Below are 139,784 nucleotides of genomic sequence, written 5' to 3' on the forward strand. Positions count from 1 at the left end.
AGGTTTTTATTAAGTTTTTTAAAATTTTTTTCTGATTATTTTGTTGACTTGGAATTAAATTTTTTTTTTAATATTTTTTAATTAAAAAAAAATTATAAAAGTCAGGTGTCACTGATGACTAGGACAAAATTGAGATTTGGCCTTAATTGAATTAAAAAAAATTTCTTAGGGACCTAATTTGATGCGAAAATTTTACAGACCCTGGAACTGATTCCCTTTACAATTTCAGGGGCCTTCTGATGTATTAAGCCATAAAAAAATGTTGAAAGCTACTCTTCATTGATACCTCACGTCAGACAAATAAACACTTGTACTATATTTGAAAGCATGTAAAATAAAGTTGTACAGTTTAATTAATTTGTCAAATTTAGTTGCTATATTATTATTATTATTATAAACTAAAAGGTCTAAAACAATAAATGAAATTAAGAAAACAACAAAAAGAGCATTAGGGACCACAAGGTAACAATCTCTGTGAAAAGTAAGAGCAGCACAAGACAAGAGAGAGATACCATGTTTCATTTCCACCTCTCCATGACAAAATCGCTCTTCCTCTCTCACAATCTTCACTCACTCCACGACTCAGGTTTTGAGATAATTGGGCGGAGCAATATACTTTAAGACGTAATAGTCAAGCAACGGTTCGGTTCGGACCGGAAAGAGAATGTTTGATCGGGTTAGCCAGATGGGTTCATTCGGGCTTCAAATTCATGCAACCTTTTCAAACCGTGTACAGATCCAGAAAAAAACCACCCAAAAAAAGAAAGAGGAGAAGAGTTAGATTGAAACTGTTGTTTCTTGGTCACTGCTTTGCCTGTTGCGCACCCTTAATTTCTTGTTTTTCCTTTTCTAGGCTACAAATGTATCATATGAGAATGACATAACTTAAAAATTGGTTGAAATTTTAAATTATAAAAAGTGAATTAAGTTATATAGACAAATATGGAATGGAAGGAATCACGATATAAATCAGAAAGAACATGATGTTTTGTACAGAAAGAAGTATTGAGAAACAAGCTCTTAACGCTAGCTTAGCTTGATTACATTAAAATATTCTTCTCGTTATTGATCTGGAAATGATACAATACACTTCACATGCAGAGCAGAACAAACGAGAAGGAATCACCTGACTTCAGTGGCGGAACTAGACCATAACATTTGGAGGGGCGGAACTAGACCATATGTTGAGGGTGTGGCCAGTATTGACTAGTATCCCAATCTTCATCTTATGCTTCTTCTAATTCCATCATATAAAATATACCAACACCATTGAAAGTTGAAACAAAAACTATACATATCTTAAAATTAAAGCCCCTTCTTTATGTATGGATGAATGTATGTTGCAACTATCAAACAGAATCACAGATTAATTGACATAGTTAATTGGGTGGAAATTTTGTGGAAAAAGAAAATAATGAAATCAAGGAAGAGATGAAAGAAAACTGAGTTGAAACAGGAACAAAGCAGCAGAGAGGGACAATTAACATTTTCAACTTATCCAATTATCCAAGCCAACCAGTGACCAAGAAATAAAGCTCCAAGTAAGATATTTGACAGTTGAGACCAATATAATGAACCATTCGGTAGCTCCCAGTGGATGCTTAGCTAGAGTTGGTTTAGAGACCCAACTTCTTATGTGCTTCCCCTTACTTCTCAAGCCCCGTACCGGTAATTCAATTTAAATTTTAAAATATTGGGGGGGGCAGTGGCCCTCCCCTGTCCCAATGATGTTCCGCCACTGCCTGACTTATTATTATACTAAATAACAGGACTTGCACTTGCAGACACATTTCTTTCTTCACCTGATCACCTCTTTTACTTATAGACAGATTATACACACACACACACAAATAACAAAAGGTAGCACCCAGAGCAAGCAGTCAAAGACTCTTCATTATTATTATGCTATTATGAAAAAGTATACAAAAGGTCTAGTGGCCCAAAGAATGAGGAAAAGGAATGGGATGAGTAAATTCAAGACATCAAGGTCATCTAATGCAATGACAAACACAAATGGTCAAGTGGCATTCGAGGTATCAACTCGTGGTCAGCCCAAGATGGATCTTTATAAACAGAAAATGATCTTATATGACAAAATATACCTACAATTGCCTACTGATTCCATAACATGATATCAACAATCCACTGTGATGGAGCTAGTCAAAATTGATCAAACATAGCAGTATGTATACTACAAGAACCTCAAGATTCCAAGCATCTGGTTCAAATTCATTTGCTGGAACTGCTTTCTGAAAGAATGGATGAATACTTGCTTAAACATTGGTCTTTTCAATTGACAACAGAACCTTGCATGAGTTTACTCTTTGAAGTTATTTGTATCTTCTTCCAATAAAACCTGTTTGTTTGCACTTGCCAAAAGGTCTATAAAGTCGGCTATCCCTCAACCTATTTGCTCCATCTTCTTAGAACTATTTACAAATGTTGCACTTTTATCAAACCCCTCCAGCAAAAGAATCCGCACAGCTTCTAATCCATGTTGTAATGTAAAATCCAACTGAAAATTTATTAATGTTTAGGACTGCCATGTGCCTAAGGCCAACTTATCAGTTCAAAATGAAAAGAAAAGAAATGCCTACCTCTTCTCTTTCCTGTTTAGTGAATGAGCGAAGAACAAATGCCACTGGATCCATTTTGCCAGGAGGCCGTCCAATGCCTAATAAAATTAACAGCAAAATGAGAATTAGATATTACAAATTTTATCATATAAATGAATGTTATAATCCTAGAAACGATATGAACATACCAATTCTTAAACGGGGAAAACCAAGATTCCCTTTAAAGTGATTAATAACACTCTTCATTCTGCCAAATAGCAAGGAGAACAAAAATAGTGAGGCTTCATTTCTCTTCCGTTTAACAACAAACACGATCAATATAAAATAGTACAGGCTTGTTGTATGTCTTCAACCGCCTTTCAAAATATAGAGAGATGACGACAATGACTTTCCTAAACATGCATGGCATATGCTGAACTACGCAAAGCAAATTAAAATACAAAAGGCTAGGTTAACAGAAGGAATCAATTTCAGAGGGTCCTGCACAAAATAGTGCTTGGAATGATGGGACAAGGAAGCTAATTTATCGACATCACATATAATTTAAGCAGAGAAAGGAAGGTGTTTACGTTTTCCTATTGTAATTCTCGTTCTCTGTATGCTTGCTATGCATATTGTCTTAGTCACACAACACAGCTACTCAAATACACTTAGCCCCAAGAGAAAGGGAGGAGATTATTGTGAACATTAGCCAAAGATCGAAAAACTTAGCCACATCCAATGACAACAAATAGTTACTATCCAAGATAAGGCAAATAAATGTGAAAGCCTAGCATCTCACAACCATCAATAATCTTTGGTTTGATCCAGTTGATAGCATATAAAATGATTTTGCAGCAATGCATTCTTCAAGTAGAGCATTGTCAGATCAGTGACCCAGATTGTGGGTGAGAATAAAGAAGGAATAAAAACATGGCATTTATACTTTAAGAAATGTTAAGATTTAAGAAACTTGGCCATGATATTCAGAACAACAGTGGACATGTTAATTTATGAACTTTTTTTGAAACAAATTTATGAACTTAATAGGATGTCAAACCAAAGTATATTTTAGTTACCCATTGTGACCTCCATGTCCACCCTTTGGTAGCAGCCGCAATTTAGCAAAAGGCAAATCCATGTCATCAAAGATCTGAAAAAGAAAATTATTAACTGAACACTCGGGAAGATCATCCTTCCACATTTTCTTCATCACTAGCAAATAAAAAGAACAAAGTAGTCATAGCGTATATACTATACCACGAGTACTTGCTTCACTGGAATCTTGTAATATGAAACTATGGCCCCAACCTTCAAAATAGATTTCAACGTCAGCCAATCAGCATCAAAACAGAAATCTTTATTTCAGTAAAATCTTAAGAAGCACAGGTAAGAAATAGAACAAGGACATGATAGGAACTGAAAATGGATAGGGGTACACAGGGCAAATGTTTGAAATTATAGGAATAGGGCGTTACAGTAATACACAACATATAAAATCAGCATAGCATGGACATAAAAGAAAAAAATCTTAAATCAAAAAGAGAATTGATGTTTTAATCTAGCATGATTTCTTGTAAAGATAATAAATGCATATGGTATTCCCATCTGTATTGGTATAAAAAAACCTAAAAAAATGTAGAATGTACGTTAGGAGCATCCAAAGTGTTGAAGTATATCGGTACTATTTTCAAGTGTCTGGCTACCAATGGTCAAATCCCTGACTATCAATAACTACAAAGCACTACTGCTTCATCAAGGCTACTCTAAGGGCTGTCAAATGTGAAATGTCAAATACCAAAGTGAAAAAAAGAATTACTAATGTTTGAACACTTGTGGATTCCCCCATTCTCTGACAAGTGAAAAAAAGAATTACTCACATATAGAAATTAGAAATAAGAGTGTCTATGCACATCTCTTGCCTAACTATTTAAATAAAAAATCATATGGATTCCTATGATTTTAGATTTCAGCAATGTTTTCTGGTCCATATGCACATTAATCAGACCATAATTAATTTAGCTAGCTTCAAAGAACTGTAATTTGGTTGATGATGTTTCCTCCCCAGTTATTCATCATTTTGTAACTACGAAATTTGAGTATTCGGCAAAAAAGATTCCATATACAGAATCAAGTCACATGAGAAAATGTTTTTTGAACACTTCTCTTAGCATTGCTATCCTACCCTATCATTACATCTAAAGATTCTACAGACAGCAGACTTACAGATTCACCGCTTAAATTCATATAAGTCTGTGGTTTTGCAAGTATAACCGGTACATCACCAATAACACCTGCAATAAGAAAACAACTGTCACAAACAGGAACACACTTACAAATACTTAAATTATCACAACATGGACACCAAAACTGAAAGAACTGAAGATAAATAAATACATTTTGATGCTAATCACAAATTAATCAGAGAGCGAAAATTCGGTTATTTTTTTACCTTTTCCAAACAGGGCCTTGAAAGAAACACTGTTGATAGATATCCCTTCAGCTTCAGCAATAGTATCAACCATCTCAAATCCCACCTGAAACAAAATTCCAAAATCCCATTCAGCTATGCAGCACAGTCAGCAGTTCAATAATCAAAATCATACATGAATTAACATGGAACTGAATGAGTTACTGTTACTGACATTGTGGCGAGTAGAAGCGTACTTCTTCCCGGGGTTTCCGAGGCCAACGATTAACCAAGGTTCCTTCTTCTTGGGCTGTATGGTGGGTGATGCAGCGGTGGTTATGGAAGCTGAGGAATTCTGAGGAGACATGAGAGACATGACGCAGGATGAGGAAGAAGAGAGATACATGAGGGGTTTTGAGAATCGGCGCCACCTTGGGAAGTTGAATGATGATACCGAACAAGTAGCGACGTTCATGGTTCCTTCGAGGAAGGTTGCAGGAAGAAGCAAAACGTGAACCCTAGAAAAGATGGATTGAGGGAACTGGATATGGAAAATAGATAAAAACAATATTCAAAACGCCGTTGCCGGGGATCGAACCCGGGTCACCCGCGTGACAGGCGGTAATACTTACCACTATACTACAACGACTCAGTAAACCTACTTTTATCTGTCTAACTACAACAATCATATTGTCATTCATATTTTTCAATAATATCATTATGGTATAATCATACTATGATGAGGCTTTATATTTATAATATGCTAGAAATACAGGGGTTTCTATCCACAATTTTCAATAATATGATTCTAATTATGATTCATCAGGCACATGTGAATTTATTATATGTTCAAAGTTTAAATAGTTATGATAACATTAATGGAGAAAGTTAGCAATGAAAGATGGTTGGATCCTTAAGTAAGTTGATACTTGATACAACTCTAGTTGAAATATAATAAAGTTGGGTAAATTTATCCGCCGTTACTCATTTTTGTTAATATATTTAGGGATGATTGAAACCTGCCTCATTCCACCTAATCTTGTCCAAATTACTTGAGTTTGGTATAACCTTATTCCACAAGAAATCATAATGTTAAGATGATCTTATATAGTTTATGTTTGTTTGTAGTCAAATTTGATAGAGCCAGACGTTTTCGTAATCCTTGCTTAGAGATGAATTGACATTGAAAGTACTTTCGACAAGCCAAAATGTTAATGCAAACACATTCTTAAAGACTCAACATCAAGTTCAGGACGTGTTTAAATCAACATTCTAGTTACTCAGGTTGGCCGTAACTCTTTCGAATATATCTACTAATATTTGTTTGTAATTTTTCCTTTTACATAAAACCATATTTTGCACTTTCAATTAAGGTTTTTTTCACTTCAACCTTTCCTCATAAGCTTCTACAAACACATTCGACGCATAAATTTGCAGTGATATATTTTCATTCTTCTTAGAAAAGTCATAAATTTAAAAGGGAATAAGAAAAACTACATTCATTAAGGAAATTCTAATGTATGCACTGTAGTTACTAATTGTGTGAACTTTTTTTCACTTACTCCAGCTCTACTTTAAGTCAATCAACTTATATCCCACTTAGATCATCAGGTTTCTACACCTCTAAAGAATTGTTCTGATAAAAAATTAGAACGGGATGAGGCATAAAATCCATCTCAACCCATCTAGTTGTGGGCACGCTCTCGAATTTAGACTGTGATTAGCCATGAAAGCAGTACTGTGGGAGGGAAAGTAAATGGTGCAACAGACCATATTGCAAAGTATAGGAAGGTAATCCTCTGTTTCTTTTGAATTCATGTTTCACATTTTTTCGATTAAAAATGAATACTTAAAAGACGAAAAACAATCAATAAGGAAGAGGTTTTCTCTCTGAAGTTCATGGTTAAACCCTGCATGGACACAGCAAATCCATCTGAGAGACACGGGAACGAAAGCACCAGAAAGAACCTCTATATTTCATTGCATCAATATATATTATATTCGAACAAAACACTGTTGTTATATGTACAAGACACTTGATATATTATTAGAATATTGACAATTTGTTTTCATTCCATTAGAAAACTGACTACAGAAAATAAGCTGTATATCAACTAAGGTCCACGCGGAAGATCAACCTTTCTCGCTCCAATCAGAGGTTCCTCTGGGCCATGGCTGAATGGAATGAAAAGGACGAGAGTAAGTGAAATTCATGTGTAGAAGTCATAACAACGGAGTTTATCATCAGATATATACCTAAGATAACTCAGAGCCGACATTCGATAGAGACAGGTAAAGACCAACATATGCAGCCCGATGGTATAGAAGAATGCAAAGGTACGGGCATACCTGCAAGAGCATTCTTAATCAAATAACTATTCACATAAACAAACAGCAATAGTTAAAATTACCATTTGGAAGGATGTATCATTATCATTGTATTACAAGGACTTGAAAAGTTTTCTCCCTCAATCACAATACCAAACAGATGAACAGATCATTCAAACAGGAGAAATTAGAAACATTGGAATTGGAGAGCATATGCAATGAGGCAGAAGCTTACTTGTTACCAAGAAGAAAACGTCCGCTGCTGAGTGTGATTCTGTCCCTGAATCCCAACTCCTTGTATCTTTGATCCCTTTCCTGATTACATGTAGCACAGATAGATCTGCTTAAAACCAGAATTGAATGGTATTTGATTGAAAATAAAGAATATATAGTGAGAGCTCAACTTTTCGTGTTTCTAAGATCAACCCAATTCCTTGCTCCACTCTCCATGCAAGGTAAAGTGGGGGATGATATAAGGAGATTTAAACAGAATAATTTCTCATAAACAAATCCCCTAGTACCAGTGTTCAATTGCTTCAACAAAAGCTATTTAACGAATGGAAGTTCGGTCTTTCTCATGTACTGAAACAAAAGTTCGGATTTTCTCTGTAGAAGTAGTTTCCTTACTGTATATATTAATCATTACTATTTATACTATTGCACTAATCTTTGTACTACTGTAACATGAACATAAATATGATACTAGGTGACACAGATGTTCACTCTCATACACATTACGTGAGGATTCCTTTTGATTCTTTCTCTCTCCACTCTTTCCAACCCATCAAGACATGAGTCATTGTTCCCTGAGCTGATTACTAGTGAAATTCCTATTTTCCAATCTCATTAATGTAACAGAAAACTTCATATTTTAGATAGAAATTATTTTGCAAACACAAACAGTTGTTAGAGTGAAGTTAAGCACTTAAGCTATTAATGAACCTTCTTTTGAAAATCTTACTATATGATTTTTTTTATATTAGGCAGAAAAATTTGCTGAGTCAACTTATACAGACTTCATGTGGCACTAAACAAAAACTTCAAAAAGACGTATACTGATAAAAAGGTAATGACACTTCACTTAGGGGATGTGATGGTATAGAAAATGCCCCACCTTTTTTGAGAATGCAGCAAAAGGATTTATATCATCCTCGTATATCTTCTTGTATTTAGATTCAACATCTGACGTGAAACCACTTTCAAGATCTTCTGCATACTGAACATAAAATCACAAATAAATCTCCTCTTCAGGATAAACTAGGTTAGGGAAAAAAATTAAGAAAGTAATAGCACGGTGTTTAAATAAAGAGAATTTACATCACCTTTTTAGAACCCCTAGAGACCACTTTCGCCGTATTGTAATCTTGGACATAACGAATCTTCCCATATAGCTTGACATTATCTGCTTTGGTCTTTTCAAGTTCCCCTGTTAGTACCCGAATCTTCTCCTTCAACTGCCTTATTTCCTATTAAACGTGAAGAATTCACCCAAGTCCACCATCACAATAAAATCTAAAATTTGATGGAAGTAATGTCAAATAGAAAGAACAGATGAGTGTTCTAAATCGATATTGACTATAAAGATACCTCTTCTGTCTCTCGCAAGCGTATTCTGAATCGATCTCTCTGATTACAGATTACCTTAAGCATTGAGCTCTGATCTTGATCTAAGGCATGCCTTTGATCCATATTCTGATGCAGCAGAAGCAATATAAGAAAACTTGAAGTTTAAGCGAGCAGAAATGAAACTTTATGCAGAAGAAAATCTTCAAAGTGTAGCCAAACAGACACAAGAAAATTATCTAATTCAAGAAGAAAATTTTCAATTCTGTCCAAGATCAATAATGATAATTAATTAGGTTTGCTCATAAGAAAACAACAGTGATAAACCACGATCAAGATTATAAATCTTTTCAGTTGCTCATATTCCGCTTCTGTCGAAGAATATGATTCAGAACTAGTGAAGGTTGGTCAAAATAGCATATTGGAAAGAGAAATTCACCTCAGACACCTCACTCCTACCAGCCTCGGATAGATCCCAGTCATCAGGGAATCCTTTATGATCTTTGGAATTAGAACTATAGCCCTGAACCAAAGAGCAGTTAGGTGATTTAATAAATAAAAAGCAGAAGAAAGGAGAAAAATAAAGGGGATTGTCTTCTATTAGTGGTAGATACAGTAATTCAGTAGTAGTTGTTCCAAACCTTTAATATATCATCTTCCAACTTTTGTATCAGTTTTTGTTGTTCATTAACCTTAGTAGTAAGTTCCACTGCCTTCTGTTCTGCTATTTCGAGTGAAGAAGTTTTTTCAGAAAGTTTCACCTGGAAAAATGGTAGAACTACATTTAAATAACAATAGAGATAACACTGGCAGATCATCTCTTGAAAAATAAGTTTTTTCAAATGTTCAATGATCCCACAACATGAGTAAGGGTCAAATGCACAAAGTACAGGAAGCACTATTAGTCCACAGCTTCGTGGGAAACTATACCAAACATAGTTAGAATTATGTGAGTTGATTGATGCTTTACCTATTATTAGTTTCTTAAGAAGATTGGGGATGGGATCAGAAGTCTTAATTGCTTAAGAAATAAGAACCATGTCGTACCTTCAATTGTGTTAGCTCGTGTTCCATTTTTCGGTTCTTATCAAGAAGAAGAGATTCCATCTTGCTCATCTCCTCCCCACTTGTTGCCACTTCCCAGTCTTCAGCCTCAATTGAATTATAACCCACTGCCTGAATGAATAGCCATGAGTAAGATGGACAGTGCAGAGCTGAGTGCCCAAAATGAGAGGTTACGTAAAAGGCCAATATAAAAGAACAATAAATCACCTGCAAAATCTTCACTTTCTTACGCAAATCATCAACCATCTTTTCTGTTGGCCTTGCGTGAAGCTCTTTCCTCATTGCCTCAATAGAAGCCTCCTATATTAAGATAAGGATACCGGAAAAATGTAACCGAACAACTAAAACATAGAACATGCACAATTTAGCAAAATACACTGAAAAAACAATTATAAAAAGCCTTGAAGTCACAAGCAGACACATAATATAATTGTTTATACTATGAGAATTTTATTCTTTTATCGTTAGAGAAGGCTTTACTAACTCATAAAGTGAGGAAATCATACACCAGAGCCCACAAAGGAAGTGCATTATGAAGCATTTTCATATCTCAAGTAAGGACAACAAATTCTCATCATCCTAGAAGCAACACTTCATTAAGATCCTCCATGCCCCAATGAGATGAGATAATGTGAACAAGATGGTCAAAAACCACTCGTCAAGAAAAAAAGGTTCAATAATTTGATAAACAGGAAAAGGACAAAAAAAAATTGCATGCGTAAATAGATTTATATACTTTAGTTTTAATTACAAAACAGGACACAGCTACCAGTAGTGCATCTGATTTGGGATTGGGACTGTGGCTCATTCAAAATATAAAAAACCCAAAACATATGAGATTGAAATCTTCGGGCATTGACAATCTTTGGTGCAGTCGTCATGAAAAAGCTGTTAAGTTAAATATTTTTTGAACAAGAAAATTAGAACTATGGTCCTTTTTAAAGAATGGTCAGATTGAAATAGATCAAAGAAAATAGAGAGGCAGGATGTAAGGGACTGATATTACACTTGTGATATCACCTTTTCATTGAGCAGTGCAGTAAATTTTTTGACATCTTTCATATGTTCTTCACGTTCATTTGATAAGGTTGTTTCAATATTGTGTAGCTCCATGTTCAATTCAGAGATTTGCCTATCTTTGGCAATTAAAGAATTCTCAAGTGCAACAGTTGAGTCTGAATTATCACTGCAAAAACAAAAATAGTAATATAGTAATAGAAAAAGAAAAAAAACAAGGAAAAGGAAAAGGATTTGGGCAGTCTTTATTAGTAAGTGTGCAAATATAGATAGCCAGGCAGATGGATACACGTTGACTAGCCGTTCACCGAAGAATAAGTTTACTATGACGTGTTCATTATAAAGAATAGAGAGATTAAAAGAGATATTGAATTTGAGCTAGGCGAAATGGATAGCTTTAAGTATAATATAATATGTGAATGGAAAGTGTCTATCAAACTGGAAGTAAAATTTTACCAAATAGCCGTAAGGCCACTGAAGCTTTATGGTGCTAAATTTTGGGTAGAAAATTGCCGACAAAAGCATAAGCTAAAAGTATGATGGCATAAAGTAAACTGATTATATTACTCAAAGATGAAAGTATTTCAGCCAGCCACTCTTATCAAATTGAACTGGGGTTATTTTCAACAATAATCTTTGGAAGGAAAATACCAAAGAATCTTTGGAGGACATGCAAAACTGAATGTGTATTAAAACTGATGCTAGGGATGGGCGTGGTCATAATTAATTCTTTAACTAAAAAAGTGATATGTTTCTTTCCATGATTTTGAAATTGAAAATGAATCCTTTTTTAATTTTAGAAAGGAAAATGTGAATGGGTACAGCTATCGCTGCAAGTTGTTTGTGTTGTTCACATTTGGTGACAGGATATCATTTACCCAAAAAGTAGAAAAAAAGAAGAAGACAGGACCGTCTTACTCTTACCTCTTCTTAATTTCACCATCTTGATTTGTGGTTTGTAACTGAGATCGGAGAACCCCCTGCATGTAAAAAAGGATAACAAGAACAAACAGCAAGACTAGCTCAATATGAAAGTCATCAGCAGCTTGAGACAAAATTCATTCAATCAGAGGGGAAAAAACACAAACATTCCATTTACAGCCATTGATAATAGCCTTTCTGGATAATATAGTCACAGAATCCTATTACTTATACCTATGGGTGGAACTGGAAAGAACATTAAGCATTTAAGATAAAGGGATAATGAGTAAAAGTTTAAAGTAGAATTGTCAGCTGAAATCATGTGCATACAAGATAGCTTACAAAAATCTAGAAGGAATTTAACTGGAAAGGAAAAATATATTGAGAAACCTGTTATGGAAAAAAATCCAAACTCCAGAATAATAATTGACTACAAAAACAAAGTCATTCCAAAAGGAACAATTCTTTCAGGTTTCATATATTGTTTTTGTCACAAAATTGCTCCTGTATTACTTATTTTTCTTTGCGTGGGAAAGGAGTATTCACCAGGGCTTTAGATTGACAACAGCAGAGAAAATTAATTTTTTTCACTATCAGAATAAAAGCAGCAAAGTGTTATAACTTCGGAAGTAGCTAATATGGAGCAAAAACAGAGATAATATTTGTAAATGCTGAGGAAAAAAAGGAGAAAGCCAAAAACATGAAAAAATAAACAATCGAGCATCCTACACATGAACACAAACAATACATTTTGATATCAAATAAAAATTTGTGAAACATACCTTCTCTCTCTCCAAGCCAAGGAGCATTGTTTGTGCTCGTTCAACTTCATCCATCAGCAGATTGACCTCAGCTTGCTTAGCTGCCCTCTCTTCGTCTGAAATCTCAATAAAAAATATCATTTTCTTCAATATAGAATAATCTTTGAGCAATTATAATTTCAATATGCAGAAAGAAAAGGCACAGTGCTGCAGTCAGACTATATTGTGATATTTGCATTTCAGGTAAAAAAAGCATGGTCAGTGTTTGAAAACTATTAGATTACCAGATTGAGCACGAAGTTCAAACAACTTGTTTTGTGCAAGTTCATGTAATTTCTGCATAGTAGAAACACTTTCTTTTGCACTCTGCAGTTGGTCCTGCAGTAACTGTTCCCTACATATAAAGGAATAATTTCCCTAGGTAAGCAATGACAAGGTAGCGAAAGGATGGTTCCAATATCATAGTCAATGTATAAAGCTGGACAGACAAACAAATTATGTCCACTGTTCTCGTGTATTTAATTGAATATACAAACAACCGATGATAAGAACCAAAAAGATACCTTTCTTTTAAAATTTCTAATGTTTTCTGATTCTCTTCTGCCAGATTGCGCTGCTTAATCTCCACAATTTCTTTTACTTTCTCTTCCATCTAACACATAAGTTTAAATGTCAAATAGAAATCTGATGCTTAATCTCCAGGGATGAAACAAACAGCCTATTACTATATGTAATTGTGTACAGTGAGTCAGTGAACACTATCATAAATATTAATAACCTGCAGCTCTAACTGCCTACTTCGTTCTTCAAGTCTTCGTATCGTAGCCTGCTGATTCTTCAAGTGAGTTGCCTCTGTTCTAAACTCCTCAAGCTCAACTTTCATTTTTCGGTTTTCAGATTCGAGCTCAGACAACTTGAGATCTTGCTCCTATCCAAATAAATATATCAAAAAATGAACAAGCAAAATAGGTGGCAATAGCCCAAAAGCAAGCAAGTAGATGCACACAAGTTTCATATATATAACTGTGCAAGCAGGCTAAGTAGAAAATTCTTAAGGGAATCTGAACCAGTATCTATAATCATGTAAACCAACTTCATCTAGCCATTAACTGAAACCCGAAAATATATAGATAATCATAAAGAAAGAGAGGTCAGTTGATATTTAGGAGCAAGACATCATAAGATTTGAGAAATAAATTTTTCTATAGTTTAGATATGAGAAAAAGATATACAGAACCATCTCCTCTCATGCTGTAATACACTAACATAAACATAAAAATCATAGAAGTACTATCATGAAGGTATGAAAAAGAAAAATATGCATTAAAATTGACAGTCATGTTTTTACTGCAAGTTATTCTCATGGAGCATTTAAGTAATGCGGGAACTCACAGCAATTGAGGCAAGAGCTGGATAAGGATCTGGGGCTTCATAGAGCTTTTGATAGATGTTGAGGAAAGCGTTTTCTCCAAACTTTGCTCTCTTCGTAAGATTATCAACCTCTTCCTGATACCCCCTAAGCAAGGTATTAAACAAATTCAACTTATCCTCCGGTGAAGCTTTCTTGAAATCTGTATACAGCATAATGGGAAATCTTTCAGAATTCAGACAAATACTAATGATGAATATCACTGAAGTGAAGATTACGGAAAAGAACAATAATGCAGCTGTGATCACAATGTAAGCCCAAATTATTATACTTAAAATGCTTGTAAGGTGGATTCACAATGTAGCCCTTATGTTATGTGTATCTTTTTGCTATAATCTGGAAATAGTATCGAGTGAAGGTATGCATACTTCTGGTGCTCTCTGCAAGCTTCCGCCTATTTTTCTGACTGTTTTCCTGGTTCTCTGCAATTCGAAGTCCTTGTTCATCCAATATGGATTTCTCCTTCTCCAAGTCAAAATCTGAAAAGAAAAAAAAAATATTATTGCACCACAAGTTTTTCCATTCTGCTTTTGACAATAGTTTTGTGGAGCAGCACAAATTCAAAAAATTGAACCACTGACCAAATCAATTTCAAAAAAATCACTTAAAACTTATACTCTCTGGATAAACAAATAAACATCATGGGGAAATGACTGAAGCCTTCTACAAACGAAGCTACTCGTGAGCGAAATTTGTTTTGAACATTACTAATTTGAGAATCCAATTAGTTCGAAACCAAACCGCGCATACTATATTTCGTAACAAGTAAAGTAGTAAACCCTAGCACTCTAATTTTTTTACAGGATTTATAATTCCATTCATTTCAATCAAATTCTTCTTAAATCTAAAGCTGAGGCGCTCCGAACACTGCATAAAAGCAACTCAAGCCATTCTCCATAAATTTCTTCGCAAAATTACCAAAATCAGTACAATGCAGATCTGATTACTGGAATTAGTATGCAATTGAGTATATGGAAAACTTGAAATGCTGTTGATCCATCCAATCAATCTACATTAGCTATTAAATTCTACCAAAAAATAATACTAGTAAGTAAAACAACAACAGTATTGAAATTGTTAAGGAAGGATCAGTTGCAGAGAGCGGTTGAGTTGAATGGAAAGTGTGATTGAAGTTGGAAGGTGGCGGAATCGGACCTTTCCAGAATGCGGAGACGACGGTGATCGGAGAGGTAGGTTTGTCCCTCTCTGATCCTCCTTGTGGAGCCTCCATTTCTGCCACCAATGTTGAGAGGAATTGAATGGAAGATGAATCTTCTTCTACAAGCTTTCACCAAATTGAATGAAATGCGAGAATTTGTATCTCTACTCAACAACGTCAACGTGCTCGGATTCGAAGAAATGAATGGAATACGTAGCTGGGTTCAGTCACAGTTCACCACATGAAGGAAGGACGAAGAAGCTGAGCGTTTTTCCCCATTGCAGTTTTGTTATATTTGTGATTTTGGTATCAACATTATTATTTTTGCAATGAGAAGTGCTTCCAAAATCACTTTTAACACTCTTTTTTCAATACACTTTTTTTTATTTGTCAAAATTTATGTACCTCCCACTAAATTGAAAATATCACTCATAATTTAGTGAACCATGTAAGATTAAGATTTTAACAAATAATTTAGATAACCATATGATTCTCGTACCAACACTAATTCATATTTTTTTTAGTATAATATAGAAATACAAATCCTTCACCGAAAGTTTCTAAATAGTTTTTTCATTCACAAGACTTGAACTTGAACTATTACTTAAGGGAAATTAAACATGTATTAGTATCACTTGAACGATGATAAAACATACATTTTTATAATAATAATTATATGTAATATATTAACAGTTAATACTCAACTGAAAAAAATATTTCAATTTCTAGTTATAAATCAAAATATGTGTGTGTATGCATACATGAGTAGGATTAAGTACTGCAATAATTATATCACTAGAAAAGTTTGTTGGGTGGGCCTTTGGCCCTCCATATTATCAAGAAAAAAAATGTTTGTTGGGTAGATGTGATACCCAAATGATATCTAAGAAACTGTTTTGTTTTGTAGTTTGGAAGAACCTGTTAATATAATGTATTAATTTATTTACCTGTGTATTTTTTCAACTAACAAAAAGAACCCGTTTCAGAATCCCCCATATCCTAATTCTAATTCCTATCCTAAGGGGTTGTTTCTTCTCATGTCTAATAACAGCTTCATGGAACAATCTGTGTATAACATGATTAGCCACAAATGGTGAGGATGGGTAACAGAATAATGAAATTCAGTAGGATTTGATGCCTATTAAGAATGACGAGATGCCTTCTATATCAAGAAGAAATCATATAAACTATCCATTGTTTGTGAATATGAAATTAAATCTATAGCTCATCAGGTCGTAACTCAACTAGAACTAGCAATATAAAGGAAAACTATCAGCTTGTCACTTTGTTGCGAATCAATCATCTACAACTCCTTTTCGCTACACTAAGATACTGGTACAATGAGAAGAATACAGTCCAAGAAACTTATTAGCAAGCAATTGAAGCGCGTTGAAATTCCATCGTCATCTCTCTGGTTTCCCATACAAATGGAAACTCGGCGACCACAGCAAAACTCAATACAAAAATAATGCCGAAGATCACTAAATGCTCATTTATCTAACTCAGCATGAAGCTGCAAAACTGAAATAGCTGCATTCTTTGCACTGTACCCAAATTTTTTTTCCAGTAATGACTAGTGTGGTTTCGGCACAAAACCATCAACAGCAAAGTTTCGAGTGGCAGCAGGAATAGCTAAACGAATTCCATCAAGCTCAGGCTTAGCGATCACTTGGCAACCCAGACGTGATCTGTATAACAGCCAAAATTAGTCTAAGAACTTTGTGGAAGAAAATGGAAAATAAAAATTTCAGTTCCTAAGTTACTTGGATAAGAAACCCACGTTTCAGTAAGCCCAAAAGCTAGGTCCAACATGTCATTTTCCTCATCAGTTGGATCTTCCAATTTATTGTATTGTTCTACGTCCTGCACAAAGTTCAGTAATTTAACTCTCTTGTAAGTGGAAGACCGTATTTCAGGAAAAATAAATTAATTAATCTCAAGCAGCAATTTACTGCATATATCACCCATGATGTACCATGATTATAACATGGCAAGTTGAACATGCAAGCGAGCCTTCACATGCTCCTGCAAGCATCCAGTATGAAATTAACTTTCAGTAAAAGAAAATGGACTGACAAGAAACTTGAGAATGTAAATTGAACTGTAAAGACAAAAGCGCTTAATGTCAATAAAAAAAAAAGCAGCATCTGAGAAGAGTCAGCATATCATCATGAGACTCATGACCAAGGTAACATCTATAACAGGCTACCAGAATAAACAAGATTTTTGGGAAACCAACCAAAAGATCATCCCATTATGGATTCATGGATCAAATGATGTCATTGTGCTCTATCAAACATAAAAACCAAACATCAAGAAACAGATAATTCATGCCTTCAAGTTCAATGTCGTTTTCATGAGCAGCTTCTAGCATAGACATTCCGACAGGGACTTTGATAAGCTTTTCCTCGCCATCCTTGTCAACAAAAGTCACAGATATCCTGCATAGAATTATCTCCAAGCGTAAAGGGGCAGATCATAAAAATGACAAATGTGTATTGTTATTTAAAATTCGATAAAGATATGGGGCCTTGATGCTGCTGCATTTAACCAAGGATGCTCCTACATTCTAACATTCAATAAGTCAACTGTCACACTCCCATGATGCACTATTCTCATCAAATAAAATACATGGCAAGGTACATCACTAACTGTGTAATATGTCCTAAGCCAAGTTAACATTGACTAACCACCCTCAATTAAAAAGCCAGTTGGGCATTTAATAAGTACGTGGATTCTTGACGTGAGACATTTTACGGAAAATATTTCAAGGAAATATGACCAGCTGAAACAACTGAGGTCCAAATATTACTACTGTTGGCACTTGGCAATTGCATATTGGTTAAAAGTATCAAACTCTAGCATCAACCTAAATCCTGGTCAAATATCATGCCCCCATGATTGAGAGCATGAATAGGGGAGGGAGGGGGGGTGTTCAAAGTCTTGCTTATGCTCTATGAAAAATCTGATCATTCATTGTTATTTGTTTGTTACTCTCAACACCACTTTTCTAAGTTAAGGCTCAACAATAAGTGCATGCATGCGTGTGACAATATGCAAAATTAAAAAGTTACCATGTTGTACATCAATTCAAGCAATTCTCTTTTAAGCATCAGTAAGTAATCTTAACAAAATAATGGTGAAATACTGAAATGATATAGATAATCAGCATTGCTTCTGAATCCAAAGTTATAATACACACACAACCATTACCATGTTTTTATGCTATGATATATTTACAAGAGGATAGCATACTCCCCCACAGAATCTGTAATCTCAAACAAAAAGAGCTTACGTTTCTTTCTGTTCACTCTTGTCCTCGGTGTCATTAGTAGCTACTGTTGATAGAAAATTATGCTTTTCAAAGATGGATCCTTCGTACAACTTAGTAAATGAATGTTGTTGAAACTGTTTTCAAAAGAAAAAAAAAATTACACATGAGATACAGAGATAAGCATAAATCAATGCCATAATAAAGTGAAAATTTAACAAAACTAGATCTCCAGTAATCCAAAAGCAAATGTAATCATGCATATCTACATTTTCTAAAATTATGGATTGCACAACCATTTTTCCAGACAACTGCCAGCTTGACAAATATTTACAATGTCAACAATTTCAATCTTTAGTCTTCTAAGCTCTCCCCTATTCCTAATTCCTACAAAATACATTCTTGATTCTTCCATCATAAAATTCCATATTTGACAGAAGACTTCTAGATTTCCGGATAAGTTCATTCCTCAAGTATTATTTTAATCACGATCGATACAATCTCTAGTAACAATAAATCGAAGGCAACCAAATACCTTTTATCCAAAGCCAAAACATGTTACATTTATAAACATTTCCAAAATAGTGAGAGAAAAATAGAAAAACATTGCATAAATTGGGACCATTTTTCCCATTCCTGTAACAACAAAGACATTAGCAATTTTGGTCCAGAGGGGACTATTGTCGACTTCCAACCCTGAAAGGCCCTTACACTCATGAAAAAGGTTAACCTCATCATCAAACTTTCTCAATACATAAAAATACATCGATGCTTATATTTGACACAAAGACTTCCGTACTCATTACCTAAAAAGGTTTACCTCCCCTTCTCTTTTTCTTTAACTTATGTTTCAAGGATGGAGAGAAATATACTCTGCATATGAACAGACCTTTTCCCTCATTGACAAAAAAAAAAAACCCAAAAGATTACGAAACTAATGAAAAATGGACTTTATCTCTCCAAAAGATCCAATCTTTTGCACTGTTTCCTGATTCTAATAATGTTGTAAACACAATACCATGCCTAAATAGCAATTACTAGTACTACAAGGATTCATAACACATATATATGAACAAGATTACGAAACTTGATGGAAATTAAACTTGCAGAAAAGAAAAACACAAGAATAGAAAATAAAATTCAAAATTTTCAATTCTGGGTATTCAGCGATTGTTACTAAGAAGATTAAAGAAGAGTACTAACCGAAGGTTGCAGGCAATGGTTTCTTGAGCATTGAAGCAATCCTACTCTACACAAGGATGATGAATAGTTCCCTGTGAATTAGAAATTTCCATGAACGATCTTTAATATGATGATGCAGGTTTTCAGAGAAAGAATGAAATGAACAGAATATGGAAACGCAGTAGTAGAGTGCATACTTAGGTGATTGGCGATGGAAACTCCGACTCTAGCTAGTTTTGAATGCAGGTTCAGCATTGTGGGCATAGACAAAACCCTAAAATGGCAGCGAAGAAGATGATAAACCCTGGTGGTTGCTCGAACAAGTGTCTGTGTCTGTGTGGATTGGATTAGGGTTTGGTCATTTCAGATGATCCTCTTCTCTAACATTGCGTATCTAATATGCTATATAGATCATTAAATTCTTTTCATTTTACTTTATAGCCAAATTTTGCTAAATAAATAACTTTTTAAGTTAAAAAAATATTCACCAAAATAAAAACATGATAATGGTAAAATCAAAAATATGATCAAAATTCTAGGTATCAATTTTTAACTTCTAGTGTGCTCTGTTGTGAGCTCTGAGCTATCCTAACTATGTTTTAGGTGGCTTGGGAGAAATGGTGCAGGCAAGTCGTGGTGCAGAGTGACTCTACGGATGTTGTCTCTTTGGTGAATTATGGTTGTGAATCCATTTTCACCATGGGTTGGTGCCATTTATGGGTGGCTTAAGAAAAGCTAGAGGACTAGTGTGGTGCATGTTTGAAGGCAAGCAAATCGTGTTGTTGATCGTTTAGCTAGTAGTGCTCATGATTTTTCTTTGGGTTTTCATTTGTTGGCTTCTCCTCCTTTGGGTTGTAGTTGTAGGGATTGTTTGATTGCAGATTTGTAGGGTGCTTCTTTTCTTAGAAGCGTTCTAGGAATTTTGGCTTTGGCCAACCTTCTTACCATAAAATAATTAACTTTTAAGGTTCAATATTTGATTTTAACCTCTTATTATTGAATGATTTATTTTAGTCATATTTTAGAAATAGTCCCATTTAAATTTTTAATTCATCATGTAAAGATGCATAACATAATCATGATAAGGATTTTCCAAAACTTATACTTAACTAAGGCTTGTGATTTTGGAGTTTTTTTTAATAATATAAAAAATAAAATTTTACCATAAAAAGTATTTTAAAAATAATTTACCGATTTGGGGTAGTTTTCAATGGGGAGAAATTGAATATTTGCGACCGAAAATAAATCCGCCACAAAATCCTTCTCAGTGCAACCCAGGCATATCAGTCACGATGTTTTGCGACGAAATGTATATCCGTCACTATAGTTTGCGACGGGACGGAAACCTATCACAAATTTCTTGTCGCCATGCTTACGACGGATAATGTATCCGTCACAAATCAATGTTAGTGAGGGGAATTTTGCGGCGGATTAATTTTCCGTCGCAAAGAGCCCATGTTGTCAATTGTTTTTGCACTATAATTTTAGTAAAAATGTTTTATCTTTTACATTTTTTAAAAAAATAACCTTTGTATTTATGCTTTTTAAAATAATTAAGAGACTCCTGGATAAGCTTTTTTAGTGAAATAGTATTTTAAAATTGTAAAAATTTTAAGAAATGTAATTTAACATCTGTCTTATGTTTTTTCTCTATGGTTTAACATTTGTTTCCATTGTAATCTAGAAGTAGAAGTTGTAATGTAAGATAAATCAGTGAAGTCCATTAACGTGTTCTTCCTTTACCAAGAATGCATATTCAACAAGTGTATTAGGGATACATTTTACACACCCTTCAAATGATATTTGCATATCCAAAAAAATCTTGGATGATTTAGAACATCCTTTACTTTTAAGGTTTAATACAACTTCAATCCATTAAATACAAAGACTTTCTTCCCCGCATATTGCTAATAACATCCTGTGTATGCAAAAACATATCACTACTAGCAGTTACCTTATATACTGTGTAGTGTAGAGCATCATATATATATATATAGATCCTATATACCTTTGGACTTAATTCATGCTATGCATCATTAGCTAAACGAGAAGTGGGTATTGCCTGCAACTGCTGAACTCTTGTTATGGTGAGCCCAAATTTCTCTTGCATATTCAAATTGGCAGGACTAATATTTGAAGGAAGATCCCAATTAAAGCAATGCACCAATTGAGCTAAAACCAGTTTAACAGTAACCAAACCCAGTTGAGCCCCAGGACAACCTCTACGTCCTGAACCAAATGGTACTGAATGAAACTCTTTCCCCTGATAATTCATTTTCTTGTTGACAAATCTCTCTGGATAAAATGTTTCAACATTTTCTGACCAAACATTAGGATCCCTCCCTATTGCCCAAACATTTACTATGACTCTTGAATTTTTCTCTATGTAATAGCCATTGATTGTGATGCTCTCTCTGCATTCACGAGGGATTAGTAAGGGTGCAACAGGGTGCAACCTTAATGTCTCATCCACAACATTGTCCAAGTAACTCAACTTCACCAAATCATTCTCCTCCACCATTCTTGAAATTCCCACTTCATTGTCTATCTCATCTTGTAGGATTTTCATCACCCTTGGATGGCTCAAGAGTTCTGATAAAGCCCATTCGATCACGGTTGCTGATGTTTCAATTGAGGCTATAATCATGTCTAGTAAAATAGCCTTGATGTGAGTTCGGTCCATGATGATGACATGGTTTTGGGAATTCAGAGGTTGGTTCATCATTGAGAGTAGTATGTCTACAAAGTCTTTGTGATGATGATGGGTTTTGCCTTCCTTATTAGCAGTTTGTTCATGCTCTGTTATTATCTTCTCCAGCACCACATCAAGTGCTTTACTGGTTTTCTTGCACCTCCGTGTTAATCCCTGGTGAAATTAGATAAATAAACTTAATTACTACCTATCCACACCTTCAATAATGTTTGGTTCAAAACTTAAATTCTCTTCCGAGTGAGGAAAAAATAAGAGAAATGAGTAATATGATAGAAATGTGAAGAAATTAAATGAGATTGAAGAGAAATAGAGATGTGAATAAATCAATACTCCCTTCAAAAGTCGCTATACACATTGCACTGAACTAATTATATATCGAAACACTTGTTAAGTTGTAATACAACAATTAGGAAATCATGTTGTTTAAATCATCCGAGCTAAATATTAGATTCAATCACTCTAATTTTACGTGATTCAATTATATTTTAACATCTGACATAAATTAGAATTTTTCAAGACAAGTCAAAATATTAGTGGTGTAACTAAAATTGCGAGTTTAATCGAATAAAAATCTTAGGGATTTATAAAACCGTAAATAAATATAATTGATGTTCTACTTTTCATAAAAAATATCATCTAAATTTTTAAGTTTTGCCGTTAAGTTTGCATACTAACTACTTTTTATTGGTTAACCGGAAAAATAAATTGCACTCTCCAAGGTTTGATCTTTGGACTTCCCTCACCCTACCCACATCACTCCTAACTCTTACGACTTGAGTTATCATTTGAGAATAACAACATATGTTTTTTCAGGAATTAAAAACTAACAAATATTTTTCAACAATTAAAAGCCTAAAATCAAACAATGTTTGATATATTTTCAGGGAGAAAAACATATTTTAGCCAATAAAGAATATGGAATATATATGTGGACACACACCTGAAGGTCAAATGGGCCTATCCAAGGCACAAAATCAGCAAGATCAAAAGTTCCAAGCAAAGTGAGAGCTTCATGAATTAGCCTCTTCAAATCATGTTCATCATTCTTACTACACCCCAATATCATCTTATACACTATATCCTCTGCAAGATTCTCCAAAACCTTGCTAAGATTCACAACCTCACCCACTGCTGCAGCTTCCTCCAGCGACTTCACCACCACACCAAGCTCCTCCTTCCTAATAGGAGCAAACAGCTCAATTTTCGACGTCGTAAGAAGCTGCAAAACACACACCTTCTTCACGCTACGCCAGTACGAACCATACTCACAAAACGCCAACCCTTTGTTTCCGTAGAACAAGATCTTAGATACTGGAACCTTTGGCCTGCTTGCAAAAACGAGGTCGTGCGTTTTGAGGAACAGCTCAGCGGTTTCAGAGGATGAAACCACAATAGTTGGAAGTTTTCCCAGTTTCAGGGACATGATGGGACCATGTTTTTGGGACAGGGATTGAAGTGTACGATGAGGCAAGGTACCTATCATGTGAAGGTTGCCAATGATTGGTAGTGATGATGGACCTGGTGGTTTTTTCCCATCTATGTTTCTTTGTTTTTTTGGTTGCAACAACAATCTGAAAATTATATGTATGAACATGAAAACAAGGCAAGCTTGTACTACTACTATTGCTGCAGAAAACATGTTTGCTTACTTGTTTGTTTGCAATGGATGATGAGGTTGGACCAAAACTATGCTTAAGGCATGATGAAATAGATCGGTGCTTGCTTCTCTACTCGGCAATCTATATCTGTAGAATAATGGAGACAAGTGGAGAAATGTGTGTGAAAATGAGATGCAAGAATGAGTGAAGTGTAAATGGATCACTCTGATTATGGTTGACTTTAACTATTTTATTTATAAATCACTTTTTATTACAAGTAGTTTTCTTAAGTACGAATTGTCAATGCAAGAAGCTTATAGAAGAAACTCTGTCCAATAATTTAATCTTGGTTCAAATCATGATTGGTAATTAATATATATAAAAAGCAAATCAATAGAGATGACACATGCATACAATTCATTGCATTTCCTGCGTTGAATCTTCTCCAATATTTAGGATTTCTCCTAACTACTATTTTCTAAGGACCAGAGTAAATTAATCACTCAAATAACGTCAGACAGATTAAAGCTATATTGATGCGAAGCTAGCTTATTATAAACGTCAGACAGATTAAATCTACAGACATAGCTGCAGGATGCAGCATCAGCATCCCCTAGAGTAAATATTGAAGAACAAGGTGTTCGTGTTCAAATATTATTTGCTTTTGATATTTACTCATATTTGTTGTTGATGACTTGATGTATATGAGCAGAAACAACCACAATATCCTAAAGGAAAACAAACTCCTTATAGAACTAAATATACACTCCACTGATTCCAGTATCCAGATAAGCAGGCACACTTTCAACAATATATGATTCACTCACCATAGCTCAAATTAGTTGAATTGGTGTTGTGATTTGCATAACGCCAAGTCATGGTAAATTTACTTGATGTAGCTGAAGAAATTATAAATTAGAAGAGTGCAATAAAATAAGTTGAATATAGCAGCACAAATTAGAGAAATTTAAATGAGTTCAAGATAGAAGCAAATCCTCAGAAGCATTTCTAAATAAATGAAAGTGTGTTTGGAAATCTGACAAATTTTCACATTGGATACAACTTAGAAGTGATTCTAAAAGGTTTAAAAGTGAAACCAAACATCCTATTAAAGAGGCCAACCTTGCATAATTTATGCGTGCATGCATTAAACAAGGTGAATCCCTCCCTTCAATGAAACTAGACTTGGCACATAATTTACAGCTTGAAATGGGCTTCTGTCTAAATACAGATATGGGTTTCTGTCTAAATACAGATCCTTAATTTCCTCTGTATCAACTCGGTATGACTTGATTTTTCCAAGAGTCATCTGCATAAGAAGCTCATTCCCCTTCCAGAAAACCAATGGTCTAAGCACTCCTCTTACATGTTTTATAGTCCTCATCTGGGTCCAGGAACCAAATCCACCCATCACCCATATGTCAATACTACTGAATGGGGTATTATGATAACAGCTACAGCAAACCAGTGAGATGGAGTCATACAACACAGTTAGAGATCTAGGATGAAGTTGGCCAATAAGAACACCAGGTGGCTTAGGCACAATTTGGAAAACCCCATCATCCATATTCAATGCCACGATTACATAGTCTCCTTGGTAGGTTGCCCACCAGTAGAAAGTTCTCTTAAAGCACATTGCAAAACTATCACTACGAAAACCAAAAAGCTCAGCATTGGAATTAGGCAGCACTGTCCAAGAATCAGTACTTAAAGTATATTGCTCCGCCCAAATGTCGCTAACCGCATACCGAATCCTTATAACCTTAAAATCATTACTGGAATAATCATACCCCATTCCAACTGCTTCAGAGAATCCCAATCGCTCAAGGGTGTGAGGAAGGTATCTAAATTCTGTGGTTGATGGGTTATACAAAAGAACCTGCGAATTATCTCCACTGGACAAGCATAATATACCATTAGAGTGACCACAAATTCTGACCCATTCTCCTGCGGGAGACAAGGTTAAGAGTTTACATGGCAGGGTTGCCAGGCCAGTCCTAGAGTTTGTTAAGGAGGGATGCCTGAGGAGCACGTCAGTGGCGGCAGAGTTTTGGTTTTTGAGGAAATGAGAAACTTGGCGAGACAAGAACTTGGTGTCATTGCAAAAAAGAGCATACCAGTGTTTGCACACACATTTGAAGCGCATCAAGGACTTGCATGGCAGTCTCGTGAGGATTTCCTCCACCAACTCTTGAGGTAGATTTGGAACATTCTTCATTACCTCCTAGCCCTAGTCCTACTCTTCACTTGGACTTGGTATATATATATATTAGGTTTTGAAGTAAAAACTGTTAGGCAGACAATCTGCTATTAATTGTGTTTCCTATTATAAATTGTATTATTTAGGAATAAAATCAATAGGTTTATTGTATATTATTTTTATTCCTATTTTAAGTTGCACATATTAGGAATTGCAATTATTTGTCATTAAGGGCGTTGGAAAATCACTGCAAAATCAATGGAGACTTACGTGCTAGTTAGTTTCAAAAAAAAAACTTTCGTTCTAGACAACATAACTACATTTATCCACACTGACAAATTTGTTCTTTTGCCGCAGTATGCACATATACACATACATTCAGGATACAGCAACTTCCAACCACAATACAATATGTTTCTAGCTTAGACTCATTACATATCTCGCACGTTATACACTTCTGGGAAATAAACAAAATATTGGTGAGAAACCCTCTTCATTAAGCGCCTGGCTTTTCATTTACAAAATTGTTACAAACGTGAACAATGCACATATCACTCGAGCTCAAATATTAATGGTTGCATCCCACAGCCTTAGAAGTCCATTACGACCACCGCTGCATATCCTTTTCCTCTCCAGGTCAGAAGCAATACATCTTACCTGCATCTCATAACACTGCCGAAGTCAACCCAGGAAAACAACCAATTACAATGGAGATAAAAGTGTGTTAAACAGGCATACAATTACATTCTCAAGCCATATATGCTGTTATCTGGGGAAAAAAGTGTTCTGAACTAATGCCAATTAAAATAATGACCACTACACAGCATAATTTCATAATGAAAAGAACAATGAATTGAGTAACAAGACGTTGAAAGATATTTAATTTTTCTATTGTCAATGCTTTAAAATATAAACTAGTAATGTACTTAAGGTTTTTGTTGAGTTCAAAAAAAAAGCAAGTTCTCCAAAACTAATTACTTGTCTCAAGGATTAATATCATCCTGAAAAATAACAGGAATGGTAGTAGTGACGCTGATAATTTACCCAAAAAAAAGAGAACTATTTCTTGAACTCTACTTCTTTCGGGGCATGAAACATAAATATAGATATATTATAGATTTGAAAGTATACAAAAAGAAAGCAAAAAAAAAACCTGCATACCATTGCAACTGTCTTTTGTGGTGTTCTGTAAAGTTGCCAACCAGCCATTTTGGACCCAGTTCCAGAAAAACCACCTAGTCTCTCTTGGGGCCGATGAAAGAGAGACGAAGAATTATCAGCTGCTCCAATACCTAGCCAATGCTCCCCAGCATTGATAGATAATATGGCAGCATTGTGAATTGTTACATTTTTTGCACATCTTATACCTCCTGCACAGCCAATAAGAGTATATAAAATTACCAGGTGAACTCACATTCCTTCTGACTTTGCACAGAAGAATAGCATTGGCATAAGACTAACTCTGGAACATTCTTACATATGACATACAGACTTCCTATGTATTTCTTGTAAGATTGCGTTGTTTGAATTTGCCATAAGAAACCATATAGGTGGAGTAGAAATACCACGATAATATTTTGAAATTATATGTTTGGTAAAGGGGAAAGCCACAATAAAGGATGGTCTTAAATATCGGTGCTTCTTGGTCAATTGTGACCTTAAAGAGTTTGTGGATTTAGCTATTTACCCAAATAAAACAGAAACTACATGTCAAGAGTGAAAATAAGCTGCATCGTTAAGTAGAGTACCGTACCATCATCATTTTCCCAGAAACGTACCAGGCCATCGCTTGAACCTGGAATGGAAAACATACACGTAAACACTGGAGATAAAGCACATAACCAAAAATATTCTTCAAACAACACTCTACAAAGTACAAACAACAAAATAAAGATAATCAAATAACAGCATAGCCATAAATTGGAGATGACGCACCTGTTATTATTCCTTTGTCTAAAGAGGAATATTCAACACATAATATTGGCCCTGCATGGCATGCTAGGACAGCATCACATGTCCCTCGGGAAACAGACCATATTCTTGCTGTCCAATCATCACTGCCAGTAATCACAGTGTCACCAACCACTCTGAGAGACCTGCATTTTGTATATACGATCAAGTATTTGTTCAAATGGTATACCCTGATACACACACAGTATCTGAGAAGTAGAAAGATGTGTTTCTTTGTTTACCTTATCCATTGTGTATGCCCTGATAGTTTATGCATCTGCCTACTAGCACGGATGTCCCAGATGTTAGCAACCCTGTGGTGCAAGCACTAGGTTAGACTTCAAAGGATTAATGTATGACATATATCTGAACTCTGAATCATATAAGGAATAATCAACATCCAATTTCTTTTTTTGGCAACATACACGTCTCTTCCAGCAGCAGCCAAGACTCCCACATTGTCATCATATTCCATGCATAAAACAGCACTAGAGCAACGACCAACAGTTGCAACACATCTATCAGTTCTTACATCCCACATCTTCACAGTGCCATCATGGGATGCAGTTAGCACACGTTCACCTGAGAGCATGCGCACACAGCTGACCTACATGATTGGCTTTCTGAATTAAGTTTGAATTATTCAATAATCTGTATATTTTTAAGAGGTCCATATTATGTGGAACTTTTATTGTAAAACCAAATGAAATAAGTGAAGAATACCGGTCCATCATGGCCTTTAAGCTCTTCTAAAAGTTGAGTTGTTTGCTTATCCCACACCAAAACAGACTGATCATCAGATCCTGACACCACCTTCCCTCTATCTGAGCTTATGGCGCGGATAGTTCTATATTTAAAGTCAGAAGCAAGGTTGAATGTAATCACTTATTTAAAGATGCTGTTGGAAACCATACAAGAAATTTTGTGTCTCTGTGAGAGAGAGAGAACCTAGTATGCCCTTTTAAAGTTGCCCTGAGTTCAGAACCACGAAGACTAGGATCCCATATCTTAACCTGCAAATTTGCATGAATTTTATGCACAAGAAATCACTTAATTCTGGTTATCAAAAGGCAATGAATGATTCTTTACTAAGTAAACTCCATATCATAGATATTGACACTTACGGAGCAGTCTGTGCTTCCACTAATAAAGAAACCAGCATCTTCACGGTCACCCACCAAATCCCAAACTTCTCTTTTTGTAACACAATGGAGAGCAGTAATGGCACCATTGTGACCCCTAAGTATGCGAATATTGGTTTGAAGCTTCTTCTGACCACCAGTTGATAAATCTAGTTTACGAGGAGTCCCATTCTCATTGGTTCCTAAAATTATAAGGCATTAGAACAAACTGATACTGGCAGCTCAAATATGTAATGTTACAAGAAGTATCTGAATTACCTCCGTCAGACGTCCATCTACGAACGCGACTAAATGAGCTGGATCTAGATGTTGTATTTCGGGTGAACATACTTTGCACCCAGTTTCTACCAACACCAGTTGCCTCGGTTGGTTGCTGGTCCTCATCTTTGGTATTTTTTGAATGTGGGGACGGCAATGCAAGTGATAACATAGACTGTGCCTTCATTGAGGTCACTCCCCAATATCCATTACGTAGTTGCTGGATATGAGACAAGAACCCTCTGATTTTTATCTGGATCAGTCACGGGGAACAATTCAGTAATAATTCATGAGGTGAGCCCAAACTTTCAGTAGCATAAAATCAAGACAAATAGATAAAAGAGCACCAACAAAGAAGAGAAGTTGTGAAACTGCTCAAGTGACCATTAATACCATCTACAAAATTAAATATGTAGAATTCTAGACAATGATTTATTGAAGAAAAATAGTACCACTTCCAGCCCTTATAAGAACTAAATTGGAGGTATAACTTGGTCACATTTATAAGAGCTAACTTGACATTTCTACTGCATTAATTATTTCTTGAAACCCTTATTAAATTGGATTATTTATCCATTGCCACTCTCCAAAGCATTAATGATAGAAAGATGGTAGTTTTAGAAAGTTAATATAAATTGAGTACAAATTTAATGCTACCAACTACATTAACTATATTTCTTAATGGACATGATGCGACGTAATTATTTGGTTCTTATAATAAGGATTTTCAAGGTAGTATAAGATAGATCATAGATAAATATGAAAAACGTTTTTCTATGTACTTCTACTAATAATTTGTATACTAGATACAAAGCTCATAGCCTCAATCCTGACAGTGTAGGGATTCAGATAAACTAACTAAGGAAACTGGTAGGTCAATGAAAGGAAACAACCAGAAATCTGATATTATTCACCCAAATACCTAATCCCCCAATTAGGGAATTAGAGAGAAATACAAGAGTCCAAACCCTCTTCCTAACCCAATTTCCCAATGAGACAAAAGATACCCAAACTCACTCTAACTCCCGCTTATTTATAGGCAACATGCCTCATAAACCTTCTAACTAACCAACAAACTACTAGCACTTAACTACTAACTAGCTAACCCCGAGTACCTATCAGAAAATACGATAAAACCGATATATACTGGATTAGAGGAAAGGTACAATACTAGCTCATTATCACACATTAAATTAATGTAGTGTGAGCCATAACATGTTACTCAGCTATGTACTTGACTTGGCATCAACACTCTGCCTCTTGACTCGGCAAAAACACAATATCCTGAACTCAAACATTGGTCACTCGCATCACCTGCCCAATTCATATCCAAGGATCCAACAATGTCTGTATGACCTCGGTTAGTGTAGTTAAGCCCCTTTCCAGCCAACCCCTTGATATACCTAAGGTTCCAAACAACCGCATGCCAATGACTAACACAAGGAGAGTTGAGGAGCTGACTTTCAAGTTTCAACACGGGAAAGATATATCATGTATGGTTATTTGAGATTATTTTATTTCCTCACCAAACTTCGTTATTTGCATGGACCAGGATAAGGCTCCGCCTGGTAGAGTAGAAGCTTCACATTATGATCTATGGAGAGGCCGAATGGCTTGCAAACTATAAGACTGACCTCCAAAGTGTCAAGGGCATACTTCCTCTGAAAGATAGCAATGTCTGTCTTTGATTGAGCCACCTCAATCCCAAGAAAGTAATGCAAAGGACCCAAGTCCTTAGTCTGAAATGAGTGTTGTTTTACGTGCCATGATGCTCTCTTGAACATCACTTGTAATCACAATATCATTCACATAAAACCCACAAGATAGATATATTTATTTGACGATGATGCTCTAAAGAAAATGAAATGGTCTACCTCGCTGCAGATCATTCCAATTTCCAAACTGTTGTTTAACTTTGCTATACCGACCAAACCAAGCTCAAGGTGGTTGTTTTAGGCCAGAAAGGAATTCTGTAATTTACATACAAGGTCCTACCCAACCAATCCAGTGGGTTTCTCCATATAAATCTCTTCCTTCAAGCCATCATGTAAGAAAACATTTTTAATATCCCGCTGAAATAAGGGTCAACGCTTTCTGGCAGTCATCATTAAAATGAAACAAGCGAGGCCACCTTCACCTTTGCTACTGTGGAGAATGTATCAATACCTTCTTAACAATGCTACCTCTAACCTAATGAGAGAGCTCTTATTTATAATAAACTAATCCTATTAAAGATAGACTTAACCCCTAAGAAATAAAGATAGACTATCAAAAATAAAAGATAAACTCATAAAATAAAACACTCTTAAACTAAAAGATAAAAATAGAGTAAACCTAATGAACTAAACTCAGACCCAATATTTTGAACCCTAACAGTTCCATACTTCAAGATAGATGATATATGCAGTGCAAAAGAGAATTAACTTACAAATTGTTTAGATCCAATGTTGTTCCTCTCTGCAATTGTTTCAATCATGTACCAAGCATCATTATCAGGAAGTCCTAGCCCAGCCTTCAATATGGCAAGAGATTCAACAGTAAGCACGAAAAGAACCAACTTGAATTCAATACAATTAAAAAAGGTAACATGGAAATTCAAACACATGAATAGCTAAAACAACACCATGTGTGATGCCAATATAACAAGCTGTGCTGTCACCAAAGATGCATAGTTGGCTGACCTGGCAACAAAATACAATTCATAAGTGATAATGCATTTAGATTATAGAATTATAGTATCGGTGTATACAGGTATTATATACCCATCTGTTTGTATCTTTCCCCTAGAGGCAGTTAGAGTCTGTTAGAAGTAGTTAGACTCTCAGTTAGGTAGTTGTCTCAGCACATGCACCTGGACCACTATATAATAATCTAGTCCAAATTAGTACACAAATTCAGTGTCTCCTTTCCATCACTCTCTCAATATTCTCACTCTGCTCTTGTAACATATAGATGCATCTAATTTCATTTAACTTAAGTAACAAACCTTGGATGCTTGTTCAGAAAGGATATACATACATGCATACTTCATTACCGTTGGAAACAACACATAACTGTGAGGGTGGAAAACCCTTTAATGGGGTTGGCATGATGAGGATGGAAAAAGGAGGGGGGAAAAGTGGTGGGAATAGGGGGAATATATCCAACAGACACTTAATTTGGGGATAGAAAAGATACCATAAAGTAAAGAATGGGGACACCCATTACAAAGAGAAATAGAAGACAATCAAAGAAAACATTAAATGTATGAAAATTTTATAATCCTTACTTGTTTGAAGATTGCTCCATTAAATAGTCAAAATATCCTTCCCAAAATCTGCAGGGAAAGCACATGAACTAAGTTAAACACTCAGTTCATGACCAAACAATACAAATTCCTGATGATAAATTCATGAAGAAAATTTACATGTAAGGCTTACCGTAACTCCTCCCAAATAGATAAAGAGATCAGATGACGTTGAACATAGTCTGGCACATTATTGTTGTCTTTCTTATACATATCAGAAGAAACTTCAAGTGCATCTCTAATGGTCAGCAAGTCATTCCGTGATGTTGCGCGATTGATAGCTGTTTTGAGCTGAAAATCAACAAGTTCGAAGGAATAAAGAAAATAAAGAAAAACCTTTTGAAGAAAAAGACTATAACTCTATTAGAAGTTAAGGAAAAAAGTTACCATAAGATATAATCCTTTTTGTCAGTATTTCTGGGCTTATGCCATTTTGAAACTAGTTTGTTGAAAATCTTCAACTGAATTTCATTGATTGAAAAGATAATGAATACAAGAGAGATTACAGTATTTATACTATGAGATTTGTTAGCTTGCAGAAGAAGCTAACTCTAACTAACCTTGACAGCTAAGCTTTGACAGCTAAGCATGTAACTAACTCTCTAACAAACCTGCCAGCTAGGCATAACTAACTGAACAGAACACAGTCAGCATTTACCTAATAACACTAAACAGTAACACTAACATAGCAGTAACTATATTACTCTAATATAGTTATTTAAGCTTAAATATACTTAGTCCCTCTTTTCATAAAAATTACAATTCGGTTCCCTTAACTCCAAGGGCAGAAATTTTCCTCTCCAAGATTTTAAATCAAAGTTAAATCCAGTTGTTAATGAGTCATCCTACTGCAAACAGAGAATTAATGCTCTGTTTGGTTGAGGAGAGAAAGAGAGAAGAGAGAAGATAAGTAGAAAGAGGTGTGAAATAGAGTAGATTTTGTAGGTTGTTTGGTATGATAGAGTTAGAAGAGAAAAGGAAGAGAAAGAATGAGGTGGAATCTCTATCCTTTCGTTTGGTTGAATAGAGAGTTGAAAGAGAGATTACTTTCATATAAGATGGCACTTTTATCCTTAAAAATATAAATATTTAAAAATAAGAATGATGGTGATAGAGGGATAAAATTACACTCTCTCATCCCATCTATCTTCATGAGAGAAGAAAGAAAAAAGCTGTAGGGTCCATCATAATTGACTCTCTCCCTCCCTTGTATTTCCAAATCGAACGCATGGAGAGAGTCAATCTCCACTCAAACTCTCTCTTTGCTATCTCTCTCTCTCTTCTAAGTTAGTCCTACCAAACACAGCATAAGAGTTTGAACTTGGCACTGTTTTTCTGACCCTGTCCCAACACAAGGTGACAAGTGGCCTATAAAGAGTTACTCCTCCAAGTACTGCCTTATTATGAAACCACATCAAAGATATGACATTGTCTCATCATTTCCTTAAAGGTGTGTTTGGTTTAAAGGAAGGGAGGGAGAGAAGGGGAAATGAGGGGGAGAGAAGGGGAAGGACTTAAACTCTTATCACGTTTGGTTAAGAGGAGGGAAGGGGAGGTGAAGTAACCCCTTTCAGGTTTGGTTCAGGGGGGAGGGGAGGGATTATAAAACAATTTTACTTTTATTACTCTTACATTTATTGAGAAAACATGAGGAATGACATTTTTGTCCAAGAAATATTTCCCTTCAAATTCCCCACTTTTGGAGATAAGTTAGGAGGGGTTTTGGCCCTCTCCATTCCCCTCCTAAAAGTTAAACCAAACAAAATAACTTTGAAAGAATCCTCCCCTCCTCTTCCCTCCCCTTCAACCAAACATTATGTAAGTATTTGAATATTACTGATTGGAGTTTATTACATCAATTTCAAAACATGAAAGGCAACAGTGTTGTAACCAAAATCAGGGGAATTATATTGAAACTTCTACTATAATAGTGGGATTAGATGTGTATTTAAGCCTAAGTTTATATACTCTAAAACATCTATTTGTAACTGAAAAAAGGATCCGTTATAGATATAGATGATGAATCACAATGAGACAATTGAGAAACAGTGGCTTTCCAGTTTTAAAATACTAAACATAAACTACAATCCCATGATTTGTGATGCACAACAATATGGCTTAACATTAATAATACTTGATAATAATTACAAATAGTGTGTTAAGCTATTTTATTATGAGGATGGGGGAAGTGAGGCAACATGCTGGATATGCAAATCAAGGAACATGTGTGACCCAAGTTGATAAATTCATCACAAGTTACCTTGGCTTCATATCATGATTACTACACCAATAAATTCCATACACAGATTTAAGCATTCCTAATCATTTCTTCTCTGTAACACACATAAGGAGAATGAAAAAGTTCAATACGAAAAAAGGCATAGCTTCTGTTTACCAATTCCTTCACTGCAATGAACTGTTCCTCGGTAAGCTGACAATGCCAACCCTGGTTAAAAGATTCAGCATAAGTTTTCTTGCCCCAGAGAAAGAAATTATAAATAAATAATTATTAGATGAATAAAGCTACTAACAGAATGTATATGCTCGCTTATACATTCAACAAATCCGCTCCCGCCAATCCCCTCCGCATCAGATTCAATTAAAGCTGCAAAACCAACCACACAGTCACTTTTAGGCAAGCTCTCTAGACTGCTATATAGTATATAGATTTATTTTCCTGGCAACAAAGAAGAAACTCCACAAGTTGCTTAAGAAAATATAAAACCAGCTGACTTCACCCAAAAGCTTAAGCTTTTAAGACAGTTGGTTCATGGTAACATGGTATCAGAGTATGTATGACCAAGTGATTTGGAGTTCAATTGCTGTCCCCCATTATTCCAATAAAAAGTTGAATTTCAAGACAATGTAGGTGGGACCATGTACTGCTCACGCAGTCACGCTTCAAGCCAAACAGACTCTTGAGTGAGAGGAATGTAAGAAACATAAAATAAAATCATTCATGAATTTTCCATTAGTTGGTTCATGATACAAGTAATGGCAAGAAGTCTGAGATTTGCTAAAACAAAATACCAAGTATTGTTCCATATTCAAAGGATGAGAGAGGATCATCTGTTGCTCCCAATTTAAGAAGCCGCAGCCATAAGCCCTGTGCGACAAGAAAAACATGACATAAAAAGAGAAAAACAGATCAAATGAAAAGATAAGAGCATACACTTTTGCAAGCAAACACAGAGAGATGAATGTCTTTAAAAGATCAAGAAAGCTACCTGCAGCTTAACCTTAATATCCAGCACCATAAGATCCCTTTCAGCCTGAAACAACAACAATAATAATAATAATAATGTCAGGGACCATTTCCATCTGTATGTTATTGGCAGACAAGAAGCATTACGCTGTTGACGTTAACTTACAGCTCTCTCAAGTGGACTAAGGCTATCTGCTAAAGGATCCTTACTGTTCAACACATAAATTAATGGTAAGATAGAGAGAAACAAACATAGGAAGAAGAAAAACAAACATAGGAAGAAGAAAAACAGGGCTAAACAAACAATACAAGCAAGCATGACAATCAGTATATCCAATAGATAGAATAAAGCAAAAGGTACTGCTCACACCACCACAACAACGAACCAAGCCTTTTCTCTCTAGATGGGGTCGGCTATATGGATCATGTAATGCCATCGAGTTCTATCATGTATCATATTTAAATGTATTTCTCTCCAGAGAAACAAATTATTTCTGAACACCCAACAGAAACATTTAATTCGAAGAACCTGAAAGTTCTAAATAATCATCAAATTATTCTTGCTACTTTCTATGCTCTAGTGGTGCATAAAATTTTTAATTGGCTTCTGAACTTTACTCTTCTCTTGAGTATGATAGGGCTCGGCAGTGGTAGAACCTAGTGAACCGGGCATACTACTTCGCATCCTCACCTTTCTGGTCTAGCATCTTTTATTGACCATAAGCTTTTGAAACATTCATTATTATTTACTGCTAAATTGCTAACGGCTAGAGGCGGATGTCAGCTTGTTTGAGGATAACTCGCTGTTAACTAGTTAGTGAGATAAAATGGTCTTCTTAGCACTCCATATATTGCCTAGCTACACTAATAGTAAAAGCTAGTCCAAAAAGGTTTCACAGATGAACATGCAAAGAGAGAACCCAACTTTGCTTAGTTGATGAGTTTTCCTAGTTGATTATGACATTTTTACAATGTTTAGCTTATTCTAGAAAGATAATGGATCTTCCTCTCTTGTACTTCAATCTTGTTCTCTAATAAAAAAATTATCAAATAATAATAATAATGGAAAAAGAAGCAAAAGATTTGGCACAACAAACTTGTTCTAACCATTTATCTAAGTCAAAATTGCTTCTTTGTTCGGCTGACACCCATAAAAATTGACGCAAGCCATACAAATAAAATCCAAGGTCTTCTTACTTTCATGAAACACTAGGTAATGGATATCAAGGCTAACATTTTTTGGTATAAACCCCAGGTATCCTCCACTGAGGCAATCCTGTTCAAACCAGGTAGGACCACTAGCATGAAAATATGAACTTAACTTAAAACCTTTAAGACTTATCTCCTCCTATAACCAGAAATTGGTCACATACATCCCCATGCACGTGCAAATATTTGACACAATAGTAAATATTCCCTTTAAAAAGAATTACTTAAAAAAAACTGAAAGGACACGCTGGGCAGTTTTCCAGGCATCAATACCAACGAAACAAATACAACAAACTAAGCCCTTTCTGAGAGTGCTTGCATTACCTTGGAGTATGTCTTCCTGAGTACTCAAAGGCATTACTAATTGCTGCAAGAATCTGCTTCCTCTTTTCTTCTTGCTCTTCTGTTCTGATGTTTAATGGAAATCTATCATAGGTGTACTTGGCACCAGATCCTGATGAAATGAGATATTAGTTTATAGTCGCAAGAAATTAATTTAATCAGCAATTCCGTATATAAGTCATTTGTTTCACCTGATATTCCAACATCAGAATCTGATACTGTTAAAATCTCAGGCTCTACCAAAGATGAAGGAAGAATTGACATAGGGTTTTGATCCCTTCCAATTGCATCTTGTAGCTTATCAAGTAGATTATTGTTGTTTTCATCAGAACCTGCCGCTCTCTCCAAATAATCCAAGAAACCATGAGATTCAAGGAACTGAACTATCTGTAAAAATGAAGTTTGAAAATAGTAAGAAGGCTGAAAAATCTATAATGATATGAAGAATGCAATTAGCATTTCACTCAAATCAAGAAAAAATGGCCATTACGTTGAATCTTCATTATTATATCTATTAGACCATGACGATAAGCAAAGAAATGTAATAACGAACTCATGACTATGACTATACAAACCATTGGAATTTCATAACACTGTTAATAGGAGAATCCATGTTATGACCTAAAATTACCATGGGCTCTGGTGGTTGGTTACTAGATCGAGACCGCTTCTTCAAAAAAGCTTGAGTGTTGAAGACATGAGCAGCACTATTTTCCTGCCAAGAAAAAATAAATTCAAAGGTTGTAACAAAGTTGTCGTATGAAGATTGAAAACAAAACCTTTGACACGAAAATAAAATGTTCATACTAGGAAATTGCGATAGCCACTTAAAAATGTTGCAAAGAACTTCAGGAATATCATCCTGCACAAGACAATAGGACACATCAGACTAAACATTATTTATTGTGCTACCAATATGTCAGGTTAGGTACATATGAATACAATGCAAATGGAAAACATTTTGGTCCACCTCGTAACTGTTGAAGGCTACTTTGAGGATGGACCACACAGAATCTAATAGTAAGCACAAATCAATAATCAAATAAGTAAACCATGACTTGATGGTCATAAGTTTTGCCACTTAATTAAATGCCAGGAAAGTCTCATTTGTCATTAGTATAGTCTATAATTACAGTATAAGAGGGATGACTTTCACATTTGAAGACATAACTTCCTGGTTTTAATCTCACTCTCATATTACCTAAAAGATGAAATAAAAAAATTAAATCCATGCACCAACTTCTCCTTATTTGTTTTTGATAAACAGCAACTAAGTAAGAAAAGCAAAACAATGGTGCAAACCATGTCCACCTCAAATGTATTTACATTGAACCATCTCAATATTGAACACTTGAACTTTAGTTGATAACCATCTTTTGTCTGAAGATGACTGAGGTTAACCCCAGAACCATAAGACATTAATACAGCAATTCTACAATACAGACTTCAAATGCCTTTGCAAACAGCATAAATTTTAATAGGTTCTTAAATCTGTAATTCATTGAAAGCAGTAAATAATAAAGCCTCCACGCATCACCTTAACTGAAGGTCGTGATCCTCTCCCCATTGCTTAGCCCCAAATTTGGGATAATGCTCAGATACATTGTAAATTCCAGCCTTCATTTCATCAATTCCAATCACATTGGGATATAATAACTTCATTATATCACCACGCAAAAAGCTGAGTTCTGGCTCAGGAATAGGTGGAATTTCCTCTGATGTAGTGATACGATTATACTCAAGGTCCACAATAACCACCTATAAGAGGTTAAAAGACCATATTTTTTAATCAAAAACATCATTTGAAATAAATTTCCTCACATGCATGTCAACCCCTGAATTAACAAAACCAACATTATTAGAAAAATAAAATAAAATAAAAAGTTAACCTTCCAAGTAACACCTCACATTGATAACCAGTTAGAGACATAAAAACACAGTTCATCAATTGTATGAAGATAATGGAACCCAAATGATAGAAGTCACAGGTAAAGTAGCAAGGGACAGGAATACAAGAATGACCCAAGACTATGACATTCCCCTAACTTGTATTTCTATATTTGTGGATATGGCAAAAATAAATTGACATAATTACCAATTGTTTAGTTTAATTTATTAAGTTTTTGCCATAAATGGAGTAAAACAAAATGTCATTGTCACTGCTGTTTGAAATCACCTATAGATATTTATTTTTTGTCTAAAGCCAGGCCTCGTCCTGAAACTTAATGAACAAAATATGAAGTGTCATTAAGTAGTTACTATTAGAGAGTATAGGTATATTGTTGATATGAAAATATCGGTTTCAATGTGTAAGTGTGTGCCAGCTGGAATGCCAGCTGGACACAACTATAATTTCTGTTAGTAACAGCTGTATACAGCTGTCAAGTTTGTTAGAGTCAGTTATCTTTCTGTTAGAGGAAGTTACTGTTCAGTTAGCTTGTTCAACAAGCCACTGCATCCTATATAAGGATTCAATCTCTCATTGTACAGTTCAGTTTTATCATAGTGAAATATACAGATGCAAATTCTTTTTCGTTTCTCTGATTCTTCTATCATGGTATCAAGAGCCTAAGATCCATGGCTATGGATTCTTCATCACCTTCTATGCCTTCTTCTTCTTCCTCAAGCTCTCTCTCTCAAGCTTTCTCGCACAAGCTCAGCATCAAACTTGATGATTCCAATTTCTATTCATGGAAACAACAAGTGGAAGGAGTCATCAGATCACACAAGCTTCAGAAATTTGTGCAAGATCCACCGATGATTCCTGAGAAGTTCTTGACTGAAGAAGACAAAATCACAGAAAATGTGAATCCTCTGTTTGCAGATTGGGAGCAACAGGATTCTCTTCTCTTTACCTGGCTTCTTTCTACTCTTTCGCCTGCAATTCTTCCAAATGTGATTCAATGTGTGCATTCCTACCAAGTTTGGGAAGAAATTCACTCGTTTTTCAATGCCAAATCAAGAGCTCAGTCAACACAGTTGCGGAATGAACTGAAGAACATCACAAAAGGTACAAAAACTGCTTCTGAATTTCTGCAACGAATCAAGACGATTGTGAATACTCTTGCTTCGATTGGAGAACCTGTTACCTTTCGTGATCATCTAGAAGCAATTTTTGATGGACTCTCTGAAGAATACAGTGCTTTGATGACGGTTATCTACAACCAAACAACCTACTTCACGATCTCAGAAGTGGAAGCTATGGTGATTTCGCATGAAGCGCGATTCGACAGGATGAGGAAGAAACAACTCGCAGACACTACTCCTGCGGTGTTTCTTGCACAGGCGCAGAATTCGCCTTCTTCTTCCACTGCTCCGGCGCCGCCGCCGCCACAAGCTCTGTGGACTCAACCCGCTCCGGCACCATCGCCAACGATGGCGCAACCTCCTGCTACCAGTGTCGCTCCCTCTCAGCCAGTCGATACTGCGGTTGACTCAGGATATGGAAATCGCGATGAACAAAATCGCAATTCTGGTGGTTATGGCAGAGGGCGTGGTCGCGGGAGAGGACGCAATGTCCAATGCACCTACTGCAGTAAATGGGGCCATGACGCTGCATCTTGTTGGTCGCGTCCCTCAGGAGTTAGTTCCAATGCTAATTCCAGTGCTAATTCTGCACAATCTGGGAATTCTGGTTCCAATTTCTCTGTTCCTGGAGTCAATTTAGGGTTTTCCCCAATGCAATTTGGGGGTTTTCCCTCTAAGGCCAATTTTGGGTTTCCACCTTATGCTCCATACAATTCAATGCTTCCTCAGTATGGTTCTAGTGTTCTTTCACCATCTAGCATGCCTCCATGGTCACCTTGGTGTATTCCACCAACTCCTTATTCACATGCTACTGATATGCAAGGTATGCAAGCTGCTGGCATGTCCTTTGTTCGACCTTGGCTTCCTCAGGGGCAGTTTCCAGCACCTACTGCTCAAACTCCTCAGTTTCCTAGACCACCACAGCAGCAGGTCTCTACTGGAATGCATCCTCAAGCTATGTTAGCTACTGTTCCTGCACACCACTCTTCACCTGTGACTTGGTGCCCTGATTCGGGAGCTACACACCATGTGACTAATAATCCAGGCATTTTTGTGGATCATGTTCCATCTTCATCACAAGAACAGCTTTTGGTGGGCAATGGTCAAGGACTGCCAATTCAGTCTATAGGTTCAGCTCTTCTTCCTTCTTCTTTTAATCCTACAGCTAGTTTAATTCTTAAAAAGCTTCTTCTTGTGCCTTCTATAACTAAAAATCTTGTTAGTGTTAGTCGTTTCGCACGTGATAACAATGTTTTCTTCTCTTTTCATGCCAATCATTGTTCTGTTCATCATCAGGACACTTATGAACTTCTTCTTACTGGTACTGTTGGAGATGATGGTCTATATTACTTTGATGGACCACTCACCAAGGCCAGCTCACAACCACAGTCTTCTTCTCCTTTGTCTTCTATCCAGGCTTGCTTAGCTTCCAAGTCTGCAGCAAATAAAGCATCTCCTGCTATTGATTTGCAATCTGCAACTGTTTCTCCTATAGTTCCTAGTCTAGTTCAATGTAATAATGCTGATTCTGTTAATGTTTCATCTACTGTTTCTGATCTAGTCTCTTGTAATAGTGGTAGTGGTATTTCAGTTTATGATTTGTGGCATTCAAGATTAGGTCATCCTCATCATGATGTACTTAAACAAACCCTTTCCTTGTGTAATATTTCTGTTCCAAGCAATAAAAGTGTGTTTTCATTTTGCAAAGCTTGTTGTTTAAGTAAGCTTCATAGATTACCTTCTTCTTCTTCCAATACAGTTTACAATACTCCCTTTGAGCTTGTTTTTGCTGATTTGTGGGGACCAGCTTCTTTGGAATCCTCTTGTGGTTTTTTATACTTTTTAACATGTGTTGATGCATGTACTAAGTATACTTGGGTTTTTCCCTTGAAGAAAAAGTCAGACACTTGTGCAACTTTTATAAATTTTCAAGCCATGGTTGAGTTGCAGTTTGGACACAAACTTAAAAGTGTCCAAACAGATGGGGGAGGGGAGTTTAAACCCTTGACCTCACACTTTCAGAAGTTAGGCATCATTCATAGACTAACTTGTCCACACACTCACCATCAAAATGGTAGTGTTGAGAGAAAGCATAGGCACATTGTTGAAACTGGCTTAGCCTTGTTATCTCATGCCTCAATGCCTTTGCACTTCTGGGATCATGCTTTTCTTGCTGCCACTTATCTCATAAACAGAATGTCTACTACTACATTGCAAGGTGCTAGTCCTTACTTCAAACTGTATGGTCAATATCCAGATTTTAAGAGTCTCAAGGTCTTTGGTTCAGCTTGCTTTCCTTTTCTAAGACCTTATAATTCCAATAAGTTGTCCTTACATTCAAAAGAGTGTGTGTTTATAGGGTATTCCATTAATCACAAGGGCTATAAGTGCTTGGACCAATCTGGGAGAATTTATATCTCCAAAGATGTCCTTTTTCATGAACATCGTTTTCCATATCCTATTCTTTTTCCTACTGATCATTCTTCTTCTTCCTCAGCTGAATTTTATCCTTTATCTACCATTCCAATAATTTCACACACTGCACCACCTAGTTCTCCTGTTTTGGCAGCTTCTGGTCATTCCTCACCAGGTCCACAAGATTCCCCTCAACAACAGCAGCCTCCAAGTGCTACACTCTCAGCTGATGCCACTTCTACTTCAACTCCAGCAGTTGTTTCACCACCAGTTCCTTCATCCTCTGCATAGTCAGCTGATACCTCTGATTCAGTGGTTGCTGCAGCTCCTCCAGTGATTGTCAACACTCATCCTATGCAAACAAGGGCTAAAAATGGGATAGTTAAACCCAGACTTCAACCCACACTGTTGCTCACTCACCTGGAACCTACTTCTGTCAAGCAAGCAATGAAGGATGCTAAATGGTATAAGGCTATGCAAGAAGAGTACACAGCTCTTATGAACAATGGCACTTGGACACTTGTTCCTCTTCCAGCTAATAGAACAGCAGTTGGTTGCAAATGGATTTACAGAATCAAGGAAAATCCAGATGGTTCCATAAACAAGTATAAGGCTCGGTTGGTGGCCAAAGGATATAGTCAGGTTCAAGGGTTTGACTATTCTGAAACTTTCTCACCAGTGGTGAAGCCTATCACAGTAAGACTCATTCTTTCTCTTGCCATTTCAAGGGGCTGGCCATTACAACAACTAGATGTCAATAATGCTTTCTTAATGGAGTGTTAGAGGAGGAAGTGTACATGGTACAACCTCCTGGTTTTGAACACAAGGACAAGAATCTGGTTTGCAAGCTGCAAAAGGCCCTCTATGGTCTTAAGCAAGCTCCAAGGGCCTGGTTTCATAGACTAAAGGAGGTTCTCATCAGGTTTGGCTTCCAAGCTAGCAAGTGTGATCCTTCCTTGTTTACTTACTATTCTTCTCAAGGCTGTATCTATATGCTGGTGTATGTAGATGATATCATCATCACTGGGGCTTCTATGTCACTTATTCAACAATTAACAGCACAATTACATTCCATCTTTGCACTCAAACAATTAGGTCAGCTGGACTATTTTTTGGGTGTTCAAGTCACACATCTTTCCAATGGCAACTTGCTTCTCAATCAGACCAAGTATATTTCTGATCTCCTCACTAAAGTCAACATGCTTGATGCAGCTGCCATTTCCACTCCCAAGCAATGTGGAGTCAAACTGTCCAAAAATGAAGGTTCTGCTCTCAAGGATCCTACTGAATACAGAAGTGTGGTTGGTGCCCTTCAGTATGCAACTATTACTAGGCCTGAAATCTCTTTTGCAGTAAACAAAGTGTGCCAATTCATGGTACAACCTCATGAGGAACACTGGAAGGCTGTTAAAAGAATTCTGAGGTACCTCAAAGGTACTCTAACTCATGGTATTCTTCTTCAACCTTGTTCCATGACCAGGCCTCTTCCTCTCATTGCCTACTGTGATGCTGATTGGGGATCTGACCCTGATGATAGGAGGTCTACATCAGGGTCCTGTGTTTTTCTAGGCTCTAATCTCATTTCCTGGACAGCCAAGAAGCAATCCTTAGTTGCAAGATCAAGCACTGAAGCAGCGTATAGAAGCCTAGCCAATACTACTGCAGAACTGTTATGGGTTCAATCCTTACTGACAGAACTGAAAATTCCATTCACTATTCCTACAGTCTATTGTGATAACATGAGCACAGTGCTTTTGACACACAATCCGATATTGCATACTCGAACAAAGCATATGGAAATGGATATATTTTTTGTAAGGGAAAAGGTCCAAGATAAGAGTCTTCTAGTTCAACATGTACCCTCTGAACATCAAAAGGCAGACATATTCACTAAGGCCCTCTCCCCAACTAGGTTTCTACTGTTAAAGGACAAACTGAATGTAGTTGACAAGCAAGTGCTTTTGTCACCTCCTTCAGTTTGAGGGGGTGTATTAGAGAGTATAGGTATATTGTTGATATGAAAATATCGGTTTCAATGTGTAAGTGTGTGCCAGCTGGAATGCCAGCTGGACACAACTATAATTTCTGTTAGTAACAGCTGTATACAGCTGTCAAGTTTGTTAGAGTCAGTTATCTTTCTGTTAGAGGAAGTTACTGTTCAGTTAGCTTGTTCAACAAGCCACTGCATCCTATATAAGGATTCAATCTCTCATTGTACAGTTCAGTTTTATCATAGTGAAATATTCAGATGCAAATTCTTTTTCGTTTCTCTGATTCTTCTATCAGTTACAAACTGACAATAATCTAAAATAGTGTTACGTGTCATCTTCTGAACATAAGAACCCATATAACAATTCTTCTTTTACTATTCATATAATAAAAAGAATTTTCCATTATAACTCATAAATCATTGGCTAAATAAATGAAAAAATTACAGTCTACAATTAGCCAACTAAATGAAATGTATAACTCCAAGATGAATAACACGGCCAGAAACTAAATTTTTTTTAATATTAAAATAAGTAATGTGGTGGTGGTGGTGAGGAACAAGAGAAAGGGTTCACTTACACCATCCATTGCTAGAGTAGAGGTATCAACACCCGAATGGAGCCCCATCATATATGGTGTGGGAGCATCGATATAATCTACTCCACTGAAAAACAGCAACGGAATGTATACATGCTTCAGGGAAACAAAACCAAAAAACCCAAGGAAAAGGGATTAGAAACAAGTAAACAAAAGGTGTCAGTATTTTAGGATATACCGATATAGCATAACAAGATATTATCAAAGATAATATGCACACGTGAACAGAACATGAAAACTTTAAGTTGAGGTGCTAAATATGCACATATCCCCGTAAATACTGTAGACTCTTTATCAAGGAGGGGGCATATTTTATCCATTTGAGGAGGCCTGCTAACATATAGTGATTAAAGAAAAAAACGGTGATATCACCATATTGGCTATCACCTCAAATGGAGCCCCCCCCCCCCCCCCACTGTGTGCATGGAATTCTTAGAAAGAAGACCAGAGAGAATCAGCCATAATATTTGAAGTGGTGCTGCCATTGAAGATAAAAAAACAAGAAAAGAAGCACGGGAAAACAGAAGTAAAGCGAACTGTCTATAATCTCAAGTCTGAAAAAGATTTTTAAACCTCACCTGCCATCGGAATGGGTAGATTAAGTGACAAATGGCCTCTGATACAAGAGTTAGGAGTGAATACCTGCCAAAAGAAAGTATAGACTAAACAGTGATTTTACAACTTGAATATTGTCTAAATGATAAATTACCAAACAACTAAGCTAAAATTGAGGGAAAATTATGATCAGCCTGTAATATTTACTACACAACTCGACTAATCCTTACTTTCAAATTATCCATGCAAAAGATATTGATAAAATTAACCAATCAACCATGCAATCTTGATAAGCACTAATTCTCCCTAAAATTAACCATGCAAAAGATATTGATAAAAGTACTTCAAATCTCAATGTATCAGAGGAAGCCCTAGTCAAATTTCACTTTCAAATAAAGTACAACAACAATCCATACTTTCAAATGAAGCAACGACCAGAAAAAGTTGTTGAATAACAAAATGAATTGTATAATATATAAAAATCAAAATGTGTGTGTGATCTTAAGTTCTTAACCCTTCATGGTAGATCTAAAGGTTAAAATATAATGCTCTCATCTCTCATAATAAACACTTCTCTCACTTGATATGTTCTCTGTATATGTATATGTATAACTACATTAATATCTATGGCTCATGGGAGCACAAATTATCACACAGTATCCTCACATTTTGACACTATAATTGGGGTAATTCAGGAGAAGCAGCATGTGCATCAATCCAACCAGGCATGATACTTCAAGATTATTCTCGATGAACTCCCCGCCATCTAAAGTATCACTCCACCCTTATCATATATTATGATGGAGTTCCCTAATAGCTAAGAAATACAAAAATGATAGACTTTGTTGTTATACAATCGCTACCAATAACATCACTCAAAGAAGCTCAACTCTCTTTAGAAAAAATAGTGCATAGATAGTAGAATAAAAAAATGGGTAAGGTCATTTTGGAGGGGTCAGGCAGACCAAGGTTTGGGACAATGTTCCACTAAATGAAACTATCAGACCTATTCACTTTTTTAAAATTCAATATATCAATAACCAATATCCAGGGGAATCCAAATGAATCCAAAATGCAAACTATATAACTGGTATCAAGCATAGAGAAAAACAGGTACATTTTATAATATATACAACGTAAAGTTTACTATTAGTTTCAAAATATGAGCAACCAACATGAAATTTTAAGTAGAGCTCATTGCCACTGGGGAGGTTAGTGTTGACTCTAAAAATAACTGGGAACTACGTCAATAGTCATAAGTAAGAAACATACTTGTTAGCCCGAAGTAAAATCCTCCTCTCAATCAACACTGCTGTAAAAAGTATTATTAAGTTCTCAACATCCAAACACTGCACCAAAGGCTGGAATGATATCTGCTCCACAAAATTTAGGACAGTTGTTAATTACAAAACAGTTGCCAGCAGCTAATACAGAGCAGAAAAGGTTCTAGGAGGCTGTACATCAACATAGGGAAGTCCATGGTTTGGTGGAGCCTCGACAGGTAGCAGACAGTTCTCAATAGCAAACAGAACCCGCTCTTTTCCAGGAGTTGGCAAAGGCACACTGGACACCACATGTGCTATAACATCCCACAGCGGCTTGCTGAAATTTTTACAGAGCTGGGAACATTAAAAGCAATTGAAACACAATATATCGGATTTTCATGATTAAACTAAGGAAGAACTTTTAGTCACTTTCATGAAGCATAACTAAAACAAAACTCACAGTTATATGTTGATTTTAAAAGATAAAAATGATTACTTCTTTATTAGCATATGGTGGAAATGAAACTGAGTTATGCATATGTTGATTTGTAAAAAGGTGAAAATGATTACTACTTTATTCTACTGTATAAACATACATGCCGTCTCTACATAGCTGGATACTTAAAAACTAGATGAAGTTTTTGCCACCATAGTACACTTACCTGCTTCCATTTGGGGAAAAACACAGTGCAAATAGTTCCTCTAGGGCAGTCCTTATTACACGAAAACTTGGTGAACGTGAAACTAGACAGATGCACTTGTCAGCATATGAATTTGCCTGTATCCGGTAGGCCTCCGCAATATCCTCACACACCGGATCCCGGAAAGAAATGCAACTAACATAAATTTTTGAACCGTCACCCTCTGTGTCAAACTTTTAAGTCAATATGATATCGGCAAACAACACCAAACATAACAATGATACAAACATCCAAAACATATAAACTTGTTGAAATATTAACTCATTACTCAAAAAATGTGTTAAAATGTTAAAGGCAAAGGTAAGAGTAATGTGAAATGTTATAATATTTCACAGATTAGAAGTCCCGCATTGATCTTTATCAATCTCAAGATGCTGTTTTATGTATAGCAAGAGTTCAGAACTAGAGACCCTTTTACCACTACCTTCTAAGGTGGCTACTTCCCTTTAGAATAAGCCTTTGGCGCGGTGGACGAATCTTTGGTGTATGTACCCAGGGAAGGAACCAGATGTATTATAAATGGGGCAGTCGTCCCCTAAAGAGAAAAAATTCCTTAATAGAATATTAGAATAGTATTAAAATGTTGTATTCTTTCCCCTTAAAACGTTTACACTGCCTCCTTGTTAATTTTTCTTAGTATGTTAAATTTTCGCCTCCTTACTCATTTTTTCTGGTTCTGTCCCTATATGTACCCATTTAATTTGGAGCAGTTTCTCTCAGTTCGGTCTGTTAAAGCATAACTACTACATTTTAGTAGCCTCCATTGCCCCAGGAGTTGCTTCGCTCATGACCGATATCACAAATCCCCAGCTGCTCTGATCATGGCTTCTTTAAGGGAGTGTCCTAATATGCAAAGATTGGAAGAGCCCTGTTGTATTCTAGACTCAAATAGGAGGACACAAATCCATTGAGCAAAGCACACATCTCTCAATTTCAAACAAAGAAACCCCTCTAAAACAGTTACTGGCTCTACCCCAAACAGAGGATAAGATAAAAAGACTACTTTATCCCAAAAGCAACAAAACCAAGACACTATCACTGGAAATTTACTTGTCCTTTCCTTATATATATTAATCTCCAGTAAATTTCCATTATCAACAGGACACTTCTTGGCTGTTGAATGTAGTATGCAGTATGCACACATTGTGACATTACATCTCCCAAATTAACCACTTAATTTTTAGGTCATAAAGCATCCCAAAGGAAGGTAAAGTTTCAACTAACATTGCCTAAACTATACTATATCTACCAAAATCAATAGAGTAAGAAGCAACAGCAAATGTAAATGGAAGAGATAGCGATATACCGGTCAAAACAATCGGATAGCTCCGCGGAAACGTGGAAGGATCACTGGAATCAAATCCTGAGGAATAGAACTCAACACCAGCCGGTAGAACACACTGAAAGCAACAATCACATAAATTATCAGATCAGCATAAAATTCAAGAGTTCCAAAATCACGAATCTAGATGCAGCGAGAGCTTACTGTGGGAAGCTGAGGAGGTGGAGGAGGGTAGAGAGAATGATTAGAAGGAGGATACTGATCGAGAAGAGAAGGAAGATACATGCAAGCAGGGCCATGGTAGCCTTTGCTTCCATCGACGGTTCGAATCTCCGGTCCGATCCCGCACACGACGAAGTACTCGAAGATTCGAGACATTTTCGATGAAATTGCGATCTCTTCTTCTTCTTCTTCTCCCCTTTCCTCTCACTGAAAACGGGAGAGAAGAGGGTGCTCCGAGATCTGAATCTCTCTCGGTCTCTACTACTCTGCGATTGCTGAATTTGAATTTCGTCGCATTGTAACTTTGATTTGGGAAATGAGGGAGTTGGGTTAGTTATGCATTTTTTTTGCAGCGGAAAAATGCAACTCAGCGCTGAAAATGCACCAGTATTGTGTTGATCGATTGGGAAGCAGGTTGACGGAGGATTGAAGAGAAGGAAAACCGTGAAACAAAAATCAAAACCGTGGTTTGGGTGGTTTTTAATTCACTTTTTTATATTTATAAGATTTTTTTTGGTACATCGGAAAATAAAAAAGACAAGAAAAGCTACAAGGCTAACAGATCCTTAGCCAAGATGGGATTAAGCTCAGGAGGAGGATCCTCCAACCAAAGAATGTTACACTGGCGGACAGCTCCCAGCTCTGCTAGACAGTCAGCTGCATCATTCGCACTACGAGGAATATGAGTAATCTGGATGGTCCATTCTTGATTCATCAACGTCTTAATCTCCCCAAACTCAGTAGCTAGCTGATGAAAGTGGTAATGATCACCATGTAGCGTGTCAACAATCTCCTTGCAGTCCACTTCACACAATGCAGATCTAATACCATTATCCCACAAGAGAGTAAGGCCCATCTTCAAAGCTAGGATCTCTGCCATAAGAGGATCCCCTCCACCACTACCAGCCATAAAGCCTTTAACCCAAGCTCCGCCAGTGTCTCTAACAAGCCCTCCACACCCCATACGCTGCTGGCTATGACTATAGGCCCCATCAGTATTGAGCTTACAATAACCAGATGGGGGGAGCTTCCATCGAACAACTTCCGTACCTGCCTCGAGACCTGTCCCGTTCCCAAGCCACATCTCATACTCCTTACGCTCTTGGAGAATCCAACGAACCACTACATCAACAGTCCAATCATTATCTCCTAGCACTGAGATATTTCTCCAACGCCAAAGACCCCATATGGCCGCGACAAATAACGTCGCATGAGGCCCCTGTACCTGGTAACGAACCCAGTCCTTCACATTATCAGCTGCAAACCTCGACCAGTTGAGCGCGTTCAACCTAGACCAGACTTCCCGCGAATAGGGACAGTCACGAAGACAGTGAAGCCCATCCTCAAGATGGTGTGAACACCGGGGGCAAGCAGGAGAATTTGCGAGATGGCAACGGAATCTATGGCTATTAACCTGGATCACACCATGCAAAAGCAGGAGCAGAAACACACGAACCTTCTCATGAGCTCGTGTCTTCCAAAGCCACGACCAAGAATCTGCTGAAGGGAGCTGGGGTCCAGAATGGCACATCCAGGCATAAGCATCTGACGCTGTATACACTCCTTTCGAGCTATGCTTCCAAACCCAATGGTCATCAATATTAGCCCTTGTCTGAGGTTGGATTTCCACAAGACGTTGCTGGACATATTCCGGAACAATGGTAGCTAGCCGCGATATATTCCAGGAACCATTCACTAACACATCCGCCAGCGTCAAAGCAGAATCAGAGATATGAATGAAAGGGATGCACCGCCCCAAAGCTCCATGGCCGGACCAATCTTCAAACCAAAACGAGGTCCTTCCATTACCCAACTTGAATTCAAACCCCGTTTTCAAAACATCCCTAGCCTTTAATACTCCTTTCCAGAGAGAAGAAGAGCTCGGGCTCGTTGTTGCCTCTAGCACCGACCCATTACCAAGATACTTATGAGCCAACACCCGGACCCAAAGTTTCTCAGAATTCTGAAGGAGAGACCAAACAAGCTTCCCCGTTAGAGAGGTATTAGCATGAGCAGCATCCCTCATACCAACACCCCCAGCATGCTTGGGTAAGACCAAAGTCTCCCAATTTAACAAATGCCAACCCTTCCCCCCAGAATTTCTAGACCAGATAAAACTTCGAGTGATTCTATTAAGGCACGTCGTAGTTCTCCTGGGAAGCCACACAACCTGCATGGTATATGTGGGAATGGCTGCAAGAACGGATTTAGCTAGGCAAATGCGACCAGCAGTATTCAACAGACGACTCTTCCAGGAAGCCAACCGTCGAGACACTTGATCAATTAAGAACTTAAACTTGTCATGAGAAGCACGGCCGCTTGCCAAGGGAAATCCTAGGTACTTCCCAAGGTCACGAGTAAAAGGGATAGGGCAAGAATCCATTAAATTTCTCCGAAGAGTTGCGGGAACCCCACGAGAACAAAGAGCCTTAGACTTTGCAACATTAACATACAAACCAGACGCTTCACCAAACTCCCCAAGCATCCTAGCCACAAGCTCAACTTGATTATGCTTAGCTTTACAAAATAATAGAACATCATCCGCGAAGAACAAGTGGGAAAGAGATGGGCCTCCTCTTGAAACACTAACCGGGTGCCAAATCTGGTCATGAACCGCATTCTGAATACGAACAGATAATTTTTCCATGCACATGACAAAAAGATACGGGGACATGGGATCACCCTGACGCAATCCCCTCCCTGGAGAGAACCAAGGCAATTTAGAGCCATTCCACAAAAGAGCCAAACGAGACGAAGTCACACAACTCATGATCAATCTCACAATGCTATCCGGGAAGTGCAAGTCCCTAAGGGTACCTTCCAAAAAACTCCAAGAAAGCTTGTCATATGCTTTTTCTAGATCAATCTTTAGCGCCATGGACCCCTTTTTTGCATGGGAATTATTTAGGTGGTGGATCACCTCATGAGCAAGAATTGCATTATCGGTTGTTCCTCTCCCAGGAACAAAACTGGACTGGAGAGGCCCAATAAACTGATCCAAGAAGGGCCTGATACGAGCAACCAAGACCTTCGTAATGATCTTATAGGTCACATTACATAAACTTATCGGACGGAATTCCTTGATATTAGTAGGTACATCTACCTTTGGAATAAGCACCACCAGGGTTTCTGCAAGAGAAGGTTCAATAGAACCTGAAGAAAATGCAGAGCTCACCAACCTCCAAATATCCTGACCCACAATGTCCCAATACTTCTTGAAAAACACTGGTTGGAAACCATCCGGCCCAGGGGCCTTGAAAGACTTCATAGACCAAAGAGCTCGCCGAACCTCTTCAAGAGACACAGGTTCAAGCAAAGCTGCAGCACACACATTCGGGATATGAGGCATGTTGCTCACCTCGTACTCATGATGAATGCCATCCCTAGCAGCACCAAAAAGCTCCTGGAAAAAACCCTGGGCCTCCGCCCTTAGTGTTGCCTCATCTGTACTCCACGTGTTATTTCTAAGGAGCAGCCTGTGGATCTTATTCCTCTTACGCCGAATTACCGTTCGAGCGTGAAAGAAATTAGTGTTCCTATCCCCAAAGCGCACCCATTGCTCACAGAAATAACACGATGGGTCTTATTCCTTTTATAAGATTGATTGTTTACAACTATTTTCATGAATTAAAATGTCTTTACTATATGAATTGTTTAAATATACATAAGTTAACGAGATTAAAAAAATATTTAAAACTAAGGAGGATAAAAGTCCTCCACGGATTTTTCCGTACCTGACAGGAATCCGACTCGCTAGGAGAGCTGAACCCGATCCCGACCCACCTCGTTGTCATGCCTAATGATATATTATATGATCGCGATTAGGCTTCCACCACTTTCACCAGCACGGCACTGAACATACTTTTACTATTTTTGTCTTATGACTCCCTTAATATCTCCAAACATCTCATGTAATCACCGCTCGACACGACATCTTCCATCATCACACAACACCTTCCACTACTATTTGATGTGGAAGGTCCTAAATAACAACAATGGTAGTGGAGGGATTAGACAACAATGATAATAATTGAGAGGGACGAGTAGCGATGATGATTGGATTTCTTAGTTGAATGCAGCCCATGAATTCATATTAATTGTGGTTTGAAACAGTGTCTTTGGAGAAAGGGGAGAGAATGTGAGAATGACTTTTCAAGTGGGAAAAAATAAGAAAAGTCTCAACACAAAAGAAACATAAAAAAAAAACTAATGGCCAAGATTGAAAGGAACTGAGGGCCAAGATTAATCACTGGCTAATTATATTTGGATTTACTGAATTACACCCATATACAAAATCTATTTCGCACTTTTCTAATACAATGTCAGGAGGACCAAGTCGCCGCCGACAGAGAGGACAAAATTGTGCATGTGTCACTGTGATTACGGTGGCGATATACTACTAAAGAATGAAAATTTGCGCTAGCATGGCAACTTGCCGTTTGATATTAATTGAAAAAATCAACCATGAAGGAACCTACCTCGTTTTCCACGAATCACATAGTCGTCAACCATGTTGCTAATGCTTCCTTCGATTCCCCTGCTCCTCCTTTTCACATTCACTACCCTCATTCTCTCCGCCACCTTGTTCCGCCGCCGCAAACATGGTCGGAGACGTCCACCGGGTCCACGGGGTTTGCCGGTGATCGGCAACCTCCACAGGTTAGGGAAGCTCCCTCACCGCACCCTACAAGCCTTAGCCAAACTATATGGACCCATCATGTCCCTTCAGCTCGGACAGGTCCCAACCGTTATAGTCTCTTCCTCTGAAGCTGCAGAGCAATTCCTGAAAACCCACGACCTCGTTTTCTCTAGCCGGCACAGAATCCAAGCCACCCAGTACATCGCTTATGGCTCCAAAGGCTTGGTGTTTTCTGAATATGGTCCTTACTGGCGTAACATGAGGAAGCTCTGCACCCTGCAACTTCTCACATCTTCCAAAGTTGAGTCGTTTGCACCTTTGAGGATGAGGGAGGTGCAAGTAGCGGTGAAGTCGCTTGAGAAAGCTGCGACGGCGAGTGAGGTCGTTGACCTTAGCGAGGTGGTGAACAACCTTTTGGAGGACATTGTGTACAAAATGGTGTTGGGGTGTAGTAAGGATGATGAGTTTGACTTGAAGGGGCTTATTCAACGTGGTATGAACCTCAGTGGAACCTTTAATCTTGCAGATTATGTGCCTTGTCTTGGAGTTTTGGACCTTCAGGTGTGTGATTTTTGTTTATCCAGTAACATGATTTCCTTTTACTTCTGTAGTAGCATAATTGTGAATTGTGATGCAGTATTAATTAGTTGTGTTAAATCTTGTGTTCTGTTTTAGTTGCATAGGTCCTTCTATAACTTTTGAGTTGTTTAACTGTTACTATCAGGGATTGAAACGAAGCTTTAAGGAAACTAGTAAAGGAATTGATCAAGTGTTGGAGAAGATCATTCAGGAGCATGAAAGTGGTTCAAATGTGCAAAATGGTGGGCACCATAAGGACTTCACAGACATTTTACTCTCACATATGAACCAACCTATTGATTCCAATGATGAACATAGTCATGTCATTGATCGAACTCACATTAAGGCTATCATCTTAGATATGATTGCTGGGGCATTTGAAACTGCTGCAACTGTTGTGGAGTGGGCTTTATCTGAGCTCCTGAGACATCCAAGAGTGATGAAAAACCTTCAAGATGAGCTAGATAATGTGGTTGGACTGAACAAACTGGTGGAGGAGGATGATTTAGCAAAGCTGAATTACTTGGATGCTGTGATTAATGAGGCATTAAGATTATATCCTCCGGGACCACTAGTCCCTCGTGAGTCAATAGAGGATGCTATGGTTCATGGTTATTTCATAGAGAAAAAGTCAAGAATCATCTTAAATTTATGGGCTATAGGAAGAGATTCTAAGATATGGTCGGATAATGCTGAAGAATTTTATCCTGAGAGATTCACCAATAACAGTTCAGACTTTCGGGGACATGACTTCAAATTTATACCTTTTGGTTATGGTCGCAGAGGATGCCCTGGCATGAACTTAGGCATAGTTACGGTTAAACTTGTTGTTGCTCAATTAGTACATTGCTTTTCTTGGAAGCTTCCACCCCATACAAGTCCAATAGACTTGGACATGAGTGAGAAATTTGGCCTCACAATACCAAGAGTTAAACACTTGTTTGGTGTGCCAACATATCGTCTTATGAGGGAAACACTTGACAGATCAAGCTGATTCTGGTTTAAGGATTGAACCAAAGGAGAATTGTTCTGTTTAGATTCTTGTCTCATTGTTCCTTGTTTGTTAATTAATCAAGTTAATAGTATGGATTAATAAAGTGCTGTACATTATTCAGATTAAGGAAATGTACATTGAGTCACATTCAAAATCAAATGTGCATTTCCTCATGTTTCTGCACATACTTCGTATATGTACTTCACCAATGTAGTTTTAGAAATGTTGTTGACATTCAATCTTAAGGTTACATATTTTAATGGCATTATTATAGGATATTTGTGTCAATTTCTAAAATATGTAAAAAAAATGAGTTATTTGCTCTAGTTTGGGAGATGGTTCCCACAGATTTCATTGAATCTTTAACTCATCCAGCATCCAAAAATACTAAAGGAATCACATTACAACCTATTATTATAGGGGTAAAGTTAGCAGCCTTCTACTATGGTAATCTTGAATTAGTACTGCAGATTCTCATTTGGGAGCTCTGCCTCTGCAAAAGGTAAATCTTGACACGATCAAGTCCATATTTCAATGCTTGAATGTGAAGCAGCAGTTAAACAATCTGGTCCAAAATCCCGGTATTACTGGTTCTTGTTGCTCAAGCGGGTCTTTAAAGTTCGCTTTTTCGCCTAATTCTTCAAATGAGTCCACTACATTTTGAAGCCTTGCTACAAATTCAATCAGAAGTGATGTAAATGTTGCTAGAGATAGTGCACTAGCACTTTCGTAGGTTCTTAATTCTTCTTTTGTCATTGCATCTGGTTTATGATAAACATGAGCGGGCCAAGACATCTGTTTCCTGAACTTGTTTTCAGAAGCAACAGATGCAAGCAAAGCGGGGTTATTTTCTTGAGAGGCTGAAGTTAAGTGTCCTTCCCAACTTTTTGGAACTTCAACTGAACTAAGATCAAGCACAGCTTCACTCAGAGACTTACAATCCAGGAGATTTCTTTCTTCATGCATGGTAAAGAGACCTTGAGGATCAACCTCCTCTCTTGGCCTGTTTCCAATTTCCCATCTCTCTGAATTTACAAGAAGGTAAGATTTTTTATCAATCTTCTGTTGCAATTCTTCTGCTGCCTCATGCACTTCATACAACAAGTCTTCAGGGCCTAGTTTTTCCATCTTCTTAATTTTGTTTCCAAGTTCACGTAACACTTTGGCCCCTCCAGAACCTAGCCTCTTAAGCTCACTATGAAAAACAAGTCTCTTCTCAGCTGGAGCCTATGTATCAAAAAAGAAGTTCAATACAGTCACAAACAAGTATATGTAACTCAAGGCGAAATTAACAGTGTTATATGTTGCAAATGAAATTTGCAAGAAATGGAATAAATGTTGACATGGAAAAACTATCTTTGATATGGAAAATACTGAAAGCTGCATTAAGAAATGCAAGACGAGGTAGATATCACTCATTACCCTCGTGATTTCTGTCAAACAACACAGTTAATTTTGCCACATCAGAATTTCTTACAGTTTTTCTTCATAACATATAGCATTGCTGCTTTGTTATTTGACAGAAATCTTGGAAGGTGGTTAGCGATAACTACAACTTGTGTTCAGTATTGCAACATTTAATATCTTCCTGAGGAAATAGACTGCAAACAAATTTCAAAATGAGAAGTACCTGAATTTCAGAAAGTATGCATCCGTGCAAGGCCATGACCATAAATGCACAATGCCTTAAAGCTCCACTTACTTTCACATAATTCTTCCATGGATATCTAAGCATTTTGTAATGACCATGAGGTGGCTCCCAAACAGCAAATCCCATCTTCAATCACTCGTAGGTGACAATGAGTCATAAAGATTATAATACACCATACTCATGAAACAGACAGAAAAACAGTAGAAGACAGTACCAATGCATCCTCTTTGCTTGTAGATTCAACAGCGGATCTGTAGCCGTCGTAAACCGGATCATCAGAAGCTTGGTAAGTCAGAATTTTCGATGGCACTTTCTTGTATTCAACACAATTGAGGTAGTGATTGACAACTCCTGAAAAAGAGGTTCAACAGAGTTGTAACTTGTTCAACCCAGGAAACAGAATCTGAGAAGCAACAAACTAAGTGGGATAACAACTACAAGTTAAGTGTATGTTTAGATACAGATATAAAATCACAGTGAAGTTAAAATCACGATGGACATTGAACAGTCACAAAAGCTAAGGAAAGTTGCTTATGTACACTGTGATTTTGACTCGCTGTGGTTTTCTACCGTGTATCCAACCAAAATGAACAAAATGTGATGGTGAACAAAATGTTAGAGAGAACCTTCCAAAGATGTAGCAACACCCATGAAATTTTTTGCCACGAGATTATGCAGATCCTCACCAGCCCAGATTGGGAATATAAAGATGTTTACTCCCAAAGACACAGCAGCACCAAGTGCAATAAGCAAAAATCTATGTATAGCTGTATTCAAAAATTCCCCTGTTCGATACCCAGATACTGTGATGAAGCAATATGTGATCAAGAACACACGGAACCCATATTCATAAGGCTTCAAAGTCGGGTACTGTTTGGCATAGGAGGCACAAAATCCTGTCAATCACAGAGGTAATTAGAGAACTATGGATGAGCCAGAAAGACATGGACATGAATACAATGAAAGAAAAATCATTGTGAAATTGGAACCTGTAATGAAGATGCTGATAATAATTATAAGTTCTTCCCATTCTCCAGCCATTGCTGATAACTCTGCCACTCCAAGAGCAAGTCCTCCAGCTGATAAGGTTCCTAATCCTCTGTTAAACCCCTTGCTGAGAGTTGCCCCTATACATGTGCATTGTGTTTGATCATAATTTCTTAGGAATTCAAGTGCCAGATAAAATAGAAATGTTCACACAAAAATCTCAGAAAACTAAGCTAGTCTTGAATATTGCCAAAGTTCAGTCTCAGGATAGAGGATGGGAAGATGAGATCCTTCTTACCTCATTAGGTCCTTATAGTGCATGTTTGGATACACGATGGAAAATTAACCATGGTGAGGCAAAAATCATGGTGGGCAGACACAAAAGCTAAGGGAATTTAGTTCTGTGAACCTTGACTTTGGCTTCACCATTCCAATGTGTGTACAAACATCCACATAATCAACTCTTTGTCAAGTCTAAATCCCTCTAATTCCACATAAATGAATATGAAAATGTTTCTGATTGATTACACTTAGATTTATGATGAAAGGGATGGACATGCTGTGAAAGCAATAGAAGCTATTAATTTCAAGGACATAGAGAAAGAGAATCAAAACTTAATCCTGGTCAAATATTTAATTAATTTTCTAACCCCATCAAACTACCCTACTCATTGTTATTTATTCATCAAAATAAAGCTTCACAACAGTACTTTACTTCAAATCAAGTACGAGATCAACATCCTCCACAAATCCTATTCCATTAAGCACAAACAGGATCACAGATTACACTAATGACTAATCCATCACACTTTAATTCACTCCCACCAAGAATATAAAAATAAAAGAGAGATAAATGAGTAGTTGGTGTGAACGAAGCATTATTCAGAATAAATTAAGGTTGAATAGAACTAGAAAACAGGGAGATAAAATAAACCATTAACATTAGTGATAGTTGCAATTGTACCTACCTATACTGAATTCAAAGACAACAACAACAGTGAGAATAGCCCAAACAGAGTAGCGGCTCATATCCTTGAAGGGTTCTTTGAGGAAGATCAAAAGGGAGATGAGAGTGAGAGCAAGACCCATTTTAGCAGCGAAGATAACCTTCCTTGGATCAGAGCGACCCATCTCCCAAGCCTTCTCAGCGATTTGCTTCATCTTCTTACGCCACTTCACCACCATACTCTGCTTCTCATCATCTTCACCAATCCCTATCTGGGAGTAGCCGCCACCGCCGCCATTCATGGGAAGCAGCCTCTCCTTCTTCTCCGTTAAGCTGTGAAGGAAGGACTTGGATTTGGCCAACTTTGGAGGAGGAGGGGCAGCCATTATTGCTTTGTTGCTAAGCAAAGGAAGAGAATGATGATGGATGGTTGATTGGTTTTGGGAATTGAAACCTTGGAAAACTTGAATGGAAAGGTTGTCGTTGCTTTTGTTGAATGTGGACACTTTGATGAACAGAGGAAGAGTGTGTGAGTGTTTGTGCGGTAGAGAGTGAAGTGTTTGAAGTAAAGATATACACGACGTTGAAGTTAGTTCGTGATTGATTACGTAGTATCCACAAAAACCTAATTATTTATTATCTTATCGTTTTTCTTTTATTTTCTCGAAGGATCCAAAAGCCAAGAGAGGGTAAAAAAAGTGGCAACATGTGACATCATATGCTGATAAGAAACGACAACCATAATAACTAATAAGATGAGACATTATGTTTGGTACACAACTCAATTGGTCATCCACATCCTGACATCCATATGCAAATTATGCCCAATTAGTAGACATTGACACTCTTTTAAGTATGTTCAATTCTTAGGTCGTGTGTATGAAGATTGTTAAGAGAGATTTACATATTTAATATGATTTTTTTTTAAAGAAACCTGATAAATTCATTAAGTAAAAGGAATTGAAGCCAGTACATAAGAAGAAACTAATATGATCTTAGAGAATAGGGATATTAGTCTTATACTTGTCGGTTGAATGATACTTTTAGAAACAGAAAATTTGTGAAATGAGAAAAAAAAAATTAGGAAAGGGGATGATACATGGACACGTATTATTTTGCCGATATTCTTATGATATATCACTTTACGTCTACGGTGGCTTTTAACTCTCACAACATTTTGTGACGGTTAAAAATGCATTGTGAGAAGAATTCATGCGTATGTAGTTGTAACTCGTCTTTTATATTAGATATTGTTAGTTTTTTCTAATTTTAACGTGAAGAGGAAAATAACAAGAGAGAAAGAAGAAGATGAAGGAAAATAAAAAAAATGTTGCAAAGGAAATTTTTTATTGAATAGATATATTTCATATATACTTGAATTTAACATGACCTATGATAGAGAACTGTTCAAGAGTCTGGATAACACTGAAGTCAAATGGGCCAGAAATAGGAATGGTGAAATTTTTTTGTAAAAGATAAGGGATCAGTAGCTATAGCAAGCTATACATGTTCAAAAATCCTCTCTGGTATTTTATATGTACCTAAAATTACTCAAACCTTAGTGTTAGACAGTTGCTGGAGAAAATGTTTAAAGTTACTTTTGAAGATAAAAGCTGCAATTAAAGATTGTTTTGAAATGTTCAAGCTAAAAATAATGGAGCAAGAGTTTTTCATTTGATTCAATAGAGAGGAGGAAATTGCATTGTTTTGTGATTTGACCAACGAGCAAGTCGCCATTCTTAGTGTAGGCGATGACAGAGGAAAAAAAAAAGAATAAGAAAGGGAAATCCAACAGAAACAACAACAACAATAAGGGTGTTACTATTAATTACTGTTGAACATGGTGGTGAAGTTGTTGTGTAGCCACCGCTGTTTTGGGTGACCAGTCAAAATGTGAAGGGTCTCAAGGTCATGTCCATGTGTCAAGACCTCAAGGATGAGTTCCAATTTCAAGACCATCGAATAAGAGTCATCCACATCATCACTATGTACCCAACGTATTACAATGTCCATCCACCTCATGTGTCTCCTTTATATGGTGACCTATCACACAACGTATCCCAGATCAACAACGTTAACAAAGGGTTATGCACCTTCCCAATTGTATTTCTGCACACACGTGATGCGTCCATGGAACGGATGTGAGCCTCTCGAGGGCATATTCCACTTTCCAGCATAGTTGAACCTTGAAATTAATTTGGGATGAGTTTGTAGCTTTTCAATAAAATCTCAGAAGATATTTTATCTCTTTTCTTATATAGTATCAATACTTCATGTACAAAGGTACACTATAATTTTATTTTATCTTTATGTCTGACTTAGTCTCTATGGTTCGACTCATCATTAGCTGGCTCTTGATGGATATTTACATGCATATATATGGAATTTTCCAGAACCAATCACCAACCTCAATGATATGTTTATAGGAGAAGGGTACTCTAGAACATTGTATATGGAAGATGAACCAACAAGGGGGTTCATCTACGTCATCCAGCAAAGGAACAAGAGAAGACACCCTCTACTATGATCCAGTGACTCCCGGCGTCTAACACTAAGCTCGATCGTCAAGAAATTTGTCGCTACAAGACAATGGTAGATCGACAACGTCATACTATAAATTGGGCATAACACTATTCATTCGATATCTTCAACACACATCCAGCTTGACGATAGAGGATGACAAACATTTCATGACGATCGAGGAGCTCTACTGTAGCTATGTCAATACAACATCAACGTAGCATTTCCTAGTCTGCGTCTATATCTTCCAAATTGGTCTGAACATTTTAACTTTTTAATTTTTATTATGATTCTCAAATATATATTTCTTCTATTTTCTTATTTCCTTTAATTTGTATTATAAATATGAATGTCGGCATTCTAAAGTAGGTGTAAGTTTGTAACCATTTTGCATGGGACAAGCGTCTGTAGAGATCTTGTCGTGAGTGTTTAAAATTTAAATTATTTGAAGTTGTGAGATATTTTAATTTTTGCAGGGCTTAGCAATAGCATGCATACTATAAGAACAAAATATTATTAAAGAAATGCGAATAGATCAAGAAAACTGGAGAAAGAATCCTGGTCAAAGTTCAATTCCGTTTCTGCAAGTGTACGTAAGGAGGACATGGATAATTGATATACAATGTTTACCAGCCAGACATTAAATATCCTATTAAATATCCTAAAGGATAACTTATAAATAAATCTCGGTGCATGTTAGTCCTTGTCGTTATCTCCTATTTTAATAATGCTTGAATATGAGGAAACAGAAAAGATATTAGATTGATTTTAATGTTATTTTACTGCATTCAAACTTTAGAAGGAGAAAGAATGAAGAGGAGAAGACTTTTTTTCGAACGTGAAGAGAAGACTTAATATAACAGTTAATGTGATTTTTTCTACACATGTATAAAATTGATTTCCAGTACATCACAAATTTATTTTATTTTTATTAAAATTAAAAAAATAACGTACAATATATTCCTATGTCATATAATGTGATAGAGTCTCTGTTAAAAACAATTTTACATTTGCAGTACTGCATATCCATTAATCTTTTTAATTTCCAATATACATATTATATTTATGGGGTATATCACATGAACTCTTGGAATGATCATATTCAATTAATCATAAAAACAGTCAGAACATTTATATTATAGTGGTGTTAATCATTCTAGCTCAGGTTTTTTTCATTTGCAAACTATAATAAGTTGTTTATCACATTAAACAAGCATTCGTTGATAAAATCAAATAGATATTACAATATGTGGGGAGAATTTTAGTTTTTGGGTAAGAGTAGCTAGAAGACATATAGGTGGGAAAATCCAGGGATCAATTTATAGACGATAGATATGTTTCCAATGTAAAAAAAAAAAAACAACTTTAGTTTGACAATAATTTTCTTTTTGGTTGAATACATTTTTTTGGTCAATATTTTTTGGTTGAATACTTTGACAACATAACCCTTCACCAATCGCAAACCCACTGGCCTATTAATAGACTACGCTGGGCTGTTGGCCCATTCCTTGTGGCAGATTTTCTTTGAACAGTCTGTTTATTGACAAAAATATGGACAGTCTGTTAATGCAAAATGACAAAACAGAGAGAATTGTTTTTAGGTGGAAATTAAAAATACTATCCTCGCATCTTCTTTTACCGCCCCTTTTCTCTTTTTATTTCTTTTTTCTCTAAAAATACCTTTCACTGCACCCCATCTACGGGTTGAGATAAGTTAAGGGGAATTTGGTTTGGCACCCCACCTATTGGGTTTCACACCCCACTTTATTAAAAACGGGAATTTAAATTCCGATTTTAATACGAAAAAAACGGAAATTAAAAAACCGTTATGTATTTTAGCATATGTGGCACATTTTCAACCGTTCATTGCATATAAAAAACAAATCGGAATTTTAAATTCCGTTTTGAAAACGGAAATTAAATTTCCGTATTGAATACATGGGGTGCCAAACCCAATAGGTGGGGTGCCAAACCCAAATCTCTAAGTTAAGCTATGCTAAGCTTTGCTTAAATAGGTATGACATAGTTAAAAAATTCAAAGCTTACATCTGAGGCCTTGTTTCAAACGGTAGATTGATAGAGGAAAGAAAGGGAAAGGGAAAGGGAAAGGGAAAGGGAAAGGGAAGGAAAACGTCATTGAAAATTGTGCCCTCAATTTGGTTTCATTATTACTGTAGATGGAAAGATTGATTTTCGTGGGACCCACAGTAATAATGCTTTCCTTTCAAATTGGAGAGAAAGCTGGAGTTTTTTTGTGTTTCAGTTGAAAAGACTGAATACCCCATTTTCCTTATTTATTACTCCCTCCTTTCTAAATATAAGACCTATTCCAAAAAATTGCGCTTATTAAGAAAGCACTTAATGTGACTAATTAGTGTATTGGTTTTTTAAAAATGCATACATTCTTCTCTATTTACCCTTTGTCATTTTCTCTCACTAATAATCATTGCATTCATAGTTATTTGGAATAGTAGTAATTAATGGTAGGTGGTAACTTTGGAATTGAAAACATACAATTAATGTGAGGGGTGAATATGGAAGAGTACAAAACCTTTTGCTAGATTTTTGTAAGAGGTCTTATATTTAGGAACATGAAAATTTTGAAACTAGGACTTATAATTAGGAACGGAGAGAGTATTACAATTGTTTTTTATTCATTTAGTAGCCGTCACCTAACGTAAATTAAGATTTTTTTTTCTTATATTCATATAATAATAAAATAATAAATGTGTGTAACAATTTATTAAATCAATATTTTGAAAAGGTAAGTTTTACGTTAATTTTAAATAATGATTATAATATAAAAGAGTTGAGGATGTTTATGTCATTTTATATATACACACTTTTCTTTCCACTCACTTTTTCTTTTCCTTTCTTTTAAACCAAACAACCTAAAAAATCATCTCACTTTCCTTTCTCTTTCTTTTTTTTTTCCTTTCCTTTCTTTTCCTTTCTTTCCTTCTACTTTTCTTTCCGAACCAAACAAAGCCTGAGTTTTTTAATAGTGTGACCTGATTATCTACTTAAAAGTCTTCATTTAGTAATTTTACAATTAAATCTGATAACAGGTTCACAACCACAATTTCCATAACCATTTTCTTATTTGCATTAAAAAGACAAGCAGTAACACATACCATGATGTATCTTAAATGACCCTACAAGTTGACATAGGAAAGCAAATTTGAAGTCAAAAAGATAATTTATACATAAATTATTAGCTTAGTAGGTTGGGTGGGGTGATCCAGGGATCAATTTTTGGTGGGTGCAATTTATCTTTTTGATATAAAATAAAAAATTATTAGCTTAAAATTTTATAAACAAATATTAAAAAAAAATAATAATTCATAGACTACTAAAACTTACTTAGATTTGGGTCCATAGTTCAGTTTGGATTTCATTTTTAAGAACCCGAAATTCAAACTGAACTTAAGGAGTTTTCCCTTCCAAAATTCAATTCTATCCTTGAGTCCAATTCAAATCGGATCAATCTGGCCGTGCTCCCTTAATTTGTAGTTGTTCTTACACACTCTCTACCCTATTGATACATGTTACATTGGCTAAAAGTAATTGTTTAAACTTCCAAGGTAGTTCGATCCTTAAATAATTAGTAAGTTTTGCACGAAACTTTTACTTCTTCCTTTCCTTTTTAAGTGTCATTCTAGCAAAAAGCTCTCCAATTAAAATAGTGGGTTATTAGAGTTTTTTTCTCATTTTACTCTCTCACATCCTAATCATGAAGTTATTAAGTTTATCAACCAAAATAGTGGATAATTAATTTTTTGTTTTACTCTCTCATATCATTAAAACATTTACTCCCTCCCATTCTTTAAATCAAAACTTAAGACCTCCCTCCCATTAAAACATCTTTTCGTATGTAAACTTTGAAAGCTTTTTTGGGTACTTTCATTGGAATTTAATTTTCAATTACTAGACACAGACACGATTTTGAATTGATGTAATGAGAATTTAATTTTCACTCACTAATAAGGGTATACTTGACAAAATAAACATTAAAACATCAAAACGACAGTTAAATAGGAATAAAATTTTATTGCTAAAATGACACTAAAAAAGGAACGAGGGATTAAATGCAAATGAACAAAAAATTAGCCAAAATAAAATGAATCTGGGATGAGGGGATCCAATGTTTCTTGGTTTTGTCAGAACAATAATTTTCACCATGTCTAGATTCACATCTTATAAAACGAACAAGTCAGGTCCAATTTGTTTGTTTGAGTTGAATACAACAAACAAAAGAAACAAACACATAAAATTCTAGATCTGATTTTCACATCTACCACCTACGTCGCTGTTAGCCTGTTACCCCTAAAATCCTGACACATTTACATTTCCCAACCAAACGTTCCGGCAAGGCCACCACCACCTTGCCACAACGGAAAAAAAAACTCCTACATCGCTTGTAGCGACTCTGACCGCCACAAAATATCCGCAGGTTCAGCATAATCAAATAACCCGTCAATCGTGACATAACCGCCACTATTGTCTTCAGCAGCATCGTATCCCATCATCCCAAACGCTTCATAGCCACGCAAATCGTCTTCGAAACCCAGAAACCCGGTCCAGTCAAACCCATCCGGACCAACCCGACCCGAAAACTCGGTTTCTGGTTTCTCCGCCTCCTGGCTCGGCTCCACCGTCGGCGGCAACCCCAGCTCGTCGTCTGAAGCCTCCAAGAGGTATCCTAGGTTCGGGTTGAAATCACCAGACTCCGGCGCGTGGCTCTGATCCGGAGCAAGTATCTCCTCCTCGAAGCTCCTGATGACGGAATCGAGGCCCTGCACGGTGGTGTCTGGTTCACGCTCCGCCGCATTATCTGCGTCGTCAAGCATGTTCAAAAGGTCATCCTGGATCTCATTCACCCCGGCCGAGTCAAGGACCGCGTCACCCGAGTCAACTCGTTCCGTCTCAGAAAACTCTCCTGAGCTAACCCGTGCGAGTCCGGACTCGGGCGAGTTAACGTCAGGACCGGAGCTGAGTCGGGGAAGCTTTGACTCGGGCGAGTCAGCCTCCGAGTTGTCCTCCCGAACTCGCTTCCTCGTATCATTGTTGTTGTTGTTGTTGTTGCATGATTCACCCATTTGAAATGAGATGGAAAAACAGAAGAAGGAAAAAGCAAAGAGGGTGTTGATGAAACAAACAGAGTGGTGGGTGGAGTTGTTGATGATGTTGTTTGAGTGTAGAGAGAGAAAATGAGAAGGTAATGGTGGAGGGAGAAAGAAAGGGTTGAGGGTATATATAGGGTGGGAAAAGAAGGATAGATAGGGTTACATTAACGGCAGATAGAGACAGGCGCGTGAGTAGCAGAAAAAGCCGCATCCTTCTCCGTTTTTTTCTTTTTCTTTACTTTATTATCGAGTCAATCGTCAAATTGGTCCTTAAAAGTATTACGTGTAATAAGCTCATTTATAGAAGTAAGAAATATTTCTTCAATTTCTGATTATGTAAGAGATTAATTTGACCAACATTTTACATAATCAGAAGTTAAATAAGCACTTTCTAAATTTTGAGACGAACTTATTAGTGGCTAACACTTTTCAGAAACCAATTTGATGATTTAATTATTTACTAGGTATTATTTTTGTGTGTCTTTGGAGGCAGACATCATCATAATAAAATAATAATAATTGACGATGACGATGGCATTAAAATAAAGTTTCCTTAATATTGAGTGTGGGATCCGCTGGTCATTATTGCGGGATATTTTTTATGGAGGGTTTGATTTATGGGAGCTTAACTGAATTTGAATGTAGTTTGAAGTCCGTGGGTGGGGGCCTACCGACATTGGAAGAATCATGTGGTTGTTTTTTAAAATGTGTGATAGACAATGACACGTACTTTATATCTAACACAATAAAAAAATGAAGAAAGGTTGCAAGCATACACACAGGTTTGATTTTTTAAAAAAGTAATATATTACTTTCAAAAAAAGAAGTTAATATTTTTTTTCTCAATTTTTGAAAAATAGTTAAATTTTTGAAATTAAATCAATCATAAGAATATTAGAAAGTGTGTTCCCTGGATATTGAACCTGGATCTTTCACTCCCTAACTTATATGTCTCCGGCTTTTAAAATGAGTTATCACTCGGAAATATTAAGTCTCACATGTGTTACTAGCAAGTCTCACACTACTATTACCTCGACGGACTTAGGTATGGTGAAAAAATAATTTTCCAACAATAATTTATGATGTTGAGTTTAACCAATGACAATAATTTGCCACGTTAATTTATGTGGAATGACTTTGAATTAAAAAAACAGGATTTAAAAAATACTTTAATTTTGGGTGGTTTTTCTTAGTTTTGGGGGTTTGGAATTTTTGGAGTGGTCAGTGGTCTTTGTCTGTCCCACCGGTGGAGGATCGCTGTTGGTGGATTCTCGGTCTTTGCTTTGGTGTCCTTTTTTTATTCTTTCATTTTTTATTATTTTTAGAAAGATAAGACTGGATATTTTTTTATTTTGACAATTTCTTCTTGATTTCTCAATCCACAAGAAAAAGAAGTTTTCCAAACAGGCATTACCGTAGATTGTGGTAGCACCACTTGTCTTTCGCGTTTTGTCTTTTTTGACTGATATTTTTCCGGATAAATTATATATTTTTAGTTCATTTAAAATAGTTCATATTTGACTTTAGGATTTTTATCAAAAAAGCAACTCAATTTTATTTCTAATTGTGGTAATTGATATCAATACCACTGTTTTCTGTGCTTTGGTTTTCTGTCCTTTTAAAAGTGAAAACTGAATTGAGATTATTTTAGAAAACGACTTACTAAAATAAAAAGCTTTAAAGCCATAAATTAAAAGTAAACCTATTTTATTTTTATGCCAATTGATATTCGGCTAAACTATATTCCAGAAGCCTTTACTATTTCTCCTCAAAGAATAATGTTAAGAATTTGTAACTGAGTAGCTAGGAATGACGTGCTCAATTGTGGCAAGAATCAAAATAAATTGGGTCAATAGTGATTTTATTCCATGGGTAATATGGGACCTATTACTTTAATTTTCAAATATAAAAAATTGTCACTTTCATTTCTAGAAAATAATAGATGATCAATTGAATGTATAAAGATAGAAATATAATCATCAGTTCCCTGAAAAATGAAAATCAATTTTATTTTCTTAAATAATTAATAAAAAATGTCTTAAAATGATAAAAAGAACAAATAGTGTTGATGTGAGTGTTTTTCATTGTTATTGATATTTTATATTATTTAACCAATGAAATTGAAATTATTGGTGGTTTAGATGGTTTCGTGCATGTGGTTATGAAGAATTATTCTACATGAGAGACATTGAAAATTCTGTGATGGCCATGCAAGGGAAAACGATTGCCTTGATCTCCCATAATAGAATAAATATTTATCAGCTTAATATTTCATTATAGAAATAGCTAGGTAGTTGTGATTGCCGGCTGAAATCTATTGGCTTTAACTGTGAATATAGTAATAGTTTTAATATAATTTTTTCTTATCAAGGGATGAAACTAAAATAAAGCAAAAAATCAATGGTAGAGAAACATCACATTCGAGTAGTGTAAAAATAGGTTTGTTAGATTAGATTTTGTATAAATATGTCTAACCTACTTAGAATATACAAGGCTGGTGGTGTCTGACTTAATATATTTGTCATAAGTTTTTTTTAACATAGTTTGTTCTTTTTGAATGTTTGATTTGATTTGTTAGTTTATTTAAAAGCATATTCCATAAAAACAAAATTAATTAGATTGTTAAAACCTATGTGAAAATAAGTCAATGAGTTTTATTGGTTTAATGACCAAGAATACATTAAATCAAAACTATTTGTAAATATGCCAGTGTTGTCATATACTCCTTAAAACCTCAAAACTTTAAATAGACAACATGAAAATAAGCAAGATTAACACCTCAAAACTTATTTAGAATGATATTTTTTTTTAAGTCCTTTGGCCACCAGTCTCCACGGTTGAAAGGGACCTCACGTGATTAATCTGTCTCGAGATACGGTAGTGATGTCCCTGGCCACAGGAGTATTATTTTTCACCTCATATGAGATTGAACCCGGACCAGGAGCGTAGGCGAAATTTCTTAAGGAAATGCACATTCAGATCTAGTGAATTATTTAAATAGTTATAAGTCTAATTTCAAGTAGATTTATAAACTTAAATCGCATGTTTAAATATATAAGAAAGTCAACAAACATTTAATTTCAAAATATTTTGATAAATTTGTAATTTAGCAATAATAAATAACTTATGTAATTATATTTGTTTAAATATATCAATCTATTAATTTTTTTTTTGAATAACCTAGTTTTTTTTAACTACAAGCCTTTTGAACATATGATTAAGAAATATATCAATCTACAAGAGAGATACGAAATATCACATAAATTAAGAAATTAAATATGGAGAAAAAATAATATTGCAGGGAGTACATTGTTTTATGGTACCCAACTACACTACACATATCATTATTATATTAAAACTACGGTAGTACTAGATAACTAGTGCGATAACCCGTGCGTTGCACGAAATTTTATGTTGGAATTTTTTAATAAATAAATTAGTTTCCATATATATATGTGTAATTTTTAAATTATAAATAAGTCAATCGTGTATAAATCAATCGTGTAATAATATATGAAGAGAAAAATGAAATAAATAAATGAAATTATGTTGTCTATATCAAACATTTCAAAAACTTCCTTAAACACCACATTTACCGTACTGGTATGTTGTTTGCCCGACTCATCCAATATACAAAGTTTAAGACCATTTCTTGAGCGTACTCTAGAGAGAGCTACATATAACTGACCATGAGTGAAGACGGGCATCGGAAGGAAGAGCCCAACCTGAGATAGTATTTGTCTTTGACTTTTTTTAAGGTCATCGCAAAGCATACTGCAATTGGAAACTCTCTTCTTCTGAATTTAATTGGAAATTTGTAATCATAAGGAATCAAGTCCGTTCTTGAAATGTGCATTTTGACATTAACATTTGTTCTTGTGGTAACAGTTGCACCGATAACACGTTCACCAAGTTCCACAATTAACTTGGTTCCATTGCATAAATTTGTTGTTTGGTCTATATTTCTCAAAAGCATGATTGAAGTACCAACTTTCAATAATAGTTTGTGGTTAGGGATTCCTGAACTTTTAGTGTCGTTAAAAATTTCTATGGTAAACCACTCACCTCGGATTTCATAATCCTCATTTGATCGCAAGGCAGAGTCGGAGCTCAGATATTCATGTTTTGGTGCAGCTATCATGCCAAACATGTGTTTATCATTTCAACTGCCTCCAATGTAGGGGCCAATATTGCTCTATCTTGAAATAATTGCAGGTCTCTCATTTTGTGCGGAAGGTCAGAATATGTATATTTAATCAATTCCATTAATTGGCCATGACTAATTGAGATGAGCAGATCTTGCGGGATTTGAACATCATGCTCTCCTGCAAACTCTTTGATTTCTTTTGCTTCATCAGGCGTCTCAGCTGCGGTTAGCCGCATGTTCTTAGACAATTTCATAACTTTGCATTGCTTCCACAATGATAAAGAGGTTATAGTAGCTACCACAAAAGATTAGTTCTAAACTTATAAATATTTAAGGAGAAATTGCATTGTGATGTTTATCATTGTTACATTAATCTCACTTATATTTTGCAAAATTCATTGACATCTCCCCTTGATGTCTCATTTAGAGTAATATAGTAGTGTTAAGTGTTATAATGATAAATCTTAGTGGAGGTCAACACAATAATGCTAAACCTCAAGGAAGTTGGTGCAATGTATCCAATAAAATGAGGGAGATTAGTGTCTTGTTAAAAATAGAAGGGAGATAAATGCAACAACAATAAATGTCATTGAAGACTAAAGCAATTTACCCAATATTTAATGTATTCTTTAGAAAGGTGAAATGTCATCTTTTATATCAACTGCAAGTAAGTGAAGTTACTTTGTACAGATTTTGTTAATATTCATAAGGCATGAGCAAAAGACCATAATGTTAACTTACTACAGTGCAATTAAATTCCGCAAGTCAGCAAGATGAACATGAGATTTCTACTAAATCTCTATTAAAGTAGAGACAATTACAGAAAAGAATGTCATCTCAAATAGCATGCCCAAACTACGTACTAAACTTCCAGTTTATTTTTGTCTCTAAAATTGGGAAAAGCTTGTCCCTAGCCTTGCCCAAAGATGAAAATGAATAAGGATAGTGAGAGAAAAAATAAGTCACAAAATCTTTATTCCATAATAAATTTCATTAGGCTTTATTCATTATGCACATGGTATATCACTCTAGTTGCCTAAGCAAGTTCTTTCTCTATTTGCACATAAGCATAAGTATCTTTAATTAGTAAGAATGATTCTTTACGTCTTTGAATTCTCCCTCTGACAAAGAAGGTTTCTCTTCATCTCTGAATTTTTTGGCATACTCGAAAATGACCTTACTCAATGGATGCTCATTATTCACCTGAGGAAGCGAACAAAAATTGCAATTCTTTATGACATGAATTTGCATGTATAGTCCAAGAATTCTAAAAGAACTTGGAGCAATTAATAAATTAAATTCGAGTTATCATAGCACTAAAACAACTATCACAAAACTACAACTATTTTCCATAATTGTTAGTGAGGCTAAGCCTTACAGAAGGAGATGAGGGAGAGGCCTAGCTTAACTGCAACCACAAGTTCATAGAATCAAGTCTTCTATCATTAGAAAGATAAATACAATAATCAAAATAAATACAATAAATATAAAAGGCGCCAGCACTTTTGCTCACAATGTTCAAATCACTCAGTTTGAGTCAGCTCACCTCTGCAAGAAAATAAAAAAAATAAGAAAGAACATTTTTTATCGGTCCAAAATGCTAAAGGGGAAGGATGGCGACAATCTTCAATATGTTTGCCAATTCAACACATTAGCATTGGTGCAATAAGGAGAAAAAGGAAGAGCCATCAAAAGCATATTGGTGAATGTGTTGTTCATGGGTAAGTACATCCATGTGTGACACATAATCTTCATATTCATAGCATTAACTATAGTTGAGACCTATATGTACTCCTTATTTATTTTTCATTTTTTACTTTTAAGAAGTATACTCTAAAACATTAGAATAAAATGTACTGCAGTTTTGTCCATCTTAATATACATTCATCCTTCTCAACTATGAAGTTTTAGTAATATCGGAAATTCCTCTCAACGATCTAACTTCTTGACCAAGAAGTCTAGAACAAAAAGTAAAACTAAAAGAATGATTTTCCAAAATTTAACTGTGAGAAAAGCAAATTTATGTTGAAAGTTGCATGATAAAACTTCAATAACAACAAAATTTATCCATCATTAGTGTTTTAACATCCCACTTCAGGCCAACATAATTTGCAGAAAAAAAAACTACCAATTACCATTTTCAACTTCTTTCATCCAGCACAGGTCACCCTTTTGTAGCTAATGCAGAAGAGGCAACATCCCTCGCTTAAGAGTACCATGATTTAGGCATTGCAAGATTCAAATTATAAAATTAACAATGCTGTAAAATAAAACCTAGAATTCAATCCATCCATAAGGAAAATCTACTAAATCATAATGAAAATTAAGAGATAAGGCCAGCACAGGTCCAAGTTCGTTATTCCTTTTTTAGCACCACTCCCTTCTCAGTCCCCTCTCTCTTCTTTCTTTCTTTTTCAAAACACCAACTTTTCAACCAATAAATCATAATTAAGAGACCATATTTTCCACATCAACTCTGCTACTTGGCTTTTGCACAACCATCACAATACCATCCTTCACTGCCTACAACAGAATCATATATACAATTGCTAAATATTTTGTCTTAGTTTCAATGAGCATGCCAATATGATTTAATAGAGTTTTAAATTATTGTTAAATAAAGAAAACGAAGATATTATCCACCATTTGTAGTCTAATACTCTAATCTGATTAAATACAAACGCACTCACTTGTAAATAGCTTTTGCCTTTACCATTAGTCAAGTCTTCCACTTGCATCAATTCTATAATCTGTTTAGGAGATGCCACTGCAATGAAAAAAACAAACAAATTAGTTTCCCTAGTTTCACAACTTACCAAGTCCTAAAGACAAACAGATTGATGTAAGTCATAAAACTAAATTAGTAATAAGATATGAGATATGCAGATATATGAGGTTGAATAACGACAACATTGGTAGACTGGTAGCATGTTCTGAGAACTTCGATACATTCATCGAGGCTCCGGAATGTCTAGCTCTATTCAAAGTGAACATATAGTTAAGTCAGCAAAGATCCTGTTCAAAATAAAATTGAGGAGATTTCTTAAACTATCCCATAGCTCTATCTGAAACTGCAAACTAATCCTTTATTTCTTAAACTATCCCATGGGTTGAAGAGATATGCTTGCTCAATCCAAGTACTTAGCCATATGTGACAAAAAAAATTCTTACTGAGCAATAAATTTCTCAAATGAAAACATAACTATCAATTTTCCCTCTTTTGATTAAACCTGAAGATCTCCTATTTCATCTTGATAAAAGATAGTAATGAAACTCATTCGGTATACAACCCAAGTCCCTCAACTTGATATTCCATAATTACTGGACCAGGGTAATTATTTATCCTCAAGTATGCTTATGGAATTAATAATCATGAAACTTCTTCTCAATGTCATCCCCTAAACACATCAAGACTTCGATATTGTTGCATTGTTTCACTATTAACATAAATATATGAATAAACTTAAGACCAATAAAATAAAAGCACAAATATAAAGAGACATCAAATACTAAAAAGATAATAAACAATATGTTTATATTTTACCTGGATTTGTAATCTTGTTTACCAAAGAGAATATCTGCATAATTGTTAGGAGAAACAGAAAAGTTGGATCCATTGACTCTAAGGCTCCCAAAAATTGATAGGTTATATAAGGGTGAAAGTGGTGTTCTGGCTCCAGCTACACCTACACATATAGGAGAACATCAAGGATACAAATGGTAAGTAACCTAAGTAAGCATACAAAATACATTTTTAAGAATGAAACTTAAGTAATTTAAATATAAGAACTTACTTATAGAATTCTGTCTATTCAATTCTATTAATATGCTAAATATTACCTAGTTACTTTCATACTAACAATTGATATTTACACCAGCACATTCTCATTAAGAGCAATTGTGTCCCAAAACAAACTTGTCATTTCATTAGAAAAACTAAGACAAAGGAGCACCATGTAATGATTATTTAATATGAAATAAAATTATTGGACAAATAAGTACACAAAACCTGAGTGTCCATTCTTAGCGTAGGCACCAAAACAAATGAAAAAATAATGAAACAGCTCTAACACCTTGTTAGGAGAGAGTGTCCACATCATTCATTATTTCTCTTTTCTTTTTATCATATCAAACAATCTCTAAGATGTACTATTTTTTCTCATAATTTTCTCTACTCATCTTTTCTCCTCTCTTTACCTCTCCTAAACCAAACAAAGCATAAATGATACATCAATTTAAAAAATCACGGAACATACTCCCTACAAAACTTAATTGAAAAAGTTCAGTAAAAATAAGTAAATGACCAATTCAACTTGTGACTCCCTGAAAAAGACCATTAATTTGTAAGATCAAGATTTGGTCATGTGGTACAACTCTATGTTTTGATGATAACAAGTATTTATTTGTGGATGAACAACTATGATACTCTAATGTTTGTCTTGAGTGTTTTGACAAACAGGTTCTGATTCTGACACCAGAAGATATATTCGTCAGAAGTTCTGAAGATCAGAAGATCAGAAGATCAGAAGATCAGAGGATCTGAAGATCAGAGGATCTGAGGATCAGAGGATCTGAAGATCAGAGGATCTGAAGATCAGAGGATCTGAGGATCAGAGGATCAGAAGATCTGAGGATCAGAAGATCTGAAGACCAGAAGCTCTGAGGGACCAGAGGCTCTGAAGGTTCAGAAGCTCTGAAGGTCCAGAAGCAGAAGTTACGAAGGTCAGAGGATCCAAGCATCCCTCTGACTCTGATCACCAAGCTTCACAAGTTCCAACACGAAGCATAACTCTGATCAGAAGTCAATGGTTAAAGGCAAATGTCTCTATCGAGAAGTACAAGAGCAGTGTACTATTCTGAAAAGCCTACCTACCAAGGTTCAGCCACAGCAGGTTCTGGAAGTTCCAGAAATGCCCTCCAACGGTCATATTCTCTCAACAGAAATATCCTTTGCACCTTGGACTATAAAAGGCTGAAGAAAAGAAGAAAGACTAAGAGTGAGAGAAATCAAGAGCTGCAATACAAGAAAAGATTCAAGCCTCTACTTTCTTCATCTGTTCTTATTTAGTTTACACTCAGCTTATTTAGAAGCAAACCTTTGTAAACACCAACCTCAAACAGTTGTTTGATTTTCCTTAAGGGACCGGGTAGGTCAGTATCCTTAAGAAGACTAAGAGAGTGAATCTTAGTGGTGATTCCTTTAGGAGATCAAGGTTGATCGGATCCTAGAGAAGACTAAGAGAGTGAATCTTAGTGTGAGCTAAGTCAGTGTATTGTTAGTCACTTGTAGGTTTCAAGTGCAGTTGTAACAATTATCTGATTAGTGGATTGCCTTCATTCTAAGAAGGAAGAAATCACCTTAACGGGTGGACTGGATTAGCTTGAGGGATTTATCAAGTGAACCAGGATAAAATACTTGTGTGCTTTTCTCTTCTCTCTATCTTTATCCGCTGCACCATCTATCTTAGAGAAACCGAAAAGATTTACTTTAAATCTTAAGGGGAAAGTCTTTATATTGAAAACGCTATTCAACCCCCCCTTCTAGTCGTTTTTCACACCTTCATAATTAATGTATTAGAATAATCAAACAGCTTTAAAGGGGACATCAATATTAACCATATATACATAAAATTTAAAGACCAATAAAAATTATAGCAGAATAAGTACTCTATGACTAATTAATATGATAACAAAGGGAAAGGAAGAAATTGAAAAGAGGACGGTTGGGACAAAGCCATAGCTACTTTGCTTGTCTGAGTAATATATGATGTGCGGGGTGCTCAATCAATAACATGACCTAAGCACTAAGATGATGCACAAATAATGAGTTTAACATTCTACAACTCATACTAAACATTGTGTTACCAATAATCCTTCTTCCAATGCTAATGTTTGTTCCAATGCAAAAGTTCCAACATTGGCAAACTAAACTTTTATATACCAAGAGAAAACGATATGCTAATTGATAAAACTTGCACATCTCCACTCACTGACAAAGATATAACATTTCCATCATCCATTTCATAAAATCCTCAAGAGAAAAAATATAACAAATAAGCAATAGTTTATAACAACATATGCAAAAGGGAGGAAGAGATAGAACAGTCCCTTACAATGGCTCTATTATACTCAGTTTCTTAGAAGACTGAAGCATTGAGTATCATATGCACGGTGAAAATAACAGCTCAATAGCCAACAAAAGACTTCAACTTGTAACTCCCTGAAAAAGACCATTAATTAATTCAACTTACATCCAAAGGAAACTTTGAATTGAAATTTGTCCCATCATCCTCATACATGATTTGGAATAGATTCCAAAGAAAGATATATCTATCTTCTCTCGCACCGGTTTTTTATAACATAAGGCTTGAAAGCCATGGAGGAAGAGATAAACATTACCATTCTAATTTAATCTACCGATTTATAAATTTAAGCTTTAGGAAGGACACTCAATTTCTCAAAGAGGATAAATTTAAAATCACAGCAGACAACAAATTAAATCAAATATTTCATTCACAATCAAGTAATAAAAACTAATCAATAAGAAACCACAACAAATCATAACTTACCAAGTCAACTATATGTTGTAAACTAATTAAAACAAAAGCAACACTGACAATGCCAAACAGAGGAGGGCGGAAGATTGTGATGAATATGATAAAGAAAGGCCAGAACCCCATATCGGCAGTCATATTCTACAGCGACTCTTAGTCACACCCAAGCCTATATGTGATAGCTGCCTTGGACCCTTTTCAAAGGTCTTTCTCTCTGTGCAGGTCCCAACAAAACAACTATAAAAGAGGTTCTTGATCTCTTTCTTCACATTGAAGAAGGTTTACTTAGTAGATATGGTAAGGTGAAAGCCTAGCATATAAAGTCGTGGATTAATGTTCATCATCTTCTTCCAAATTACTTGAATTGTTAGTCAAAGAAAGTACTTCAATTCACATAACCAAAAAAATCGTGGATAGCATCCTTTTATGCCAGACTCTTAACACCATGAAATTGAATGAAGAAAATCATTAGACGGAAAATGTTGTTTGCTTTGGAAAAAGAACGATGCAAATAAATAAATAAAAAAGAACTACCAATAATCTCAAAATTATTTACCTCGGTATGCATTGGTTCATTTCGCTCTAGAGACATAGGCACTGGCTGGTCTTCTGGCTTTCATCAACAATTATACACTCCCCAAATCCACCTTGAATTTGGATTTGCAAAATTGGACTTCTTGGTTTCTTGCTCAAATTGGGACCATCACTCAAAATTTTTGTAGTGCAACAAAATTCAGCAAATGAAGAATCAAAGCCTGCCTACATGAGATTACTGAGTGCTAGAAATCTACACAGCGGGCCTACTAAAAGCAACACCCCAAAAGATACTTGGGCCAAACAGAAAATCTCCTGAAAACCAAATAGAAAGAGATCTTTAGTTAAGTAAGCTTAGAAGTTAGAACCACTAAAGCTTTGAATTTTACTTGCAATCTCCAATCATCAAGAACATAAGAGAATTTGTAAAGAAGAACGAAAATATTCGACTCAGAAAGAAAAATACTTATGATACGAAAAAAAAGCTCTAGTGCCAATTTGAAGCTCTAATAACATTGGGGAAGAGATGGAGGAATGAACATAAGATGTTGCTATTTAGAAAAATGCACAGCCAAATTTGTGAGGGAAAATAGGGTTGAAAATTTGAATTGCACTTTGACTGGCTGTTACACAAATAAGAGTTAATTGAGTGTGATTAAGAGATAAAATTCAAACTTAAAAATTTGTTTTGAATGACTGAAAGTAAGTATATTAGTCATTTCATATAAAAGAAACATAATTAACAACTTTGCTAATGGATGCTAAATTAGGGAATCGGCATAAAGAAATTAGGGATTGAGTATCTTTCCAATTCAAACGTAATAAATTTATCAATTCCAGGAGTATTACCCGTTTGAGCAGAGTATGAATAATTATCAATTTATCAAAATTGATCATATTTTGAATAAATGTTTTTTAATATGTATATCTTTTTTTCCTAATTTATTGAGTCATCAATATGAACCAATGAAAATCAAACATTTCAAAAATATCGTTAGAACCAATAGGTGAAAAACATGTGACATTTAGGTTAAAAAAAGATATGCTTCTTTTTTATTTTTATTTTTTTGAACGGTTAGTTGAAAAAAAAATTAAAATCATATATCTCTCATACTATCCAGTCACGTTCAAAACAAAAGCAGTATTCATCCATCAATGTAAAAAAAGAAATTAGTAAAATATGCTTCCTTTTTACTTTTATTTTTTTAAACAGTTAATTACAAAAAAAAATTAAAATCATATATCTTTGAATTATAGTATCCGTTTACGTTTAAAAAAATATAGCATACATTCATCAATTAAAAATTTTGCTTTAAAAAAAAAGCATTATTCAAATATGCATCTTTTTGACTTTTTTTTAAACGGTTAATTGCAAAAGAAAAATTAAATTGATTGTTATATCTCTGAGTGATATGGCATTCACGGCAAAATTAAAATATCATTCATCAATGATGGCATCTTTTGTTAGTATATTCCTAATTAAACATAATTTAATTTTTTAATTTATTGAGTTATCAATAGGGATTAATGAAAACTAATTAATGTGGACCAATTAGAATAAGACATTTGGAAATTTAATGGTATCAACCAATAAAATGAATACATGTGGAAATCAAGTAACAATGTGGCCCACCTTGGTGGATGAGCTTTATATATTATTAAGATTGAAGCATGTGTAGGTGCAGTGTGTAATGTGTACTGTATTGCTTTGCAGTGCACCAAACATAACAGCAGCTTTTATTGAGGAAAAATCAGGTAGGCAGCAGGCACACCCGATCCGAATCTGAAATTATAATATATAATATAGTACTACGGTAGCTGTTTACGAGGTGGCCAGGCCTGTTGTTTGTTACCGACGAAGCTGTATAATTGTCTTGTCCCTCTGTCCACGTTGGGTTGGGTCCCATCACTCCAACTTAGATATGTCATGTCTTCATACCCGGGCTCCACATACAACATCATTACGTTTGGATCTATCCTCTTAACATATACTAGTGTTCTTTCCCCGTACGTTGCACGACGATTAAATTTATTGTAAAAATGAATCAGTAGAAATATGTTTTAACTTAGTTTAGGCTCTTTTCAGTAAGTAGAACAGAGATGGAACCGAACATATGTTACAAACATGTAGATGAATGACCACAGTAAATATATTAATTTGATTAGGTTGTATAGACCTCACAATGGCAACACTTGAATAGTAATAAGAACTCAGTTTTTAAGGAATGCATTACATTGAAATTGAAATAAGTTAAACATAACAATAACAACAACATGAACCCTTATTAGAAGTTGTAGTCCATGATTAATGATAAAAACTTCATAACCAATCATGTTGTTAATCAAGCATATTTGAGCTATAGAACCTACAAAGGAAAAAATTTATATAAGAGTAATAATCAATAACCAATACTAATATAAATTGTTTATAATTTTAAAATGTTAAACAAACCTTATAGAAACGCCAACAAACCTTATATCTTGTAGTTAATGATCATACTTTAAAAAGAGATAAGAAAATATTTATTTATTTTTTCATTTGTGTAGCCCATTAAGTTATTGAGCGAAGACAAATCATTCATCTAAGTGTAAACCTGTATTTTTCCATATGAACCCACCCCATAAGTGGGTTGAGCTAAGCACACTCACAACCTGAGTCCATTTTGGTCGACCTAATTACTACTCCACCTCAATTATAATATTTTTAAATATTACTTAAGTTTCCATGCATTGAATTATTACTTAAATTTCTAAAAGTAACTTAACATTACATAATTGATTATTGGAATTGGGTCACAACCTACCCAAAGAATTAATAAACAAAACAACTTTTCATAATACAAATGAAAAATGAATTATGTCTTCCATATTTTAGACCATGCAACCTAAATATCTCCACAGATACTTCATGGAGATGATGTTGTCGTGCATTTGTCGAGATTTATTAACAAAATAAGTGCAGTTATTTTGTTCACGTTCAGATGATAGCTAGGAGCGCTACTTGATCATGAGAGGTTCTTCAAAGAGTTGGTCGATACAAAATTCTGGTTGGCTCCATTCCAGCACATATCTATTGGAATTTCCTACATCAGTAAAAAAAAACAACATTATAACATAGACTAAAAAAATTCTCATAAAAATATATATTTTTCCGTTGAACAATTTTAGTGGTCGAGGTACCTGGGTAATTTTACCCTGCTGCAGAAAGGTCGATCAATTCGGACGACCTTCTCAATCTTTCTAAGGATTGTGAACTCTTGTATTCGTCCAACCTTACTCAAAACACCGATTATATCTAAAATATCCAGATATCAGAAATTGTTAATACAGTGCGAATAATATAACTACAAAATAATTAACAAAGACTCACTGATAGTTGACGTATCCTCCCGAAAGTTGAGTTAAAAAAGATGAGTGTTTGATGGGTAATATTCAGAATTTTCAAAACTAATAGTTGGTGGGAATTGGAAGTACTGATAAAGTTGAAGAATAACATGAGGTGATTTATATAGAAATTTCAGAATTAGGGTTACTTCTCAATGCAAGTTAAAAAAATGTAGGAAAATTAGGGTATTATGAATGGTATTTGAAATTAGCCGGCACAATTTTTTTTTTCAACCAAAATTTCAATCGTACGCTTATAGTGACTTTTAATAGCATGAGGTGATTTACCACTCAAAATAGGAAATTCAATCAATTCCAGGGTAATTTTTTCTTCATAAGAATGGAATGTATCAAACATGATATTAAAATACTACCCCGTGCGTTACAAATCATGATATTAAATAGTGATTCCATTTATTAAAATATTACAAACGCACGGTTCACTTATAATTATTATGAATGATAGGTCAATATATCTCATTTATGAAAATGATTAATTATAGGAAAGGTGTTATTTAACTGAGAAACGCATTGACTTAAAAAAAAAATTGAGAAACAAGTTGTTGACGATCCTCGCACAGGTAATCAGTAATTATAGGAAATTCGAAACTATTTCGAATATTTTTGAAAAATAGTAATTCTATTTAAACACATGGATCTTGTGGTGCAAAACAAAAATTATTTGTAATTAAATAGTTGAAATAGTCAAAATGTTAATTAGCCATTAATGTGGATATTTTATGTTAGCAATTAATGAACGACTAAAAAAATAATAATAAAAAATCAGCATTCAATAAGCTTTCAATAATGAGCCTCCATATAAAACTGAAATAAAAATGAGCTTTGTAATGTTTTGGTCCAAATCAATAAGACGGTGACACTTGTCAGGCAAAAAGAGAGATTGGATGAAAGTAATTCTTGGAGTGCCAAATCAGCAAGGTGGGTCTCACAACCTTCCTCTTTTCTAAAGTATATAGATTGTTAATTCACTAGATTTTATTTTTTATTTTCGATTTTGTTATTTGGTGTTCTTTTCATCTCATCATACACCTACCGTTATTCATTCACTTTATCCATCATCTTCTCTCTCATTTTTCTTATTTCTTTGACACATTCACATTTTTCATTCTCGATCATCCGCCTCATCTTCACTTAGTTACTTTCCCCTATCTATTCTTCTCCCTCTTCCTCCTCCTATCTGTCATCCCTTCATCCACCATTTTTCCGACAAACCATCACACTCAAACATTCTCCCCTAAACGTACTATTTCGTCTCCTCCTCCACCTCACATTGTAACCATCCAAACCGGGAAGATGGAGGAGGAAAGGAGGGAGAATTTGGGGAGATGAGAGAGAAAATTTAAGTGCAATGGTTCGTCGGAAAAAAAAAATAGTGGGAGAAGGAATGATTGGTGGGACAAGGAAGATGAAAAATATGGAAAAATAAAGAAGAACTAAATTTGATGAAAGAGAATTTTTGAAGAACTAAAAACTGATGTGAAATTACATGTTTGACATAATTTTGAATAAAATTGTGACGTGAGCTAGCAACCAGGTAAAAAAAACTCAAACTGTTTTATGATGTCATAAGAACTATTTTCATTCAATTTTTTTCCCAAGACTAAAAAACTATAAAATTTTCATTGGGTCTAGCTATTCTAGATTTGAGTGTATAAGTCAAGGAAAAACATATTTAATCCAATTTTTTCATGTTTTCTTTTCTTTGTTTATACTTACTTTAATAAGTAAAGACCAAAAATAAAAATACTTACTTATAAAAGCAAAAACTTAAAACTTATCTTTATTGATTTGTCTCACTAAATTAGGCACTTGTTATTGTTGAGAAAAAAATTGAAATAATACGAAAAACACATGGGACGAACGAAAGTCAGATATGCATGCTTTGAGAGACGATTTATTCCTTGCAAACCATGTTTTCTTAGCATTAGTTTAAACCAACGAAGTGATTGCTCATGAAGAAAGTTGTTGCTTTCATTTTAGTAAAATAGACTTTCAAAAAAAAAGTAAAATAGAAGTAAGGTTCATTTTTTAATGAGTGTTTCTAACCCCTATCCCAACTCTCAAAAGTCATGAGTATTAAGTGACCAACTAGGTTGTATGTTCTTTTACTCCCATATAAGAGTCGTATTCATGAATGATTTGTAAATATTTTTATAAGTGATTTATAGTTTTAGAAACTTATTCTAACCCGTGGTCATCATGGAATAAAACTTACTTTTTTCTTTAAAATATAGAGTTTCAAGTAAAGGACATATTGGAATAGAAGTTACTTTTTTCCCACAACTTATATAGGAGAAGATAAATGTTTTTTTTTAGAAAAACCAAATATATTCATAAAATAGAGGAAGCGGTCCAAGACCAAATTACAAAGAAAAGGAGAAGATAAATGTTTAAATTGAGGAAGAAAAGAATAATAAAAACAAAAAAAAAATGAAAATCCACACTATTCCAAATTAGGTAAAATTGAGAAAATTAAAGATGATAACGGGTCACATGTCGGTGGCATATAATGTTTTTATAATATTTTTTTTATAAGCAATGAAATATATTGATATGAAGTATAAGAGGATACTTCAACCCAATATAAAACAGAAAGAAATAAATATCAGATGAAGTAAGAAAATTACAACATATAGATGAAAATAAGCCCTTGGAAGCAAGACTCTATAAAGAATGTTTCATTAAAACCTTATTTGGAAAAATCCCCTTGGACAAAAACTTAGTGAAAGAAAAATAATACACAAATTATAGAGTCAAAGACAAAGCCACCAATAGGATCAATACACAGATTTTGAGCCTAAATAAACCTTCATCAGTCATTCCCTATCCATCAGAGGTAAGCATGCAATTTCGTTTTCTCACCATTACCAACATGAATTATAATGTTTTTCTAGTAATTTAATTTAACTTATATTATTATTTTATTTTATCAATCTAAAATTATTATTCTTCGTTAACCTAAAAAATATAAAATTATTTTTATTTACTCTTCAGTATTAAAATAAATTTTATTGTTCATATAATTTTTAGAAATCATTTATTATAAAATATAAAATTTATATAATTACATGAAAATATTTAAATTTAAAGTTAGAATCAACAGATAATAAATTGCTATTGATAAAGAAGTTAAATTAATTAATATATACAAATTATAATTATTATACATTTAATAATAAGTAAAGTAATTTTGAATATAAAAAATATATGAATATATTATTTTATGCCTTTTAAAGTATTACCATAAGCTTTCCGCCTCTGCTTCCATCTAAGATTTTTTTATCTTATCAACTGGGCTTCCTTGCTTCAGCCCAACTATTCTATCATTTTCCAATATTTTCCCCAGCAATAAAAGCAATGGTTGCACTTGCTGTGTCGATGGTGCTAAATAATGTGGAGGTGGGCCTTAAATCAGCTTTCGCCTTTGCTTGAAATTTGAGAAAGAATTGACAATATTCATGAGCACATGCCCTTATCTACCATTCAAGCCAACACACATTTCTTAGCCCTCCATTTTCTTCGTTACTTGCTTGGCCAATTCAACTTTGCTTTCCTTCATGTGATTCATGCCAAAACCAACTTCTAGGTTCACGTATACATGTGATTCATGGCTGCGCCTACCGTGTGTCAGTTTCAAACTGACACACGGTGCTTCAGTTTTACTATTTGAGTGATAAGACAACAATAACCTTTCTTACTTAAATTTTTTCATCTTTCTCCTTCCACCGTCACCAACACACTGTTATTGCTGTTCTTCCCTTTCCACCCCAGATCCTCCTCCGCCGCCGCAACCTCCACCCGCCAGTGCTGCCACCCTCCTCCGCCTTCACCACTCAAGATCGCACACCCATGATACCCAGATCCAGAACCAGTAGCGGCGGAACCGGAGAGGATGGTGGCATCGAGACAGTTTCTTCATCTCCGATCTGCAAAACCTGAGCCACCGCCAACATCTCCGACCCAGATCCAGAACCAGTAGCGGCGGAACCGGAGGAGGAGGACTGGTCAGCAGTGGCACTGCTGCGCTTGGCGGTTCCAGATTTGGGGCTTTAGGGTTGCAGATCCCCAGTTCTAGCAGCAACCTCAAACAATGCCAGATTAGACAGATCCGCAGGAAAATGAGGGAGATCATGACTAACCAGGCTACATCCTGTGATCTGAAAGAGTTGGTCCGTAAGTTTATCCCTGAAATGATTGGGAAAGAGATTGAGAAGGCAACCTCTAGCATTTACCCTCTACAGAATGTATTCATTAGAAAAGTGAAGATCTTGAAAGCCCCTAAGTTTGATCTTGGGAAGCTGATGGAGGTTCATGGTGATTATTCAGAGGATGTCGGCACAAAGGTGGACAGGCCTGCTGAGGAAACAGTTGTTGAGGGAGCCACTGAAGTTGTTGGAGCTTGATCCGATTCATGATGTATTTTTGTTCGTTCTAGAGTTTCTTTTACTTTATTTTATTTGTTATAAGTTTTGTTATGACTTCAAGAAACAATTTTATTCTCGCAAATAAATAATAAGATCTGCAAAAGGCTTTGAACCGACAATGGAGGAGATCTGGTTTTGTTGTTCGAACGGTGGTGGTGGCCAGGGAGGGAGAGGGAGGTGGTGACGGCGCTGCCATGGGAGTGAGAGGGGTGGTGGCGGCTATGGGTTCTCAGTGGTACGAAAATTCACCATTGTAACACCCCGATTTTGGTGGCGTCACTTTAGTAACCAAAAAGAAAGTTTAAGCGGAAAAACGTGAATATATATATTTTTTTTACAATGGAACCAAAGGCTGAAAGAAATAAACTCCCAACAAAAGATAACAGAATTAATATCTATTATAAATACAGCCCCCGCTGTAAGTAACAACCCACGTCACGAGTATCCTCCAGTGACAGAAAGTAGCGCTCGTAGGCAAAAGGTACAGACCAAAAGAAATGTCAAGTGTCTGCAACATTATCCCTCAAAAATGAGAATAAGGCAGCCCAAACGGCCTAAAACGAGACCTCCTAGTCCAACCATTTCTCTGTGATTCCCGTAGAGAAACCACACAAAAAGCTATAGGCGGGAAACTACCCTGTCCCCAAATAGAAAACATGACGGTCATAGCTAAGACTCTACTCCTACACTAATCTTGTTTCGAGGAGCTCACACTAACACTCAATCCTACATGCTAACGTGATCGTCGTCCGAATCTGAAACCAGAACGACCAAGTCTATGTACACCATCCGTCCTCCTCTCGCTACCGCGATGCGCTCCTGTTCCAGCATCTCGAACCTAGTTCCCCCCGAAGGGTGAACCGTTGTGAATCAGTCCACCATGGACATCTGACAATGGGCGTTTGTCCGCCAAAGCACACACAGAAGACGCGAGGGTCAACTCCAAAGAATTACGTAAATAATAAATCCAATAGATACAGATAGATATAGCTACTTAGGCTTATAAGTTAGAGATAGCATCCTAGGGTTGTACAGTTCACAATGAATATAAAAGACGATAATAACAATTAACATGCATCAGATAAGATTAACAATTATCAATCACACACAGCAACTAAGTCAGTATGCATGTTGCATGAAATGCAAATGACGGTTAACCCAGTTAACCAAATGCATTCCGGAAACGGATGGACATCAACGGATCAGCCCTAACACCAGCCACGGTGGGACCATTTCGGCCCGCGTGCCTCTTACACCACACAAAGGTAGCCAGATCAGCAGTAAACCCGAAGGTCTGCCATTTCGGTCTGCTACAAGAGTCGTCTACAAACGCTCTTACACGGCATTCCGGGTCTTATGACCATTTTGGAAACCGACGAGGTCCAGAGTACGTCCTGTGTTAATACCTCATTAATGTTGCATGAATGCAGGATGATTAGTCAAACAACGTCTCCGAATCTCACTCGACAAGTCGCCACGTGTTCTAGCTAAATTAATGTCTCTAAAAGCTTACCCTAAGGTAAAGTCGATTCTGCGACAAAAGACACACTTCACAACAACACATTATCTCGTGATGATCTCCAAATCATCCGACTCATCTCCATCCGATGGTCAAAACTGCTCAACGAGCAAAGAGTATCAACATACTCGGAAACTACCGGTTTCCCGGACTTATCCCCAGGATAGCCCCACAACACAACTGCTCCCAGAGCACAAGAGTATCAACATACTCAAAAACTTACTAGTTTTCTCAGCTCTTGGACTCGACGACACTTCTCATTTTCAAAACTTAATGTTCAAGCCCTAAACTTTCGTCTGAGTCTTTTATCATTACATTAAGGGTTTTGAGGTTGTTTAATACATTATGGAGGTTCATTATGCAATTGTTTAAGTTTCGTCTCTAATCCTATTAGTTTCAAAGTTCTCATAATTCCAATGATTCCCTGGAGAAGGTCTCAAAACAAAAGGTCCATCATCACCCAAGTAATGGCCCGAGAAGTTCCCAGGTAAGCTGGCCGGGCACAATGCCTCATTAAAAGCCCTTCTTGCCTTAGACAGAACAACCCAAGTTCTTACGTGACTTCAAATGGGGTGTTTCCAATATCATTTTCAAACTCATTTTCCTTTGAGAAGGTCTTGATCCATAAAACAATAATAGGGTACGAACCTCGGTCCGTCCCATCAAACTTCCCAAAATCCCAAAATAAAATCGGCATGACATGCCCGTTATCCTCACTCTAAAGCATAACAGATATATGTGTAATAGCATAGTTAAGTTAGCACAATTCAACAATCATAGCTCATATATCAACACATCCTAAGTTAACCACATAACACTTAGCATATAGAGCAGATATCACACATCCTAAATTAACCATTTAGCACATAGCTGAAGGTATGAAAAACGGTAGAAAGGGGGGTTTGAATAACGTTTTCAGTACAAAACTACCACCTTAAAGATTTTGACAAATCTTTCGAGAACTTAAGTGCTAAAGATAAGAGATAGAAAAGCACACAGGGATTTTATCCTGGTTCACTTGATAAATCACTCAAGCTACTCCAGTCCACCCGTTAAGGTGATTTCTTCCTTCTTAGAATGAAGGCAATCCACTAATCAGGTAAGAGTTACAACTGCACTTGAAACCTACAAGTGACTAACAATTACACTGACTTAGCTCACACTAAGATTCACTCTCTTAGTCTTCTCTAGGATCCGATCAACCTTGATCTCCTAAAGGAACTAAACAAACTGTTTATCAAAGAAATGTTTACAAGAGATTTGCTTCTAAAAAGCTAATAGTAAACACAATGAATTTCAGATGAAAGAAAGCTTAGAATATTTTGAATATGTCTTGCGCGTATATTTTTTCTTCTTGCCGCTTCTTTCAATCTTCAGCCTCTATATATACTCCAAGGATTAGGGTTGAGCGTTGCATGGGAAATGCTACCGTTGGAGGGCAGTTCTGGAAAATCCAGCTTCTGCTGTGGCTGAGAACGTTAGGTAGGTCGTCAGGAAGGTACACTTGCTTTTGTACTTGGATAGCGACTTGACCTTTTAACCTAGGAGACTTCTGATCAGGGGAATACTTCATATTGGAACTTGTGAAGCCGGTTGATCAGAGTCAGAGGGAAAGCACAGATCCTCTGACCATTGTATCTTCTGATTCTGAACTCAGAGGGAAGAACATGGCCTTCAGAGTTTCTTGCTTCTGGACTTCAGAGTTACCACTATTCAGCTTCTGGATCTTCAGAGTCTTCTACACCATCAGAACATCTGAACCTTCAGTGTTTCTTGGTTATCAGAACTTCTGGATCTTCAGAGCTTCTAGCGACTGAGTCCACATCAGAGTTTGTATAGCTTCAGAACTTCTGAAGCTTTTCCACTGTTCATACTGAACATGGTGAATGCGAAAGCGTTGCTTGGGTTACCCTTTATACACAGTGCTTCTGATTTGTGTGAGATTGAGTTGAGGTCAGAGCCTGTAAATAGCACACTCAGAAAAACACGTTAGAGTACCACAATTGTTCATATCAAAAGGTTAACTTGTAATCATCAAAACATAGAGTTGTACTACTAGATCAAAACTTGATCTTACAATAGCATGTAAGTCAATCTCAAAAACAATCAATAGATGAATACTCATCATTGTCAGCCGAAGCCTCAGAAAACATTTTCCAGTCAAACACAAACAAGTGCATAAACAATAAATCAAGTCGAATTCGTCGACACCTAAAGCATTAGCTAATAGTTCAGTGAGTAGCCCTCACCTGTAGATTCTCCAGAGTTCTCTTCAAACGCTCCTTCACAATCCTCTTTTCCTGCTCCAAGTGTTCCTCCAAACGAATCTTTGAGCAAACGAAGCGAAGGTCAATCAAAACAAGTCAATTCGGTCAATACAATACTAACTAGCGTTTAGACAAAGCTTAAGAAGCTTCAGAGTACAATATTTAAGCATGAATAGACGACAGAACCTCGTTCGCTAAAACGAGCATAACTCGAGCTACAGAACTCGGAATGGCACGAAACCAGCGCCAAAATTTCGACAATCGAAAGAGCTACGCAATGGCTCAGGTCATAGAGACCCAAAAATTATTTTTGGACACGGTACCCTAAGCAATAGGTTTCGGCCACTATGAAAAATAGGGTTTCCGAACTTTTTCTTTGATCTAAATCGATTCCTAGGTATTCTTAGGCGATATCTAGGCCAAGGAAACTCTCAGAAAAATTATCGAATCGAAAACTGTCGCAGGGGTATTTTGGTCATTATTTTCAGCTCAGAATTTCAAAATCAGAGTTTCGAAAAACAAATTAGATGGGGTTGATACTAACGACGATTATGACGACTAATCTTACTAACGCTAAGCTCAGTCGAGAGTTTTAAGCCCAAAGGTTGGAACTTTAGCCAAAAATGGGTATTATGAGCAGAATTGAAACTCGGCAGCAATTCGGCGAGAATCAGCAAAATGAAATCCGCTAAACATGCTCAAGGGCACGCATGGAATAAGTTTAGAAAGAAAGATGAAGTCATTTGGATAGTTTTGCAAAAAGCTCAAAACTTAGAGCACAGAAAAACATAGAGAAAAGCTATGGAAACGACGATCAGAGGTAAGGATTAGCGACTATACCTCGATACCTTCAAGTAGCAACTGTTGAATCAACGATCAAGCAAGAAATGAAGAAAAGCTCTCCTCCTCCCTCTTCTCTCCAAGCCGCGGATTGTGTGTGTGTGTTTGTGAGGTTTTTGTTTCAAGCTTCACATATTTATAGGGAATGAAATGGAAGTATGAATAGATATTTATCAAGATTGGATAAGTATGAATAGATATTTATCAAATATTGGATAAGGTTGAATAGATATTTATCAGAGATTGGATAAGAATGAATAGATATTTTGTAAACCGGTACAGTTTTGTTTAGATATCGGAGGATTTAACTCATAGAGTTAAGATAAAAATATAAAAGCGATCCCGATTTCTTCCTACTGATTCCAACGTATTTTAGACACGATATTCACCCCGCTGAATCTTCTAATTCTTCAAAGAAATATCGGTATGATTTTTGGTTTTCGAGGCTTGTTTTTAATGCTATATATAGAGGTTGGAAAACGCGGGAAAATGAAAGTTTCGCGAACCTGATTTTTCCGGCTTCATTCTCCATGAATTCTAAGATAGGTTTTGGCGAAAGAATTCCAAAACTAAAAAGAGGTTCCCTTGTATTTTAGGCGACTAATGCAAAGTCGGTGTAAAACTATTTTACCCGATAAGTTACTTTTTGCATCGAATGTCGGAATAGAAAACTTCCTTCTGAAGAAAGATTGAAATCATCAAGAGAAATGGGTGTATGCGTGTAGAATCTTCATTTGAAGCTCTGAATAGAAAAAGTCTTCATTGTCGGGTGATTCTAGGGTTTTGAAATACCAGGGTTTTGGTTTCGGCAAACTTCCGATGATTGGAATCGGACGTTCGTAGATTCTAGAGTTTCGCCTCGAAACGATTGTGATATATGGAAAAAGAGAAGTTCTAACATTTCTCTGAAGATTTTTGGACTAAATTCCTACAGTGTTCCAAGGGTGGAACACAGTTTGATTTCCTAAGGTTCTTGTCCTAGGTTTTAAAACGAATATTAGTCGTGCTATAACTTAAATCGACTTCGATACAATCCTTTGACTTTTCCTGAACTTTCTCCTTCATAAATTTATTCCATTCGATAAACTCTTGTTCAGGTTTTCCGTTCACGATACGTCAAACCTAAATCGTAAATGGAAATTCTCTTCCACTTATTCTAACCATCATCACCAAAAATCCCAAATTCAAAATTTCCAGATCTTACATCAAAATATATTCAACATGAAGAGCAGTGGGAAGGAGAAGAAAGGGTAGCAGTGGAGGAAGAAGAAGTGGTGGGTCGCTGGAATGGTGGTGGCCGGAGTTAACATGGTGAATAGAAAGAAGTAGGGATGTTTTAGTAAATTAATATATATTTAACAAATAAATTCTTTTAATGTTAATTAATCTTGGCCATTGAATTAAAAAAATTTTATATCCATTGGTGAAAATGAAACTGCAGCACCGTGTGTCAGTTTGAAATTGACACACGGTAGACGAAACCGTGATTCATGCCCCAGGTCTCTCTCACAACAATACCTACTGTGCTACAGTGCAATGCACACATCCTTCACACTTATATCATCAAGCTTGAGAATTTTTACTGATTGAGCATCGTAACATGTGCAATGCATTGTAGCACAATAGGTATTGTTGTGAGAGAGACTGTGGCAATGCGTGACGCGCAATGGTACATCTTAAAGTATTAAAAAAATCATTTTGAAAGTTGGATTTAGGGATGAAGATCAATGGTCTTTTTCATTTGGCTCCTACGAATTGAACTCTTAATTTAGGAATTCAAATAACTATTTTTTACCATTGCAATTAACATCACTTAGATGATATCACGAAGTTTAGGTAGTAGAAAAATCATGATAAATATAAACTTTCACAAATGATGGAGACATAGGTCACCTAAAACAATGAGGATGGTCGCTGAAAAGAGAGAAATTAGAAAATGAATGATTTAAGTGTGCAAAAGGACTTGTTCAGTTTAGTTGACAGATTTAGTTTAACTGATCAGGTCAATCTTGAACCGGCACAATTTGGACATACAAACCATCTCAGCTCGTCTGGTAGGATTCATTTAGACAAACATGTTTGTTTGGCCGATGGAGTAGAGTTCGACCGTTTTAAGTAGACATACACGATAACTCGGTCATTGGCCGTCATTGTTCAATTTGACAAGTCAATTTACTTCGCTTTGTGCTGATTCAACTTGACCAATTTGTCTCTTGCAACATTGTTTTAAATATTTAAATGAACTTAAAAAAAAAAACCTTATCACATAGAACAATTTATTTGTACAAAGCTTATTTTGGGCTTTTGAAAATTTGTTTTCCTCTCTCTCATCCAGTATTTTAAGACTCAGCTCGCACTAATTGGTCTGACCGGTTGGACGGGATTCGGCGACCAACCGGTCCAAACCTCACACTTGATCGGTTTTGCATGTCACTCGGCTGAAATCAGTTTCAACCGACCGATTTGATGATTAACTTAGTGACTTGGCCAATTTTTGGTCAGACCGACAAGTCACCCATTTTTTTTTTCTCCTGTCAAGAATGGGTCTTGGAGTAGAGTTGTCCAACATTAATTAATATATTTGGCCTTTCATTGTTTTTAATTATGTTGACAGCATCTAGGCCCAATTCATTTTAATCAGTTGTATTATTATGAAAAAGTTGGTGAGGAGGATTCCAACACATGATCTGAAGGAAGATTTGTCAACCTCTTACCACTACACCACCATCTTATTTGCTAATTCCTAACGTCCTTTATCATATATATATTTTAGCTTTTTATTCTATTACACAGAGTTAAGCATTCCAACATATGATTCACTTGTCTGACCAGTGACCCATCAACTCAGTACCCCACCGAATTGATGACCATGCCGAAATTTAAAACACTCCTTTCATCAATAAGTAATTGTCTTTCAGTATAGAGTGTTTATCATGAAGAAAAATTATGGTGCATATTGATTTAGGCCGTGTTTGAGAAAACATCTTAATTAAGCGCTTATAATATAAGCGCTTATTTATAAGCTGTTTTAAAAAGTTTATTGAAAGGAGTTGAAAATAAGTTATATATAAGCATAAACTTTTTTTCATAAGCTATTCCGAAGCTTATGAAAATAAGCTCAAAACAGCTTATGGTGCATAAGCTCTCCTAAACAGTGGTATAAGCAGGGCCGGTCCCGACATTTTGGAGGCCCTGGGTAAATAATAAAAATGGACTCCTAATTTTTTTTTTTGAGAAAGTTTAATGGGAACACTACACCAAAAAAAGTCTTTTACAGCGGTTCGGACCCGCTGTAGAGCTCGCCGCTGTAAAAGACTATACAGCGGTCCGAACCACTGTAAAAGATAGATTATTTACAACGGTTCTTTAAGGACAACCGCTGTAAAACAAATTCGAATTTTTTTTTGGGACCCCTTCTTTTTGGAGGCCCAGGGCCGGCCCTGAGCATAAGCGCTTATGCTATCAGATAAGCTCAAATAAGCTCTTACAAACGGGGCCTAGTAAACAATTATAATTTGACATTTAATCTCTTAATGAACATCTAATTATAACTTCATCTTCCACACTAAAATCAATATTAAAGCTACAAATGTGTATGCTTATAATAATTTTTTTGAAGCCTTGAAGTATATATGCTACCCATTGATAATCAATTCAATTTTATTTTCCTCCTGTACAAACAAAAAAAATCAATTCAATTTCTTTTAAACCGTGCATTGCACATGTACACAGATTTATACACTAGTTAATACATTATACAATTTTATAGTAGTTAACTAAAGGAAAGATCTAATTTCAAAAAAACTAAAGGAAAGATCTGCCACCTATAAGTTTATTTATCTATTCAAATATCTTATAATGAGGTAATAAGCCTTTAAATAGGTTATTAGGCCAAATCAAACTTCAAATATGCTAAATAGATAATAAAAACCTATAACAGGTAACATGTCTAATTTAGACCTCAAAATTTCCTAGCAAACCAAACCTATTGATGTCCAACCCATCTTAGTAGTCCAACCTATTTCTACACTTATTAAAGAAGTTCAGACATATTGCAGGGCCACAACGATAAGAAATTTAATGACTAGAAAGAACATATAAAAAAGAGAATATTGAGATAGAAATTCCAAACAAACAATAATACCACTTTTTTTGAGGCATTAATAATTAACCTTTTGATTACCTGAAAACATTTATGCAGCATTATTAGTGATGAGATTATTGTTTATAGGATTTTTGGTATATAGTTTCCTTGTTAATTTTAAAAGAACTAATTTATGAGAGTGAAAATACATGACTTTTGGTTCAGCTGGGTTGACTCATGTCTGAACTTTAGTGGCTCTAAAGTATTTATGTCTTCTGAGTTTTGACTCCCTCCAGCTTCAACTTTCTTCAAGCCTATTCATTCTTCTTCATTTACATGCAAGTGTCAAAATGGTAAGTGCCTACACCTTGACTTTAAGCCTATCTATTATGAAACTCATAATATGAATTTTATTATTTTCATTATATATTGTGTAAAGTAATTTGAGCATTTAAAATTTTAAAAAATTTACTACTATTAATTTTTTAAGGAAATTTAATTTTATATTTAAACTATATTTTGTAAGAAATTAAAATTATAGTTAATTCTTTATTTTATATATGATTCTTGAAGTCAATGGAGAGTTAATATATATATATAATTAAATATATTTTAATTAATATTTTTGACATACATAATATTTAATAGTAAATAACATAAATGACAATAAAAAAATATAACTGATTTAATTTCATTATTTAATTTTATTTTATTATTTTATAGAAAATATTACCAGTTTCATTTTTTTATTTTTTATTTTTTTCCTTAATTGATAATTAATATTTGAACTAATTTTAATATTTAATATTTTAGTCATATCTTTGAGAATTCTTTTTTTTTTGAAACATATCTTTGAGAATTCTTACTGTTAATAGCTAATGAAATTTATAATATTTTTTTACAACAAAAAGATATTTTATTGATAAGAGATGTTTATGTGAACAAATCCACATACAGTACGTTAACTAATATTCTCATTGATGTAAAACTTAAAGTTTTTTTTTTTGAATTCAACTTAAAGTTAATTTTACTTATATATATATATATGTATGTATGGATTTAATTAATATTTTTAGTTATCTACCAAAAAAAATTAATATTTTAGTCATATGTATGATAAGTCATATGCATGAGAAGTCTTAATTATAATTAATAATTATTAGTGATTAATTCATATTCGAACTAATAATTAATATTTTAGTCGTATCTTCAAGAAGTCTTGCTGTTAATAGCTAATATAATTAATAATTGACATAATTTTAAATATATATTGATTTAATATTTTAGTCAGATGTATGAAATTCTTAATTACAATTAATAACTACAGTTAATAGTATAAATAATTACTAATAATTAAATAATATTTTATATATTAGTATAAAACTTAAGATAATTATATATATATATATGTAGTTATGGATATGTAAAAATTAAAAAAATATATAATATATTATTTTATAGATATATAATATAATATTTTCCAATGAATTAAAAAAAATATAACATGATGTACAATTAATATTGATTGGAATTGACTTGTATTGGTGCATTGTCAAGACCAATGACTAAAAAGATCGTATCAAATCTAAACAGGGAGAATTTTATCAAAGAATTGTAAGTTAATGTATTTGGGGTCTTATTTATTTTATTTTTTTGAATGGATGTATTTGGGGTCTTAGAAGTGTACTTTTCATAAATTTTCACATTTTTATTATAAAAAAATAATAAATAAATAAAGAATTTAAAAAATAATATGTCTTTGTGTACTTTTTATTGGGTTGACTCACATTCTAAAATTATTATTGTGAGATGGAAGAATTTGATGGATTAGAAAAAAAAAAGACTTTTTCCTCTTGCAATCTTATCACAAACACACTCTAATGCCACATTTATTGAGTCGTTGATTTCTATCCTTTTATTACCTCAGACAAATATAGCCAGCATTGATTGGATTTAGTTACTTTCCTTGTCTGCTTTTTTTCTTTCTTTCAAATAATTTAATCTATGAGAGAGTGAAACGGCATGTATATGTGTATATAAGACATTTGGTTTTCATTCTTACAGTACTCCAGTGGCGGCTCTGAAGTATCTATCTTGAGTTCTGAATCCTCGATCCCTTGTGCGTTCACTTTCTTGAATTCTGTTTTTTCTCCTTTCATTTTCACACAACCTCAAACTCAAGCCAATGTCAAAACGGTAAGTGACTAGACCTTAATTGATTTCAAATTCATGATATGTATACATTCACCAAAGTGTTTGTATACACATACATATGTATATATGCAGATAAATAAATAACAGATGTAAAGTTGTTGTCTTATGATGAAGGTGTAACATGAATTGGATTTGAATGTTTGGTTTTACATTAATTCATGAAATGTTTTAGAATAGAATGATTTCTTCTTAGAAGCTACAACTCTTAGATTTTAAGTAAACATGTATTGAATCGTATGGAATTCGCTTAAGCAAATTAACCATGGCTTAATTTTCAGAATTTTTTTTTTCTTTTTACAAGGCAATCTGCTAGGAGAGAAGGAGCAAAATCTAGGAAAGGAAAAGAAAAGATCATGAAGGCGAAAAAGGAGGATCTAAAATCTTCCAGCAAAAACTTTGGCATTCTTTATCGTAGAAGCGATAACCGGAAACCATGTAGCACATCCAGCATTTACAAGGGTGTTAGACCTAGGAAATCAGGTAGGTTTGCTGCTCAAATTCGTGATCTTCAAGGGGATCGGTTGTGGCTTGGTACTTTCCACACTGAACTCGAAGCTGCTAATGCTTATAGCCGCAAGCAGGACGAGTTCGACGCAATTTTAGAGGCTCAGAAGAGAAACTCTGCATTGGATTGTGATCAGGGCATCACAGAAGCTAGTAATTTGGTTCATTCATCTCAATCATCTGATCAGCATGATGACATTGAATTTTCAGGCAAAGAGAATGATGACATGATTATAGATGCAGAGATACCAGTTTATGAAGAAGAGCAGTCAGTGCTACATTTGTTGGAGGATCCAGTTGCACCATCATTGGATTGATAGCTTTTGAGAATGCATGCCCCTTATTAATTTACAGTTTCACAGTTGCACCATATATATATATATATATATATATATATATATATATATATATATATATATATATATATATATATATATATGTATATGTGTGTGTGTATGCAGCCTTCAAATCTTTAGGTTTCCTTAGTAGGATAGCTTTTGAGATTTTGTTTGGCCTATTAGAGATGTGTCCAAGGTTTTGAACCTGGTTTTACTTTAGACTTGAAAGATCTCTATTGAATAAAATGTACGTTTTGACATTCATATTTTAAATGGGGCTTTTTGACTATTTTGGATGGAGGAGAATTGTATGTTTGTACTTTCAAATTTGTCGTGGCATATTTTTAATCATTGTGAGAACTACTTATTGTGATTTATTTTTAGCTAAATGTTTGGTAGACACATGTGTTTTTTCTACACCAAAGTACAACCAGAAAAAAAAGAATAGAATAGATATATGTGACACATGAGATTAGGGTGAAAGTAAGTCAGACTGCCAGCATAAGCTTATCGTCCAGCTTATTTCTGGTCAAAGTTGACCAAATTAATGAATTTAAAAAGCATATTTAGCAAAAACGATATACTCAAACATTAAAAAAAACATTTTTAATTTGATAGACCATCTTATTTAAACAAATATAATATGATAAGCTTATTTTATCATTATTATTGGTAAATTATGGATAACACATTGTATTTTACTCAGACGACACTTCAAATGAGTCCACCACAAGCAGTAACAATAACAAGAGCAAATGATTTCGTAACAAAATCAAGACTGACATTCACAAGCTCTACGAGCAAGAATGACAACAGCGATAAGCAAGCGGGCTAGGCTGTGACCTCCGAGTGATTGACAACGACAAAGTTTATGTGAAGGAAATGTTGTACGAAACCCTAGTACTTGTTGTTTTAGCATTGTAGGAGCAAGATAAACTATTTTTTGTCTCAAAACATGAGGTATAGTATCCAACCAACTTATATATATATATAAATAACCTAGTTGGTGGACTTGCCCCACCCACTGGATTGTAGCATGAGAAAGCATTGATATATCTTTTTACAACCACATTGGTCGACAAATGAGTAAATTACATTAATGAAGAAACATCAAATCTTTCACCCAAGGCTTTTAAGATTTTAAGTTAAAAATGTAGTGTCTTTCACTAATGTGGTTCACTAGCTAGTCCAACATAGTTATAAAAATATATCCATTGGCCATGTCTCGCTCATGTTATAACTGTGTGGAGACACTCCCTCATGCCCTAAAAACTGCCACTCCTATAGATATCAAGCCAATCTTAACTTGTGAAAGTAGATCAGACTCAAACCTTTAGAAGTCTTAAACTCTATTTGTTTATGTTTATATAACAAGTAATGAATTGAGTTTAAGCCTTCTTCAAAAGAACGTATATAATTATCTTTTATGAATTGAGTTTAGACTCTTTAAAGTAAGTAGGTGTAGTTTTCTACTGAGCATGTACATTTCGTTAATTCTTATGAAAATTAACACCAATTTGACAAGACCTCAAGTAAGTAGGTGTAGTTTCCTCCTTTTCCCAACTAGAATGATTCTGGAAAACTGAAATCTGCCATAATGTTTTAATTCCTGGTCCTGAGTCTTCAATGCATGTCACACCACCACGTGCATTCACCTAACACTTTGGTTTCAATTATTGTGATGATGCAAGAAGTATAATTCAGAGCTAAGAGCAAGACCTTGTGCTTTTCTTTTCGTGTCAACTAATCCCCCCCAAAATAAACTCACCACAGATCAATGAGGAACCATTTGCAGTTTCTTTGGCGTCACATCTTGGTTTTCTTACTTCTTAGTGTCTCATATCAAGTTGAAGCAAAATCAACTATTGAACCATGTAGCTCAGGATTCCCTTGCCCCTCTCTTCTCTCTTATATCTTGCCTTGGGACTCCAAGCTCTCAGAAATTGCAACACGCTTCAGTGTAAATGTATCAAACATCTTGGCTGCAAACTCTGTTTTTCCCATAACACCATCAAGTGGCCATCAAATCCTTTCTGCAAAATCAATAGTCAAGATACCCTTTTCATGTCCTTGTGTGGATGGCATAAGGAGGTCCATTTCAACCATTTACAATGTTGAGGCAAGTGACACACTCGCCTCCATTTCTGAAGGTTATGGTGGATTAGTTAGTGCTGAACAGATTAAGACCATGAACAGCATCAATGAGACAAACCCTTTGACATATGGAAGCAGCATTGTTATACCACTTCCTTGCAAGTGTTTGAACAATGTTAACAATGGAGACACCACTGTTTACATGTCTTATGTGGTGCAGAAAGGGCAAAGCTTGGGAAGCATAGCAACAATGTATGGTACTACAGTTTCAGACTTGGAAAGTGTAAATGGACTTGGGCAAAATGCAGTTGATCCAGGAGACATACTATCTGTTCCTGTTGCAGGTTGGTATTTAACTATTTATCAAACAATATGAATACTTAGAGACCAAAACAGTCACACACCACAAATACACCCTATTTTTTTCTCGATTTCTTTCTTCTTATCACATCAATTACTTCTCTCTTTTATTATTTCATCTTTCCGTATCTATTGGATGTCTGGAATATGCAGATGCATACGAATGAGTTTCCTTATCAAATCATTGCATTGCATACTTGTACTTTCTCTCTTTTGTTTTTAGAATAACACTTTTGAGAGATCTAGACAGAGATAAATTCAATTTAAGATGAATCAAGTAAAAGATCTCAACCACCTTTAAATTCTACTGCTATGCATATTTATTTTTCAATTTACTAGATGGAGTCATAGCCAAATCTAACTAGAAATAAAACTATTTATACTCTTACTGTGATGTTGTCAAATGAAATAGTGGGAGGCGAATAATTTACTTAAAATTCAGTGTTTTTTTTTTGTGAACACTTAAAATTCAGTAATGTGCTATTGATGAAGGTTATTCAATATTGCTTCACAGAAAAATGTACAAATAGATTATTATCTGATTTGAGATTTAATGACCAGAAACATGATTTCAATTTTATCTTTGAAAATTAGCTACTTGATGTGATTTTAAGTAGAAAGAATATAAAAAGTACATTTTGCACTTTGTCATTTAACACTGCTGATGGCCTCTATTATATTAACTTGGTTTTCCTTTTCAAGAAAGGCCCACACAGGGTTCTCTGCTAAGTGATCTTGTGTGATGCTTTAGAAAGAATAAATTCTTAAAAAATATTAATTAAGAAGAGGGTCAGATAGGTTAATTTTCCAATTCAAGAAATTTTCATATAAGTTGTAATGGTTGATCAGCTACATTAACATAATCTTCTGTAGACTTCTTCTACCATCCTTTGCAGCATGTTCATCAGCAACCCTAAATTGGTACAGTGAGAATCTTATAGTCCCAAATGGCTCATATATTTTAACTGCAAGCAACTGCATCCAATGTACTTGTACACCAAGGGATCTCAAGTAAGCTCGCTACCTTGACTCTATTTACACAAATTTAAATTTTACATTTTATCACTAAGATTTGGTCTAAATATGCTTATTTAATTTAATCAGGATGGAATGTCTTCCTTCTGGAATGGATGTCCCCTGCTATAATTTGCATTGCAAAGGATCCAATCTTATTATTGGAAATGAATATGTGGAACATTCACAAACCAGTTGCAATGTGAGCCAGTGTGTTTACCGTGGACATAGAGGTGGCAAAATTCTGAGTAGGTATGCAAATTGAATGCTCAGAATTCTAGAATCAGAGATGTATGACATGTTTGAAAATCCTTTAACAATTGATTCTAAATTTATAATTAATTTTGAGGAGAAACTTTGTGAGTAGCTTGTGGAAAAAATAAGTTGGTTAAAATATTTTTAATGAGTTAATGTTTTGCTTTTTGCAGCATCATAAACTCTTCTTACCTCCAGTGCCCTGGTAATGACTAGTTAACAAGATCATCTTGATATATAACGAGCTGCAGAAATTTCAAAGTACTGATATGATTTTTTTTCTTAATTGTGTATTTATGTGTTTTTCAGATAATCAAAGTTATAGTGGACCATCACGTTGGCCTTCCTTAACACCATATGCTGCAGAGTACCCATTTGATATATCTCCAAGCCCATCATCACCACCATTGCCAGTTTCTGAGGCTGCTCTGAGGACACGTGCCTCTGGTGGATGGCAGGGACAATCTTTAATCAATGTGATGCAGTTGTTTTTGATAAAACTTATCCTTTATTTTATCATGTGAACATAAGCATATGATAATCTGATAAGGTTATGAAAATAACCTCCAAAGAGTTTATAGCTGATCTTAAACTACTTTAATAAACTTACTCAAACATTTGCATTGGTGCTTATGCTCTAAGTAAATACAGTATGCTAGTACCAGTACTAGTTTCAAAGGCGTACAATAATGATCGTAGAACTCTAGCTATTTGTGACATATATGCATTTCGCGGTGGTTTTCGAATGCCGCTAAACATGTGTTAATGTGAGCGCGTGACGCAATAAGTGTTACACATTTAACATGTCAACTCTTTAGAAATAAATAAAATGGGAACGCCTTCACAAATCACAAGCAATCTTTTTTACTAGATGCGGATGAGAATCAGTTTGTTTTAATGTTTAGTAGAATTAAAATAAACTTAAACTTAAATTTATTATAATTAAGTATGTCAAAGTAAAGTTGGACATGATAAGCAGTACTCACTGCCTCAAGTAGTTGACATCACTGATATTGACATAAAAATCTGACAGTGAAAAGCAAATATTATAAGGAAACGTAGGCTTTTCATCAACGTGATAGCTATGGATCACAGGCTTTACCAGAAAATTGGCATGAATACATAACATTCCTCCACTCCTAGCAAGAATGTCTGATAGATCAGTAACAGACAAGTCATCTTGTCGCTGAACACAAAAACATGTGTGATAAGAAATTAAGAATGAAACATGCTCCAATTGTTCCGCCAATTAAGAAGATTTTTTAATACCATAATCAGATTGATATTTACCTTGTACTAAGATTCCTCAATATTTAGGCTTCTATTACAAGTTACTTTAATTTGTAGTAGCACATAAAATTTGTTCTCTCTGTCTTTGTCCCCCTCTTTCCCCATGCTTTGGATAGACTATTGTGGAATGGTGCTGCATAAAGCTCTTGGAAGAGACTAGTCATGGTGCAAGATTTTGCTAACACAACAATGACAACAAAAGATTTATCGCACTAGGTGAGTTCGGCTATTTGAATTACTGATTCATATTAAAGATATATATCAATTTGAATTTTACGTTAGCTGTCAAAACAAAAATAGCGACTCTCTTGAGTGTAGGTGTAGTATATATTATCTATATAAAAACCCTTTGGACTGATGCTCAACTTACAGGCCCATAAGTATCGAAAATTCTATGATGAACCATTTTTTTTTTGGACTGATTCCTATAATGTCAGCACTTGGGGTTGTATTGTATGGGCTACAGCTATCTGCTTTCACAGTTTCACTTATTAAATCTCTGTTACATCAAAATTGCATTTTCATGCCAGGAATATTGAGTTAAGCAAATAACCCACTAGGCAGATTCTGCTTTGTAAATTCTGACAACATGAGATTGAACTATCTTTAAATTTGAACTCATAGGTAGGCAACAAGTCAACAACCATTTCTCACCTAGGTTTAACTACTCTAAAGTGAGAAAGTTACTTTGAAAAGTAAGGTAAGTTATCACAACAGTTAACTTCTACTGAAAACCAACTATTGAGATTGTAAAACTGGATACTTGCACATACATACTAAATCATGATGTTCTTTAAATCACAACTATTAATTTACTTCTCAATCAATAACTGTACGTTACTCTAAATTGACTGTCTTATTTTAGAGAATCCAAATCCTCAGTACACCAATCTTAATTTTGGTCTTTTATCTACAGTGTCAATGTTTACATAGCACATGAAGAAAATTAATGATCACTCAAAATTAAAATTGGTGGGTTTGATGATTCAAAAAGTTGAGCCACCCTTATAAGACAAATGGGAGAGAAGCAAGGCATAAGACCAAATTTAACTAAATTTGGACTAGTAAAACAAACAATGGTTTCATTTATGGTTTGGATTTCTCTTGTACAGAAGTAACAAACTCGACTTGAAACTCAGTACAAAAGTTATTTAACCAGAATCCCTTATCATTCAGGCACTGCCTCTTATCTAATGGTTGAAAATTCACTATATCAAATTGAGGAAAGGACAAGAGAGAGAACATGGGTAGAAGGCAAATGAAGGTGAAGTGAAAGCAACCTAAAGGGGGGACCTAAAATTGGCACTTTAAGTTCTACCAGGAATTATTGAATGGTAGAGGTAAAACAACAAAAATGTCTTTCTCAAAATACACAAACTTACAATGACTCTAGTTAAGACCTTACCATATGGGTCCATGAGAAATCCCATAATTAAAAGATAAACCAATGAGAATTCAGAGAATAAGATGAACTTGAAATCTCGAGCCAATGAACACTAGGATGAGGCCAAATCATGGGCCCCAAAAACCTCCATTAATCTTCCTCTAGAAAATTACCAAAAGTGCATGGGCAGAGAGCAACATATTGTTTTACATAAATGATAGTTAGACACTTAGACAGTGCAGACACTTCATAGACACTCTATTTTTCTCTCTATCTCTTTCTTTTTATTACATTCATAACATATTACATTCATTATGCCTCTTTCTTCTCTTCCTTTATCACTCTGAGTATGTGCAACTCTGCATTATTCGGATGTCTATGAATCATTTTCGAAAGAAGGAAAATAGTCCCCACTTGCAGGTCTCTCTCAGGTCACCACACCACACTGTCTAGTCTCAACACACAAACAATAATTGAATCTCATTTGGGTATCTCAATAAATAAACAAATCAAACAAACACACCTCAACATTGAACATTCCATTGTTACCTTCAATATTTTACTTTGACAAACCAAAACCAAAACCTAAAACAGGTTCTATGACCTCAGACATGAGAGGTGCAGGTGCCTTGGGAGCCAAGACAGCAAGAGCCTGTGATAGCTGCCTCCGCCGGAGAGCACGGTGGTTCTGTGGAGCAGATGATGCATTCCTCTGCCATGGCTGTGACACTTTGGTTCACTCTGCAAACCAATTAGCTAGCAGGCATGAAAGGGTGAGGCTTCAGTCTGCTTCCTCTAAGGTAACCACCACACAAGCATGGCACAGTGGATTCACACGCAAGGCAAGAACCCCACGTCAGAAAAACCATAACTTGGCGCTGCAACAACGCTTCAAAGAAAAAGTGCTCTTCAACAACACAAGCAGTGTTGTTCTTCCCCTTGTGCCAGAGCTTGGAGGTGAAGAACAAGAACAATTGGTGGATGATGATGAGTCTGAGGAGCAGCTTCTATTTCGCGTGCCTGTGTTTGAGCCCTTTGATGGAGAGCCTTGCATCAAAGAGCTCAAATACAATACGCAAAATGATGCTGCTGATGATGAAGAAGCTTGTAACTTGGAGAGTTTTTGTGATTTTGATGTGGATCTTGCTGAGTTTGCAGCTAGTGTTGAGAGCCTACTTGGGAATGGGGTTCATGAGGATTTAGGTGAAGTGTTTAATTATACAAAAGAAGATGAAATAGCAGCATATGTAATAGGAGATGCAGCTACAAGTGAAAAAGCAAAGGTTAAGGATGAAGAACTGGACACTGCTGATACTAATAGAGGTTGTCATTTGGAGTCAGTTCTTGACATAACAAGTAATGAGGCCTTTGAATGGAACATTGACTCAATGTTACAGGAAGAGAAGGAGGCTGTGGTGGCTAGTAATAGTGGTGAAAGGGAAGAGGGAACAAAGAGAGACATGTTTTTGAGACTAAACTATGAGGAGGTTATAACTGCTTGGGCTAGCCAAGGTTCTCCATGGACAACTGGAAACCCTCCTAAGTTCAACTCTGATGAGGACTTCTTGCCAAATTGCATGGTATTTTCTTCTCTCAATGATCTCTATTTTGCTTCAAGTAATGCTACCTACACACAACTTTGTATTTTCTGACAATATCTTATATATGTGATTGACATGCTGAGTGTTTTTTGAAATTTCAGGGCTTGAGTGGTGCAGATGAGGAATATAGGAACTTAAGAGGGCACATTGTAGGGAGGGGAGATGAGGGAAGAGAAGCAAGAGTGTTGAGGTACAGAGAGAAAAGAAGAACTCGTTTATTTGCAAAGAAGATAAGATATGAAGTAAGGAAGTTGAATGCAGAGAAGAGACCAAGATTGAAAGGCCGTTTTGTCAAGAGGACATGCCTTGTTGGAGCCACTTCTTCTTTTCCAGCTTACCACTGACACATGATGAATCAGTTAACTTCCATGTTTGCTTTTCTGCAAATTTGGATTAATACTTGGTTTGGCTTAGTGTAGCCTGTATTATAATTAATAATGTTAATTACTTGGTCAGGTTTAATTTTACTAGATTTAATTGGTTGCTTGGGATGTTTCTATGCATCTCTTGCAGGTCTAGTATTAATGTTAATCCTTCTCAGCTTGTTGAAGACTTTGTAATCCAAATTTGGAAACCTTTTTATTATTCCATATTACAAACTCAGTTATTCAATGCTGATGCTATGATTACCTATTTGGTACAGATTAACAATGTTTAATATGTATATTAGGTTGATATGACTGATAAATGTTATATCTATGTAAAAGTTATACATCTGCGTGTGATTTAGTGCCAACACATGGAACATAACAACCGGAGGATGGGGGTTAGAAATATGAAGGATTTTGATTTTTTCATAACTCATATTTAAGTAGCATTAATAAGATCATTCACAGCTTTGCTGTATAAAGTGTACCAGTTTATTCTTAAATGACATGCAAGAAAAGCTTCTATATGTAAAACAGTAAAGAGTAGCGATCACTTTTCACACCTCATTTTTGTGTAATTTATTTTACTATTGTGGAAAGTAGAAAAAAAAATTAACTTTCTACTTTGTGTCACTCAACTTCCTCTCATATAATTTTCTATGTACGGAATCCCTAACAAAACATAACATTAAAGAGAAATAAGATAGAGCCGAGAGGGGAATGAAAGGAGGTGAAACTAGGATAATAGCTAAAATGAATAAATAAATGTAAAAAGGAGTGGCAATCAGGTCAATCCGTCTTGCCCCCATTTCAACCCACCTTGAGCGAACAGAGCAGGTTGGCCTACTACCAAGAATGGGTTTGACCCATAATTAAAAAAAATAATAATAATAATGTAATATAAAAATTGCTCATTGACTCGGCCTGTGAAAACTCAACCAAAACATTTTAAAAACATAAATGATACTTCTTTAAGGTAAACACAAAAAGTACTTTAAAAAAGTAAAAATACCCAAGAAGTTAGGTTAGTAACTCATACAATTACAAATAATATAGGGAACATCATGGTCCAAATGAAGTTTGGATCTCTTCCAATCAGTGCACGAAAAAGGGTCCACTGATTTTAATATGTAAAATCTCATTTTTCTCCTCTGAGTGTGAACTGTTGTAGTCTGTTTGGATCATGAAACTAATAGCTGCAGCTTGTGACATAAAAATCGAAAAATAATAACCTCAACCAATCAAGGCCTCTAAGGAGACAAACACAACGTAATGTGACCGTTTGTGTCCATGGTTCCGTACATATATAACTTGGAAATTGTCTTCCTCACATCCCAAGAGCTACCGGAAGATGACAGATCCTGAAATGCAAAGTGTTGTTCTCTCTGTATGAGGCGCAACGAGTGTGGTCCAAATATTTGTGTTAATGGGCCACATTTTGTGACAATGAAATTACAGAAACTTCAAAAAAGGTAATGGCAGATGGGCCATCACTGCCACCCCTATTCACTCACATAATATATTGGAAATTAATTTTTGAATCAAATTTACATGGTTCTAGGAAAAAAAAGTCAAAAGCAAAGTCGGAAGTGCGCCCTATCTCTCTTGAAAACCCCAGTTGAGAGGGGATTTTTCTTCTTTTAGTTTGAGTTTTCTTTGCGGCCATCACTGCTTTCTTCGCCTCCACCTTAGGTGTTTTATACAAAGACCATTGACAAAAAATAAAAGCAGTTCTAATAAAAAAAAATATCTTCACGACACATTTCCCCTTAAACCTAGAGAAATATAAGAATAGAAGATAGAAATATGAATAAAAAATATGTGAAAATAAGATGAAGATAAAATAAGCGTGTTTAACTATAAACCCGTTTGAATGTAAATAAAAAACACTTGTTAGAGCTTACTTAATGTTTTTTAGTAGATAAGTTTCAATAACGTTTAATAAACTAATACTTGAACGACGTCTCTGGATAATATCTCAATTTATAAAGTCTTTTTTCTTTTCCTTTATAAGGTCCTGATTTGATGAGAAAATGCTTGGTCTCTACCTATCTCTCCAAGTTCTTTACGAATCAATTTTATTTTTTGGGTCCATTTCAGCAACTAGTTCCCACTCATAGGAGTAGACCACAGCTCCATTTTGCTTGTTTCCCTTTTTACAACTTCAACTCGCATCTTTGATCATGGTCCTTTACCAACTTGTGCAGAGTTTCAAGGAACTTAATTTCCTTAACCCACCATATCATTGTCAATTTGTCATAAACATCATATGGGTGGTTTTAACTAGCTATTGAACGAGATAGAATACTGCTTTGGTCTTTCTTATCAACTAACACAATGCTTACTTGATAGTAAATTCTCTAATTCGACTAAAACAAAATTAAGTTATGTGGCCATTTGGGCCGACGAGAACAACAAGTATAAATAGAAGTTAATAAAATAAAAACACATAATGGTTTATCTAAATATTTGATTAAAAAACAGATTTTTTTTTTTTGAATTTGATTATAAACAGATTATTAAATAGGGTTTGAGTGAAGAATGTAAGTAAGTTACTAACAGAGTAATCTCAAATTTGAAACAGAGAACAGAACACCGTTACACGCGGGTATTGTTTGTGTGGCGCTGGCGGTAAAAGGGATCGTGACGTAGAGAGTGTTGCTCTCTCCTATTTTGTTGGGCCACTCTATCACCATTTTTCTCTTTTCATTTTTCAGTTTTCTCAACAACCAACACTAGCATCATTAACAAATCATTAAAAAAACATCATTAATTTATTCAAAAAAAACATGCACCTACAAAATCAAATTACATTCCATTCATGTTTCCATGATTCTCCCAATTCTCAACATTCTTTGATTCAACGTCAACAACATTCTCAGGTTTGATTCAATTCAATAATAATTGTCACGTTCTTTTTTTTTTTGAAGAAAATAATTGTCACATTATAATTCAAGGGTCAACAAGTTATATTCAATTGGGAATGTTTGGCTTGGTCATCATGGCTTCTGAATTTTTTTGTGCTTTATATGTTGAATTCACATTCCTGGTAATTTAATTGGCATGCAAACAAACTTGTCCTCTCTAACCTGGAACCTTCTAGGATGACCCCTTTTACAAGTTTTCTCCTTTTGAACGTTTCTCATGGCTGGTGACCAAACAGTGCCCTTCAATTATATGACAAAATGCCTAGAATGATTCTGCCTTTTCTGTTCTGATAAGGGTTTTCATGCATTGCATTATGTAATTCTAATTTTACTTTTTGTTGTGGATATTGATTGATTTCAGGCTGTCAAGAGTTCCTTATTGGGGGATATGACAAATTGGGAATTTCTTTGAAACGTATCATCATGGAAATCTGAAAGTTGTGATCAACCTAGTAATGAATTCCCCATCTGATTATAACTACAGAGAATTGGGCAGCCCAAATGGAACTATGGATGGAAATAATAAAAATGGGCATTTAGTGTCCATTAATGGTGAGGTGGAAGGTATGGAGATTATGGGAGTTACCCCATTTAGTGATTTTCATGTTATGTATTCATTTATGTGGTGATATCCTTCTATGTTTGAAATTTTTTCAGCCAAACATCGGTTGCTTTTGGTTCAGTGGTTAACTAGTCTTCTTCCTTTACTGAACTTCTCGGCAAGCGTCACGGATGGTGAGTTAAGAGCATGCTTGAGCAATGGCACAGTTTTGATCCAGATATTGAACAGGCTAAGACCTGGTTCCGTGACTTTGGTAAGGCTTTGTGACCTTTGAACTAGCACAAACTATAAACTGGCGATTTGATTTCAGATATACCTTTCAGTCTGGATTCTCTTTTGTAGGTGAGTGAATCTGATCATTCTCTGCCGTCACAATCAGAAAATGTTAAAACGTTTCTGAAAGCATTGGATGGATTGGGGTTGCCCCGGTTTGAAATTTCAGACCTAGAGAAGGTATAGGAGATCCACACTACATCTATTTTTGGGAACAATTTTATTTGATTTATAACACTGTCTCTTTTGTTGTGTAGGGATCTATGAAGCCTGTTGTGGATTGTCTATTAACACTTAGAGCAAGAAGTTTGCAAAATGCTTTGGCAGACAATATTTGTGTAAGCCCTCGTAGTCGTGGGAGTTCACCTTCAAGTAACCCATATTCTCCTCCATCTTTTGGTGGAGACCAGAGGAAGGAGTCAAGGTTTCAACGTCTTTTGAGTAGCCCTGTTATGGCAGGTCTGGTGAATTTTATTCAACATCCTCTCCCTTTTTCTGTATGTGTGACCATGGTTTTATAGAGATACTCGGATACAATTTCCTAAACATGGGGACATGGTTATGTTCACAAGAAAATTTATCTATCCTATTTGTAATGTGTTAGAAATATGATATAAAACCAAATCATTCATGTGTTTTCATCCAACAACTTAGCATTCGGAATAGCTGGTTCATGACGATTTGGATTTCCTAAGCAATGTTATTTGAGAAGTCCTAGTTCTTGCTTGTACTATAAAAAATAAGCCTTACACTTCTATAATGTGTGCTCGTGTCTGTCTGTATAAGTGATTGGTTCTTCTCATTTGTATCTTCTGCAAGACCCCATTGGGATTGAAGCGTGAACAATGCACATATCGACACTTACTTTTTGCTGAAATTCAACTTTGTATTAGAATAATTGAGAGTAACCAGGGTCGAACTCTAGACCACTTGGTCATAGAAACTCTAGTACCATGTCATGAACCAACTATCTCAAAAGCTTAAGCTGTTGGACAAAGAATATGAATGGTACATGATATTTCTAACATCCATCATCTGTCTGTTAGAAACAGAAGGGGATGATTTCCCTGTTTTTAGGACATTTATACAGCTCAAACTGAAACATCTTCTACAACGTGTCATTGTGATTCGTAATGCTCATTAGATGGTGCTCTTGTCTTTGTAAGTGATTGGTTCTAGTAATTTGTATCTTCTGCAGAACCATCAGCTTCATTAATACACTATGCCGGTCATAAGTTCCATGAGGTGTTTCAAATAAAACCTGGAAGCTTTGCAGATCTTCCGGCAGCAAAAATATCAGAAATGATGAAATCTAACAGTTTAGATGTAAGTTCTTAAAGTCAACCTGCAGATGTATCTATATTTATATATACATTCAGACTAACATAGTTTTATGCATGCTTGTATGTAGATAGATACACAATACTTTATATTTGCTACATCACTGATTTATTTCAGAATCTAATGTTACAGAATGCTCCCACCCAATCGCTTCTAAGTGTAGTCAACGGTATTCTTGAAGAAAGCGTTGAAAGAAGAAATGGAGAAATACCTCAGGTATGACTTGCATCAGAAACACATGTAACACATACTGTTTGATCATTGTTGTTTATTATTTTTGTTGTTCAGCGTGTGGCAGTCTTGTTGCGAAGAGTTTCTCAGGAGATTGAGCGGCGCATATCAACTCAAGCAGAACATATACGAACTGTATGCCCATACATTATTCTCAACTCTCAATTGGTTCTCTTTTAGTTCTCTCATATCAATTTCTTACCATGTGCCTTCAGCAAAATAATCTTTTCAAGGCCCGGGAAGAAAAATATCAATCGAGAATAAAAGTACTCGAGGCACTTGCATCTGAAACTAGAGAAGAGAGTGAGGTAACACAAAAAGACCTGTCTAGTGATCTTTCTAGAAGTGATCCATTTTATATTCTATCAAACTTACTAAATTGGTAGGAGTTTTTTATTTATCATTAGGAACATTTGTAACATTTTTTGGCCAGCGTCAGCTGTTGAAGTTTGATAGAATATAAATATTTTTCATGTTGTTTGTATTATGGGCTTTTTGGATCTTCAATATAGGCTGACAAAATCAAAGAGGAAGAAAGGCAAGAAGATGAATCAGATATTATCAGATTGATATTGCAGGAGCAGGAGGACAAAAATTTGGAAATCGCAAAATTGCAGCGAGAACTAGAAACATGTGAAGCACAATGCTTACAGTTGGAAGAAGAGGCTAAAGTTGCTATAGATGAATTGAGACACAAGTCTCAAGAATACGAGCATCAATTGGAAGAATTAAGAAACAAGGTTAGGGATTTTGAGGTTTCAGATGTTGAAGTTAATAATTTCTTACTTTGCATGATAAGCACATATTTATACAAAATTCAGGGAATAGGATAAAACAAGAGGCTAACTTAACATTGTTTTTAATGTTGTTTGGGAAGATCAAAGAGGAAGGAAAGAAAGCAGATGAAAAAGATGTGATCAGATGGATGAAGGAGCACGACGACAAAAAATTGGAAATTTCCGCGTTGAAGCAAGAACTAGAAACAGCCAAAAAAACATGTGAAGTACAGTGCTTACAGCTGGAAGAAGAGACTAAGGTTGCTAAAGCAGAATTGAGACAGAAGTCTCAAGAATATGAGTGTCGATTGGAAGAATTAAGAAATAAGGTTAAGGATTTTGAGGCTTCTTCTGAATCGAGAAATCAGAAGTGGAGCACTGAAAAGAAGCAAATGCGGAAATCTATAGATTTCCAGATTTGTTCCTTACAGGTATACTTTCAAATGTGTTAATGTCAATGTTATCATCATGCTGTCAAACATTACAATGTTGTACTCAATTTACAAACATCCAGAAATTGAAACTATCTTGGGAATCCATTAAGCAAGATGTTATGAAAGAGCAAAAAGCTTGTGCAGAGGAGTGTGGTCGATTAGGTAGGCATTATCATTAAACTGTAATATCACCTTCATTTTCTTTTTTTCTTTTTGGAGCTAATATCTAATTATGTGATTATATTTCAGGTGTAAATCTTAAACCACTGGTACATGCAGCTCAGAGCTATCAAGTTGTTCTTGCTGAAAACCGGAAACTGTTTAATGAAGTTCAAGAATTAAAAGGTGGCGTTATCTGTGCGTGTCTTCGAGGCCATTGATGCAAGTTTACTGTGAATCACGCAATTTTTTTTTGATACAGGAAACATCAGAGTATATTGTCGAATTCGACCATTTCTTACTGGAAAAGGGGAAAGACAGACTATTATACAACATATTGGTGAAAATGATTTGGTTGTGGCACATCCTTCCAAAGAAGGGAAAGATGCTCTTAAATCATTTAAGTTTAATAAGGTCTTCGGCCCTGCCTCAACTCAAGGTTTATTTCTATTGTTCCATAAATCCATATACTCACTAGTTTTTTAGATTAGGCTATGAAAGGGTATCCATATGTGAAAATTCATGCAGATTACGGCCCTTCTTCTTGTTAGTTGTTATGTTAACATTATGATATTGTACTCATGCTTCTGCTCTTATTCTTTTGAATGATGCAGTTGAGGTATACTCTGACATTCAATCCTTTGTTAGATCAGTACTCGACGGGTATAATGTATGTATGTTTGCTTATGGCCAAACTGGATCGGGGAAAACTTACACAATGGTATGAACCATCTTTGACATATTGGTTTTTTCTTTAGACATGTATTAAAGAAATTCATCATTTCTATAAGATGCCTACTTTTCTCAGACTGGTCCAAGTGGAGCAACAAGCGAGGATATTGGTGTTAATTATCGAGCTCTAAATGACTTATTCAGCATTTGTACAAGTAGAGCAAGCCTCATAGACTATGAGATTGGGGTTCAAATGGTTGAGATATACAATGAGCAAGTTCGTGACTTGTTAACAACAGATGGTTCTCCCAAAAAATATCCTTTTCTCAGTTACTTTGGACAGTTTATTATGACTAATACTTGGACATTCATACAGTTAGACACCCCACAGACACCTAATTTTTCTCTCTTATTCTCTCTTCTTATCACATCACATCATACTTATTACTTCTCTCTGTTCTCTTCATTTCTCACTCCGGGTGTTTGTGGGGTGTCTGCACTTTACAGATGTCCACGATTCATTTTTCGTTTATTATTTGCATGCTTTTTCTTCCTCTAGTATTTTCTTCTCTGGTTTCCTTGATTTGCACACACTTGGGATATTGACTCACTCTCCATCCAAGGGTTTAGCAGTGCCTGATGCTAGCATCTTCCCTGTCAAATCACCTTCAGATGTCATTAAGCTAATGGACATTGGGCTTAAAAATAGAGCCATTGGTGCAACTGCTATGAATGAAAGAAGTAGCCGTTCACACAGGTCAGACCTATTTTCTTTCCTAGACATTCAAATGAAAGTTTTTTAATTATTATTATGATGACAAGGAGGAAGGTTGTGTAAGGCTTTCTTCAGCCAACACAAAACTGACCGTTATTTTTAATCTGGATCTGTGATCAATATAGCCAACTTCACTTAATGTGATAAGGCTTTTATTTGTTTGTTTGATGACATCATATAAACTTATGTGCACAGTGTGATCTCAATTCATGTTCGTGGGAAGGAATTGAAGTCTGGTTCTACTCTGCTTGGTAATCTTCATTTGGTAGATTTGGCAGGTAGTGAAAGGGTAGATCGCTCTGAAGTAATTGGGGATAGGCTTAAGGAAGCACAGCATATAAACAAATCATTATCTGCTCTTGGAGATGTCATTTTCGCTCTTTCTCAAAAGAGTCCCCATGTACCATACAGAAATAGCAAGCTCACTCAACTCCTGCAAACTTCTCTTGGTAAATCCATGCTCATCAATTATTCATGTAAACATTGCATTGCTTTGCTAGAAGCTATACAATAAGAAATAAGAAGAAAAAGCTCTGAGTTCATGTTTGGAAATCCTTATACAATTTATTCTAAAGTCATAATCAATTCCGGGGAGAAGCTTCTGTGAGTAGCTTCTGGGTTTTAGAATTGGCTCTGAGAAAAGAGAAGTCGATCCAAACATCTAAGTTGGCTTGTAGCTTAAATTTGTCTAACATCACCTTACTTTTTTGGTTTAGATTCTTCTTATAAGCTTCTATTAGACTATACTTTTAAATGCTATCTTTGATTTTACTGCACAGGTGGTCAAGCAAAGACACTCATGTTTGTCCAAATTAACTCAGACGTGAGTTCATATTCTGAAACTCTGAGCACTTTAAAGTTTGCTGACAGAGTTTCCGGAGTTGAATTAGGAGCTGCGCGAAGTAACAAAGAGAGCAAAGATGTCAGGGAATTAATGGAACAGGTACTATAGTTTCTGTGCATGTTCTGGTTTCATGATTTGCACATGAAACCAAAACATGTTTACTCAAGAGCTAAGATTTGTAACTTTAAAATCTGATTCTAGATTCTAGAGTATTGAGTATTTTACCATGAACCAAAATATGCTATCCGTCTGCCACATCAATTAGTTGATTTGGTCATGTGACACACTTTTTTACTTTCATGGATGTATCAAAACGTTCTCATATCTTTTCATTTTATACTTAGAAATTTGTGGATTATCAAACAGCTAATTATCATCTATCTTACCTGTCGTGACCTAACAGATGGCTTCTATGAAGAACACTATTTTGAAAAAAGATGAGGAGATTGAGCGGCTTCAATCACTGAACGCTTCAGTTGGTGGTGTTCCTAAGAAAAACCGAAGACTGCCAAGTTATAAGAACCTTGAAGCTTCTACGGAGCAACCAATGGATGGTCATATACACCAAAATGAGCTTCTCCATCAATCTGAAATTACTAGGGGAGATATACGAAGGAATATTGCTTCAACTGCAGAAACTTCGGGGTCTGCAGATTCTGATTCTCATGAAGGATCAAGTGATGTTTCTGACAATGGTGTTGTTCCGGGCACAGAAACTGATGGCTCTTCAGAAAATTCAAGTCTTACTGAAGTCAAAAAATCATTAGAAAAGACGGAGAAGTGAGTAGTCCTTATTCTATTGCAGCTTTGGCCATAGCCCTTCACATTTCTGCTGAATAATTTTACTAAAGATTCATATTAGAAAGGAAATTCTTGTCAATTTTCATGCTAATTATCTATTTTATTGAAAGTCCATGCTAATTGTCTATACTAAATTTAACATATATCTGATAACTTATTATCCCTTCCTCATGTACTCAAATAACTTATTGAGACATTGTATACATTGCTGCATCATTATTAGTCATGTTTAAGACTAATATGTACATAAGATTCAATTTGTATGTTAAACTTTCTTTGTGTATTTGCAGATCCAAAGCATTACCCAAAATTGTTCGAACGGTTAGGAAATTAGACCGAACCCCATCTCTGACGCCTGCATTAAAGGACTCCCAGAAGAAGCCACCAGCATCATCAGGTATGCAATCTAACACCATGCTTGGATACTCATTAGAAAGTATGAAAACAAGAAAATAACAAATGTATTATTTTCCATTTTCATACTTTCCAAGTCTCAGCTCATTGAATTTTCAACATTCTTCAAATGCAATTTTCAGGTATTAAAAAAAGCGCTAGTATTGGCCAACTTAAAGCTGCAAAACGGTGGCAGTAAAGTAGGAGGCATTAGCTGCAATTCATTGACTCTGAACAAATTCACACACACCATGTACATATAATTGTTTCATTGGTATGGTCTAACACTTGATTTTTAGTCACATTTGGTGACATCTTTTGTGGATATTGTAACCTAATGTGTATTCATAATCATGAGGCAGTTTTCTTGTTTATAATTAAGAAACAATTTTTTGTAACAAATACTCGACAAGTTAGGATGAAGCGAATGGATCAACTGGTGTGAGATTGTTCTACCTTAAGCAGAGATTTCATGTTCAAACCCCTAGAATATAGTTGCGTTAAATACTTATTAGAAAACATATTGGTCTAACTCGGCCTGGCTCGATCATGATTGTTTCGGTAAATGATATTTGTTGTTTAAACCAAAATGTTCAACAATTAAACATGGGTGGTTGCACACAATCCAAAAAACATGGTGACTTCAAAAACTCATCTTTATAACTTCTTCTCATAAGTGATTAGAGAACTCCCCACCTCAGAACTAGAACTAAATGTCGATTCGATTCTTACGCAGGTTTGCCTCATCATCATCATGCATTTTTCTTAAGTTAGGTCCTTTTCCTAAGATTGATGCCATTCAACTTGCAACTTGCAAGTAGTTGTTCACATGTTTGGGGCAATTGGCATTGCCGGCCAACGTGCCCATTCCAAAATCCACTGCTGAAGGAGAAAGCCTTACGCAACTTAGCATCCCTGGGATGGGGCCCTTTTATTAAATTATTATGAATATGATGTCCCTAGATCAACCACCAACCATTCAATAAAAATTTAGAAAATAAATCAAGAACATATAAGTCACAAACCAACACATGTTGTGTTTGCCACACTCTCCATGCATATCGCTGACACCTTACCTCATCTCTCAGACACAATTTCACACCATTCCACGACACACTTGCATAACAGCAAATGCTTATCTTTTATTTCCAACTACTCAATCAATCAGAAAATGATTAAAATACAAGACAAAGCCCCTCAAAATCTTACCATGAAATACGCTTGGTTGCTTCCTAAGATCTTCCTAAAGCATAATTTATTTTTTAAAAGAACACAATCATGGTTATTCCCTGATAAACATATAATACCCTCATCTTTTTCAATGGTAGAATGCTTTCTATAAACAACTTTCTTTGAGATTATCAAACAGGCAACGCCTTCAAAAAGGGCACCCACAAAAACTGATAACAATGATAATGTACAAAATTCCAAGGATTCATCCTCAATTTCCTCCAAATTACAATTACAGAAGGAGGATCTGAGAGACACATAAAAACTAAAGACCCTCCACAAAACTAACATGATAGAACAAAGCAGCTTTGCTTGCCTTTTTCTTACCATGCTTTGTCCTCTTTTATTGATGACTCTCCATCTCAATTATACAAGACAGCATGCTCATGACTCATGAGCAACAACTAGAAAGACCACAAAGACCAGTTATATACATACAGTGCTCTAACAACATTGGATTAAGATTAGCTCCTCTTTCCAAAATAAAAACACAAAAAAGACCCCTCTGCTAATTGAATGATTGATTAACTTCAATCCTCTAACCTTCTTTTTTCTCTGCCTCTTGGTATTGGTTTTCTCTTTTCTTCTTTCTATCAAAAATGGATTAGGCTACCGCAGAGATGCTACGGTTGCTCCTCCTATCTCTTGTAAGACAGTCAAAACCTTCGATCCTCACAACAGCCGGTGTGTTGCCAAATTTCATTGGAACACAGCCTCGGGCTGAAGAAGAGGATGGCGAAGCGGATGCCACGGCAAATGGACTAAAATTCCCATTACCAAATTGCTCATCTTGGATCACAGGGTTTGAGGCCCTGCTAGGTGGAGATCCACAGAAAAACGGCGACTCCCCGGATCTGTCACTCTCAGGATAGCAGCTATCCTGCAAACAAATCAAAGTAGTAGTCTTTAGTCATAAGATCATTTGAGCCCCATGTAAAAAATAATGATGAAAAGGGATACAAAAACCTTTGATCATAAATCATAACCAAAACTTGATTTTGAAAATCCTTCTACAATTTATTCTAAAACCACAACTTCTGGGGAGAAGCTCCTCTGATAGCTTGTCTAGATCAGCTTATTTTTCCTCATAATCAATTTGGGCACCCAGATAGCTGAGGGTGTCAAAAATAAGCTGATCCTAACATGCTATCTTTGAGGCCTCACAACAAATCAACCTTTTATTTACCATATTATTAGTTAGTTTCTCAGGACAATGCTAGCACATGTGAAGTTATGAAGATTACTCAGAAAGTAAACATTTTCATTTGTTTTTCTGGAATATACTACACAATGAATATGGAGATTGACATAGGAAAAAACCTTGGGGAGGATGATGTCCAGAAGCTCTGCCCCAACTCCTGAATCTTCAATCTCAGATTGGTAGCTGCCAACAGACACAAAGAAAGTCTTAATTTATATACAAATTAATTGTAAAATTCAACCAAAATTGGTTGGAAAAAAATAGAGAATTACCCCATGGGGCGCCTAGAGGGTCTGATTTGGTTGTTCATGGAAGAGTGGTTTAACTGACTCATTCTACGAGGCTTAGGACAAACCACTGATTCCATCCTCATCTCCTCACAGCTTGTCAAGGTGTTGTTCTGTTGGTAACCATAGTAGGCATAGCAATTCATTTTCCTAGATCAAGACAAGAAACACCTGCAACCACAAATAAAACAAAAAAGGTAGTTTTTTTAGTCCTAGTTCTTTTGTTCCTTCAGAGTCAAAGAGAAAAAAATTGAACCAAATCCATTGAAATCATAGACCTATACAAACAAACAAAAAATCAATTTTCAAAGTTTCCCCAGACTTGAAAGCAAAAATGCAAAAGACCCATCTTCAGAAAGCTTCAAAGTTTGAGAATTTGCACAGACACACAAGTAAAGCCAAGTTTTCAAGTGTCTACTCTACAGAGACATGTAGTTATAAACAGAACCTCCATGAACCAAAAAAAAAAAACTGGTAGAGATAGAGATGAAGGGTATGTACCTGAGCTGCTAGAGAGTAAGAGACTCCTATGAAGGAGAAGAGGAAGAAAGGCAGAGAAGAATTGGGTGCAGATGAGGCACAAAAGGGAAGAGGATAGGAGAAGAGAGGGTAAGGTGTGTTGGGTGGGTATTCATAGGCAGAGAAGAATGTGGTACAGTACGGGAAGGTGCACAGGAAGTGATGTAAGACCGCAGTTATAGAGCGTTGAATTGATTGATGATTGAGATCTTAATTAGATTCTGTTGTTGTCTGTGTGAGGCAGTATGATGATCCATATGTAATGTAAGTGTGAGTGATGGTGTCTGTCTGTGTCAACTGTCATTATGTAACATGTTGTTGAATTTGTTTCACTGTTTTGCCCTTGAGAGATGAGAGACATGTTGCTCTGTCAAAAGCATGTTGTTGTTGTCTGAATGTACAGTACAACAGTTGATAACGTGCATCGTATTTATTGTGCCCATAAACAACAGCGACTATCTTCTCCAAATCTACTCTCATTACTAACCGAAAATATATTTATATTTTTCAGAAACTTTTACATTTTCGTTTCATTTCATTATTACTACTTGTTAGTAACTGATTTTATATGCTTTTTGTCTGATTTTTTTTGTGTGTTTTAATCTTAATTAACAGTGCTTTTCATGTTAAGTTTCTGCAAACATGAGTTGTATTTTTGTTGAAGACGGGTAAATTGTTCATCTTTCTCTTTTGTTAGAGAGAGAATCAGTGCTTGAGGCAGTTTCTCCGATTCAAAACAGTTATGATCCATTTGTTACACTTTGTTTGATCATAGTAGAAAAGTGAGAAAGTGAATAAAGAGATAAAATTTATAAATAGCTAAGTATGAGATAAATAATGATATGGAAAAAAAAATCTAGAAAAAATATAGTTTATCCCTAGTTAAATATATAATTAACATGGTATATCTGGAAAGCCAAAAAAAAATATCATAATTCAAACTTCCTCTCCAATTTGAGCATACTAGAAAAGTAGGCTGATCTTTTCCGATGTATAAAAAAAAGGTGGGCTAAGCCACTTTTTTCAAACATGATTATATGACTTAGAACTCAGAAGTGATCTTGAGTGATCTCATTAAAGTTGTATGTTTCAACTATATTTAATATCAGACTCTATAAATACAATCTTAATTGTTTATTTGCCTAACATTCGCTCATTATGTTTGAATTTAGTTCTCTAATTCTAATTAAACTGATTTAAGTGTCAATTGCCATATGTGAGTACTCTTCATCGTACTTCATCATGGATAATTAGCTAGCTCACTACGCATGCAAAAGCCTAAATCAACCGCAAGTAGAATCCATGTTCAAATGGACATCTAGAGAGTAAAAAAAATCCACTCTAGCTAGCATTTCAAAATGAACATTGTATATTCTTTCTTAAGTGAAAGTCTAGGATGAGTAGAAACTACTCCTTCAGGCTTCAACCCCCGTAACTAAAAAGAAGTTGCATTTAGTGAAAGCTACAATATTTTACATAAACATATTTCTCAACTAGATTTTCTTTTAAACTTGCAAAACTGAGAAGAAAATGAAAAAGAACATGACATAAACTAAATAAAGATCAAAATTTGAATATAGTTTCTGAAATGCTGTAGTTGGATCAAGTTGCAATCTTGGATCTCAACGTATTTCTTTATTTAGAATTGTAATTAAGCTTATCTTTTTTTAGGGATGAATCCCATGACGATACGTGACGAGGCTAAAAGCATCTTCAATAAATAATAAAAAGATATATATATTCTCTGCGGGCGTGGGGAACAAGGGGCTGCGTGGACCAGCTTCCATGTCTTGTGTGGGTTCGTTCGTTCGTTCCGTGACTGTGTCTGTTCCTTCCTACACCCTACGATCTATCACACCATTCAAATAATACTTTAATTGCACATGCTTTCTTAAAATATCATATCTTAATTTCCACATTTTATTTTATTTACATACAAACTAAACTAGCTTAGCTATATATAATAATCGATCGTGTATTCAGTTTCAAAAAAAATTGTGTATTCGAAAGATAGCTCAAATATAAAGAGTCGGTAAATTAATAGGTTGAGTAAGAGGAGATTCATGGGTTAATCTTGATAGTAATAATTTATTTTTTTGATGTAAAAAAATCATAATAACGGTGAATAGAAAAAAATTACTGGGAAAATTAGTCTAACTATAATGTAAATGTTCTTAGCTCGAACATTATTGGTTTCGCGGAAAAATAGTTGTAAGAACGCAAAAGCTAGCTAGCTACTATGATAACTTTATGTATATGGTTAAATGTATTTTTTATACTTAGCAATAACTGTAAAACAGAAAGCTCCACTAATTAACTTGCAACGTCTGCTAACAGACCTAGTTATGATTTCATAGAGGAGCCACCATATATAGCTGCGATTACTGATTTACTGCTAACCTACTCCTAGAAGTTATGACCTAATTCTATGGAGCAAAGTGTATTTGTATTGTTTCGGGCTGGGCTGAGTCCGAGTGGGTTGGTTTGGTTTAGGGTGGGGCGGGTCGCTTTTGTGTTGGCTTGGTTTGGGTTGAAACAGGTTGAGCTAGTTTCGGGTTAGATTTGGAATGGCATGGCCTGGCTTGATTTGGATTTGATTGGGGTTGGGTTGAACCCAAAGCCCAATGTTTAAAATCTATATAAGAGCTATATTTTAGAAAAATAAAATTGGATACTAAAATAGAAAAAGCTTAGTTGCATTTTTATCCCCTTCGACTATGTCCTTAGTTTTTTTCTTTGAGGTAATCAAGTCCTTTTACTTATAAAATCAAGCAAGCTTTGTCACTCTCTCAATTTCCATATACATAAAATCATAAAATCTTCATTTTCTTTTTGAAATATTTTAGGTTTCTGATTGATTTGATATATTGCAAAATTTTAAAATTAAAAAAATAGTGAGAATTTGTTAATTTTTGAAGGATATGAGATTAGGGTTTAAAGAGGTGGGAAGTTGTTGTGTTCTTAATATTTTATTAAAATTTAATATTTTGATTAGTGAGTTTTGACAAGAACAATGTCTACAATGAATAAATTGATTAAATGAATTGTGAAGATGTTTCTTAAAAAAAGAGTATTTGAAAGTTTTAAGTAGAATAGTAATGATAGGAGGACTTGATTTGCAATTATTAAAAAGTTAAGGACTAAATCTGCTATAAAAATTATTACGTGACTAAACCAAAATCACTAATGGTCAAACCAAGGAACTAAAATTTCAATTAAGCCAATAGAAAAAAAAAATCCCATTTTAATAGAATATAGACATGTTGAATATTTATTGCTTATTTCTTATAATGATGATATATATTTCTATCAATTTATTTTACAAGTGTTGTATGTAAAAGAACTAAAACTAAAGGAGGCTAAGACTGCTACATGCATGTGTAACCTGTACTGTACTTTCCCCCCCCCCTAAGACCATTGTTTTATTCTTCTTCATGTGTGCCTGTCTAGCTCATTCTTCTTTTGATTCAGCTGAAATTGCATGTAATCCCAAGTAAGGAACCTAGTTATGTCTCTATCTACATACCCACTTCACTTTGTCTCTACTTTCTTTATCAGCTCCATTTCCTTGAAGTGTTATACATGTAGTGCGTGTTTGGAAATCCTTCTATAGTCGATTTTAAAGTCAAAATTAATTCTGTGTAGAAACTTATATCATCAGCAGCATAAGGGTACCAGAATTGATTCGGGAAATAGAGAAGCTGATCCAAACATACTAGCAGTCGTGTATATTCATCATCTGGTGGGTTGATGAGAGGGAAAGAAAAGTGGAGTTGAATAATCTCTTTGAAGTCTCCCTTCAGTGATCCTCACTTTGCTCATTTTATTTTCACACCAGTGCAACTGTTCTTCACTCAACTCATTCATTCTTAACACCCTTGACACCACTTTTAGGTCTATAAGAGCCATCAAAATCTCCATCTTTTCTTCCACATTCAACTTTCTCTTCCTCAATGATCTCCCTGCATGGCTAAGATCCTTAACCTTCTTCCTCTTCTGTGGTTATGGGTTAGGTAATTAAATTAAAATTAAATGAACTGAAAAACATTGAAGGGAAAAAATGAACTAATTTGAAATTTGGAACATGCCTTTTGATTCACTTTCTTCATTAGCCGGAGTAGTGTTGGATCAACTGTTCCTCTTAGGTTTCGCATAAAGTAAGCTGCTAGGATATGACATGGTGTTTCTTTATCAGTCTTCAGAAAATTCATGAATGTTCTGATTCCTTCCTCCATTATCATCAGAAATGAAGCTGAGGATATTTTACATTGAAAATCACCATCCTTCTCATCATCCTCTGAATCTTTAAAACAAACAAGAAAATAAAATTATGATAGAGTAAAATAAAATTTGGATGACAGTATAGATATTTGGTAGAAACTAGAAAGAATTGCTTTGCTTTCAGCTCATATCAACTCACTTTTACTATGACCAATTTTATCCAAATCAATTGTGACAATGTTGATCCAAAAACCACAGCGTTTTGTAATCAACTTCCAGGAAAAGATAGAGTAAAAGTAATTATCATACCTTGACATTCTGGCACCAGGAGCAAGTTTGGTGCCAAAAGCCTCATTCTAGCAAAAATCTCAGGTCTCCTTCCATGCTCATAAGGCTCATTCTCTATGTATCTTTGTAACAAAACCTGAAATTGCTGGAATTGTTGTGCAATGATGGCAGGACAACCGGTATCAAGATCACGGAGTGAAGAATGTTTGGAACGACAGTTTTTGTAGTTCCAACTAAGTGCTTCCCATGTTAAGCAAATTTGTGCAACATATGCAGCCTCTAGTTCACGGTATGGGTTGTGACCAACATCAGCAACCTTTTTGTTTATAGTTGAAAGCTTGTTTGCAATGCGCTCTGACATTGATCTTGGAGACCTTATAGAATCTGAAAATTTGTTTGTTAATTTCAATGTGTAACGAGTTGTATCTGTCATTGTAATGTACACTTAGTGCGTGTTTGGCTCAGCATCTTCCAGTTGATTTTGGATAAAATTGATTTTGACAAAATTAATGATAGTCACAGTGAGTAGAAGTGAAGTTGGTTATGTTTGGATGATAAAAATGGTTTGTGTAAGGTACTATTGTGAAATTCAGTCGTAAAATATCAAAATTGGTGATTTTAATGTATTTTCACTATTTTGATAACGAAGTCAACTCTCCAAATGGCATCCAAACATCTATGTTGTCATCTTTTCTTTTCTATCTCTTTGTATTGGGTTGAAGTACCCCTTGTATTTCACTTAATATATTCATTTCATTGCCTATCAAAAAAAAATCTATGTTGTCATCAAAAATTGATTTTACTCTAACATGATTGGTTCTGACTTCTGAGGTTTTCAAACGGGAAACATAGTGTGTTTGCCTACATGTGTGCAATCTTAGAATCAATTCTCAATTCTCATTGACAATTGACTTAGACAATTGATTTTGGCACTAAAATCAATTCTGCAGAGAAGCTAGAGAGAAGCTTATGCGGTGGAGACAATCAATTGTGAGATTTTGTAACAGGATTTCACAATATTGCCTTATTGAAATCACTTTTCCTATAATCAATTTTATCTAAAATCAATTCTGACAATGCTTGCACTTAAAAAAATGCATTAAGAATTAGTAAAGGGTCATTACCAGATTCATGAAGTTTCTGTGAACTAGTTCTGTTCAAGAATGCCTTTTCTTCATCATATTTTTGGAACAAAGTATATGATTCCCACTTGGGGCAACTTCTTCTAGAAGAGGTAGAAAATGCATCCTCCTCAGTATCATAATCCCTGCAATTGATCATGGAGCTCCTCCATTCAGAGGAGCTTGTAGAGTCCTCGTCATCCTTCTTTTCAACAATCAACTTCTTAAGCTTCAACTGGGTAGAAGGTAAAACAAAGAATCTCTCATCCCTTGTGAGGTTTGCTTCCTGCACCTTCTTATTTTTAATAACTCCAAGACCAACATAATCATCTGCAAAAAGTAGCATCAGAAAGTTGAACTAGAAGTGTTTCATGTGAAAAATTCAACTAAAAATAGAGTATATGTCATGAATCAACTATCTCAAAAGTTAAAAACACGTGAATGATTTTGTATTATGATGGAAAATAAAAAAAGTTATGTAAGAAACGTAAGAATTGGTAGTTATCACCCGCTACCCCTGTGATTTCCCTCAAATAACACAATTAACTTAAGCACATCAGCATTTCTTGCAACTTTTCTTCATAACATATAACATTGCTTATAGAATGATATATTAGCAAGCAATGATGTGAAATACTTTTGTACGGGTTCAGGTTGATGGGAGAGGTTGTCCTGCTTTCAACTTGGACATAATTTGGAAGAGAGTCAGCATCTCTTGCTGGAAAGTCTTCTTCAAAGTCAGAAACTTGAGGTGAGTCATGGACAGACACTGATTCAGAACAATGGTTTTCTTCTGAATCTTCAAACAAGCTTTCTTGGGGGGTTATGAATTCCTGAGAATAAGAATGATTCCTCTGAGGCTGAAGCTCCTTGTAAAGGGTTTCACTGCCACATGTGATGTCTGCTTTCTCAGTAGAATCAACACAAGAATACCCTTCTTGATTTTCTTCTTCTTCTTCTTCGTCATCAGAATACACATATTCATATTGTTGATCTCTGCAGCAACATACAAAGAGAAATTTGTAAGTAAAATGCCATAGGCAATCAATGAGTGAGTGCATATTTGATTTCACGATTTGAACATGATCAAAGACACATTTACTCTAAATGTATGTTTAGAAATTGGTTTGAAAAACATTGTGAAGCCAAAATCATCGTGGGCAGAAGCAAAAGATAAGAGTTTACAAATATGCACTTAGACTAGTAGCTTCTAAGTATAAATGATTCTGGAAAAAATTTCACATTGGAACCAAACATTCTATTAATGCTTCCGGTAGATAAGAAAGAGAGAGAAGCAAGAACAAGACCTTTGGATTAAGGGGAATCTGCCAGTGAAGGTTAAGAATGTGAGAAGGAAAATGGCAGTGGAGAAGAGAAGTAGGAAGAGAAGCTGGAAAGAGCTTGAGACATTGTTGAAGACTCTAAGAAGAACTTCTTCTTTGGGACATGGCATTTTCTTTGTCACCAAATTATAGACTTAAGCACCAAGGTCAAAATTAAACATCTCATGGAGTCCACAAAAGTTAACAAGTAATGGCCAATCGTTGCTTCTCTCTTCCTATAACACTAACTAATTTTCATGAATAAAGTGCATAAGTCTTGTTTTGTAATGTGCATTTAAAGCAGGAAATCTAAGTTTAACAGGGTCCTTTTTTGCCTACGTGAGCAAAAAGCAAAAAAGAAGAAGAGACCTAAACCAAGCCACACGCATAGGTACAAACCTGAACTATCTCACTTTATAAAAGAACTACAAGACATTCTTCCAGAAGAAGTTGAATTCATGTATAATTTAATCGTTCAGTGTTCATGTTTATGTATAAATTCAGAATCTTGTGGCTCAAAACAGGAAACAGTTTTTTCCTCTGTATCCAGGCCTTGAATGTATTCTTTACCTCCTGATGGAAAAAGATTATGTTGGCTGTTTCAATATATTGTGATTTCCTGTGCCAATCCTCTTTATTGATCCTTTCTTTAACGTGGTTGCTAAGATTGCAGCATATAGATGTTGTCAACCAAGAACAAGTAATACTAGCTCTAGTTCCAAAATATTTGTTGTATAAGATTATACACATACAGGGCCGGCCCAAGGGTGAAGCCACCCAAGCAAGGGCTTTAGGCCTCCAAAAAAAAATTATTTTTTACTAAGTAAAATAGGCCTCAAATTTTATTACTAAGTAAAAAAGCCCCAAAAAATTAAACATTAATAGTTAATACTAATTTAAAAAGGCCTCACTTAAAAAATTTGCTTTAGGCCTCATGTATTGTTGGGCCGGCCCTGTACACATATATTAAAAAATAATTTATTGAGTTAAAATTGGACTGAAATACATTTATTTATACTAGCTTATATCGTACCAGAAAAATATTATTTCCTTTATTGTTCCGGCCAATTATGAAGTTGTCGGACCTAAATCAATTGATTAAAAGGCTTGTATTGGAAAGAGACGTTGCGTCCCGGTTTATAATCGATCAGCCACAAGAAGGCCGAAACGCATCAAACTAAGATGGGCCGGCCAAAGGCTACTTACATGATCAAATGTCTCACTTAACGAACTTACCAAACACTTGCAACGAAAAACTGTCAAAGACACTGAGCCTATTAATACAGGTTTTGTCGTTCATTTACACAACATACTATTCATTCAAGGATTGATGCTTGAGTTCAACAAAGACTCGGGAATTCTCTCCCAAACATTAATTCTGACTTGACCGTCAGAGTGTCTTCTGCATGTATCCCTCACTATGTAACCAGCAACACCACTAACGTCTTCAGGACACTCACACTGCGCACCGTTGTCAACTTCGAAAGAGGATCTCGCTAGATTTTCAGCGCACCGAACACTTATATAATTTATTCTTCGTGCACCATTCATAGACCAATCATTTTGTGAGACCAACCATAGAAAACGTGTTAAAAAAATGTTGCTAGCCCTCTTAGATTGATTTTTATTTTTTCGGACAATTATATGAGGAGTTATTGAACATATTTTTGGTCCTCAGATTTATTGAACTTTGAGTTTGGGCCGACCAATAGTTACTTAGACAAAAATACCCACAACGTAACATATTTATAATCTATCAATAATAAATAATCTCCCCTTCGTTCAATTTTGAGTTTGCATCTTTCTGGTCTCTGCAATGGCCGGGAAACAAGTCAGCGGCGGCGGCGGCGGCGGCGGTGAGGGGTTAACGGCGAACCTCGCCGGAATGTCAAAGAATCAGCTCTACGATATCATGTCTCAGATGAAGGCACGTCGTTACTTCCTCTTTGTCACTCTTCTTCATATTCACTCACGCACCAATCACATGCTAACCAGTTTCCTTTGTTTCTCATCAGAATCTCATCGAACAGAATCAACAACAAGCGAGGCAGATCCTCATCCAGAACCCTATGTTAACCAAAGCGCTTTTCCAGGTTTGTAGGGTTTTTCTTTTTCTTTCTTTGCGTAGTTCTTCCTCTTTTGGCGCTAAATTTGATGCTGCAAATTTGGGTTGTGGAAATTCTGAGTTTCAGTTTGTTACATTGATGAATCTGTCTGTAAACCTATTTGATTGTTACAATTGTGTAGATATTTTATAGTGATTGGATTTAGATTAGAGGAGCTATTTTTCTCTAATGCTGCATGATTTTGCCATAAGGTGAAACCCTAAATGTAATATTTGATTTCATGGATAACTACAGTTATCTAACTGCTACATTCAATTTTCTTAGAAGCTGGTGTATAGATTAGAAAGTGGTCCAACCCTTACTCTTAGAGTGTGTTTGTGAGTTGGGTTTTGGAGGCCAGAAGGGAAGATGGAGAGGCTTATGAGAAGCCACCCCTTGTTTGGGAGATTTTAATAAGGGGGGAGGCTTTTGGGTATTTCTAAAATCCTCCAAAACCTTCTCGTACTTATATTTTTTAGTTACCCCAAATTGGTGGGTTTTCTTCTCCCAAATAAGTGAAAGACTTACCCTCCTTCCCTCTCTCTCTCTTGCCCTCCACTCCCCTTCCCCTCCCCTAAAACTCGCAAAGCATCATATCTAATCTAACCGCTAATGATGTTTCCCTTGTATATGCCCTTGAGGTGATGAAAATTTGCTTTTTGCTCAGACCTTATTATTGGTATCTAAGAATGACAGTTTATTTTTTGTGCATATTGAGATTTTTAGGAGTCCCTGATGTTTCTTGTACGTGTATCTATTTCTTGGACATCCTTTCAGTTATACAGGGATCAAAAAGATTTCATATCTGTATATAGTCTTGCTTGTGTAAAACTATAATTTTTCAGCATTATTCTAGTTGTCTTACTCAAACATTAATATATGCTGGTGCATGAGAATAGAGTCATTTATTTTTGGGGAGAGATTTTTATAAAATGTTCTATTCTGAATCCTTTAATGAATAAAGAAGCGTGTGTTGATATGGCTTTGTTTCTAACTAACCTCATTATTTATCTGAGGGGATTCAGCCATATTAGTTATTTGTTTAACTTTGTCCTTTTTGTTTTGTATACTCAGGCACAAATTATGCTTGGAATGGTGCAATCACCTCAAGTGGTATGCTTTTTACTTCATTTTTTTACAACCTTCCATTGCTAGAAGTTTGCATGCTAAAAAATGTTTTCTTCTAGGTTCCAAAAGTTCAGCCGATGGTTCCACAGAACAATCAGTCAGTACAGTCAGCACAACCGCCTAAAGTTCAGCCTGTTCCATTATTGCCTGGGCAAGGTGGTGCACAGGATCAAGCTGGTGTATCTCAAACCCAAATTCCTCTGAGGAAACACCAAAACCAACCTTCAGTTCCAGTTTCTTATGCCGCTACTCCTGCAATGAGTCATCAATCTCCGCCCATGGCTGGACATTCTTTGCAGATGCCACAACAGCCTAAAGGACATCTAGCACCCCAAGCAGCTCCGGCTTCTCTTCCACAATCTTCACAACTTCCAAACATTCCTCCACCTTCTCTTCATTCATCATCACAGCCACATCATCCAACTCAAATGCAAACTGCATCAAGTCAGTTGCAGCAACCATTGCAGGCACCTGGATTTCCACATATGCCTTTGCAACCACCTCTGCCACCACAGCTCAGACCACCTTCAGCGTCGTCCTTCCATCCCCAGTATCCCCCACAAATGGGGTCCAATTTAGGTTTTCAACACGCTGGTGCTTCTCACAATCTTCAGCAATCTATGTTTCATGTAAGCTGAATATTTCAGTTTCAAATCAAAGATTTAGTGGTGTGTCAAAATGTAACAATAGTGTCTGTTGATGAAATTTTCAGCCAGGTGCAAAACCTCCTGCTAGTGTTGGATCCGCGTTCACCCAAGGGCAACCTCCACTTCCAAGTCAGCAATCATCTCAGTCACCTTATCCGGTATGCTTAGCTACAACTGATGGTTTAGATATAAACCGTGTTGGTACTGTGAATTTTATAGTAATGGTTAGACTCTATGACACCTGCATTATGTTAGGAACTTGGTATTTTATTAGAAAGAATAGGTAAAATCCCCCTAATTAAGGTTTTATGGATCTTCTAGGATATGCACCTCCTTACCCTAAGGCTTCAAGTCCCTCTCAAATACGTTGATTAACAGTGAGAGACTGATGAAAGAAGCTATGTTTTCTATCTTAGAGCTCCTCAGATAATTTTAAAAATCTATTTTTTTTACAAAATTTAGAGTTAACAGGTTTCTCTACACTTTAAAGACATTGTGTATTTTTCAGATATACTCTATTTCTGTCAGTTATGTGGATCCTGTTTTGACACAGCTGTACAAAATTTATTCCTGACACATTATCATTGCTCTGTTTGAATTTTACAATTGAGGTACTTAGCTAGTTTTTGTTAAACGATGTCCATTTGATCTAAACCCAAGTTGACTTTGGTGATTTGAGTGATGGAAATAAAGCTAAACAACATGAATGTAGAAGCAGTATCGTCCATGTACTCTGTGCTTTATAGTAATTGGTTATTCAGATGCTAAGTCATGCCATACTTGCTTGTAGGTTGGAAATATGCCTTTTGGGCATGATTTTGGCAATCAAGGTGGAAATGCAATGCAAGTTGATAGAGTGTCTAGGATGCATGGTGGTCACTCAGAAAACTTAGCACAGCTCTCTGGTCCTCTGGGGCCACCATCTTTAGTTTCTGGTCAGATGGGTGCTGCTAATCAGCCTCTTCGGCCTCCTGGGGTAATTCTTGTGAATTAACATTAGTTTGTTGATTAATTTCTGCAGTCTGTTGACATCCTCCTCTTTGTGTAAATACAGTTGACACCAGATATGGAGAAGGCACTGCTTCAGCAGGTCATGAGTCTCACGCCCGAGCAGATAAATCACCTGCCCCCAGAACAAAGAAATCAAGTGCTGCAGCTGCAACAGATGTTGCGTCAATGATGCAATGTGTATATTATAAACTAAGAAAGTTAGGCATGCTTAATCCTTCCAATTTAGCATAAGGTTATTATTCTTTTACGATGAGGTTTTGTGGAAGTTGATACAGAATTCTTGTGTAACAAATTGTAGACCTTTATTATTATTGTTGATTTTGGCACCAATTAAATCATATAGGCCTTTGTTCTACTTTTACGGAAAACCAAAACTGTCTTTCCCAACTCCGTAACCCTTTCCGTGTGATAATAATGATAATTCGGTGCTGAATTTATATACTCTCCACAATTTGATTTATTTCGTTCAATTAAGTTGCTGAAAGAGTTTTACACACTGATATGAAGAAACAAACTGAACACTGAGTTATTAGTATTCGGGGTGAAAGGGCTTGATTGTGTTATGTTTTTTTGGTGATCAAAATAGTGTTTCACTCTTGGATTGAGAAAGAGGGGCATGACACTCATTTTACAAGGTAAAATAAGCATCACAACCTTTGATTGAGTTATTTTATTGATTTTTTCTAAGTAGGTAACTACTATTAAGGGTTATGATGCATACTTTACCCAACTTACTTTAGAGTAAAGAGATCATATAATGCTTCATATATTAACTTCATTGAACCCTGCCATACCACAATCTATAACAAAATAGTTCAATTGAGGTGAGGTAAATATAAGTCTATTGTAAATGCTTTTTGAGCCCGATAACTTTCCTCTGGCACTACCCGTGGCCCTAAATTTGTACAAATGTTGTTGCTCACATGAAAATTTCATTCTATTGAAAATCAAAATGGATATACAAAAGCCTTCTGCAAAGAGAAGGCGTGTATGTTGATTTCTAGCTTCCTTGCCACCGTATATTTTGAGAGCAACTAAACATTCCAGATCCAATCCTTCTGCTGAGGCGATCATAGTCACAAAATCTGTCAAGCATTGTGTCATCATCCAATCCTTCTCCATCTCAATCAGTTCAAAGTCACAAGTTTTCATGAGAGTAAACCGAGTTTAACAGATTTTGACCCGTTCACTAATTCATCATCCAGCCTACAAGTCACTCAAACCGGTCATATCATTCGTTGAATCCCGAATGACTTCATCAGTCCTATGAGAGTTTTCGCGGAGGATCCTGATCCGTCATATGTCAACCTGCTTTCAAGGGAAACCCATCATTTTTCCAAGCTTGAAATTTCATAATCCTCATCGCAATCACTGTCTTTCTTGTCATCAAAATCACCATCGATAACTTGGGGACTAGAGCCTTCATCCCCACTCTGCAAAATAACAACCAGCAGATGATTAATTGGCATTGTAATCAATCTTTCTCATCCTTACCCTCTTTCAGTTGATAATCAATTTGATGTTACAAACAAATTAGTCATTTCCATATAAGATCCCAAAGCTGGTAATTGACTGAATCTTCTCTAAGATATTGAACTAAAGAGGATTTTATAGTAGGTGCTACTATACTAATCTACCCTTGTACATTAAATGAAAGTTCTCACAGTTGTGAAGAATTAAGACTACTTGCTATACAGACATAAGGTAAACCTGATGATAATCTATTTGTATGTGAAGAATTAGTGATCACATTCACTTGGGCACCCTGAAATTCTAGAAAGATTTAAATGCTAAAAATAGGTAAATGTGGAGGTGAGGATTGGGTACATAATATATTAAAGAGCAATGGAAGCTATACACTCTTTTCAACACACTCAAATAGGCAAGTTAACGTGGCTCCCTCTAAAAACAGGTCAACTACTTTTTAGTGTGTTAAAAGGACTAAGAGAGCAAAAACTATTTTTGGAGCTATTTGATGATTTCAACAAATCACCTGCCCCATAATGTTGAACAACTATAGAAGAACCAGTACTCCTACATTTGAAGTTTTGAACTACTCTGAAAGCCTAAAAGGTTGACACAATATGTCAATGCATGAATGGATAATTTAGTATCTATAGATGTATACTAACAAGAACAGGCACATCACACGCAAAGAGTACATTAATTGAAATGTTAAAGGAAATATGCAGCTATAATATATTGGGCTCAGTACTGCTTTTAATTTTTTTAAAACACACATTTTCACATGGTTGAAACATTGAGTTTTTGGGCGGAAAATTCACACAACAATGTATTTTGGAGATAACCTAAGTCGGTCAGTCTTGGCACAGACTGAAGAAAGGTTTCAACCGTTAAGATTGATAGAAGATTCTCTAATTCAGAAAGCAAAATGCAAAACAAAAGATACATGGGGTGGGGGTTTGTCCCAATCCCTTCAAGATTTTAGGAAGTAGCAATTTACCGGGTACACAACCAATTATTTATTTTTAAAGAATGCAGCTATATATTTAATGATACGTCAATACTTACAAGTTCTTTTTTCATTTTTTCTATTTTTTTCTCCAGTTCTGTTATATGCTGACTCAGAGCCTGCACAATACAAGGTCAAATATTATCATTAAGATACAAGAAGATAGACAGATCTGAGATTGACATATTAAAAAATTGGAACCTCATGTCGTTGCATGTTTATTGATCGCTGCAATGCTTTTGCCTTCGTTAAAAGGTTTCTAGGCCACAAACTAATGGGCCGCCTATAATTCTTTCCACGATAGTAGATAAGAGAAAATCCTTTGGGAAGTCTATCTATTGCAACTAGTATTCCACCACTCTCGTATTCCAGTAACCTAGCTGTGTCTTCAACAAAGGCAAGGGTCTTTTGTTTCGTTATTAATTTAACAAGTTCTCGGTGCCTCCAATGCAGATGCATGTTTTCAATTACACCATCAAAAACACCACGTGTACCTGCAGATTATCATAAACAGCTGTTAGTATTGCATCATTACAATAAAGCATCTATCATACAGCTGAACAATTACCCACCAAGTTGCAAGTATGCCTTCATTGTTAAACCAACCGAGCGAAACATTATACGCTCTTCATCTGTGATTGTTTCCCGATCATCATCAGGAACAGCAGGAACCAGGGATGCTTCTACTTTAGCTAATAGCTTTTCTGCTCTTAGTCTTTTGGCCTGGGCCTGTTCATGCATTTAGAGTTGCAAATATGAATTAAGCAGATTGATTTAAAAGTTCTTAAGAAAATGTTTCTGATATAAGGAAAGTACTTCCAATAAAACAAATACTTTCTTCAGCATAAAATCTTCATAAGACAAGCGGATACTTACAGAAGCTAGTTTAAGTTCAACTTTTTTTATAAGCCTAACATTCTTGGCTTCAGTAGCCTCTTTCATCATTTTCTCACGTTCTTTATTAGATATATCCCTTCCCCAGCGTGCCTGAGCCTCATAGAACTCAGCCAATGATCCTGCTTGTCCATTTGCATCATCTTCCCCTGATAGAGTCTCATCAACAGTTCTGCAACGCACCTTCTCCTCAGCATCTTGCACCTGCTTCGTCAATTCCTGTCTTTCAGCTAAAACAGCAGCCACACTGGTTGGAACAAAGTCCTTCCCACGATATATTACAATGAAATATTTATTCCTTAGCAACAAAGCACCTCCTGTTAATTTCTGCGCCATGAAAATAAAATCACGTTTCTAAATGAGCAAACGAATAGAACTACTGCATTGTTCTCTTTTCTTAGAATAGTATGACTTGGGAACAAATAAACGCACCATGTGACTATGTAAATAAAATTCATCTTTATCAACATTGGTAATCAGATCGGTATCTTCAAAATTATATATGTATTAGTGTGATAACATAATTTGAGCGCAACTGGACAAAACGTACAAGTTTCTCTTTCCTTTTTATTTTTCTTATCTGTAATTATTTGGTAGCTGACAAAATCAATGTAAAAGGAAACCTTCGAAGATAAATATAAACAAATTATAACTGTATTGTATATATCATAATTGTATTGAAGACTTAAGGGGGCCTTGGATATATTAACTGCATTAATAATTCTAATAATATCATTCACAGATTCACACTTTTATATTTTATCGGCTCCGCAGCATATTATGCATTTTTAGTTCAACAGTCAGTAATTGGTCCAAAATGAGATGCATTTAGCTTCACATAAGCTCAATTGCACAAGCACCTAACACCAAAAGAAATTATAAATCACGAACCTTCAACTCATCTGCCATCAGTTCGTTGTTTGTATTCTGGATACCACGCTTGACAGCAATCTTTGCAACTAAGCTTTTCTCCCAAAGCTTGAGAATAGCACAAGCCAGCCCTTGAAGATCTCTATTTCTCCCTTTACAACACAAGATTTATGTCAGTGAAAGGAAAGCAAATTTGATAAGAAAAAAGTGTAGCATATCAATTTACCTAAGGCAAAATGACAAGGAAGGGCTTTGGATAGTTTCCGCAATTTTGTCAGCTCATCCTCGGTTATGCGGGAACGCATTCCAGCGGGGAGAAGCCTAAGAGGTGCTTTGTAACCAGTAACCTTAGGTGGAAGTAAATCAGCATCCACAGGAAGTATTCCTGTACCCCACCATTCAACAAAACGAGGACCAAAATCATCAAGCATCCTGTCGAACTCTGCTTCCTCCGGCGTCATATTCTGAGGCTGTTGTTGATTCCACCAAATTGGATCACTCTTTTCCGGCAAAGAGGAAGTTGCGTTACTATCCAGAGAGACATCTGTCACAAGAAGGCGATCATCACCTCCCTTTCCATTCCATTGGTTGCTGGGAATTGGCCCTTCATAATTCCTACCACGATACACCCACAAAACACTTCCTGAGCTCCATATAATTAATCCTCTTGTTCGACGCTGCACATAGGCACAATATTTCAGTTCACGAGTTCAGTATCACTGTTAGAAATGTAATATGAAACCATTCATTATGTGGCTTTATCCAACAATCAATCACTCACTAACAATTGCCTTCTTCCATTTTCTCTTTCCATCACAAATATAATATCAAATCATTCATCCATTTGACTTCATCCAACAGGTTAAGTGGAAAAATTAGTTGATGAGATTGACAATCACAAAATGTTACATATAACATAACATAACCAACATTACAATACATCTATGTATGTTTGTGTTAGAAATTGAGCAAACCATGAAGCACACCACACACTGAAGTTACTAGTCATAATAATTACATGATATGATGCAAAGAGAAAAGGGAATGGAAAGGGAGCAACCTCTACAATTTGTTGAGCCAACTTCATATTCTGAGCAAGGAGCTCATGAAACTTGAGCCTGACCACCTCACAGTTCCTCCAGTGACTATGAATCTTGTGGAGCACAGCCTGCGTGAGACCAGCTTTAGGGACACTGACCCTCTCCTTGACAAGCATCCCCACTCTCCGCAACCGCTTCACCTCATCCACCCCAAGTGCCAATTCCGCCAAAGATGGAGCCTTAACCGTTTTCTTCCTCAACCCTTTTCCTCCCTCATCCTCTCCACGCACCCGCGGTAGCTCCTCATCATTCTCCCATGGCAGCACCGTGTCCACCGCCATCGGAGCATCAGGGCGAACCCATTCTCGCCGCAAAAACCCATCATGCGGAGGTGGTTCGTCTTCATCGTGGTGGGAATTTGAGCCTAGTTTCCGCAAGCGGTGAACGACTCTGTCGATGGCGTTGAGGGGTTTGGAGTCATCGGTGTGAGGAGGAAAAGGGTCAAACAAGTCGTCGTCGTCGTGGGTGGTTGGTGGTGGTGGTAGGGAGGACCATTTGGTGAGAGAAGGAGGTTTGGTTCGGAGAGAAGAGAAGGAATTGAGAGTGAGAATGCGAAGGTGAAGGTGGAATAAGTTGAATTTGGAATGAGAAGAGGAGAAGAAGAAGAGAGTGGAAGACGGTGAAGTGAGTAAACCCATCTTCATTTCACTTCTTCTTCTTCAACAACAATCACTGTTCCTTCATCTTCTTCCATTTTTCCATGCAGCAATTTCTTACAGCTGGGAAATGGGAACAAAGGTTCTTGTATATGAAAGACATGAGTAAGATATAACCTTTTGCGACGAAAATAAACCCGTCACAAAACAAGGATTTTGTGACGGATTAATTTTCAATTTTTAATATATTTTTTTAAACAGTTAATCCTTAATTATAAATAATGTATAACTCTTAAAAATTTATTTGAATCCATTCCGCAAAATAATGAAACAGTTAAAAGAGATGATGTAGTTTAACTTGAATCATTTTTTCATAATTAGAAAACAATAATCAACAATTAATTTAATTAAGCAATGAGCCCTGCACCGTTGATTCACCCCAAAACAGAGATCACCACCACCAAGAAGAACCAACCGCCACCACCTTCTCCTCTCAGAACTGTCAATAAGGATTCCCATTTCATCAAAAAACCGTCACATCAGCAGCAGCAGCGTCAACCACCGGTGATTATCTACACGCATTCTCCAAGGATCATCCACACTGACCCTCGCAACTTCATGGAATTGGTCCAGAAACTCACCGGAAAACAACAACACGAAAATGACGTCGTTTGCGACCCGCCGCCGCCGAAGCTCCGTTCTCATGACATGGAGGACGATGAACCGTCGTGGTTTTCGACGGAGGCGATTCCGGAGCCACCACCGATCCATTTTCCGGTGTGCCCGGATAAACCGTTATTATGGGGCCACGCCGACATGGATCCGTTACTGTTCGATCTGAGGAGCAGCGAGTTTCGTGAGTATCAACAGTCTTAATTAGAATTGCTATTTTTTTTGTCCCAATAAGAGTTCTAATTTTTTCATCCAAATTTTGATTTTGGTAGATTATTTGAATTTAGAATAACAAAGAAATTTGATGTAGCTTTCTTCAGAAATTAATTGATTTTTTTTGGATTTTAAATTAATCACAGTGTGCTTGCATTCTTCTTCTTCCTTATGTGTGTGTAGCAATTAATTAGCTTCACATGCATGCTATAATTGTTCGAGAGAGATTGTTACTTGTTGAGGATAGAAGAGATTCAATCACAGAATTCACCATTGGTAAATTTATTGAGAGCATGTGCAAAATAATAACCATTCAACTCTTGGGATGTTAAATGAGTGCTTGGCTGCTTGCTTTACTGAAATAATAAAAATCTGGGCACTCTCATTCATGTAATTTTTCTCCTTATTTGCTTCCATTGCTGAGATTTTCATGCAAAACACGTAACATGACATTATTTAACAATGGATTAACCTCAAAATGAATCAGTGTATATGTGGCATGCATATCCAATTATGAAAGAATCATCAAATACACTAATTTTGTTACTATAAGTTATGGGCATTTGCATACTCACATAATGCAGCCACACCATTATAGTAACTCCATAACCGTCAGCGACCAAATCCTCTAAACAACAATCACTACTACAGTATACTCTACGACTACATCTACAGGTATGATATCCTCTCCTTTAATCGTCTATCAAACTCTAAGCATTAAAATGCATTTTGTACCATGATGGCCTCTGTCCCTCTGATGACAGTCATCACCAACTCATCTCAAGTCTTTTGACCAAAACAAAATCTTTAAACAACAATTTTTTTTTGGTCAAATTGGAACAACAATTGGAATTTGGAATCATGGGAGCTTTATGTTCTGTGGCTAGGACTAACAATTTTCAAAGGGCTACATGTAAACAGCCCGTTTGTAAGAAGCATATGGGCTTTTGTCGCCTCAACATTGCATTCGTAATCGAAGAATGATGGGAATTTTGTGGCCCAATAGTTGAGTTGACCATATACGTATGAGTTTGAAAATTTGGTAGGGTTTCACATTTAGGAATTATGAGTGTTGGGAACTGAGTGATTATGGTGGATCAAAAATGGGCGAGACCATAGCATATGTCAATTCTCAACTTGACATTGTGAAAAAATGGAGAGCTATTTGCTATAACGCTATTGAAAATAAAAAAGGGCGACATGAAGATGAGTTGAAACTCAAGAAGACACATTTCGCCACAATACTAAGACTACATGTTTTGCGAGCTTGGACGATATGTGTTAAGAACATCAAAGTGGAACTTAGCAGCAGACATATGGACCTAAAGACATGGGCCTCTTCCTTGCCTTGGGCTATGTGTTATATATATCTTCAACAATGTGTTCTATCTTGGGCGATGTAATGGGTTTTGGTTGATATGACATTTGTATTCTCAGGTTTAG

General features: G+C 35.7%; 19 protein-coding genes and 1 non-coding gene across 25 annotated transcripts; 8 read left to right on the forward strand and 12 right to left on the reverse strand.

The window, feature by feature from the left end:
* Window positions 1–1,872: 1,872 nt before the first annotated feature.
* Window positions 1,873–5,539, reverse strand: LOC130714254 (peptidyl-tRNA hydrolase, chloroplastic-like). The gene is made up of 8 exons (XM_057564146.1): window positions 5,201–5,539; window positions 5,008–5,092; window positions 4,782–4,849; window positions 3,816–3,866; window positions 3,635–3,708; window positions 2,765–2,823; window positions 2,598–2,674; window positions 1,873–2,515 (listed from the first exon to the last, which is right to left on the reverse strand). Exons 1-8 carry the CDS (start codon window positions 5,438–5,440, stop codon window positions 2,402–2,404), a joined length of 768 nt encoding a protein of 255 aa, XP_057420129.1. The 5' UTR covers window positions 5,441–5,539; the 3' UTR covers window positions 1,873–2,401.
* Window positions 5,540–5,542: 3 nt separating this feature from the next.
* Window positions 5,543–5,614, reverse strand: TRNAD-GUC (transfer RNA aspartic acid (anticodon GUC)). The gene has a single exon. It is a non-coding gene; the product is annotated as a tRNA-Asp (tRNA).
* Window positions 5,615–6,919: 1,305 nt separating this feature from the next.
* Window positions 6,920–15,526, reverse strand: LOC130715087 (protein CASP-like). Its single transcript, XM_057565125.1, has 19 exons — window positions 15,205–15,526; window positions 14,418–14,528; window positions 14,013–14,191; window positions 13,399–13,548; window positions 13,184–13,272; window positions 12,905–13,014; window positions 12,642–12,736; window positions 11,863–11,918; window positions 10,942–11,107; window positions 10,129–10,221; window positions 9,904–10,032; window positions 9,498–9,617; window positions 9,296–9,379; window positions 8,881–8,985; window positions 8,616–8,759; window positions 8,408–8,509; window positions 7,529–7,608; window positions 7,222–7,314; window positions 6,920–7,140 (listed from the first exon to the last, which is right to left on the reverse strand). Exons 1-19 carry the CDS (start codon window positions 15,278–15,280, stop codon window positions 7,080–7,082), a joined length of 2,043 nt encoding a protein of 680 aa, XP_057421108.1. The 5' UTR covers window positions 15,281–15,526; the 3' UTR covers window positions 6,920–7,079.
* Window positions 15,527–16,347: 821 nt separating this feature from the next.
* LOC130711433 (uncharacterized) lies at window positions 16,348–20,069 on the reverse strand. Its single transcript, XM_057561048.1, has 7 exons — window positions 19,859–20,069; window positions 19,683–19,753; window positions 18,504–18,616; window positions 17,543–17,649; window positions 17,184–17,233; window positions 16,989–17,071; window positions 16,348–16,896 (listed from the first exon to the last, which is right to left on the reverse strand). Exons 1-7 carry the CDS (start codon window positions 19,923–19,925, stop codon window positions 16,782–16,784), a joined length of 606 nt encoding a protein of 201 aa, XP_057417031.1. The 5' UTR covers window positions 19,926–20,069; the 3' UTR covers window positions 16,348–16,781.
* A 1,311-nt stretch (window positions 20,070–21,380) lies between these two features.
* LOC130711430 (cytochrome P450 CYP736A12-like) lies at window positions 21,381–24,176 on the reverse strand. The gene is made up of 2 exons (XM_057561045.1): window positions 23,315–24,176; window positions 21,381–22,527 (listed from the first exon to the last, which is right to left on the reverse strand). The coding sequence occupies exons 1-2, from the start codon at window positions 24,011–24,013 to the stop codon at window positions 21,688–21,690; spliced, it is 1,539 nt and encodes a 512-aa protein (XP_057417028.1). The 5' UTR covers window positions 24,014–24,176; the 3' UTR covers window positions 21,381–21,687.
* Window positions 24,177–24,833: 657 nt separating this feature from the next.
* Window positions 24,834–26,312, reverse strand: LOC130711432 (F-box/kelch-repeat protein At3g06240-like). The gene has a single exon (XM_057561047.1). It carries the CDS (start codon window positions 26,188–26,190, stop codon window positions 25,120–25,122), a length of 1,071 nt encoding a protein of 356 aa, XP_057417030.1. The 5' UTR covers window positions 26,191–26,312; the 3' UTR covers window positions 24,834–25,119.
* A 156-nt stretch (window positions 26,313–26,468) lies between these two features.
* Window positions 26,469–53,704, reverse strand: LOC130711428 (DENN domain and WD repeat-containing protein SCD1). 4 transcript variants are annotated; one of them, XM_057561040.1, is made up of 32 exons: window positions 53,352–53,704; window positions 49,600–49,990; window positions 49,420–49,513; window positions 48,075–48,276; window positions 47,608–47,749; window positions 47,420–47,520; window positions 46,171–46,234; window positions 45,575–45,688; window positions 39,102–39,322; window positions 38,372–38,426; window positions 38,196–38,279; window positions 37,756–37,951; window positions 37,547–37,676; window positions 36,180–36,222; window positions 36,036–36,080; window positions 35,839–35,914; window positions 35,340–35,413; window positions 35,204–35,254; window positions 32,942–33,099; window positions 32,791–32,838; window positions 32,146–32,203; window positions 31,951–32,034; window positions 29,523–29,775; window positions 29,247–29,446; window positions 29,071–29,135; window positions 28,846–28,969; window positions 28,548–28,729; window positions 28,365–28,436; window positions 28,108–28,268; window positions 27,926–27,967; window positions 27,334–27,542; window positions 26,469–26,844 (listed from the first exon to the last, which is right to left on the reverse strand). In XM_057561040.1, the coding sequence occupies exons 2-32, from the start codon at window positions 49,771–49,773 to the stop codon at window positions 26,734–26,736; spliced, it is 3,633 nt and encodes a 1,210-aa protein (XP_057417023.1). In that variant the 5' UTR covers window positions 49,774–49,990; window positions 53,352–53,704; the 3' UTR covers window positions 26,469–26,733. The 4 variants fall into 4 exon arrangements, with proteins under 4 accessions (XP_057417023.1, XP_057417025.1, XP_057417024.1 ...); XM_057561042.1 differs by lacking the exon at window positions 49,600–49,990; XM_057561041.1 differs by lacking the exon at window positions 53,352–53,704 and having other exon boundaries at window positions 26,469–26,829; window positions 49,600–50,097.
* Window positions 53,705–53,939: 235 nt separating this feature from the next.
* LOC130711431 (cytochrome P450 CYP736A12-like) lies at window positions 53,940–55,988 on the forward strand. The gene is made up of 2 exons (XM_057561046.1): window positions 53,940–54,817; window positions 54,981–55,988. The coding sequence occupies exons 1-2, from the start codon at window positions 54,128–54,130 to the stop codon at window positions 55,827–55,829; spliced, it is 1,539 nt and encodes a 512-aa protein (XP_057417029.1). The 5' UTR covers window positions 53,940–54,127; the 3' UTR covers window positions 55,830–55,988.
* A 119-nt stretch (window positions 55,989–56,107) lies between these two features.
* Window positions 56,108–59,979, reverse strand: LOC130711429 (aluminum-activated malate transporter 9-like). The gene is made up of 6 exons (XM_057561044.1): window positions 59,436–59,979; window positions 58,470–58,607; window positions 58,107–58,376; window positions 57,695–57,831; window positions 57,460–57,606; window positions 56,108–57,056 (listed from the first exon to the last, which is right to left on the reverse strand). Exons 1-6 carry the CDS (start codon window positions 59,797–59,799, stop codon window positions 56,361–56,363), a joined length of 1,752 nt encoding a protein of 583 aa, XP_057417027.1. The 5' UTR covers window positions 59,800–59,979; the 3' UTR covers window positions 56,108–56,360.
* Window positions 59,980–66,130: 6,151 nt separating this feature from the next.
* LOC130714354 (uncharacterized) lies at window positions 66,131–67,375 on the reverse strand. Its single transcript, XM_057564251.1, has one exon. The coding sequence runs from the start codon at window positions 67,030–67,032 to the stop codon at window positions 66,343–66,345; it is 690 nt and encodes a 229-aa protein (XP_057420234.1). The 5' UTR covers window positions 67,033–67,375; the 3' UTR covers window positions 66,131–66,342.
* An 18,416-nt stretch (window positions 67,376–85,791) lies between these two features.
* On the forward strand, window positions 85,792–86,171 carry LOC130714177 (40S ribosomal protein S3a-like). Its single transcript, XM_057564070.1, has one exon. It carries the CDS (start codon window positions 85,818–85,820, stop codon window positions 86,100–86,102), a length of 285 nt encoding a protein of 94 aa, XP_057420053.1. The 5' UTR covers window positions 85,792–85,817; the 3' UTR covers window positions 86,103–86,171.
* Window positions 86,172–97,400: 11,229 nt separating this feature from the next.
* On the forward strand, window positions 97,401–97,868 carry LOC130713464 (ethylene-responsive transcription factor 14-like). Its single transcript, XM_057563230.1, has one exon. It carries the CDS (start codon window positions 97,401–97,403, stop codon window positions 97,866–97,868), a length of 468 nt encoding a protein of 155 aa, XP_057419213.1.
* A 1,723-nt stretch (window positions 97,869–99,591) lies between these two features.
* Window positions 99,592–102,430, forward strand: LOC130709886 (lysM domain-containing GPI-anchored protein 1-like). The gene is made up of 5 exons (XM_057559017.1): window positions 99,592–100,327; window positions 101,240–101,354; window positions 101,448–101,609; window positions 101,786–101,817; window positions 101,922–102,430. Exons 1-5 carry the CDS (start codon window positions 99,667–99,669, stop codon window positions 102,134–102,136), a joined length of 1,185 nt encoding a protein of 394 aa, XP_057415000.1. The 5' UTR covers window positions 99,592–99,666; the 3' UTR covers window positions 102,137–102,430.
* A 2,193-nt stretch (window positions 102,431–104,623) lies between these two features.
* LOC130716234 (zinc finger protein CONSTANS-LIKE 6-like) lies at window positions 104,624–106,516 on the forward strand. Its single transcript, XM_057566440.1, has 2 exons — window positions 104,624–105,866; window positions 105,989–106,516. The coding sequence occupies exons 1-2, from the start codon at window positions 104,886–104,888 to the stop codon at window positions 106,229–106,231; spliced, it is 1,224 nt and encodes a 407-aa protein (XP_057422423.1). The 5' UTR covers window positions 104,624–104,885; the 3' UTR covers window positions 106,232–106,516.
* A 2,481-nt stretch (window positions 106,517–108,997) lies between these two features.
* On the forward strand, window positions 108,998–116,904 carry LOC130710538 (kinesin-like protein KIN-14P). 3 transcript variants are annotated; one of them, XM_057559844.1, is made up of 22 exons: window positions 108,998–109,137; window positions 109,544–109,746; window positions 109,840–109,997; window positions 110,087–110,197; window positions 110,275–110,476; window positions 111,216–111,343; window positions 111,476–111,574; window positions 111,647–111,724; window positions 111,805–111,897; window positions 112,102–112,329; window positions 112,467–112,796; window positions 112,880–112,961; window positions 113,049–113,144; window positions 113,221–113,397; window positions 113,573–113,679; window positions 113,767–113,945; window positions 114,223–114,387; window positions 114,601–114,854; window positions 115,185–115,348; window positions 115,653–116,029; window positions 116,341–116,447; window positions 116,587–116,904. In XM_057559844.1, the coding sequence occupies exons 2-22, from the start codon at window positions 109,638–109,640 to the stop codon at window positions 116,640–116,642; spliced, it is 3,300 nt and encodes a 1,099-aa protein (XP_057415827.1). In that variant the 5' UTR covers window positions 108,998–109,137; window positions 109,544–109,637; the 3' UTR covers window positions 116,643–116,904. The 3 variants fall into 3 exon arrangements, with proteins under 3 accessions (XP_057415827.1, XP_057415829.1, XP_057415828.1); XM_057559846.1 differs by lacking the exon at window positions 108,998–109,137 and having other exon boundaries at window positions 109,333–109,746; window positions 112,168–112,329; XM_057559845.1 differs by lacking the exon at window positions 108,998–109,137 and having other exon boundaries at window positions 109,334–109,746; window positions 111,491–111,574.
* An 872-nt stretch (window positions 116,905–117,776) lies between these two features.
* LOC130710540 (uncharacterized) lies at window positions 117,777–119,819 on the reverse strand. The gene is made up of 4 exons (XM_057559847.1): window positions 119,663–119,819; window positions 119,147–119,332; window positions 118,994–119,057; window positions 117,777–118,553 (listed from the first exon to the last, which is right to left on the reverse strand). The coding sequence occupies exons 2-4, from the start codon at window positions 119,305–119,307 to the stop codon at window positions 118,278–118,280; spliced, it is 501 nt and encodes a 166-aa protein (XP_057415830.1). The 5' UTR covers window positions 119,308–119,332; window positions 119,663–119,819; the 3' UTR covers window positions 117,777–118,277.
* A 3,129-nt stretch (window positions 119,820–122,948) lies between these two features.
* On the reverse strand, window positions 122,949–126,978 carry LOC130709902 (uncharacterized). The gene is made up of 6 exons (XM_057559032.1): window positions 126,618–126,978; window positions 125,948–126,306; window positions 125,314–125,640; window positions 124,211–124,573; window positions 123,769–123,983; window positions 122,949–123,676 (listed from the first exon to the last, which is right to left on the reverse strand). The coding sequence occupies exons 1-6, from the start codon at window positions 126,761–126,763 to the stop codon at window positions 123,416–123,418; spliced, it is 1,671 nt and encodes a 556-aa protein (XP_057415015.1). The 5' UTR covers window positions 126,764–126,978; the 3' UTR covers window positions 122,949–123,415.
* A 1,418-nt stretch (window positions 126,979–128,396) lies between these two features.
* LOC130710479 (cleavage stimulating factor 64) lies at window positions 128,397–131,878 on the forward strand. Its single transcript, XM_057559762.1, has 7 exons — window positions 128,397–128,559; window positions 128,648–128,725; window positions 129,812–129,850; window positions 129,925–130,494; window positions 130,578–130,670; window positions 131,303–131,488; window positions 131,567–131,878. Exons 1-7 carry the CDS (start codon window positions 128,449–128,451, stop codon window positions 131,690–131,692), a joined length of 1,203 nt encoding a protein of 400 aa, XP_057415745.1. The 5' UTR covers window positions 128,397–128,448; the 3' UTR covers window positions 131,693–131,878.
* Window positions 131,879–132,273: 395 nt separating this feature from the next.
* Window positions 132,274–137,578, reverse strand: LOC130710478 (CRM-domain containing factor CFM3, chloroplastic/mitochondrial-like). The gene is made up of 8 exons (XM_057559761.1): window positions 136,821–137,578; window positions 135,987–136,437; window positions 135,782–135,912; window positions 134,873–135,217; window positions 134,569–134,725; window positions 134,198–134,490; window positions 134,056–134,115; window positions 132,274–132,956 (listed from the first exon to the last, which is right to left on the reverse strand). The coding sequence occupies exons 1-8, from the start codon at window positions 137,502–137,504 to the stop codon at window positions 132,852–132,854; spliced, it is 2,226 nt and encodes a 741-aa protein (XP_057415744.1). The 5' UTR covers window positions 137,505–137,578; the 3' UTR covers window positions 132,274–132,851.
* Window positions 137,579–137,815: 237 nt separating this feature from the next.
* LOC130715812 (VQ motif-containing protein 20-like) lies at window positions 137,816–138,439 on the forward strand. The gene has a single exon (XM_057565933.1). It carries the CDS (start codon window positions 137,871–137,873, stop codon window positions 138,330–138,332), a length of 462 nt encoding a protein of 153 aa, XP_057421916.1. The 5' UTR covers window positions 137,816–137,870; the 3' UTR covers window positions 138,333–138,439.
* Window positions 138,440–139,784: the final 1,345 nt, after the last annotated feature.

Source organism: Lotus japonicus, chromosome 4 (genome assembly GCF_012489685.1).
Source record: "Lotus japonicus ecotype B-129 chromosome 4, LjGifu_v1.2".
Lineage (NCBI taxonomy): Eukaryota > Viridiplantae > Streptophyta > Magnoliopsida > Fabales > Fabaceae > Lotus > Lotus japonicus.

Coding starts and splice junctions, on each gene's coding strand:
- LOC130714254 (XM_057564146.1), bottom strand. CDS start 5,440: ATGAACGTCGCTACTTGTTCGGTATCATCATTCAACTTCCCAAGGTGG. Junction 4,850..5,007: donor CAAGGCCCTGTTTGGAAAAG/GTAAAAAAATAA, acceptor TTCTTATTGCAG/GTGTTATTGGTGATGTACCG. Junction 3,709..3,815: donor CAGTGAAGCAAGTACTCGTG/GTATAGTATATA, acceptor TTTCTTTTTCAG/ATCTTTGATGACATGGATTT.
- LOC130715087 (XM_057565125.1), bottom strand. CDS start 15,280: ATGGAGGCTCCACAAGGAGGATCAGAGAGGGACAAACCTACCTCTCCG. Junction 10,033..10,128: donor AGAAAGTGAAGATTTTGCAG/GTGATTTATTGT, acceptor CTATTCATTCAG/GCAGTGGGTTATAATTCAAT. Junction 7,609..8,407: donor TTGCTGCATTCTCAAAAAAG/GTGGGGCATTTT, acceptor ACATGTAATCAG/GAAAGGGATCAAAGATACAA.
- LOC130711433 (XM_057561048.1), bottom strand. CDS start 19,925: ATGCCCACAATGCTGAACCTGCATTCAAAACTAGCTAGAGTCGGAGTT. Junction 17,650..18,503: donor AAGAGTGAACAGAAAGAAAC/GTAAGCTCTTTT, acceptor AATTCTATGCAG/GATATCTGTGACTTTTGTTG. Junction 17,072..17,183: donor CTTGCCATGTTATAATCATG/GTACATCATGGG, acceptor AACTTTGTGCAG/GACGTAGAACAATACAATAA.
- LOC130711430 (XM_057561045.1), bottom strand. CDS start 24,013: ATGTTTTCTGCAGCAATAGTAGTAGTACAAGCTTGCCTTGTTTTCATG. Junction 22,528..23,314: donor TAGGCCCATTTGACCTTCAG/GTGTGTGTCCAC, acceptor TAATTTCACCAG/GGATTAACACGGAGGTGCAA.
- LOC130711432 (XM_057561047.1), bottom strand. CDS start 26,190: ATGAAGAATGTTCCAAATCTACCTCAAGAGTTGGTGGAGGAAATCCTC.
- LOC130711428 (XM_057561040.1), bottom strand. CDS start 49,773: ATGTCTCGAATCTTCGAGTACTTCGTCGTGTGCGGGATCGGACCGGAG. Junction 47,521..47,607: donor ATGGACTTCCCTATGTTGAT/GTACAGCCTCCT, acceptor TTTGTGGAGCAG/ATATCATTCCAGCCTTTGGT. Junction 45,689..46,170: donor TCTACCCATTCCGATGGCAG/GTGAGGTTTAAA, acceptor GTTTCCCTGAAG/CATGTATACATTCCGTTGCT.
- LOC130711431 (XM_057561046.1), top strand. CDS start 54,128: ATGTTGCTAATGCTTCCTTCGATTCCCCTGCTCCTCCTTTTCACATTC. Junction 54,818..54,980: donor TTGGAGTTTTGGACCTTCAG/GTGTGTGATTTT, acceptor TGTTACTATCAG/GGATTGAAACGAAGCTTTAA.
- LOC130711429 (XM_057561044.1), bottom strand. CDS start 59,799: ATGGCTGCCCCTCCTCCTCCAAAGTTGGCCAAATCCAAGTCCTTCCTT. Junction 57,607..57,694: donor CAAGCAAAGAGGATGCATTG/GTACTGTCTTCT, acceptor GAGTGATTGAAG/ATGGGATTTGCTGTTTGGGA. Junction 57,057..57,459: donor GCATACTTTCTGAAATTCAG/GTACTTCTCATT, acceptor TTTGATACATAG/GCTCCAGCTGAGAAGAGACT.
- LOC130714354 (XM_057564251.1), bottom strand. CDS start 67,032: ATGGGTGAATCATGCAACAACAACAACAACAACAATGATACGAGGAAG.
- LOC130714177 (XM_057564070.1), top strand. CDS start 85,818: ATGAGGGAGATCATGACTAACCAGGCTACATCCTGTGATCTGAAAGAG.
- LOC130713464 (XM_057563230.1), top strand. CDS start 97,401: ATGAAGGCGAAAAAGGAGGATCTAAAATCTTCCAGCAAAAACTTTGGC.
- LOC130709886 (XM_057559017.1), top strand. CDS start 99,667: ATGAGGAACCATTTGCAGTTTCTTTGGCGTCACATCTTGGTTTTCTTA. Junction 100,328..101,239: donor ACTATCTGTTCCTGTTGCAG/GTTGGTATTTAA, acceptor CATCCTTTGCAG/CATGTTCATCAGCAACCCTA. Junction 101,355..101,447: donor TGTACACCAAGGGATCTCAA/GTAAGCTCGCTA, acceptor TAATTTAATCAG/GATGGAATGTCTTCCTTCTG.
- LOC130716234 (XM_057566440.1), top strand. CDS start 104,886: ATGACCTCAGACATGAGAGGTGCAGGTGCCTTGGGAGCCAAGACAGCA. Junction 105,867..105,988: donor ACTTCTTGCCAAATTGCATG/GTATTTTCTTCT, acceptor TTGAAATTTCAG/GGCTTGAGTGGTGCAGATGA.
- LOC130710538 (XM_057559844.1), top strand. CDS start 109,638: ATGAATTCCCCATCTGATTATAACTACAGAGAATTGGGCAGCCCAAAT. Junction 111,344..111,475: donor TGAAATCTAACAGTTTAGAT/GTAAGTTCTTAA, acceptor GATTTATTTCAG/AATCTAATGTTACAGAATGC. Junction 113,946..114,222: donor ACAGATGGTTCTCCCAAAAA/ATATCCTTTTCT, acceptor TGATTTGCACAC/ACTTGGGATATTGACTCACT.
- LOC130710540 (XM_057559847.1), bottom strand. CDS start 119,307: ATGAATTGCTATGCCTACTATGGTTACCAACAGAACAACACCTTGACA. Junction 119,058..119,146: donor CCCTCTAGGCGCCCCATGGG/GTAATTCTCTAT, acceptor GTCTGTTGGCAG/CTACCAATCTGAGATTGAAG. Junction 118,554..118,993: donor TGGACATCATCCTCCCCAAG/GTTTTTTCCTAT, acceptor ATTTGTTTGCAG/GATAGCTGCTATCCTGAGAG.
- LOC130709902 (XM_057559032.1), bottom strand. CDS start 126,763: ATGCCATGTCCCAAAGAAGAAGTTCTTCTTAGAGTCTTCAACAATGTC. Junction 126,307..126,617: donor AGATTCCCCTTAATCCAAAG/GTCTTGTTCTTG, acceptor ATGTTGCTGCAG/AGATCAACAATATGAATATG. Junction 123,677..123,768: donor TGAAGAAAGTGAATCAAAAG/GCATGTTCCAAA, acceptor CCATAACCACAG/AAGAGGAAGAAGGTTAAGGA.
- LOC130710479 (XM_057559762.1), top strand. CDS start 128,449: ATGGCCGGGAAACAAGTCAGCGGCGGCGGCGGCGGCGGCGGTGAGGGG. Junction 128,726..129,811: donor TAACCAAAGCGCTTTTCCAG/GTTTGTAGGGTT, acceptor TTGTATACTCAG/GCACAAATTATGCTTGGAAT. Junction 130,671..131,302: donor CATCTCAGTCACCTTATCCG/GTATGCTTAGCT, acceptor ACTTGCTTGTAG/GTTGGAAATATGCCTTTTGG.
- LOC130710478 (XM_057559761.1), bottom strand. CDS start 137,504: ATGAAGATGGGTTTACTCACTTCACCGTCTTCCACTCTCTTCTTCTTC. Junction 136,438..136,820: donor TGGCTCAACAAATTGTAGAG/GTTGCTCCCTTT, acceptor GCCTATGTGCAG/CGTCGAACAAGAGGATTAAT. Junction 135,913..135,986: donor TCCTTGTCATTTTGCCTTAG/GTAAATTGATAT, acceptor TGTGTTGTAAAG/GGAGAAATAGAGATCTTCAA.
- LOC130715812 (XM_057565933.1), top strand. CDS start 137,871: ATGAGCCCTGCACCGTTGATTCACCCCAAAACAGAGATCACCACCACC.